Here is a 121896-nt window from a genome sequence, read left to right on the forward strand (position 1 = left end):
TTCCTAGGAGGATTCGTTTTACCGACGTACCATTTTGCAATATGCTCGCCACACTTCTGTATTAGCTACTAAGTGAGTGACTCTTTCTTTGGAGGTTTCATTTTGCTGATGTGCTGGCCTCACTTGTGTATCCTCGGAGGTGGAGCCCTTACCCGACTCCACCTCTCACTTCCAGGCAGGACAGACAGACACACACACTTCCACGCGTAGACGTTTATATATAAGATAGTCTACCTAATCCTTTTTATTTTTTTGAGGCTTAACAATGTTGTAGCTAAATAAACTAATTCAGAAAGCATATTCTTCTCTTGCTCATTTGGATTTACTTTAATCTGACCTGGGGTTTTCACGCTACCCCTCCCAATCATCCTACACAGATTTACTTCAGCACAGCATACCTGTTTCAATGGAACTCACCTGTGCACACATATCTACCATCTCTCACCAAATCTCAGCACTGTTATTAACAGCGTAACTTGTTATAATAGTCGCGTAATCTGGAAAGAATGGAATAAGGGGAAAAAGAGGTGGTATTTGAGAAAGACTTAAAAAAATCTGGAATTCAACCTCCTTTTCCGAGTGTTACAAAGGGAAATGTTCAGTGGATGAACTTCAAGCGTGTGCACGCTTTCAGGCCGATTATAGAGATGTGTGGGTTATGACATTTACAGAAAGCTGCCTAAATGGAAATGATTCAAATGACCACTGAATAATTAATGGATTTGGTGCATCAGTTCGTTTGGATAAAGATTCAGCCATCATCGGTAAGTCTTTATATATGTATATTCACCCAAGAACAGTGGTAAGTGAGGCCATTAACACCATCTCCAGAGTAATACAGAGGTTTGAATCGCTGACTCTCAACTCTCCACCTTTTATTTTGGGAGACTTTAACTGGTGTGCACTGAACAAAACACTTTGTAATTTTTACCAATATGGCACTTGCCCTACTCAACAACCAAGTGCTTGATCAATGCTATGGGAACATCAAGGCACTTATGAATCGAGAGAAAAACTGCCACTGTTCATCAGATCATTACTGAGTCCAGCTTATTCCAATCTTTTTAAGAGAGAAAAGTCAGAAAGGAAACAAATTAAAATCTGATACGAGGACTCTTGAGCGCCTGCATGGCAGTTTTGAGTGCACTGACTGGTCAGAGTTTGGAAAATCCTGACGAAATGACAGATGTGTAACCTGTTATATACAGTTCTGTGAGGATGCCATAATACCTATGAAATCAGCTAAAATATACCCTAACAACAATCCATGGATTATCAGAGATCTAAAAAAACTGATAACCTGAAAAAACGGGGCATTTCAAAATGGAGCATTAACCAAACAGAAGGAAGTGAAACGTGAAATGAAGCCGGCAAAGCTGAAGTGTAAGGACAGGATAGAGAATGAACCGTGGACTGATAATCTGGGCTCTTTATGGAATGGCATGAAGATGATGGCTGGCATTCATACTAAAAGCAATAATCGAACTGAATAATTGAACTGGCAGGGGTCAAAACCGACTTGTCAGTTAACAAACTTGAATGAGTTTTATTCTAGATTTGAAGTACATGATTTTGCTCCAGAAGTAGGTCAGTAAAAGGACAGATTGAGGACAGGAGCCAGCCATTCTTTGACCAGAATGATGTCTGAAAGGTCCTTAAACAAACAAAAATCAAAAAAGCTTAAGTCCTGAAGGAATACGTGGCCATTTGCAGCTCAGAGGAGCGCTCTCCAATACTCCACTCCATATCTGAAATGTCCTTGGATTTACAGCAAGTGCCCAGCCTATGGAAACAGGCAACTGTTACTCCATTGGCAAAAACTGCACACCCCAAAGTATTAATTACCTTTAGAGCAGTGCCGTTAACTTCTCATATCATGAAATCCAATGAGAAGTTAATTAAGAAACAACTACTTAACAAAACTGAAGCTCTTCTGGACCCTCACCAATCTGCATACAGAGCAAAGAGGAGTGTGGAGCATGCTGCAGCAACACTTTTGAATTTATTGTATGAGCACTTGGAGGGATCTAAAAACCACACAAGATTGCTGTTTATAGACAGCCACACATTTTAGTTGAGAAACTGACTGATCAATTCTGTTTGGACCCTAACTTGGTGGGGTGGTGTAGTCAAAGGTTTTAAGTGTGCCACTGTGATATGTAAGGGTTATTCATGCACGTTATTTTATGGTAGTGAAGGTCTGTGATACGGTTTGCATATTTGTAACGGGTAATCTACAAAGGGAGAAAATGAATCACATATCTAAAAATATTTTTTTTTTCCTAAGCATTCAACAACCTACTAGGTGTCATCATCAGAGGAAAAAAATTACACATACAGGAATCAAAGGCAATATATAGCAAATGAAAGGGTGGGGTGCAAGGCGGGGGGGGGTGTTAATTAGGTGGGGTTCAGTGGGTGTTGGTCATAAAGTCTTTTTTGTTATTTAGGTATAAGCCTGGATATGCTGGGTTCGTCTCAATATATCTGTTAATGGCATTTTCATTTGAAAGCCGTGATTGTGGCACTTGTAGTATTAGCCCTGAATTTTACTTGCACCGTGTCCCAGTTAAACGTGTGTCCGGTTGAACTTGCATTGTGTATATCAGAGATCATGGGTCGTTCCTTCTGACAGTGTTGCAATGTTCCTATATACATATCCCACATACAGTATTCTGCTGGGCATGAACTGCATGGCTTACTGTATACAGTGTTCCATGTCTTGGATTCAGATTTCATGTCTTTGGCATTATAAAGACCAGTCCACAGACTTTTTGCAGGTTTATTGGCTATTTTGATGCCTGATTTGGAGAGGATGCACTGTGTACTTTCCATGCAAGAGTGAGAATCAGTGACAGTAACTCTGACAGCCTAAGTACATCACCAAGGTTGCTGTCTATCTCCCTTTTGTTATGTATGTTATATACAAATGACTGCAGGAGTTCACACAAGGATAGACATATCCTGAAATTTGCAGATGACTCTGTCATTGTGATCACTCCAATTTATAACTTAATATTTCTAAGACAAAAGATATGGTGGTATATTTCAGGTGCTTCCCAACATTCACTGTCTCAACTTTAATTAAAGGGGCGACAGTGGAGATGGTAGAGGAATACAAATATCTGGGAACAATCATTGATAACAAACTAAGTTTTGATCTTAACACAGCGCAAATTAATGAAAAGGGGCAGTCAGGACTTTTCTTACTTAGGAAGCTAAATTGTTTTAAAGTGGACAGAACCATAATGGCACTTTTTTATATGTACTTTATTGAATCCATTGTTATGTTTGCTTTTATCTGTTGATTTGGCAACATCAGCATTAAGAATATATATAATCTTAACCACATTATAAAAATTAGCAGTAAAATGATTGGTTCCCAGCAGGCTCTATCACTGAAATGTTTTACAAACAGCCAATTTAATTCCGTCAGACAGTAGCCATCCTCTTTTGTCTGAATTCCAGCTGTTGCCATCAGGCTGCAGATTTAGTTTTCCAAAAGTAAACAGCAACAGATTTAAGAACTCTTTTATTCCTAGAGCTATAAGCATTTTAAGTTCTGTTACTTATACTGAATGTTAAATTCTGCATTATTATTTTGTGTACTATTGAAAGTAATTATTCTTCTTTGTACTTATCTCAAGCATGTTTTTATGCAATAACATTGTTTATCAAATGTTGTGTCTTTGTTTATTTGTTGGATCTCTGTAGTAATGTCTTCTGTTTTTTCTACTTTTGCAAACAAGTTTCCCTCTGGAATAATAAAGTCTGGGTGGCGCGGTGGTGCAGTGGGTAGCGCTGCTGCCTCGCAGTTAGGAGACCCAAGTTCATTTCCTGGGTCCTCCCTGCGTGGAGTTTGCATGTTCTCCCCATGTCTGTGTGGGTTTCCTCTGGGTACTCCAGTTTACTCCCACAGTCGAAAGACATGCAGGTTAGGTGCATTGGTGATCCTAAATTGTCCCTAGTGTGTGCTTGGTGTGTGTGTGTGTGTGTGTGCGCGCCCTGCGGTGGGCTGGCACCATGCCCGAGGTTTGTTTCCTGCCTTGCGCCCTGTTTTGACTGGGATTGGCTCCAGCAGACCCCCGTGACCCCGTTGGATTATGGATGGATGGATAATAAAGTCTACCTAAACCCTAAACCTAACCTTTTCCACTTGACTCCTACAGTATACTCTGTCTCATCCCCATTATTGATACACCTGGTAAGTGGAGAATCATCTGAGAGTATGTGCTAGTGACATGACCTGGTGTTATACTTGTAGTCTGTGGTATACAGAGGGAAGAGAAAAGGAGACAGGAGTATTTGTTGTGATACTCCAGTTGTGCTAACATCCATATCAGTCCTTGGGTGTCAAACTACAGTCTGTCCAACAGATAGTCTGTTATTCAGGGCACCATCCACCTGCATACTGTATCTCTGAGCGTACCCCTTATGGCTGGATGATGGTACAGAAGGCACTGGAGAAATCAAAAGCATAATCCGCACAGTTCTGTCAGCTTTCTCCTGGTGAGAATAAGCCTTTTGGAGCAGATAGATAATTTTATCCCCCACTTTGTCCGATAGGTAAACTGCAGTAGGTCCAAGAGAACTCATATAGTCCAGGGCCGGTTTCTCAAAGGTTTTCATGATGTGAGATGTAAGTGCCAATGATCTGTAGTCATTTGGTGAAGAGGCACCTGCCTTCGTTGGAACAGGAACAATGCAGGATGTTTTCCAGCAGTGGCACTTTCTGAAGCCTTAGGGACAGACTGAACTCAGAGGACACCATGCAGTTGGTCAGCACAGGCCTTTTTCTCATTCAGGAGACCTTTTAGCTCCTTAGTAATCTAGGGCTTGTTATTTGGAAAGCAACACACTGTCTTTGTGGGTACCACTGTGCTGACACAGAAGGAAATATAGTCTTTGATGCAGTGACTCAATACTGTCCCCATGTGACTCACACATCATGTCCCAGTCTATCATTTGGAAGCAGTCTTTCAGAGCGATTTGAGTCTCCAGGCTCCACTTTCTCACTATTCTGATGGTAAAAGGTTGTGGTCTAATAACAGGCTTGTATCTGGGAATAAGATGATTCAGGTTGTGGTCAGATCTGCCCAAAAGAGCCAGTAGATTACACTTAAAGTTATCTTTAATCAGCTGGTCCAGCTTGTTATTTCCTTGAGTGGAACCAGTCACAAACTGATAGATTTTGTCATCATTCCTTCCAGAGTCACCACATGTTATAAAGGCATGGTCGAAGTGAGTCATCATTAAAGTTGTGGACAGAGGAATATAAACATTAATAAAGATGATGTAATTTATCTCCCTGGGCAAAATAACATTGACAAATTCCAACAGCCAGAAGTTCAATGTTTGAAGTACAAACTGTAGTTTTAACTGTAATCTACTCCTTTTTACACCATTCTTCACTCGCGCAGATGACCAATCCCCCTCATGTTTTTTTTCCACACCACACTGCCTGATGAAATCTGTCCAGCATTAGAAAAGTGTCAGGTATATCAGGTTTAACGTAAAGCACAAAATGCCACTCTATGTGTATGCTCCATGACCCGCTATAAGCGCAGACAGTTCATCCATCTTATTTGACAGAAATCGAACATTTCCCATTACAGTAGATGGCAGACCAGTTCTAAAACCTTTTCACTTTGCCTTTTTTATCATGCCAGCATGTCTCCCTGTCCGCCTAAGGACAAACAGCTACGGTAGTAAAGTGTAACTGAGCTACTTATGTGCTTGCGATTGCAGCGCAAGTAGCTGTTTATGGAAAAATTTAATACACTACACTTTAATTTTCTCAGTGTCTCTTACTGTCTCTTGTGCTGCAGACATAAGGCAACCTTTGAGTCCTCTTCACTGTATTATTCCAATAACCAGTCATAATAATTTCTAAGTTATGAATTTATTTCAAACTTATTTGAAACAACAGGTGCTACATAAAAGTTAATCCTGCAACTCCTGAGTTGACTTGACACCCCAGAATTTTCCTGCACCTACTCACCAGGGGCCTCATTCATAACGCTGTGCGTAGAATTCACACTAAAACATGGTGTATGGACAAAAGCGGAAATGTGCCTACACACAAAAAAATCCAGATGCATAACTCTGTGTGAACACTAACTTCCACGTTCTTCCGCTACATAAATCCCGGTCAGCTTGAAAAGTAACGGACGTGCATGCGCGTGCTGTCCCACCCCCAACTCCTCCCAGAATTACGCCTCTTTGAATATGTAGATCAATATAAATAGCCCTTAAGCTCAGCGTTCTGTGAAAAGGCAATGGAAAAAGCACGGGGGAAATAGAAGAATTTCAGCGAATACCAAGTAGAGGCAAAGAAAAACTTACTATTTGTTGGTTTAAACCACAGGTGTTGAACTCCGGTCCTGGAGGGCCGCAGTGGCTGCAGGTTTTCATTCTAACCATCTTCTTCATTAGTGACCAGTTTTTTGCTGCTAATTAACATCTTTTGCCTTAATTTTAATTAACTTGACTCAGGCCCGTTTGTTGTTTCTTTTTCCTTAATTAGCAGCAAAACAATAATGAGACACAAAACGAGCTGCCCACACGACCAGCTATCCACAGTATCTGAAAATAAAGAATGGTGAAGGTATCAGTAAGACTGATCTCTCAGATCACCAAAACATTTTGACTGTGTTCTTAGAAAAAAACAGAAAATCAACAATTTTGGAAATGTCTGCTGTGGCAGAATGAGAGCAGCAACAAGCCATGGAATTAATGAAAGAGTTTAATAAACAGCAAGAATCAGCTTCTCATTAAGAAACTGGTTGGAGTGAAATTGGCTGAAGTTTGAAGCCCCAGTTTAGCTGGTCATCTGTTGGCTCGTTTCACATCTCATTTCTGTTTGGCTGTCGTTTAATGAAGAAAGGAATCAATTCAGAGCACTGAATCCTTAAAAACAGGGCTATTAAAACAAAGAGCAAATTAGTTAATTAGCAGTGAAAACCGGTCACTGATTAGGAAAAGTGTTAGAATGAAAACCTGCAGCCACTGCGGCCCACCAGGCCTGGAGTTCAACACCCCTGGTTTAAACAGTGATATAATCAACAAAAGGAAGTTGATCAAGTGACAGAGTGGTGGAAAAACTCAAAAGTTCAAGTTTAGAAAGTCGCAAATTGGTCAGATATCAAAGTCGCCGTGAAAAGGCGAGTTGTAACCCACCGTCTGAGTGTCATATGGAAGTGTATTAGGGTACAAAGAAAAGAAAAACAAAATAGGGACACAGTTGAAAAAAATGTCCAAATGTCAACTTTAACCTCCAAATTTCCACTTTAATGATGTACTTTATTTTGTCAACGAAGTAGAATGTCATAAACTTCATCTTAAAATCGTTTAGTTTACTAGTTTCTCCGATCCCATCGTAACTAAAGTAGCATGTTAAATGCTTCTTTCTATGTGTTCTTTTATGTGCTCTATGTGTGTGAATTACTACGTGCTTCTTAAACAGACTTTCTCTTCTGCCAACAGGACACAGAATCCATGACATTCGTGATATTACAGCTCTCTGAACAATTTAAATATTAAGATGTATACTTGATATCATTTTCATAATGATAGGAATTAAAGCATCTATTAAACATGGGAACATGGTGGCGCAGTATTAGCAATGAGCTGGCGCCCTGTCTACAGATTGTTCCTGCCTCCTGCAAGATGCTTGCTGCGCCGTGCGTGACCTTTGATGAAATAATTTACTGCAGCAGTACAGTCTCTTTCAAACGTACTAACCTCCTCTTCCTGTCCTTCCTTTTCTTTCTCCAAGTAACCAAACTTATTTGTATAATGTAATAAACATGCTTTACTGCATTTCATCTTAAAAATGATATCAAGAGCTCCAAGAAGATAGCGCTTAGCACTTAGAAGCCAGTCGTCATTATCTATAAATACACGCTTTAGATAGATAGATAGATAGATAGATAGATAGATAGATAGATAGATAGATAGATAGATAGATAGATAGATAGATAGATAGATAGATAGATAGATAGATAGATAGATAGATAGATACTTTATTAATCCCAATGGGAAATCAATTCACTTTATAAAGTGACTCAGGTTGTGCAATATAATAACTGTAGTGCAAGTTTACAGTGAGGCGATTGTACTTATAAGTACAAACAGTTCTACCAGGAACAATTGATGGACTGATTGAGTGTGTTTATAGCACTTGGGATGAAACTGTTTCTGAACTGCAAGGTCCCTATAGGAAAGGCTCTGAAGCGTTTGCCTTATGGGAACAGTTCAATAGACTGCGCGCATGGCTGAGATAGCGTGTGCTAGATGCTGTATACCGATAATCCGATCAGCTGCTGTACAGCTGTGATTCCACACTCAGATACAGTGGGATAATTACTCAGAGGTGCACTGAGAATAACAACACTAAAGCTGTGATGGTATTTAGAATAGTTTGGCCATGCAGTGCACCATTATATGATTACGGGTTGATTAAAATGAGATACCTTAAACTAATAAACAATATGCGGTTAATTTCAGTGCATTTGATAAAGCAGTGTCAGGGATGTGAATCTAAAAACTAAAGGGAAACCACACAGGAACAATAGCACTACTTTGACGCTGGGTGACGCCAGTTTGCAAAACCGAGCAGAGAACTTGTGTACGCAAGGGATTGAGCTAGAGTGAAAATGTGCGTGGCTTGACATTGTGATATGAGCATGGAAACGGCCATACGCAACATTTTTGTGCGTATGCACCGTTTATACATGAGGCCGCAGGTCCCTTGCTGCCTGGTCTGCCTGGCTAACTGCCTGATCAATAATCCAACATTCACGACTCCATCCAAATTCACAGCCCGTTTGTAGTGCAGTCATGACAAAGCCGGCACCTGGGTTTACATGTATTGCAGTTCGTTGGTAAATTTAAAATCCATGTATACAATTTCTAGTGGCTACTATGAGTGACAAACCAAAAGCCAGATCATATCTACTTTTAATCAAGACTAGTAACTAGTAAATAAGTTCAGAGAGGAAAAAAAGAAAAACAGTGAGAAATGCAGAGCTTCTGTAAAAAGGCGTCCATAAGTATTTGTACTCCTCTAAAGTTCAGGTGAACATTGACTATGAAAGGTTTATCAAACTGGAAGGCAGCAAATAGACAAATACCTTGTGTTAGATGCATACTTGTTTTACTCAACAATGCTTAAGGAAGCTTCTCAAGAAAATGTATGCATGGCGTAAAATTCAGGGGCGTTTGAGGGTTTAGTTAACTGATATGAAAGTTGGTGCGTTTTACATTTTTTAGTTACTTAATCAAAGATTCAGTTAACAATTTTTTTTATTACGGTGATAATAAAATATCATTATATGTGTTAGTAGTGTACATTCAAAATATGCTTTTGAACAGTACATTAAAATGTCATTTAGTTAAAAACAGGGCACAGACAGGCCTGTGGAGGCTTTCATACACAGAAGATTCTGTGATAGAAGCCCGGACACAGACAGACACTGAGCCCAAAGCACATACATTTAATTCTCTTTGCCCTCTTACACCATGCAATGCACTTAAACAACCTCACTTTGCTCACAGTCCCTTCTTTTCTCTCTTCTTCTGCCGGCTCTACTCCTCTCCTCGCAAGCTCTGTCCTTTGCCTCCCGACTCCGGCTCCCTGAATGAAGTGAGGTGGCCCCTTTTATGTTGCACCCAGATGTGCTCCAGGTGCGCCCCGATGAACTTCCTGCAGCACTTCCTGGTGTGGCGGAAGTGCTGCATGGGCACCCAGAAGTACTCCAGGTGTATTTGGTTCCTCTTCCGACAGCACTTCCTGGTGTGGCAGAAGTGCTGCCATCCAGGGCTCTGGGATCGTCCAGACGCCCCCTGGCAGTGGCCACGGACCCCAATAGGGTTGACCTTCCAAGCTCCCAATCTGTGGCCATGATGTAGTTCAGGGGGGGCTGCCCTCTTGCACCCCTGGGAAGATATTGCCCCTCTCCTGGTCCTTCCCTTCTCCAGGCGTTCCGGTGGGGCAAGGTCCCCAGTCGTGTGCCACAATTCCAATGTAAGTCATGTTGATTGATGTGTTGTTAATAGTTGTGGTGATAGTCTGTGATTATTTGTAGCTTTTTTGTTTAATAACAAAAGAGATCTCAAAAAGATTAAAACCCCAGTAACCAACTGACAAGTATTCACCACTCAGTTAAATACCAGCTTATACTGTATGAACAATAAAATGAAATTGCCAAAAGAAAAATAACTAGAAAATGGACCATAATAGCATTACAATCAATATTACTCCATGAAAGAAAAGCATGTGAAATCATTTCTCCATCTATGTATTATCATTATTTAGAACACAGTGATTTATTAGCACTATATAATTAACTTGAGACTTGGAGAGGAACTGATTTATTGTATAACAGGGATAGCAAAGGTGACCCCTAATTAGTCACAAAATACACACAAAGAAAAGCGTCTCTGCAGACCAGACCTTAAGCTCTGGAGACCCTCCAGATTGATAGGGAAGTGGGCAGTTCCTTCCAGTGATTGGCAGGTGACCCTGCCTCTTGGAGGACCATCCACAAAAAAAATGGAACATAACACAGGCAACTTGTATGCATAGACAAAAAAAATAAATAAAGATGCATATAAACAACATAAAAAGAATCAAAAATGAATAAAAGAAACATCAAGCATGAATCTGAACCCAAACCAGGGGAGGAATCCTCGCTGAGACATGACAACCTCTTTCTATCTTTATATCACTTGGGGGACCAGCACCTCCATGAGTGATTAGTTAGTTAAGACACCATAACATCTGTCTGTTAGAATACAAACGAGCGGATAATGCAGCCATGAGGTAGTTTACACAGTGACTGACGTAACTGCTGTTAGTTCAGTCTCTGCTTCCTGAACCTGTAATGGTGTATTCTAATTGTTACAATAAGCAATTTAATTCATTTTCTATAATTCCAATTGTTTAAAGAAGAGGTCCTCTTGTACCCACTCAGTTTTCTGGGGTAGGGCATTTGGATTTGGAATTGTAATTGCGCAGCCCATGATGTCACCACAGCATTGATAGACGTAGATGTTCTGCACTTCCCAGTTGTCCAAGGTTGTGGATTTCTAAAATGATTCTTTTATTATTATTATTACCATGCTTATTTTAACTTCACCTGTTTGTTGTCTGGTACAAATCTTGTAATCGATATTTAACCCACTTCCTATTGTCCAAATGACTTGAAATTTTGAACACTTACTCACTTCCGATGACAATACATGAATCAATAACCAGTTTCACTAACTGATCAATTAATCCATGTTAATTAAGAAATGAAATTTTCATATGAAAAATAGTTAAAGATTTCAGCAATAGATGGCGCTAGTAACAGATAGAAATATTAAAGGAAGTGTTAAAATATTGATTACAAAACAAACCCAAGACTAAAAAGTTGAAAATAATATATTTATAAAATTATACTTTTTAAAAACCACACTTATATTAAGTTAAAAAGTGTACTAAAAAGTAAAAAATAAGTCTCTCATACATCACTCGTAAAATAAAAGCGTGGGCGCTTTTCATCAATCAACATTCAAAACATGCTTCTTAAAATCTTTTATTTTACGAGTGATGTATGAGAGACTTATTTTTTACTTTTTAGTACACTTTTTAACTTAATATAAGTGTGGTTTTTAAAAAGTATAATTTTATAAATATATTATTGCTTTGTGTTTTGTTTGGTACTTTTCCTGTGGGGTGACAATAGTTAGCTTTGAGTTCACTGTGAATGCTTTCTTGTGTTTTGGCTTTGGCTCTGTTGGTCTTTTGATCCTTTAGCATTTTGATTTACTGGCTTTTTGACTTTTGGCTTGGTTTATTGTTTTCCAAGTGCTGGTTTTTGAATTGAATTTGTCATTTCTGGATATATTTTTTGAGATTTTTGTTAACTTTTGCATTTGGTTTTTGTTGTTTAATCCCTTGTTCACTTTTGAATTTTGTTGTTTTTCTTTACACGAGGGCTGATTGAAAAGTAATGAGTAATGTCCCTGTTTCTCATTTGTGGAGGTACACGTGGGAATGCTGTGCAAGTGTTTGTGAATGGCATACATTGACATGTGTGAACCTGCAGTTTGGCCGCCATATTCTTCAGCGTTCTGTCACAGTGAGTGGAAGCACCTTGTACTTGTCATGATGGCAGATGATGAACACGTTCCTGTGAGAGTATGGCAGAGGTGTGTGAGTGAATTTTGCATTAAGCTTGAGAAGAGCTGTAATGAAACAGCAACTGAAAAAACTGAAAAAACAACAACATGGAAGGAAGTTCTCCTCAGATGATGAAGTGAAAAAAAACCACCAAGACTGCATCGTTAAAATTGATGTCGTAAAACAGTCCATTACTTGTCTTTGAATCATTTTTGAAATGCTATTTAAAAAATGTTTGAACTTGTGGAGTCACCCAATTCTGAATAAAAAAATCTGTCTCATTACTTTTCAATTAGCCCTCATATTTCTGCCATATTTAGAATTTAAAAATATGTTTAAAAACTTGTTGGTGTTAGTTTTTTGATTCTTTGTACCATTATTCCTTTTTATATTTTTGGGTATTTGTTGGACTGAATTTTCTTATTTTGAATGAATAGAATCTTTTGTTTGGATTAATTGTTGGTAAATACATTAAATGACAATGTCCTCTCCTTTTGCAGTTTGTGCATCAAATTACAGCAGTCAGTTAATCTAACTTAGTTGTAACAAATGCTACTGTGCTGGATAATATGGGGTGTCCCAGTCTCCCAATTTTTGTTCATTAATTTTCCTTTTGTGTGCCTCACCCAATGTCTATAAAATACCGTAAGGTGAGCATGTTTTATGAAAGTGCCTTTAAATATTGCAGCTTTTGAGAATTGTCCTACTTAACTTTGCAAATTAAACACACTGCCATTCCTTTCACCACAGTAAAATGTATTTGCTCTGCCAGTTATATTTAATCTGCTTTTTCTATCCTACTTCATCACCCTGAAATGGTGAAATGTGTCAAGTGAATTGCTTTAAAAGTACTCTAAATACTCAAATATTGACCCCAGGAGCCTTGAAGTGTATTGCAGGTAAAAAGGCTTCTCTTAATGCCATGAATGACATGTACAACACAAAAACAGTTTTAGTTGTTGCCTTGCAGCTCAAAAATATCACAGAAAGGGCCAGTTCTAATTTACAGAACTATGGTTTGGACAGACCAGCCCCAGCTCCAGACCAAAATGTTAAGGACCATCTAAAATACTGAATACTGTTATATAAAGTCTCTAAAAATCTGACAAGGAGTGACAAACTGGGGGGCTCAGCCTGGCTAAATCACTTCCTGGAAACAAACATGCTGTAATCCTGGGCCCAGTGTCCACTCGTGTGGACGAAAAAGGCACACTGGAAAGCAGACAGATAATATTTTCTCAATTCACTTTATTTATTCATTCGGAGTCGCAGTAAGTAGAGATTCAAAAGAGTATAACTTATTGCCGCAAAGCTCAATTGAACCCTGATTAAAAGCCAGGAGGGGTTTTTTATACTTCAGCATCTCATGATTAATAAGACAGAAAGAACATCCTTATCAAAACAGTAAAGTTAAACAATATGTCTGTTGAGCTAAGCATTATCTGTGTTTTGGAAGCTGAGCACAGGAGAGACGCCTTTGCATAAACCACATGTACTTTCTGCAGCCTTGTGACCTTGTCCCTGAAACATTCACTCTGAGAAAGGGAAAAACAAGAAACAGCTTACATTTTATTCATGTGGACACTATTTCTCCTGAAACCTGGAATAACATATTTTTGTTAGTTCATAAGCCAAAGCGTCTCTCACTGGCAAGTTACAAAATAGTTATTATAAATATTCTAATTTACTAAACACACAAAATACATGGTGCTGAGGAGAACATTCTTCTTCTACATTCCCCCCTTTTTGAACCAACAAAAATATGGGTGACATAGGAGTAACAAGGGAGAGAGTAGGAGAAGGGGAAGGAGTGGAAGGAAAGGAGGAAGAAATGGGAAGCATGCATTCTTCGTGTAACATATAAGCCTTGGCCACGGAGGCAGTGAAATACTGGGACACAATATATCTAATTAGGGGGACTATACAGCAGGCCACAAGCAACAGAATGATAAAAGCAACGGCCAGTGAAATAAAAACTGACCTGAGCCATCAGCCCCAGGGGCTAGAAATGCCAGAAGTGGTAGCTAATTTATTTGAAAGAGCAGTTAAACCTGGCAAAGCACGGTGATTGATCCATCGGGAGCCGTATTATTAGGGATGCAAGTGCAGCACGCATCACCAAACATAGTACATACACCCCCCTTTTCAGCAAGGAGCATATCTAATGCTAATCAATTTTGCCAAGTCATAAGAGATGTTCTATCAAGCTGTTCATGTATCCCTTCAACAGCCTCTTTAGTAAAATTCAGGAAACGCTGTTGGTTGTAATATAAGTAATTAATCCAATCTACATTTTTATTTATTGTAACTTGGGGGAAAATAGACTCAAATCCGGCAGCAACTTGATCTCACGCTTTAAATTTTATCAGGGACTCCACAAGGGACACCAATGGAATCAAAGTAAACGCCAGGGCCGTGAAGAGAGAATGTGGAGGGGTCAGCAGAGCGGGGTCGACGACGTCGGCCAGAGCTGGACGACATGGGAGGAGAATTCAAAGGGAGGAGGCGGAAAGGCATATCAAGTTGGGTTAATGCACATGTGCCAGTCCAAACAGGGGGAAGAATATCAAGTAATTTTAATGTACTGCACATCCACCAAATATCAGCACGCGGAGTGGACACCTGTCAACAGGAAAAGTGATAATGTAGAATTAAATGAGGTGGAGTTAACCTGGAAAGTCTGAGAACAGAAGGAAGAAGGGATATGACCAACATTAGTACCTCAGAAGGGGGAACTATAATTACTAGAGAAGCAGGTATAATTGCCTTCATGAGACTGGAACATCGGGGGAGTCATTTGAGGAGTGGGGGGGGAAAGAGGAGAGAAAGTGTAATGCAGTTAGAGTCTTTTGGTGTGGACGGAGAGGTAAAAAGGGCAAGGAGACAAGGAAGACCAACAGGGTAAATATTAGAAAGAGGGAAAGGGACGGTAGCCAAATGTGGCCTGGCCGTAGCACAGGCGTAGCAATCAGATTGATTTACTTGCTTAGCCGAATATAATACCCACTGTAACCAACGATTCTGATCGCCATAGCCAGTTTCAATTGAAAAAGTGGATGAAAGGGTGGAAATATTCATAATCTTAACAGGAGAAAAGTCTGAACCAGAAGTGGGGGAGACGGGTGTGTGTGCAGGAGAATGAGAGGTGTTAGTAACAGGATTGTCAATCTTAATTAGAAATCTCCCTAAAGGGTCTGTTCCAGATACATATGCCCCTAATATATAGGTTCCTGAGTCATGTAAAGAGGAGTTCTTCAAAATGATGATCAAGGGGTTACAATGGTTGTCAACACATTTATGAGAAGCATGTCCTTTTATGATTTTTCAAACCGTATTTTTGGGCCTCAAAAGGTTGAGAACCCCAGTCCTCAGTTCCAGTGTTAGCAAAAACCCATTGCCAGGTGTCGCAGTTACCCCCCTAATAATACTTCGTAACAGTCATACACACGTATTTGTCAGACCAGGTCCACTGGGCTTGTCGACCAGTCCCACAGTTGATAATAGAGCAGAAATCAACCTGCACTGATGTGGTGATTCCTAACAGGAAAGTCAAGGTGACCAGGGCAGTAGACAAGGGAAAAGAAAGCATAGTAGCACAGCAATCAAGGGTGCCATCTCTTGCAATGTGAGGCATGAATCCAGGCGGGCAATCCTTCCATTTTCACTGCATGTGGTGTGGAGAGAAGAACTTGGAATGGTCCTCTCCACCTCGGCTGATGCCAATGTTTCCTCCGAGTGTCATGGACGAGGATCCAAGTGCCTAAGCGAATCGGCGTGTCTTTAGATGGAAGACTAGTCCTCCAGGCCTGGTTAACCTGCTCGTGGACTTCTTTCAGAGAAGCTCGGAGACCTGTAAGACAAGAGAGAAGATCATTGTCCACAGTATGCAGGTTAACATTTCCTATAACCATGCCCACAGGAATGGGTGTCCGGTCAGAATTTCAAACGGCGACAGTCCTAATTGCCGGTGTGTTCTTGCCCTCAATCTCATTAAGGCCAGAGGCAAAGTGTCTGGCCAGGATAAATTTGTCTGCTCACAGATTTTTTTGCTAATTTAGATTTTAGGGTGCCATTATCAATTTGCAATTTCTGTGGTATGCCCCACCTAGGAATAATTTCTTTGATTAAAGCTTTGGCTACAGTTTTAGCATCAGCGTGTTTAGAAGGAAAAAAAAAAAAAATTCTACCCATTGGGAGAACACATCAACAATTACTAGACAATAACGGTAACCTTTAGACGGAGTTAGTTAAATGAAATCCATTTGGAGGTGTTCAAACGGACCCATTGGATTAGGTGTAACGGCGGGACTTACCTGGACTTACCTGGGTGCCCTTTCCTACATTAGACTTTTGACATAATGCACAGCATCTGCAGAACTGCTCTGCATATGTAGAAAAGCCTGCAGCTTCCCAGTGTTTTTCAACATCCTGAATCATGGCGTCCCTTCCAGCATGGTCTAGACCATGAGCGATTTTTGCCATACCTGGGAAAGAAGCCTTTGGGAGGAAAGGTTTGTTAGTTTGCCTATGGGTCCAGACTCCATAAGAGAGGGACCATTCTTTGGACTATTTTCTTTTTTCTCTGTCCGTGGCTGCACTCTGTAAAGAAACAAGTTGATTATCAGGGTCCTGGTTATTTCTCTGTTGGAATAAAGAGATTCGCGTGTTATTATATGCAGCCTGTTTAGCAAAGTGATCAGCTAATTCGTTTCCTTTGCTGACAGGATCTTGTTTTCCTATGTGAGCTTGACATTTAACGATCGCTAACTTTGATGGTTTAGTTATAGCTTCTAAGAGGGATTCAATAAGTTTTTGATGTTGGATCGGTTTGCCAGCGCTGGTCTTAAATCCTCTACTAAAATAGAATGAACGGTGTGAGGTACCTTTACTGTTAGGGGGCTCATGAGCACTTTGATTGTCTGTATGTGGTTGCGTTAAAACTGCATTCATTAATCCCCCTTTTTTCGTCCATGAACACAGTGAATGGACGAGAATATGGTCAGTGAGAGTAATGCATTTTTATTATTATTTATTTATTGATTTATTTATTTTTTTTAATCACATAGAGCCTTGTCAGCCTGCTATACCACTGCATGCAGCCAGATGGCAGTGTTAGCTAGATTTTGTAAAGGCTGTGCTCCTCCTGAAAAACTTACAATCAAACAACTTCTCAGGCCGCAAGCTGGTACTACTTTTAAATAAGGAATTCATCCTACCATGGTGCCATACATGCTAGCCTCCAGATCATGGAAAAGTCTGAGGCGGAACCGGGTCAGCGACAACAAGGAAACACTAATTTCCGTGGCGACCCAAATGCCAACTGTAAACAAAAATAATCCATCTCTGGAAACACACAGCACAACTCCACAACAAGAAAACATTCCCACCAAAAGCTATGCAGCCACAGAGAAATATGCTGACTTAATCTGTTGTTTTGTGACCGGTCTTGGAAGGTTTTGAATGATGGTTAAACGGCCGCTAGAGAGAGCTCTTGTATCGCAAGAAATGTCATGACCTAAATATTTAACGATAGCTTGAAGTAACTGCAGTTTTTTTTTTTTTTTTTCTTCAACACTTTTTTATGGCCATTTTCACCTAAAAAGAATAGCAATTTTCTGAGTATCATGTGCACTTGTTGTTTATTTATTTTTCTTTTCTTTTTTCTTATCTATATACTGTATCAATTTATTATCTTTTTCTGGCCAAAACCATAAACACAAGGGGCTTCAGTATATCCCTGAGGCATGACGGTCCAGGTCCATCGGCGGTTTTGAAAGGTAAAAGCAAACCAGGATTGAGAATCAAGGTGCACGGGAATGGAAAAGAAAGCGTTAGCAAGGTCAATAACAGAGAAGTACCGGTCGGACGGGGGCATCGTGGAAAGAATAGTGGAAGGATTAGGAACAATAGGTGTTCTAGGAAAAAAACCGCAGAGTTAACTTGTCATAGGACCCGTCAGCCTTTTTTTTACAGGAAAAAATGGGGGAGTTGACTGGAAAGTATGTAATTGGAATAATTGCTCCTCGCCTCACGAGATCAGAATGTACGGCGGCGATGCCAGCCTCTGCCTCTGGAGACAGAGGATCCTGGACACGGTACGGGCAGAAGGAAGATTTTGAGAAAATCACCAGTGGCTCAGTGTGCTATCCTTCCATAATCAATTTTTCCCTTGGGACCACAGTGCTAAGGAAACATGGGGAACCGAATCTCCTAAATAGAAAACGCTTTGTGAATATGTGAGGTGCACTGAAGCAACTGCTTTTAGTAGACAACAAAAATACATGGAATGTGCAAAGTTTCAGGGCATGTGCTGGAGGAAAGAAAAGATTCTAACCAAGGTGTGTCCACTTCAGTAGGGAAAATACGGGGCAGTATAAGGCAGGGTGTCCGGGACTTGTAAGTGAGGAAAATAGGCATGAGGGGAAAGAATGAAGGGCTTTCAAGAGGAAGGTGTGCAGGGAGATGTTCAGGGTCCAGGCTGTAAAAGAGGGCTTGGGGTGTGAAGTGTGGCACAGGAGCTTAGGAATGGAGCAGCAAAAATCCTTGTTCAGTTAAAGAAAATTGAGACTGACAATTAAGTCATAAGATCCCATCCCAGCAGTTTCACAGGACACAAATGATTTAACAGAAAGGAACGAGTCAATAATGAAACTGTTAATGCTGAGCTGTAATTGCACAGGAACCTCCTTCAGCGCATGGCTCCTGTGTCCATTTCAAAGGCAGTTTCTTTGCCATTAAAGTCAGTAAAAGATCAGTTTCAGCATGACGAGTAAGCAAAGGAAACTGGAAAAAGTGGCTGGGGTCCCTGATATTTCTTAGGACCAAGGAATGTCATTAGGCTCAGGGAGAGGGGGTGACGGAGGCGCTTGTGTGGGCAGTTGCGTCTGAAATGTCCAAGTTCACCACAGCAGCGGCAGGCATATGACGCTGGCGTCTGCTCCGAAGGGTTAGGCATCTGAGCAAAAGGATTATTAGGGTTTGATAAATGGAACCCGCGTCCTCTTCTGTGCCCTCGCCCTCGACCTCCAAAGAATTTTCCACGTCCTCTCCCCCTAGCCAGGTCAGTTCTTCCAGTATAGTAATTTATTTGTGCAGCCAAAAGTTTGGTCTGTGTCTCTGACTCTTTTAATTTAGTCTGACTGTCAGCATGCTCTGCATGACGCTTGTCTTCCTCGAACGTTGCGGTCTTCCAGCCTTTTTGCAGGACGTGCAGACTTTGCTTTGAATGGCACTTCTCAGGCCCGAGATGAAAGGAGGCACTGCAGCACGAGTTCTATCGTTTGTATTGTCTAGCCCAAAGTGATTAGCCATCAGATCTTGTAATCGGTGAGCCGGCTGAAAGTAGTGACCAGTTTGTGCCCTTTTTTATATTTTTTCTGCCAGGGCTCCTTTCAAAGGCTCTCACTGGGCGAGGAAAGGACCTTCATTCCAACGCCAAGGGACACCGTTATGATCACCGTGATTTACAGTTGTCCATGTGGTGCTCAGCTGTTGACGGAGCACCTGTGTCCACTCTGCAGCATTTGTTTTATACATGTTATCCAGCTGCTGTAACAGCTCCACAAATTGCAGTCCACGGACTGCTCGTGCGCTGGGAGACTCTTTTAATTTCTGCCATTACAATCCAGTAGCACCTTGTGAATGATCTGAATTATCTTCCTCAGGGTCAATATGTGAGGACGGGTCATAATGATATTGTTCATCGTAAAAACCTGCTCCAGACGGTTCGTCTGTTAACAGGGGTGTTGTTGGAGAAGAGGGTGCAGGAGGTGGAAGCGGGGGAGTTTTGGTAAGGAGGGGGTGGACAGATTACGGGGTATAGGGGGTCTTTCTTTTCGGTCTGCTTTCTTTTACTTTCAGGCTTGGGCGCTGTCTCTATCTTCATTTTCTGCAACGCTAGCAATAATTCTTGCTTGTCTTTTTTGTGTTTTGACTTCAGCAGCCAGCAGGTTGTTACGCCTCTGCTTATTCCACTTCTTACATGCCTTTTAAAATCCAACCCAGTCTGCTTCTCTATTAACTGTTTAGGGGACCCGCTTTCAATCCCGACGGTGTACTAGGAGCCTGGTGATTCTCTGAAAATAATCCTTCTAACATTAAGTTTTGAGGACCCTGGGGGACCTGTTTGACTGGCGTGCCATTATAATTTCCCATAGTAAGCGGCAGGCCTTCAACAGAGAGCAACTCAATCCCCGATTATTTCTCGTCCCACTTGTCGTCCCCGGAAATCAACCAGTCGACAAGTGGAAATCAACCTCCCCTCTTCCAAATTTCACACGTACTCTAACTGCCCCTTTCACCCCTATTCCTCTTCATATAGGAACGTGCCACTCGGTCCTTTCTACTCGAATTCTTAAGGGATGACTTACTAGCATTCACACTGTGCCGTCACTCTCTATGAATCCCTAAAACCCTTCTAGGTCGATACGGTATGATTCTCTATTCTTTCAGCATGCTTTTATTTTTTATTCTCTTTTATTATTATTTTCTTTTTTCTTTTCCCCGTATACTTCTATTTCTTCCAGCACACCAGTCAAACCAACGGGAATCCCCCCGAATCTACTCACCACGACTCCTTCTGCCTGCCTGGAAAAATCCCATCCAGTTGCTTTTCGTTTCGGTCAGGAGGAGGTCAGCGACTCCCCACGCAGGAAAACGCCCAGGGTAGGCCAGTCCTAACTTTTACCGGAGCTGGTCCTCGATCCGCGGAAATCGGTCCACTTGGACGAACCCGCCCAGGGAGTCGTCTGCCCGTCTCCTGCCCCACGTTCGGGCGCCAAAAACTGTGGACGAAAAAGGCACACTGGAAAGCAGACAGATAATATTTTCTCAATTCACTTTATTTATTCATTCGGAGTCGCAGTAAGTAGAGATTCAAAAGAGTATAACTTATTGCCGCAAAGCTCAATTGAACCCTGATTAAAAGCCAGGAGGGGTTTTTTATACTTCAGCATCTCATGATTAATAAGACAGAAAGAACATCCTTATCAAAACAGTAAAGTTAAACAATATGTCTGTTGAGCTAAGCATTATCTGTGTTTTGGAAGCTGAGCACAGGAGAGACGCCTTTGCATAAACCACATGTACTTTCTGCAGCCTTGTGACCTTGTCCCTGAAACATTCACTCTGAGAAAGGGAAAAACAAGAAACAGCTTACATTTTATTCATGTGGACACTATTTCTCCTGAAACCTGGAATAACATATTTTTGTTAGTTCATAAGCCAAAGCGTCTCTCACTGGCAAGTTACAAAATAGTTATTATAAATATTCTAATTTACTAAACACACAAAATACATGGTGCTGAGGAGAACATTCTTCTTCTACACTCGCCATTATGCACTGGTCTTTACATACCAGTAGATAAGTGGCACAAAGAACACGCTGCTGCCTCACAGCTGGATTAGAACTTTCAAACAATTTAGATCAGATTCAGTCCAGCAATCCCATCCACCTACATTCTCCTAAATAACATCAAGTCATGGTTCAAAGGTCCCTAAAATCCTCCTCTCTACTACACTGCTCAGTAACACTTTCCATGTGTATGTGTGAAGAAGAATCTTCTTACAGATGCATGAAATTTACCCTTATTGAGTTTCCATCTGTGGCCTTCTTCAGGAATTAATTTTGAAATAACAGCCATGATTAGCTCTACTCATTCCTTTCAGTTAAATTAGCAGTAAAATGATTGGTCTGCTGTGGACATCTGTCACTGAGCTGCATCTCAAACAGGTTAGGAAGAAGAGAAACTCAACTCAGACAGCAGCCGTCCTCTTTTTCCCAAATTTCAGCTTCTACCATCAGGGCTGCGGTTTTTGCTGCATATTCAAGAGTTATTTTATTCCCAGAGCTACAAGCATTTTGAATCCTGATAGTTGTAGGGATACAGCGAAACTCTGCACAATAGAAACTTGACAGACAAGAGGAGACCATTCAGCCCATCAAGCTTGTTTGTTTAGTTAATTGCTAAGCTGGCCCAATAGCTCATCCAGAAACGTCTTAAAGGTTGTCAAGGTTTCTTCTTCAACTCCATGCTTTGGTATTTTATTCCAGATTCCCACAAGTCTTTGAATAAAAAAGTTCTTCCTGGCTTCAGTCCTACATACACTTTCACTTAATTTCCACTGATGTCGTCGAGTAACTGATTCACCATTAAGCTGAAAGAATTCTGCTGGATCTCCGTTATTGTTGCCTTTGAGGATTTTAAGATCTGGATTAGGTCTCCATGCAGTCTCCTCTGCTCGAGACTAAACAGGCTTCATTTTCAGAGTCTGTCACAGTAGGACATGTTCTCAAGTCCTGGGATGCTCTTGGTTGTTCTCCTCTGCACAGCTACAATTGCTGCTATGTCTCTCTTGTGACCAGAACTGCAAACAATACTCCAGATGTGGTCTCACTATTTCACTATTGCATTACATACTGTATGTAGTCTGAGCATAATGTTGCTTGATTTATATTAGACAGTTTTTACAATATAACCCAACATTTTGTGTACCTTTTTTCATAACTCCCACGCATTGCTTACATGATGAAAATTATTTTTAACATAAACCCTTAAATCATTTCCTGGACAGTGTCTTTCCATTTCATATTTATAATTGATGTTCCTTTTGCCCACATGTAGCACCTTGAATTATGATTATTTTTAAAAGTAATTACTGGTAAAAAACATTGTGTGTTTCTACTAATAATACCACTAACTGTAAGATGCTGTGTCTTGACTCATAATGGCTTATTTTTTTCTATTGTCCTGCTGCAAACAAGTTTCCCTTTTTGATAATAAAGTTTATTTAACCTAACGTAAAGTATTGGGAAAAAATAAATTACTCAATAGCTGGTGCAGTGGGATGAAAATGAATTGGGGGTGAATTGGTGAGGTTGCAGCACAACTCTAAGACCCACTAAAGTCAAACAGCTTCTTCTCGAGATCTAAACTGAGTGAAGACAGTCACCGGTGGAGGCGTTTTGTAAATATGTGTAAACCTTTTTGGCCAACACCTCTTACCATATTGCGCTACCTCACAAAGGCCAATGAGATTTAGGAGTGTTGTCCACACGAGTCAATGATGAGGAAAACCCTACTCGGAAATAGCCAATAAGTAGTGGAACATGACCGATAGTGACCAATGAAAATGGGGATCTGGTCGTTTCTAGGGGGACGAGATGCGGCTTGGGATGTTGAGTCCAGGAAGTGGGCGGTGAAAGGTGCTGCTGGAGGAGCCGCACACAATTGCAGATTTGAGATATCGCCTACATTCGTGTGGAAAAGTAAAAGAATGACACGTTCCAGGTGGAAGGTGTAATCATGAGTGCGCAAAGAAAGTATTAAAAGAAGAGAAAAAGTACACCGTGACACGTCAGCGCTGTGCGGACTCGGCTCATGTGAATGACAGCTGGGATAATAAAGAATGCCGAAAACGCGTAGTGTTGAAGACAAAAAGTAAACGGCTGCTGCAACTTTATGTCGATGCATTTTAAATCTCATCTGCATATTTGAATTTTCCTGGAATGCATTTCAGGAGACAAAAGACAAGACGGTGTTAAAATGGTGGCTGATTTTGTGCTCAAATAGTAAATGGGAGTAATGATTTACTCGCCTGCGATGTGGTTTTAATTACGCGACTGTGAGTTGTTGGCCGCCGGCCCCGTACGGCCGCAGTTGGGCGCGCCATTTGGAAAGGCAGCGCTTTACTTTTATTTTCCATTACTGTAAACGTACATTGACGTGAAATGACCGACATGGGGAAATGCAAGCCGTCCAAGCCCACGCCGATTGGGTTCAAAATTGTTCTTTTGCAACAAATCAAGTGAGACGGACAGAAAACGGGAAAGAGAGCTACTGAGAGAGACGGGCCCAGCTAAATGTGCCACTGTCCACTGCTCCTGAGATGTCGCTGGCCAGGATACGCTTTGACCCCAGGCTTCATCGCTGTGCTCGCTGAAAGGTAAGGCGGGCGCGCTCTTAAAGGGTCACCTGTGTTAAGTGGCCGGTTATTAATAATAAAAAAAAGATTAAAGGAATGTACCTGCGTCTGACAGCTCAGCACGTTGAACGCCAAGGACAACTCAGTTTATTGTCCGTCTTCTTGTCAATACAGTAATGAGTTGTGAGTTGCAGGCAATAAGTGGGTAATAAAATGCCGTGTCGTCAAAATGGTTCATCCCCGTTTGTCTCTGCTGTTAACAGATTATCGTGTAAATAATAATATACAGTACACATCAATCTGGTTTGCCTGCTTTTCCCAGTGGGAAAATGAGAACATTACGTACATTAACACGCATGGAAAACCTCTTAAATTTGTCAAGTTTATTTGACTGTTGGCCCAATCTGTCATTCGGTGTGAATAGAACATACATTGGAAATGTGACACACGAGTGGACGCCATTCAGTTGTTAGTGAATCTTGTTTGTATAGCTAATTGCTAAACTGTCCCAATGTCTAATCCTCATACTTAAAAGTTGTCAAGGTTTTGGCTTCAGTTACATGCAGTATCTCAGTACCTTGTTCCAAATTGACATAACTATTTGCGCTTCCTGGATTCAATCCTAAATTCCCTTAACCCTAATTTCCATTGGTGTCTTTGAGTGTGTGATTTACCGTTTGGTTGAAAGAATTCTGCTGGATCTCCATTATCAATGGCTCTACAAATTTTGAAGACCTGGATTAGGTCCCCACACCGTCTCCTTTGTTTGACACTAAATCGGTTTAATTCCCAGAGCCTGTCCGAGTAGGACGCGTCCTTAAATCCTGGGATGCTCTTGGTTGGTGTCTGCACAGCTTCAAGTGCTGCTATGTCTGTTTATTTGGGTAGTGACCAGAAATGCACACCATACTCCAGATGTGGTTTCACTAGTGAATTATATGATTCAAGTACAGCGTCCCTTCACTTGTATTTGTTTTTACGATGTAATCAAATTTTATTTGCATTTTTAACCGCTTCTGCTCATTGCTTAGGTGAAGGAAATGTGTCAACATAAACCCCCAAATCCTTTTCAGAGGTTGCTTTCTCTAGGACAGCGTCTCCCTTCTTTTATTTAATATTGGCATTATATTTTCCCATGTGTCTGTACTTTGTACTTTCCTGCTTTTAAACTGCATTTTCCAAATGTTTCTCCAGTTCCTGATTTTTTTCGGAATTCTTTTTCCTGCTGCCTCCAGTGTCTGACTTTGCTCCAATATTACAGTATGTTATTAGCATTGTTAGTTCATAATCAGTTTGTTCCATATTTCCATACTTTGAAGAATTACTTTCAGGTTTCAGTTTTAATTCACCTTCTCTTAATCTGCTGAAATTTAGCTTTATCAACGCCTTTGAGAATTTTCAGCTTCCTTCACCTGCCAGACTATAACATACCCTTCAGGTATGGGTGGAGTTTAAGGGGTTGCTGTGCCCCCCCAACCAATGGATGAACTATGTCTCTCTATTATATAAAAAAAAAAACTTTGGATGAGATGAGACCTTCTCAGAAAGACACTTTCACTTCCGCGAGACTAGACTTTGTGCCAAGAGATTTAACCACACTCGGGGCTGGAAAAGTGGAACTTTGTAAAGAATTCAAAAACGTTGGCGCAATACACATGCAGAGCAGGTTAGAGATAATGGAAGCAGGAAAATTTGAAAGTCTCAAAAAATGATAGTAAAGATTGCATTAGTGCTAACAAACAGAAAATATTACTTGGTGAAATAACGAAACAGCGAAAAGAAATCGAATAGTGTTTAATGATGTCTGGGGGAGAAGAGAGACAAGGCAGTGAGACCAAAGGACAGTTGCTGTACAGGCTTATAATCATTTGAGGCGCACGCGGCACGAAAGCAGCAGCAGGCCAGCAGTTGATCAAGCAAAGAGGAGGTAAAAATAACTTTGTTTCCCACTGTTTAAGAGGGGGTTTCTGAGGAGCAACTGCATCTCCTTGGGGTGTGTTCAGCCCCCCTCTTCACAACGGCACATGGGACGGGGGGTGTTGGTGAGCACAGGGCAAATCCCCCTAGTTACAAAAATCCCTGCCCTGGATAAGCGGGGTTAATGGATGGATGGAAGGATCAACGAATACTAAAATCCGTCCTGCCCTAAGCACCTCTCACTTGCACAATGCCTATCCTTAAAACAGACAGAGAAATATTCTGTACAATTGTATTTACAGTTTAGTTTACAGTTTCAGATTTTGTTACAAAGGTCACTTCAGGTTGCATATTTTATTGTATATACAATTTTTTTTTCTCTTTTTCATGCATGATAGATACTTCAGTTGGTAAAATAGATCCGCAGTAGTCAGAACACTCAAATTATTGTTAATATGTCTGTCCCCAGCTTTTATGCCTTCCTGTCCAAACAACGACCTGATGGTCTGTGCAAAACTCCATCATGCGTCACGCATGCTACTGTGACAAACAAAAATGTGTTTGATGAAACAAATAAAATAACGGATAATGGTCCAGCTTTCTAATTGGTTAACTAAGCAGCCAAACAATCTCAAATGTTACACTATGCATACATTTTCTAACACTTTAACATAAAAATGTACATATTTTGTCAGAATTACAATACTTAGACAGACAAACTTAAAAAAAAAAAAGAAATGTCTTTCATGTGTATGTTTTCATAATGTTGAAGTTTTAAATGCTTTAATGTGTGACTTTATATTGCAAACAATTCACCATTTTTGACATGGACTGTCATATAAATATGAAGCAGTACAGCAGAGACTCTAAAAACTGAAGTTATCTTTCATGGGTCGTTTAAGGCCCCCATACCTAAATGTCAACCTCCATCCATGCCTTCTATCCAGGTCTGCTGTTGGTTGTTCCATTTAGTGCTCTTTCAAGTGCTGGTGTGTTGTTTTTGATATGGACAAGAACTGCACTGTGTAGTCCAAATGCGATCACTGAATACGACAGAGGACATCACTGAAGGCACAAAAGGAAATGCTCCTGGATCGGCTTGGAAGATCGAGTTGCTGCCCAGGAATTCTTCTAATATGGAATGATGCTTAATTGCAGGGCACTTTCAGATACACAGCCGTAGTAATTTAGAAATACCATTAAATAGTACTACTGTGGTCTGTAATTAAACACCTATAATCACAAGGAAAACAAGTAACATCCATATATATAAAAAATGTCAGCCATGGATTGATCAGTCGTTCATGTGCAGAGTGGCAGCAGAGCTCAGCTTTATATTCCTGCCATTGGATCATTAGAGTGGCTTACACAGAAGATAAACGTCTTTGGAAAATTTAAAATGATTTCAATATAACATTCTGTTTGCATTGTTTGAAGAAATTTTAATAAAATTGTATTATTTGTAAATAAACTTAAAAAATGTAAAAGTAAATTGTTTATGGTTGTTGTTTGTTTTGATTATGGTTACCAATGTATATTACTATTTTAATTTCTTCCACGTTGAAATGCTTGATTAATATATTTTTGTTTTATTATACATTAACCCTGCATTGGTGAATGTATGGTTAATTCTCTGTGTTTTTAAATCTGAAAAAAAATGTTGCCCCTTATGTAATAACTATGCACCTCAATGTAGTTAATGTTTTAAATCCACATCTGTCAGTTTTCATCTGCTGACTTTACTGTTTCATATCCAGTATATTTTGACTTATTATATGAATTTCTAATTTACAGTAAAGCTGAATTTCAGCATTATAGTGTACAGTACCTGTATTCTATCAGTCATAATGCAGAATCTGGTCAGACACATGCTTTTAAGTAATCAAAAAGTTAATCTTTATTTTTATACATTGACAGTAATGGCAGAATAAATGTTTACAGTACAGTGCCAATACAGTAAGACTTTAGATCGACACAAAAAATTACAATACAAGAAAACTTTGAAAGGTGTGTTGGTCCGCACCAGTGCCTCACAGCTCCTACGTCTTCTTTCTTTCTGCATTGAGTTTGTTTGCTGTCTCTGTGTCTCCTTACATTGCCTGTTGAATCCCAAAGACATGGAGATCAGATTGATGGCCCTCTATGAATGATTAGCCTGGGATGGTCTGGTGTCCCATTGAATGTTTTTGTTTGGCCTTGTGCGCAATACTCCCAGCTCTCCTTGACCCTCTATTGCTGGGGTCCGGTCCTGGAGGGCCTCATTGGCTGCAGGTTTTCATTCTAATCATCTTCCCAATTAGTGACCAGTTTTTGCTGCTAATTAACTTCTTTTACCTTAGTTTTAATTAACGTGACTCAGGCCCCTTAGTTGTTTCTTTGTCCTTAATTAGCAGCCAAACAATCATGAGACACAAAACAAGCTGCCACATGACCAGATCACCTCTGCCCATCACACAGTATCTGAAAATGAAGAAAGGTGAAGGTCTCAGTAAGGTTGATCTCTCAGGTCACCAAAACTTTTTGACAATGTTCTTAGTAAAAAGAGAAAATGAACACTTTTGGAAATGTCTGCTTTGGCAGAATGAGAGCAGCAACAAGCTGTGGAATTAAATAACGGGTTTAAGTAACAGCAAGAATTGGCTTCTCATTAAGAAACTGGTTGGAGTGAAATTTGTTGGAGTTTGAAGCCTCAATTTAGCTGGTCATCTGTTGGCTCGTTTCACGTCTCATTTCTGTTTGGCTGTCATTTAATGAAAAATCAATTCAGAGGACTGAATCCTTAAAAACAGGGCTACTAAAATGAAGGGAAAATAAGTTAATTAGCACTGAAAACTGGTCACTGATTAGGAAAAGGGTTAGAATGAAAACCTGTAGCCACTGCGGCCCTCCAGACCCGGAGTTTGACACCTGTGCTCTACTGCAATAAGTAGAGAATGAATGACCTCTACTGTGAACACATGTATTTCAGTAATATAACCAGAAATCCATCCATTCATCTGTAAGATTAAAGCAGTTATGCAGTTCAGGGAGGCTGGCACCTATCCCGGGCATCATGGGCATAAGCCCATCACAGGACACACTCTCTCTTACACACACCCCATCAAATTATAGTCCACAGTCAACCAAATATGCAATATATGACTTGATTCATCCAGTCAAAAATATACTGCATGTGGGTATCTCTTTAATATCTAAAGCATCTGTTTTTTACTACAATGGTTTGCAGTTAAATAGTGGTATTTGAAAAATAATTTTATGTTTTGATTGATTAAAAAATGTATACATGGAAGCCACACAAGTAAGAATTTCGGTGTTCTCTGTACACGTAACCGCAACACAAGCTCTGCTCTGAGCAAGACGTAGTCAAGCGGCATATTAACTGAAGACCATTCAGACTGTAAATATTTTACTTTTTGCATGATGGCGATGACCTTAAGTTAGAAGGAAACGATAACCAGGCAGTTAGTGATTAACTGCTACTTTGCCATTTGGTGCTTTGGGAAACAAAAACATGAACATTTTTAGGAGGCACATATTGTTAAGCATATTAAATTATTGCCAATGAATGACAGATTAAGATGTAGAAAATATTTTTAGAATATTATTTTCTTTATAGTCTATGGGCGTTCTTGTGGACTTTTCATTATATTTTACACCGATTTGGTCAAACTGGGGTATAATACTAATGTTGTACCACAGAAGTGTGTGTGCAGTGTATGCTTGGCTCTTTGCTGTGCTGCTTGCTGAGCAGAGTCATTGTGTCAGCGCCACACTTGCTATCACCATTCGTGTAACAGCTGAGCCTGTGCCGGGTAGTCTGTCCTGAATCCGTCCATGATGGGCACTTTCAGGCGTGGAGTTTACCAGAGTTAGAGCCGTAGAGTGCTGCTTGTCACTTTCAGCTGAGGAATTTTATCAGCATCACAAAGTGTTGTCACAGGGGAGAATAAAAAAACATTTTGTAAAATGAGATAAAGTGACATAAATGTTCTTGTCTATAAGATACCAACATTAAAGTCGAACAGGTGTGGACATTTAAACACAGGGTAATAAAATTCAGAGTAGTGAATTCAGAGTCTAACCAAGAAATAATTTTAAAGCATAAATCAGACACTGTTTAAATGTTTGGTTCTCTCTTGGTTGGCAAAGGTAAAATAAGTTCATGAAAATAGTTATGTGTGCATTTTGCTGAAATGTTGCTAAACCCAACCCAATTATTAACATAAAAGCAATATGTTAATACTCGCAGCTCCAGATTCCTGGCTTCAAATCTCAGCCTGAATGCTACCTCTGTGGAGTAGGAATGTTCTCCTTGTGTCTTTCTAGGTTTTCTCCCCATACTCGTGCTCAGTTTTCCTTGAACATCAAAAAGACATGCGTGTTACGTTTACTTTAACTCTAAAATGGCTGAGCATGAGTTAATGGAGGTGTCCTGTGACAGATTTTTTGTCCCATCCAGGGTTGCTTCTCACGTTATTCTCAATTCCCTCAGGACACACACTCACTTGCCATGACCCAGAGCTGGACAAGTAAGGTCAGGCAAATATGGATGCATTCAAGATGGGTGCTTTGTGAAAAGTGCTGTGTTAAAGAAATGTTAAGTGCTGTGAGTTTGTAAGTCTTAGTCTTATTAAAAGAATGCTCCTCCACAGTTTATAGCATTTTTCAGAAGCTTACATTGTATTAGATAATGACAGAGTCTACCAAGCATCTGTTTTTAGGGGTAGTTGGTATTTGTGGTACAGAGTAGAGAGTTCTGCTCTCAGAAGAGCAGAGGCTTTTATTACCCCAAATGTCTTAATGGGAGTCTATTCCTTTGGTTTATGGAACATACCACTTATTGAGGAGTGTTGTGCTCTTTGTACCTGTGTGTTGTACCTTTGTCTCTATACTGTTCTATTATAATGAGTCACTCAGGTATAAACGCAAAGATAGATTATATTTTATTTGTAAGGGGAAGTGAAATTAAATAAGAGAGATTGTTTGAAAATCCCTGAAAATCATTACAGTGGTCAGCGTCTTTCTGAAGTCCAAAGAGATGGTGAAGTCTCACTAGTACTGAGTTCTTAAATAGCAGCCAAAGAACAAAAGAAAAAACATTTTATTAAACAAGGAATTCAATTAACAGTGACACTGATATTAATCCAATGTCCTCTAAGCGCAGAATCAGGCCCCTGTGCTGTAACTAAGTTAGTCAGCTTGACCTTTCATTGGTCCTCTGCATTTTAGATATCCATGTCTGGCTTGGACTACCATCCATCCATCCATCCATTGTCTCCCGCTTATCCGAGGTCGGGTCGCGGGGGCAGCAGCTTGAGCAGAGATGCCCAGACTTCCCTCTCCCCGGCCACTTCTTCTAGCTCTTCTGGGAGAATCCCAAGGTGTTCCCAGGCCAGTCGAGAGACATAGTCCCTCCAACGTGTCCTGGGTCTTCCCCGGGGCCTCCTCCTGGTTAGACGTGCCCAGAACACCTCACCAGGGAGGCGTCCAGGAGGCATCCTGATGCCCGAGCCACCTCATCTGACTCCTCTCGATGCGTAGGAGCAGCGGCTCTACTCTGAACCCCTCCCGGATGACTGAGCTTCTCACCCTATCTTTAAGGGAAAGCCCAGAAACCCTGCGGAGGAAACTCATTTCAGCCGCTTGTATTCGCGATCTCGTTCTTTCGGTCACTACCCATAGTTCATGACTATAGGTGAGGGTAGGAACATAGATCAACTGGTAAATTGAGAGCTGAGCCTTGCGGCTCAGCTCCTTTTTCACCACGACAGACCGATGCAGAGCCCGCATTACTGCGGATGCCGCACCGATCCGCCTGTCGATCTCACACTCCATTCTTCCCTCACTCGTGAACAAGACCCCGAGATACTTGAACTCCTCCACTTGGGGCAGGATCTCGCTACCAACCCTGAGAGGGCACTCCACCCTTTTCCGGCTGAGGACCATGGTCTCGGATTTGGAGGTGCTGATTCTCATCCCAGCCGCTTCATACTCGGCTGCGAACCGATCCAGAGAGAGCTGAAGATCACGGCCTGATGAAGCAAACAGGACAACATCATCTGCAAAAAGCAGTGACCCAATCCTGAGCCCACCAAACCGGACCCCCTCAATGCCCTGGCTGCGCCTAGAAATTCTGTCCATAAAAGTTATGAACAGAATCGGTAACAAAGGGCAGCCCTGGCGGAGTCCAACTCTCACTGGAAACGGGTTCGACTTACTGCCGGCAATGCGGACCAAGCTCTGGCACCGATCGTACAGGGACCGAACAGCCCTTATCAGGGGGGCCGGTACCCCATACTCTCGGAGTACCCCCCACAGGATTCCCCGAGGGACACGGTCAAATGCCTTTTCCAAGTCCACAAAACACATGTAGACTGGTTGGGCAAACTCCCATGCACCCTCCAGGACCCTGCTAAGGGTATAGAGCTGGTCCACTGTTCCGCGACCAGGACGAAAACCACACTGTTCCTCCTGAATCCGAGGCTCGACTATCCGACGGACCCTCCTCTCCAGGACCCCTGAATAGACTTTTCCAGGGAGGCTGAGGAGTGTGATCCCTCTGTAGTTGGAACACACCCTCCGATCCCCCTTCTTAAAGAGGGGGACTACCACCCCGGTCTGCCAATCCAGAGGCACTGTCCCTGATGTCCATGCGATGTTGCAGAGGCGTGTCAACCAAGACAGTCCTACAACATCCAGAGCCTTGAGGAACTCCGGGCGTATCTCATCCACCCCCAGGGCCCTGCCACCAAGGAGTTTTTTGACCACCTCGGTGACCTCAGTCCCAGAGATGGGGGAGCCCACCTCTGAGTCCCCAGGCTCTGCTTCCTCATTGGAAGGCATGTTAATGGGATTGAGGAGGTCTTCGAAGTACTCACCCCACCGACCCACAACGTCCCGAGTCGAGGTCAGCAGCGCACCATCCCCACCATATACAGTGTTGACACTGCACTGCTTCCCCTTCCTGAGACGCCGGATGGTGGACCAGAATCTCTTTGAAGCCGTCCGAAAGTTGTTCTCCATGGCCTCCCCAAACTCCTCCCACGCCCGAGTTTTTGCCTCAGCAACCACCAAAGCCGCATTTCGCTTGGCCTGCCGGTACCTATCAGCTGCCTCCAGGGTCCCACAGGACAAAAGGGTCCTGTAGGACTCCTTCTTCAGCTTGACGGCATCCTTCACCGCCGGTGTCCACCAACGGGTTCGGGGATTGCCGCCACGACAGGCACCGACCACCTTACGGCCACAGCTCCGGTCAGCTGCCTCAACAATAGAGGCACGGAACATGGCCCATTCGGACTCAATGTACCCCACCTCCCTCGGGATGTCCGGCTTGGACTACATTTCACAAAATGTTTTTATGAATGATAGAGAACTGGAATAAGAAGATTTATGTAGATGACTCTTACACTCAGTGACTTAAAATCACATTGACATATAATAAAGTTGCTGCCATATTTTTTTGTTTGACTTCCTAAGTTTTTTATTAAATAAATAATTAAACCAGATTTAAAACATTATCTTAGTTTCATCAGACTTTTTAGACGGGATGAGTCTGCAGCTTTCAATACGTAAACAGGCTCTTCTAATAGTCCATAAAATCTTCAGAGAACTGAGTGTGATTGGCTATGGGAGGCACATTTTATGTGGTAATTAATTAGTATTTATTTTATGCAGCAGCCATCACTAAACATACCTTCACCGGGCACATTACCAGATGAACAGATATAATAAAAAGGCACAGGATGGAATAAATGAGCTTTCAATATTCAATAAATTAAAAAGCAGAACACTTTGGAGAGAGGCAATAAACTGACCTTCTAATAACCTGACCTTCTAATAAACTAACTTTCTGTTCCAGTAGAATCAGGATTGGAACAGTTGTTGAGAAAGGTCAAATAGAGAATAAAGTGCAGATGAGAATAGGTGAGCCTTTAAGTGCAGATTAAGAGGATACGAGCCACAAGGCCAGAGGAGCATTTGCCAAATGTGGAGCAATGGGTCTTTGGAATAGCGAGAAGGCCTGGCATGTATGTATAGGTTCTCGAGTGTCTGGCAGGTTGCTTGGAGATGAGCAATGATGACAAATGATTTGAATTGTTGGCATTGTAAAGGGGGTAACATTTTGAGGGTGAGACACTTGAATAAAACTGCAAAACAGCTGAGAGACTTGAGGGGCGTCGTGTGCATTACTTTGTGTCTGTCTTAGACCTCTGGAGGAAACATCCATACTTAACACTTGTAATCCATTGACACTTCACACTGATTGGAAATGGCACAGAGTATATCTTTGTCAAAGGAGGAGAGGACAGTTTGGGCTCTAGCAAGTTCTGGAGGAGGAACAATGCTGTCATGAATGCTGCAGAGACGCATTTTCAAGCATCACCCCAAGGCTACCAATAGCAGATGTGGGAAAAGAGCTAAAGAGCCATGTTGCCTTTTCTGGATATTTAGAAAAGAAATCAGTGCACAAAATAAAGATATTAGAGAGCTTGTTTTGTTGGCTAATGAAAAGCTGTGAAATGTCATTCAAACAGTCTAAAAAAAATTAAAGCATGATTTCAAAGTTTAGTAATCAGTCTTTACAAAGTGCCTTACATTGCACTTGCCTAATACATGAGCATATTAAGTCTATTACTGTCCTTGGCTGTTTGTCGATTTATAATCTGGTAGAGTGCTGCAGTTCGTTATTTATTGTAGGGTGTCGTGTGAACTGTTAACACCAGCAACATTTCAGAAGAGGCCTAGTTACTGTAAGCTCTGGGTTGTGATAACTGGTGCACATAGGCCTAGACTTTTTAAAAACCTTCTTCCTCAACATATCTGCTTTTAGTCACCTGCCATTGCATCCTAACATCCAGTGATGGTGTCAAAATGATGATCTTTGCACAATGATCCCAATCAAGTAGACATTTAAACGGATTCTCATCCTTAAAGTATGCAAGTTTTCTAGGAAATTTGTTATATTGTTTCATTTCATGAAAATTTAAAAACGATATTTTAATAGAAATCGTCAAGACCACTTCATCACAGAGGTAATCACACAGCATGATTGGCAACTGCAAATTAGAACTAAGATGGTGTTTGGAGGTTGTGGAAGGACTTTGACAGAGCAAGAATGGGCCACTAGGCATGAGAATCGGACCCAGGACCGTGAATCTGTGAGACAGTAGTGCCAGCCCTGTCAAGTACATTTACGGACTGTTCAGTTTATTATCAGTATATTAACCAACATGACTTTAGATTTATGTTGCTGAAGGGTTAAAAGCTGCTGCATCAGATTTTCACAATTTAGCCACTGCATGATTTGATGCATTATTGGCCAGCTTTTAGTCATACTGACATAAAAAAATACTGTTATAGAAAAAGGATGATTGTAAAGTTTTGGTTTTTGAGTAATCATTTCTTTTAAATTGCTATGGCCACGTTCAAATTATTGTCACTGTGGCGAAAAGAGCGTGCTCATCATTACAGCACCATATATTTAGCAAATTATACATAATTTTTTGTGTTATGTCATTTAGAAAAAATAAATTTAGAAAATGAATACATAATTTCATGTTTAAACTTAAAAACTACAAACCAATTTAAAATGTATTCGTTTTAGAACATTTATTCCACACAAAAAATCTTTCCCGCCCTCTAGTGGCAATTCTTTAGCAGTTTTATGTGAAGCCACAAGAGTTTTAATTTATTTTTAAAACTTCTATGGTTGCTTTCTTCATCACTACTCCCACACACACACTCCCTTAATAGGAGGCCACTTCACCATATTTGTCTTCTAAATTAATCCTGTTCTGTCAAGTCACACAGCGTTATGTAGTACATCTTTTTATGGAATTTGGCACCAATTTATAAGTTAAATTCAGATAAAGTGACTTAATTTGTCAACTTTTTTTATTTAGAAATGTGCATTTATAAGTATCTGTATCCATATGGTATTATTCATTAATTTACATTGTGGCACTTTGGATATTTGATAGACGTAATATAACTGTGGAGTGCCATTTTAATGTGTGTCTATTGCCTTTATCTTTGCCATTGCAATATGTCTGTTGAAGTAGGCCATTTTTTGTTTGATGATGCTGTTGAATTTGCACTTAACCGTTATATGGCCAGTCCTGCTTTGCCTTAGTCTAATGCAGAAGTCAGAGTGTGATGTTGCACAGGCTCCTAAATACTGACCGTGCATTGCTGCTTTACAACCTCATATCCTTGAAAACCTAAAGTTCCAGACAGTGCTTGTTTGCTCTGTACATTTTGTTTTCTACAGTGCACATTATGTTAATAATGCTATGTGAAATAAAGACTAATTGGGTCATTTTATACAATTACAGCAAATATGAGAAAATCCACATAAGTAAATAATTACAGTGCTGTGAAAAACTATTTGCCCCCTTCCTGATTTCTTATTCTTTTGCATGTTTGTCACACAAAATGTTTCTGATCATCAAACACATTTAACCATTAGTCAAATATAACACAAGTAAACACAAAATGCAGTTTGTAAATGGTGGTTTTTATTATTTAGGGAGAAAAAAAAATCCAAACCTACATGGCCCTGTGTGAAAAAGTAATTGCCCCCTGAACCTAATAACTGGTTGGGCCACCCTTAGCAGCAATAACTGCAATCAAGCGTTTGCGATAACTTGCAATGAGTCTTTTACAGCGCTCTGGAGGAATTTTGGCCCACTCATCTTTGCAGAATTGTTGTAATTCAGCTTTATTTGAGGGTTTTCTAGCATGAACCGCCTTTTTAAGGTCATGCCATAGCATCTCAATTGGATTCAGGTCAGGACTTTGACTAGGCCACTCCAAAGTCTTCATTTTGTTTTTCTTCAGCCATTCAGAGGTGGATTTGCTGGTGTGTTTTGGGTCATTGTCCTGTTGCAGCACCCAAGATCGTTTCATCTTGAGTTGACGAACAGATGGCCGGACATTCTCCCTCAGGATTTTTTGGTAGACAGTAGAATTCATGGTTCCATCTATCACAGCAAGCCTTCCAGGTCCTGAAGCAGCAAAACAACCCCAGACCATCACACTACCACCACCATATTTTACTGTTGGTATGATGTTCTTTTTCTGAAATGCTGTGTTCCTTTTACGCCAGATGTAACGGGACATTTGCCTTCCAAAAAGTTCAACTTTTGACTCATCAGTCCACAAGGTATTTTCCCAAAAGTCTTGGCAATCATTGAGATGTTTCTTAGCAAAACTGAGACGAGCCCTAATGTTCTTTTTGCTTAACAGTGGTTTGCGTCTTGGAAATCTGCCATGCAGGCCGTTTTTGCCCAGTCTCTTTCTTATGGTGGAGTCATGAACACTGACCTTAATTGAGGCAAGTGAGGCCTGCAGTTCTTTAGACGTTGTCCTGGGGTCTTTTGTGACCTCTCGGATGAGTCGTCTCTGCGCTCTTGGGGTAATTTTGGTCGGCCGGCCACTCCTGGGAAGGTTCACCACTGTTCCATGTTTTTGCCATTTGTGGATAATGGCTCTCACTGTGGTTCGCTGCACTCCCAAAGCTTTAGAAATGGCTTTATAACCTTTACCAGACTGATAGATCTCAATTACTTCTGTTCTCATTTGTTCCTGAATTTCTTTGGATCTTGGCATGATGTCTAGCTTTTGAGGTGCTTTTGGTCTACTTCTCTGTGTCAGGCAGCTCCTATTTAAGTGATTTCTTGATTGAAACAGGTGTGGCAGTAATCAGGCCTGGGGGTGGCTACAAAAATTGAACTCAGGTGTGATACACCACAGTTAGGTTATTTTTTAACAAGGGGGCAATTACTTTTTCACACAGGGCCATGTAGGTTTGGATTTTTTTTCTCCCTAAATAATAAAAACCATCATTTAAAAACTGCATTTTGTGTTTACTTGTGTTATATTTGACTAATGGTTAAATGTGTTTGATGATCAGAAACATTTTGTGTGACAAACATGCAAAAGAATAAGAAATCAGGAAGGGGGCAAATAGTTTTTCACACCACTGTATGTCCTCTTTAATTTCTTCTATTTTTGCAAATTTTTGGCAGTAAGTGTTTTCAGGTCTTCAACCAAAATGTAACATTAGATAAAGGGCACCTGAGTGATCATGTAACACTGTGGGTGTTTTTTTTTCTTTTTTTGCTTATGTTGTTTATTAAAAGAGCAACATTATCCATCACCAACTGGCACTGTGTGGAAACATACTTGTCCTCTTACACTGTGGTTGCGCCACCTTTAGCTACAATAACTGCAACCAAACACTTCCTATAATTTAATATTCAGGCTTTCACAATGTTATGAAGGAGGTTTAGTGCACATTTCCTTGCAGATCAACATTAATTCAAATATGAACTGCTTGTTTCAGGTCCCACAGAATAACACGTATTGCACTTATTTTCGGCCATTCTGATGTGTTGGTTTTTTTTTTTTTTTTTTTTTGGGATCATTGTCTTGCTGCGTGATAGAACTATGATTCATTTTTCAATTTGCAGACAGATCACTAGATATTCTTTTTTTTTATTTTTTTCAGGTGAATTTGTTCTTCATTTAATTATGGCAGTTCACCGAAATTCTCAAGCTACAGAACATCTCCACAAAATCACATTACCACCAACGTGTTTGATTGTTGGGATGATATGAACTTCTTATATAATACGCTACTGTGCTGTCCATTTGTCTGTCGAGGATTTGAAATCGCGTGTAGCTTGCAAACCGTTTGAACTACTGACCTCAAATTTGGTACACATATACTACATGACATCTACTATCAGCTTTCAGGGTGATGATTGACCTCCAAGGTTATTCCTCTTTTTATTTTCATTTTATTTTATTGTAGGATCAACTCTCAGCAGCGGCCATTTGGCACATGTGTACGGGCGCCGTTCTCATCCCCACCACCTTCGCCATCACTTCCCCTACCTCTTCATATCTTAAATCATTCTTATGTCTTCAATCTGCCTCAAGTGCCAGCTTAAGCGAAAAATTAAGGAAAATGTACTAAGTACTAGATAATTGCAACACAAACACTGACTTAATCAGTTGTAACATGAAAAGATGCCGATGAATGAAGAGTAGAAGCGGTCTGGTAGGGTGGAGGAAAGAAGAACCGCTCTGAAAGCAGCAAGCGTATCAACCTCTGAGCAAATGAATGCTAAACATACAGAGAAAGAGGATGAAAACTAGGAATGCTCTAGTTAAGTGCGCTGTTACTGGTTGTATAATATTTGGTATAATTCATGCCAAACATAATGGAAAACCTTGCCATCCGGAATGTTCCACTTTTATCTCCACTGTCCATGGAACATTCTAAAAAAAAAAAAGGCCAGGGGATCATTCAGATGCTTTCAGCAAACTGAAGACTCATATTTACAGTATGTTCTTCTTCTAGGTTAGTTGAGGATATCACTTTGCTGCTCTGAAAGCATGGCTGTCACTGTGATTCCCTTTTTCCAAACTGATAGATATCAATTGCAGTTTTTCTGATCTGTGCAAGATTTTCCTTTGATTGTGGCATTATTTTCTTGTTGACTTATAGTGCTGGCATCTTGTCTGAATGGTGGGGTTCAAAATAAATGAGGCTTATATTGATATGGGCTGGTGGTAATGAATTATGAGTGTATTTAATAAGATGAGTCTAATTATTAGACCAAGTTTGATGAGAACAGGCCAGGTCTTATTCAGCTAATTTCTCAAAAATGACATTACAGTACTTCTTTAATCAGGTTTATTTAACTAGAGGGCAGTTCCTTTTTCACATGGTTACAGGCATTGTCGAATAGCTATTTAAGTTTGCTAAATTATATAAAAAAGTGTTACTTATTTGCATAATGCCCTTTAATGTTAGTTTACAGTTTAAGATCTAAAAACATTCAGCGTCAAAAATTCATAATAATGGAGCAAATCAGAAAGAGGAAAAGAGCTGCAAACAGGGTAATCATTCAGGCAAATATTCAAAACCTCAGAATATTAACAGTGGTTATTATAGATCAAAAATAGCCAAAGAGAACAAAGAAAGGGAAGATTAACAACTGTAGTAACATTACAGGATGTTTGCTTTTAGTGAATAAGGATGAAAGAGTGTTTGCAGTCACCTACTGAATATCACAGTTTTTTGGCCTGTGAACAGAAACCTGTCCAGAGACATTTGCCACAGGTTCAGTTAGTCCTCAGAAGTGAGAGTGCACTAGACTCTTGATGTTGAGTTGTCTAAGTGGACTTAAGGTTGTGTCAATATACCATAGATCATAAAAGTGTCAGAGAACACAAGTGAGTTACCAAAGAAGTGAAAAGAGCAGTGGCTTGTGTGTTAAAGGACAGTTTTTGTCAGCACTCAGTGGGGTTGTTAACCTTCTTAGCGTTATGATTACTCCCAGAAAAATGAGCTGAAAACTTAGTGACTTCCGCATTTCTCCTGACATTAACATTGACAGTCTCTACGTTGTGAACAATGCATCTTTCTTGTCTTTCCACTTGATCACAATTATTTTAACTTTTTTTCATGCAGCTACTTGCACCATGGTGAGGCTTCATAAGACTAAATTCATCCAGCATATTACAATACAATACAATACAATTTATTTTTTGTATAGCCCAAAATCACACAAGAAGTGCCGCAATGGGCTTTAACAGGCCCTGCCTCTTGACAGCCCCCCAGCCTTGACTCTCTAAGAAGACAAGGAAAAACTCCTAAAAAAAAAAAACCCTTGTAGGGGAAAAAAATGGAATAAACCTTGTGAACGACAGTTAAAAAAGAGACCCCTTTCCAGGTAGGTTGGGCATGCAATGGGTGTCAAAGAGAAGGGGGGGTCAATACAATACAATACACAGAACAAAAGAAATCCACAATTCGTATAAAAATAAAAATTTTACAATTATGGAGCAGAATTTAACAGTAGATGATATCACATAATATGATTTGGATTTGTTTAGAGTCCTGGAGACCTCAGCCATCAAGCTGCTTCCCCCATTTGGCCATTCCACAGCTGAAACAGCGCTGGGCCAGCCAATCTGATGAAAGGACCCCTCTACCCCACGATTCCTGTGATCCTCCATCAGGGATGACTTTACCTTAGGCAGGCAAAACAACTTGGCAGGTGGGCCGTGGCACCAAGTGCCACATTTGAGTACAGAGAAGAGAAACAGAATAGGTGAGGGTTAGTAACAAATTCTAACTATCATCTTACTTATGTTTTAGTGCTAATGACTAACAACAGAGATGCAGTCTGTACAGTTAATCAGCAGCTCTAGTCAAGATATGCTAAACTGAAGTAGTGAGTCTTCAGCCCAACATTTTTAAGATGGAAGAAACATGATTTGGACAACTTTGTAATGTATGTTTTAAATGACATGCTAGAGTCAAAGATAACTCCTAGATTGCGAGCTGATTCAGTAAAATTAATGGTGATTCCAATTGAGTTAAATGATGACAAAATATTGTTGTGATCAGCGTCATTCCCTCCAATAATTAACATCTCTGTTTTATCTGTGTTTAAAGACAAGTAGTTCTCATCCATCCACTCCTTTAATTCACCAACACAACTAATTAAAGACAACATTGGAGAAACTTCATTTGATCTAAAAGTAGGGTATAACTGGGTATCATCTGCATATGAGTGAAAATTAACATTATGTTTCCTAATGATAGATCCCAGTGGAAGCATGTAAAGTGAAAACAATAAAGGTCCCAGTACTGATCCCTGCAGGACACCATATTTCAGTTCTATGTATAATGATGGAGTACGGTCAGCACATTTCTGTACGTATTGGAATCGATTTGATAAATAAGAACTAAACCAGGCAAGCAGAGTGCCTGTAAGCCCAATGTCATTTTCTAGCCTGTGCAGTAAAATAGAATGGTCAATAGTGTCAAATGCTGCGCTTAAGTCTAACAACATAATTACAGTGGAGTTTCTTTTATCAGAGGATATCAAAATGTCGTTTACAACCCGCGTTCGTGCCATTTCTGTACTATGACCAGTGTGGAAACCAGACTGGAATTTCTCAAATAAATTGTAATGCATAAGGTGTAGCTGATTGGTGACTAATTTTGCTAGTATTTTAGAGAGAAAGGGTAAATTTGAAATAGGTCTATAATTATTTAGTATGTGTGGGTCTAGGTCTGACTTTTTAAGTAATGGTTTAATGACTGACACTTTTAGTGCATCAGGTACTGTGCCATGCAATAATGAACTGTTGATAATGTTTAGAATAGGCGCTGCAAGAACATCCATTGCACTTTTTACTAGATTTTTTGGCACTGGATCTAGGGAACAAGACAGTATTACTACAGTTTGGTTGGACAGTGCCAGCTTCACTATCCGTGTCAACTTCTCAGTCATTTCACAGCGTCCTTGCAATCACTTGATTTATTCCAAAACTGGCTTTATAGCTTTTAGCTTACATGGCATTGAGATATTTGGTAGAAAGCTCTAGCCCACTCATGAATTTTGATGAGTTACCGTAGGGTGGCAGAACGCATAGGAATATTCATGATTTATTTGCAGCAAGGTGTTATGTAATTAACTAGATGGCAACTGATCATAACCGTTTTCCCTGACTTATACTCGGGGTTAACCATTTTTATAGTTCCAAAGCCCGAGTAAGCCTCATGGTTAACTTCATGGAGGTTAAGAAAAGAGGACATTTGTTCATCTAAGTAGGATACCTATGCAGTTTTTGTAATCCGGTGGAATGCTGAACCTAAGTGGAAATTCTGCTATCAGATCAGCAAGATGGAAGGAAGAATGTCTACCACAATAATCAAGTTGAGAGCAAGCCAAAAAAATACAACTGTCTGATGGTTTTACCAATAAAATTACTGGCAGAAGTTAAAAAGTAGCCTTATGTTTACTTGTAAATTCCTCTGGTGTCACATTATATATTGGTCAATAATTCTGAATAAAGGTCAAGGTGAATGGAGGGCTGCATCATCAAATTACAGTGAATGATTTGTCACTGGCTCACGGTACACATTTATATGCACCTTTATGTTTACATTGTTAACTTACAGAACCCTGGTAAATGACAAAAATAGACTTTTTGTGTATACACCAGACAGCCAACGAAAGTGAAAGCTTTTGAATGTGTTTGCATCTTTTCCTACATTCTTTAAAAGCAACTATCTGTTGTATGTATATGCAAATACTTAAATATGGACATTCTAGATTCCTTTGCTGTTCAAGTGTCATAATCAGAACACTGGTAAACTTTAATGTCATTAGTTAGTTAATCCCTCAAACAGTGTATAACAAAGCAAAGAAATGCCTTTTTATTTTTTTTAACAAATTTAAATGGTTTGTATATTTCCAGATGAACATCTGTGGTAGGAATCCCAACAGGACAGCTCCCGAAAAGGAAGATGGAACTCCATATCCTACCGATCTCCCACAGTGCTCCAGGACAAATGGATGGAGCTGGCCGCCCCATCCTTTCCAGCTTCTTGCTTGGCTTCTCTATGTCTTCTTTGCCATCCTGGGCTTTGGTGTGTTTGTGCCTCTCTTGCCACGTCATTGGGTACCTGCTGGGTATATTGTATCCTTTTTGTGTATTTTAGATGTCATTATAAGGTGTAGTAGTAGAAACTGAAGTAAGTAAGTATTGGTGATCATGTTTTTCATACCTATTGGGGGCAGCATTGTTCAGTGCCCTTTAGAAAGCAGATTGTGATGCAGTCAAAAAATAGACTGTTGGATGATAAGGCACAATCTTGAACATTCCTGAAGTTGAAGTAAAATATCCAGAGGCCATAGATCTGAAAAAGATGGTTTTATGTAGGAAAGAAAGAGAGAGCATAAGGCAAGGAATGAAAAAGTTCATATCAGGCAGACAAAAACAAAATGTTGGCTTCTTACGTATAACCACCACCAATATCACTCCTCAGCTCTCACCTTCTGAACGTCCACTCAACTCTCCTCTTCAGGTTCACTGGAGTAGTGACCAGATCCCAGATAAGCGCCAGGGATGACTACTGGGTGAATCCCTTATCCTCTTCTGGAGTTGAGGTCGCTTTGGGACCCCTTGAGTTGTCTGCTCTCCTAGTACACTAAGCTGGCCTAGTAATAATGAGCTGAGTGAGGTTGTCCCAGGTTTACTCCTGCCTTAAGGCTGATGTTGCTAGAGCAGGTTTTGGCTTACTGCCACCCTGTGGTGGAAAATGTAGGTGCAGACAACATATTCAGAAGGCTTTTCAATTTATGAGAATACCACTTATTGCCATTGTCACTGCTTACATTTCCTGCTTTGTTTTTAGAATTTCACAGCTGCATCTGATTGTGGTTTACTAATTAAAATAATCTGAAAAAGTAAATAAATCCAGTGGCTTAATCTCAACAGGCTGTTGAATGAACTGAAGGCAAATAATAAATATCCTAACATTAAAGAATTCAATTGCAAACAACTGCACGATTTTTTCCTTTAGATTTACACATAGACAGCTGAAGATTTCCTAAAATTATAATGGTAATCTCTTTTGGAGATGTTTGCTTTGTCAAGTTGCAATGTATTTTCAAGTTTTTGTCATGTTTAATTTCTTTTTTTATTATTAAGGTACAGTAGCATGCAGTTACAGTACATTTTTAAGCAAAGGCAGGTGATGTTAGGAGCTTTGATGTAAAATGTTACAGTAAGATAGTACAATAGCTGATAACATGTATTTTTCCTTTTTTCTTTCCTGTTCAAAGATAAAACCTTAACAATAAAATTTTAGTGCACCGGTGTTATGTTTGTTTGCCACTTGTTTGTCCACCTCTCAGCCGTCACCATTGATCCTGCAGACAGGAATGTCCGAGCAAAGAAATATAAAGGGCCAGTTCCAGTGTTTGACCGCACCAAACATGCACACGTGATTGAAAACTGCCACTGCTACCTTTGCGAAGTAGACGTGTATGTGCAAGTATATATATATTTTTTTTCATATCTGTGTGAACAACTCTTTTTAATTTGGATCAGAGGAGCTATGGTTGTTGAAACCTGATTTACATTTAAAAGGCCATTAAAAGGTTAGCTGCACTACAGAAGAACACTGAGGCCTCATGGGAAGAATTGTAAAATGTCGAATGTTTGAAGAAATTAAATGCATACATTGAAAATGTAGTGAATACATGTAAACTGGTATGCCGAGGGCATTTTGGCTCTTCTAGAAGTACTTTAGCTTCAACATGTAAGCACTTTCTTTATTCCATTTTCTTATTTTCACAAAATTAGAAGTTTGAAAACAATGGGTGACACCATACAGAAGGCAATAATATCAAAATATAAAGACTGCTTGATGTCAGTGATAGGTTCTAGAACTGTATGCCATTAACTGAAAAAATGACAAATCTGATGATCGTTTTATAAATATATTTATTAAAAATTAAAGGAAAGGCTAACAAAAACATATTAGCGAAAGAATGTATACATCATGGAGTAGCTGATGGCTAATTTAGCAAACTGGAGTGTAATAATAAAGAAATTCTGTTTTAGCCATTTTTGTAATAATAACACCTAGTTAATTTCAAGGTGTAGAATTTTTAATTTTATTTGGCATTTTACATTTGTTGACTCACTGCAGCTTACCAGCAGGTCCAGTGACAGCCAACACAAATAAAAAGCAGCAATCAAGTCGAGTGTGTTATATAAAAACAAGCATTTATTAGGTTACTTAGATTGTTTATAGGCCTGTCTAGTTGTAATTTTGTGAAGGAAGGCCCTTTTTAAGTGGGTAGTCTTCTACAAGCAATATCAGACATTAAACTAATGCAGTTAAGGATGCAAATGTGAACAGCACAGTTTTTTTTAATCCATTTGGATTTATGGATTATATTGTACAGATTTTGTTTCACTAATTGTAAGAAGGAATGTTTGTATTTGGTTATGTGTGATCCCCAGGGACACAATGAAATGCTGTGTTGTACACTGAAAGGTCTGCAGGCTGTGAGTCTCTCAGCCCTTCTTTAGATGGGAGAAGATGCTAGGGAAGAATCTGTCAGGTTTTTCTTTCCCTTGACTTTGTAATATGAAATTAACTATAATACACTGTACAAATATGAAATCATGATATCACTAAGTAAAGCCTTACTATGCTTACATGTATCTTGTGTGGCATCTCTCTTTTTTTAAAATGTCAGTCCGCCCTTAGTTGTTATTTATATTTCTCATTTGGTTTTCTTGCAGCATTTTGCACAGGTCCTAAATGCACCATCTATGTAATGCTGGAATTAAATGTGATTTGTGAAAGATTGTAAATCTTATTATTGCTGCCTTTGTGGACAGTGAGGTGTTAGGACTGTTACTAAAAAACATAGCCAGAAGGCAGTTTCAGTGACCGGGTCAAGAAATGAAGATTAAGTTGAATAGGGAGAAACAAGAGTAGTTGAGAAGCAGACTGGGGTCTGTAACAAATAAAACAAAATCCAAAAATTGTTGTCCTTGGTCTGTGTCCTTTCCTTGTCTAAACCAAAGGTGTTTTCACTGTAGTTCGTTTGAAACATTTTTCTTTTAACTTTGGAGTGATTTTTGCATGGAGTCTGGTTTGTTTAGGTAAATGTTAACACGCCAGTCTAGTGCAGACAAACATAACTGGACTGAGACCCTTTAGAAACAGTGGTCATGGTATGGTACCGAGTGATCCTGCAAGGTTTAAATGGGTGGTACTGGGACTGATCAAATTACAGCAAATATTGTACATTATGGGAAACATGTCTTCCAGTGTTTAGGCAATTTCAGTATAATAAGAAATAACATAATAATAAATAAATACATACAAGTTTCTGTGGAACACTTTGCGCAAGTATCATTTAATCTGATCAATCTTGGTAGCTAATTCAGCCCCAGAGCCTCCTTTCTCTCTGTCAATTTGATAGCACTTGAACATGATAAAAAAATAAAAATTAACGTATGCCCTGTGCAACCCCCTCAAATCTGCACTGCAAGAGTGATGCATGCGGGTGGGGTCCTGTCAGTGCAATCACACTTTGGGCATGACAGGACATTGGAGACACATTAGCTTTGATACTATGTAGTAAATGGCAAGTAAACATTCTAAAGTGATCATTATTAACACACATTTACAGGCCTAGAGATATTACACATAGGATTTGAGATAAACTAATTAGAGGTGACGTTTATATAGTAGACTACTGAAAAATAAATACGTAACATCATACAGTTAAATGAAACTCACATGATATGTCTACTGTGCAGTTGAAATTGAAGCACATCACTATTTGCCCGCAGCAGAGCTTGTCATCTTCTGTAGAGTTGCATGGATTAAATGTATCCTTTCTAGCTTAAAAAGTAGAACATCATATGTGGAATTCAACTTTACTTCAAAATAATGGGATGTCAACATGAGCTAAAGCATTCATTTTCTGACCTGCTTTCTGCAGATGGAGGTCATGGGAATTTGAAAGTAACCCTGGCTTTTGTGTGGTGCAAGTCATCCACTAGGACCATTTATGTACACACAGTAATTAGGGCAATGTAGTATTACTGACAGCTGTGTTTGGGACATGGAAGGAAATGGCAGTCCCCACAGGAAACTCGAAGGTATAGAACAAGCTGGACACTTCCCAGGAACACAGTGTGGTAGAACACAGCTGGCTGGGGTGTTGAAAGATCTCCAGTTTTTGGTAAATGAAACTTCAGTCAATGTTAATGTTAGTCCATTTTGAATTTGTCAAGCTTTGGTTTAGAGAATGCCTTTTCATGTGTAGGAGCGAGTGATTTTTCCTATTTAATTATTGACTTTGCTTTAATGAAACTTGTAGTAAGGTTCATAAAAATGTCTGCCTTGTGGACTGAGGTTCCATCACCAAGGCAATAGAATATGGCATTTTATGGACAAACATTGAGATTTTGAGAGGGAGACGTTTACCAAATAATAAATGTTGCAATGTTTTACACATGTTGATATAGCAAACCATGACCCAAATCTTCTGTTGAGCTTTTAATCATTGGCCTTCAAATGCTTCATAAAGACTTTTGGTCACTCAACATCTCCAGAAATAACTCTCCAGGGTTTGGTACACTCTGGTAGGTTGAAGAGAAAGATGGAAGGAAGGTAGCATGAATTATGTTCTGTAATTGTTGAAAACCATGTATGCTAATGAAATCCTAAGCCACAAATGGTATAATGCTTATAACGTCTTGCAAAAGTTATCAAAGACCAGATATACTCACTGTGAAAACTTTTTTTGGTCAGTTTTGTGGTAGGAAATGCATTTAAATGTAAAGAGCCACTTTTTAAAAACCTGCATGTACTGTGGCAGACGGCTGGGGCTCCTGCCCAGCCGGGATGCCTGGAGGATGGAAGGACCGGGAGAGGGACAATACCTCCCCCGGGACACAAGAGTTTGCATCGGGCCCACGGTATTGGAGCTTAGAAGCTAAACCCTGTTGGTGCCATGGACACCTTCAGGGGCACCCGGACATGGACTGCAGCACTTCCACCACACCAGGAAGTGCTGCCTGAACAGGAACTAGATCCAACTGGAGTGCTTCTGGGTACCCATGCAGCACTTCCCCAACACCAGGAAGTGCTGCAGGAAGCTCATCAGGGAGTACCAGGAGCACATCCGTGTGAACTATAAAAGGGTGCCGGAGTTCAGAGGCAGAGGACAGAGCTTGTGGGAGAGGAGTGAAGGCGGCAGAGAAGATTAGAAGAAGAAAAAGGATGGAAATGAAGGATTGTGAGCATTGTTAGGGATTTGTGTGGTGCTGTAAAAAACAAAGAGTCTGTCTGTAGTCGGGCTGATCTACAAAAAACAAAGAGTCTGTCTGTAGTCGGGCTGATCTCCACAGTACTTAGTCAAAGGGCATATATCAAAAATCTTGCTCCAGGTTCTTAAGAAATATTTCCACTATCATTAAATAAAAAATGTATAATACACCACCTTACCACAGTCATGGGACCTTAAAAGTGTGACAACTGATTTAAAGTTCCTTGACGCACCAACCAGCTGCATGATGTGCAAACTGTCCCTGGGCAGTTGTAGAGCGGCTGATTGATAAATCAGGACGTGTTGTTCAGTGGGGGTAAATTCACGTAAACACGGATAAAGTGAGACAGCAGCAGCACTTGATGTCATCTCATTCATTTTAAAAATGAGATACTGGACCTTAGTTTGGAATCAATATCACATTCTAATCATCAGAGGATCTATTTGGGGCCATTGGTACCATTTTTAAGAACATTGCAGGCTTGGAGAATGGTATGGTAAAGTATGTAAAAATCTTCATCTGCAATGGTGAATTAACAAGTTACAGTTCCCATTTGTTTTGGTTTTTTTGTCTAATATTATAAATTCTTATAATATCCTTTTGTGTTTCTAGCTGTGTCAGACAGTGGGTTAAAAATTATTTGAGTTGAGTTTCACTTTTATAGCATTCTTTACAACAGGGAACATAGCAGTTATTGCAATAATGCTCATTAAATAGATGCCAATGTCATTTAAACTGAGTATTACTTCTCATAGCTTGTGTTTAATTGCTGATTTCTTAACAGAAAACTATAGAAATTGATGTAGTAATTATCTCTCCACTAGGGGTCTCTACATGCAAGCTGTTAACACTCAGAAAGTGATGTTTGATTGTCCTGTTCTTAATTGATGGTCTAGCTGGCATTAGTAGAATTTCAACATATGAAAGGAAATCCTAAGAGCTTCTCACAAATGAACTTTGCTTTTAAAAATAAGGTACAAGTCATGTTTCAGATACTCATTTTAACTCGAGACCTTCATCAGGGCTTTCTGCAGTGTTTCCTGCTGTCCAAAGACCTGCAGTTAGGCAGCCCAACAAATTTAAAGCAGTTCTTGTGCGAGTGAGTTTGGCTCCAAGTGTGAGTGTTCCTTACTTTGGATTGACATCTTCTTCCTTACCTCGCACGTGATGCTTCAAGAATAGGCCTCAGCTCCACCACCCTCCTAGTAGTGGGTAACACAGCTCAAAAAGTGTGTTGAAGTATGGATGGATTGTGTGGATTGCTAATCTTAATGGTGTCTGGGAGAAGTCGAGCCAGTAGATTATGAGATATAGAAAAAAAAATTATGATGCATATGACTGTTAATAACAAAACAAAATATATTGATAAGTCCAGAATTTAAATTAAAGACATCTTTTAGTGTGGAAACATTTTTCTTCTTCTTCTTCTTTTGGCTGCTCCCATTAGGGTTTGCCGCAGCGGATCATCTTCCATATCTTTCTGTCCTCTGTATCTTGTTCTGTTACACCCATCACCTGCATATCCTCTCTCACCACATCCATAAACCTTCTCTTAGGCCTTCCTGTTTTTCTCTTGCCTGGCAGCTCTATCCTTGACATCTTTCTCCCAATATACCCAGCATCTCTCTTTTGCACATGTCCAAACCAACGCAATCTCGCCTCTCTGACTTTGTCTCCCAACCGTCCAACCTGAGCTGACCCTCTAATGTACCCATTTCTAATCCTATCCATCCTCGTCACACCCAGTGCAAATCTTAGCATCTTTAACTCTGCCACCTCCAGCTCTGTCTCCTGCTTTCTGGTCAGTGCCACTGTCTCCAACCCATATAACATAGCTGGTCTCACTATCGTCCTGTAGACCTTCCCTTTTACTCTTGCTAATATTCGTCTGTCACAAATCACTCCTGACACTCTTCTCCACCCATTCCACCCAGCCTGCACTCTCTTTTTCACCTCTCTTCCGCAAACCTCATTACTCTGTACTGTTGATCCCAAGTATTTAAACTCATCCACCTTCGCCAACTCTACTCCTTGCATCCTCACCATTCCACTGACCTCCCTCTCATTTACACACGTTTTCCGTCTTGTTCCTACTGACCTTCATTCCTCTCCTCTCTACAGCATATCTCCACCTCTCCAGGGTCTCCTCAAACTGCTCCCTACTATCGCTACAGATCACAATGTCATCAGCAAACATCATAGTCCACGGGGACTCCTCTCTAATCTCGTCTGTCAACCTGTCCATCACCATTGCAAATAAGAAAGGGCTCAGAGCTGATCCCTGATGTAATCCCACCTCCACCTTGAATGCATCTGTCACTCCTACCACAGACCTCACCACTGTCACACTTCCCTCACAGGTGGCGCAGTGGTAGTGCTACTGCTTTGCAGTAAGGAGACTGTGGAAGATTGTGGGTTCACTTCCCGGTTCCTCCCTGTGTGGATAGTGCTTTGAGTACTGAGAAAAGCGCTATATAAATGTAATGAATTATTATTATTATTATTATTCCCGCGTACATATCCTGTACAACTCTAACCTACTTCTCTGCCACTCCCGACTTCCTCATACAATACCACAGCTCCTCTCGAGGCACCCTGTCATATGCTTTCTCCAGGTCCACAAAGACGCAATGCAACTCCTTCTGTCCTTCTCTATACTTCTCCATCAACACCCTCAGAGCAAACATCGCATCTGTGGTGCTCATTCTTGGCATGAAACCATACTCCTGCTCATTAATCATCACCTCACTTCTTAACCTAGCCCATAACTTCATGCTGTGGCTCATCAATTTTATCCCCCAGTAGTTACTGCAGTCCTACACATCCCCCTTATTCTTAAATATCGGCACCAGTACACTTCTTCTCCACTTCACAGGCATCCTCTCACTTTCCAAGATTCCATTAAACAATCTAGTTAAAAACTCCACTGCCATCTCTCCTGAACACCTCCATGCTTCCACAGGTATGTCATCTGGACCTTTTCCATTCTTCATCTTCTTCATAGCTGTCCTTACTTCCTCCCTGCTAATCCATTGCAGTTCCTGATTCACTATCTCCACATCATCCAACCTCTTCTCTTTCTCGTTCTCTTCATTCATAAGCCTCTCAAAGTACTCTTTCCATCTGCTCAACACACTCTCCTTGCTTGTGAGTATGTTTCCATCTTTATCCTTTATCACCCTAACCTGCTGCACATCTTTCCCAGCTCGGTCCCTCTGTCTAGCCAATCAGTACAGATTCTTTTCTCCTCTTAGTGTCCAACCTCTCATACAACTCATCATACACTTTTCCTTTATCCTTCACCACCTCTCTCTTCACCTTGCGCCTTATCTCCTTGTACTCTTGTCTACTTTCTGCATCTCTGACTATCCCACTTCTTCTTTGCCATCCTCTTCCTCTGTATACTCTCCTGTACTTCCCCATTCCACCACCAGGTTTCCTTTTCCTCCTTCCTCTTTGCAGATGTCACGCCAAGCACCCTTCTTGCTGTCACCCTTACTACATCTGCTGCAGTTGCCCAGCTGTCTGGTAACTCTTCACTGCCACCCAGTGCCTGTCTCACCTTCTCCCTAAAGTCAACCTTGCAGTCTTCCTTTTTCAACTTCCACCATTTGATCCTTGACTCTGCCCTCCATTTAGTCTCTTGCACCCACAATATATCAGCCTTCCTTCTCTCCATCATATCTGCTAACTCTCTCCCCTTACCAGTCATACTGCCAACATTCAAAGTTCCTACCCTCAGTTCCACTCTCTTTACTTTCCTCCTCTCCTTCTGCCTCCGAACTTGTCTCCCCCTTCTTCTTCTTCAGCCAACAGGAGCCCAATTTCCACCAGCACCCTGTTGACTAACAGTACTTGTGGCGGCCGTTGTTAACCCGGGGCTCGACCGATCCGCTATGGAAATTTGTATTGTTGTCCGCATATTGATTTGGCAAAATTTTACACAGGATGCCCTTCCTGACGTAACCCTCCCCATTTATCCGGGCTTGGGGCGGACATGAAGAAACTCACAGGTTTGTGCATCCCCTGTGGCTGGGAAACATTTTTGGAATACTAAAATCAGGTATATGAGTATACATTATGCTTTTATTACACTTATTAGTTCTAAGTTCATGAATTTTCCAAAAAAAAAAAAGCAAACCTAATAGAAGAAGTAAAAGAAAAAACAAAAACACAACTGGCCAGGAAAACTACTGATGTTTATTAGGCAGCCTGTTTGGTCTGTTAATTTTGTAACTTGGTTTCAACAATACAGACTTCTGGCAAGGATTGTACTTTGTAGAGTACCTGAATGGAAATGTCTTTTTGCTACAGAATATGGTATGGTACATTACTACTCATCAAAACTGATTGTATTTTTTTTTATTGTAATATAATTTCACTGTTTTTGCTGCTTTGAAATTAAAGGTCTTTACAAACTTCATGTGGAAATGATGTTTGGCTGTTCTAGACAATCATGGTGACACTTAACTGGACAGATAAGGGTACACTTACTGTTAAGAGTGACCTTACTGCAGGTGAGTGGACACTGGCACACCGCTAACTGGTCAAAAACTGAACAGGCGTGTTTACGTGTTCAGGTAGTAACACTGACAGTGGAGGATTGATGTGAATGTCCAGATTGAGATTCATACATCAGACAATCGGAGAAAAATCACTAAAATAATCTAAGATCAAAAATACATTTTTAATTTTTTCTTTCAAAGTGGATGAAATTACACAGTTTCACAAAACATCTTACACATATGTAGATGTATACAAGGTGGCTTTAATTTTCAACTGCCTCTTGATACAATCACAGCTTTAATTTTATGAAAACAGTTCCATTATAGGTGAAGATGCATCCACTCCGGGATGACAAGCTGAGAAAGAAAATAGGAAAGACTTAGTAATGGCAAAAATGATAAAAGTAAAGGCAGATGTAATAAACATATGCTGTTCGAAGATAGTGAGTTTTCAGCTTTGGTTTTAATGCTAACACTGGTGGGGTTTCTCTGATATTGGTAAATTGTGGACATCATACAGCTGAAAGATCTTTCTCCACATAGTTTATATACACTTGGGATTTTAAGCACAGCATACACCCTACAGTATACAGCAGGTACTAATAAGTCCTGCATTTTTGAGTAAGCCATATACATCTTTAAATGCAAGAAGGGGATTTTTAAAATCTGCTCTAAATTTAATTGGAAGGCAGTGAAGTGATTTAAGAGCTAGAGAGGTATGGATGCAGTTTTGATCCTTCCATTTTTAAAATCATCTGTAGAGTATTACATGATCGATTTTAAACAGCCTACCTATATAAAGCCTTACATTAATCACTTCTGCCAGAGACAGAAGAATTGGGTTTCCAAGATCCTTGAGCTTAAGAAAATGCATTAATTGTGCTTTAATTTCTGTGACGGAGAAAGCGGGGTTTGAGAAAGTGCAGAAATGTGACGACTGCCAAAAATAACACCTGTATTTTGGATAGTTTTAGCCAGACTTAAAGTGAATGAGCTATGAAAAATGTTGCTCTTTGCTTATGATATTCTGCTTTGTCCACACCAGCTGAAATTTGTCTCTGTGTGAAGTATGTCAGGACCTTAAATGACCTTATGAGTCTTTTTGAGTTTTATGGCCTCCCTGGATATATAGTCGTCATGGAGGCCACTGCCTATCTGATGATATGGCAAATACCAAGTCATATGCTTCTTGTTTGACAGACTGATGTATTTTAACATTTCTAGCAAGTAAACCGTTTTTGTTTGTTCTTTCTTAATAGGAGCGCCAAATCCAAACACTGCAGCACATGCAACAAATGTGTTGCTAGTTTTGACCACCACTGTAAATGGTTAAACAATTGTGTGGGCAGCAGGAACTACTGGTGAGTTTAACATTCCATCAGTCTGATGTTAGCTGACTAAAAATGTTGCTAATGTTATACATTCTGTACACCTTCAGGCTTTTGCCTGTGATTGCTACTGCTGTCACCGTATCAGTCATGAGATGGTGACAACAAAGTGTTCACCTGTTAGAGAAGTGGGCTATGGCTGATGTCCTGCTCATTGCTTGTTGCTGTCAGCTGCTGTCATCTTTACATTTACTTGTTCTTCTTGCATTGGACTTCTTGGCACACATTAAAAGTTGATGACAAACCCAAACAGTTCTTGCCTGGTTAGGCCTGTTGTTATAAGAGTTAACGATTGTTCAATGGAAAGAAAATAGGAGTGTTTAATTTTTATGATAAATGTATATAAGCAATAGTATTCAAATCAAGTCAAGTTACAATGAACAATATACTTGCATTTTGACAAATATACAATAGAAAAAGTATTTATTTGTACTTATTATATATGCACTGTTTGCTATGTTAAAATATTTATTCTCATAACTGACTGTTCAGCAACCTTGTGGGTAAAAACGCCTTGAATTTTCCTAATTGAGTGTCAGTGGTCCTATATGGAAGAGTTTGCAGGATGGCTAAGGCCTTTAATTACTGTATACTGTTTGCCTTTCTAAGTGTTTCATATTTAATAGACAATTGACAGCTCGACACCAGCCAGTGTTTTGTAGGACGTGATATCAACAGGATGTGATTCTGCCAGTGAGGATGGACTCAACTTTACCCCTGTAGAAATTCGTGAGAACAGATGGAGAAGTGCGTGCTTCTCTCAGATGTCGGAGGAAGTAGTTGTTGGTGAGCCCTCTTAACAAGAGATGAAATGTTTTGTGTCCACTTTATTGCATAAGTGTGGGCCTCCTCCAGAAATTTAAAGCTGCTCACTCATTTAAAAGCATCCACTCCAAAGTAGGTTCCAGTGTAGTCTGCTGTTCTGTTTGGCTGCCATTAAGGGTGAGATTGTTGTGCTGGCACCACTGAGTCAGCAGCTAGACCTGTTGAGACTGGTGTTGGGACACGTTAAGAGAATATTTCAGACAGTCTTGATCACCTCCACTTCACAGAGAACACTGTATACAGCAGCTGCTGTGTTCATATGGACATTGTCCTTTCTGTTTTTATTACCTGATTTTGCTTTGGCCTTTTGTTCCTTTTGTTAGGGCAACAACTTCTCAAAACCTCTATAACCTGTAACTTTGAATTTTATTCTAGTAATTACTTAATTGTGTTCCTTTAATATTACACTTTGGATAACAAATTGTAAAAAGCTAATACTCTTTCCCAGATGTTTGTAATTTGTGGCATTGGCATGCGACATACATTTTGGCCAAGCATAAGGCTCCTTTACTCAAATTTCTACTTGATTTGTGATTGGAAAATTTCCTCTGCAATACAAAAATATTTATTTTGCATCTGCATTGGTCTGTGTTAGTTTTAAAAACAAATGTAGCATTCTAAAACTCACTTGGTCCAATTTAGACCCTTGGCAGTGGCAGTAGTTAAGAATATCCCAGGGTGCAAAGTAGGAAACGGCCCTCGACAGCAGACCAGTCCGTTGCAAGGCCCACTCACACATACACCTTCCCACAGAGGTCAGCATCACCTCCACATCTTTTGTTTTATAAACATTTAACACTCCTCCCTGAGAGATAGAGAATGTGTTACCACAAAGTGTTTATTATCCTCCTCCTTGCATGTTTTCAGCAGTTTGTGATCTCTTTTTTTTTTTTTTGACAGCTTAACACATACTGTAACCTACTGCCATATTTACTTGAAAATAAAAAGGAGTGAGCTAAAATAAAACCACATTTGCAAAATAACAGTTTTTTAATTGTATTTCCAGTGGTGTTAAAAGTAGCTGTGTATTCTGAAGTGCTCAAAAATTATTGCCACCTCGTAAAAATGAACCAAAATAAGCTGTGCTAAATAAACAACACCAATAATGAGCTTATTTTTATACCCCAAAAGGGAAGGCCACATACTTTTATTTTTATTCCCATATGATTATATTAAAACAAATTATCTTTAAATATGTAATACATTTTTTGCCTGAAAACAATTGTTTAAAAATTATTAGATCCCTTGTGTCTGGTACTTGGTGCAACCTTCCTTGGCATGGCTGACAGCACTAAGCCTTTTCCTGTAATGTTTAATAATTTCCTGGCACAGCCATCCAGGTTTTTGTCCAGAATATTTATACACTTAGTCTAGCTTGTGATGTCTTTGATCTTAACTAGGGCCACCGGGCTTGCTGGAGCCAAACAAAAACATGCAAAACAAAACACACTGGTCAGTAAATGGCCATATGTGAAGGACAGCGTACAGCTCTTGTCCTTGTGTGCATCCATCTTCTGTCTGCAAATGTACGGATGGTGTTACATCCCGAAGAGGGTGGTTTTTTACCGCAGCACCAGGCTCCTGTAAAGTTCTAATGGTGACTGGCAAACCCCAGCCATGTTATTCAGTGTTTTTTTTTTTGTTACTCCCTGGCATGTAGATGTCAATAGTCATTGTTACAAGGACCTCTAAGAAGCTCTTTTGGTGACACCCTGATGTGTCACCACTTACATGTATGAGTAAACCTGAAGTAATTAAACCCTTCATTCTACTGTATGGCCATTTGCATGTGTTTTGCTGCCACTGGTTTAGTTTCTTGCTCTGTTGCTTACATGTCCTCTTCTGGTTGAAGAGCAGTTTTTTTTTAAAAAAAAAGCAAGAGCTAGATTTCATTAAATAGTTCATGGTTAAAAAATTAAACATTTCACCGGTTGTGTTAAAAGATGGATTGATTGTTAATCCGAAGTGTTTATAGCAGTATGCCATCATGTGATAAAGTAAGTGCCCCCCATGAAATGTTTGTTTCTTTTTTTAACACCTGTCAAGATTGGATCTCAATTTAAACAGTATCTTTAGATAAAGGGAAAAAACATCATGCCATGTTTTGTTTGAAATTGTTCAGATGCTTCATTATATTTTGAAAAGTTTCATATGTCAGTACACTAAGAAAATAAAATAGTGTATGTGTTTTTCCTTTTTTGTTATTATTCAAGAGAAAAAAACAACCCTGCAAGTCTTGAAAAAGTTTACTAAGTTAAATATAAACAATTTAAAATTATTGAAATTTTTGATTAGAAAAATTAATAAAGAACTGTTGTATATTAATGCATACTGTATGTCAAGTTTAGATTTGTTTTTCCCCTGGGATGTCATATATAAATGGTGCGCACACACACAAATGTAGCATATTTCCATTTCCATGCTCACTTCAAGATGTATAAAAACTAACCTTGGTGTAAAGCTACACACATTTTCATGACTTTTCTGCTCGGTTTTGTGAACAGGCAACACCCAGCATCAAAGCAGTGCTACTGTTTCTATGTTGTTTGCCTTTCTTTTTTAGATTCACATCCGTGATGCAGGTTTTATAAAATACACTGAAATTAATTGCATATTGTTTACAAATTTAAGGCACTTGATTGTAATCATTCTGTAACAATGTAATGGTTCTGTACATGGAATGACCAAACTATTCCAAATACTATAGCTACTTTAGCATTGTTACGTTCAGTGCACCACTCAGAGTATTTTAACCCACTGTATCTGAGTGTGGAAAGCTCTTTAGCAGGTTGTGTTGAGCGCGCAGAGGATTGTCAGGGTGCAGCTTCCAGCCCTGGAGGACATTTATAGCACATGCTGCTTCAGGAAAGCCACCAGCATCTGCATTGATTTCTCTCACCCATGCTAGAGTCTACTTGAACTTTTCCCATCCGGCAAATGCTTCAGAGCTTTTCCTGCATGGACCTCGAGGATCAGAAACAGCTTCAGTCCAAGAGTTAGAAATGCATTCAATCAGTCCATCAAGTGCTCCCAATAGAACTGTTTGTACTTATAATTACAATTACCTCACTGTAAACTTGCATTTCAACTGTAATATTGCACAACTTGGGCCACTTTATGAACCATTTGCACTATAGGTACATGTATATTGTACTTATGCTTTCATATTGCATATTTTTCTTTTTTTAATATTATTATTATTATTATTTTTCATCATTTTATAGGAAAATAAGTTTTGAATCTCACTTTACCATACATTGACAATAAAGGAATTCAGTTGAATAGAAGAGAGCGCATTTGCAGATGATAATTACTGGCTTCTGAATCAATTTAGATTTCCAAGAGCTATCCTCTTGGCGCTGTGTGCTGTTAGAATACTAGGATGTATACTTGATATCATTTTTATGATGAAATGCATTGAAGAGAAATGTACATTTAACAGAGACAGTACTGCTAAAATAAGGAATAAAGAAAGCTCACCCAGAAGAACATCCATTAAATTCCCAGGACACCTTGCCACAATATGTCTAAAAAGTGATTCTGTAGTACTAGGGTGTTGTACCGTGTTAGCCATTATGAATGTAGTGAGAAGTCAAGCAAAATGACACCATTTATTGGCTAAATAGAAAGATTGCAATATGCAAGTTTTCAAGGCAACTCAGGCCCCTTCTTCAGGGAAGATGTAATCAAGATTACACCTCTAGCCTGAAGAAGGGACCTGAGTTGCCTTGAAACCTTGAATATTATAATCTTTTTAGTTAGCCAATAAAAGGTGTTGTTTTGCTTGACTTCTCACTAAAAAGTGATTGTAAGAGTAGCTGTATGTTCAATACAGAGAACATTTATGGCAGTTGTGACGAGGCTCCAAGAAGATAAATATATGAATGAGTATCCCATTAGTTTAATTAAAATAATGTGTAAATGTTGGGTTCGTGAGCTGGAGGTCAGGGACAGAAGCACAGAATTCAATGGATGTTGTTCTGAGTGATGAATGTAATGTATTCTGTGAGGCAGTCACTGCCTGTGTGCTCAATTTCTTTAAGAGAAAGCACATTTAAGAAGCACATAGTGATTAACGACTGCATCAGGGAACACTTAGAATACGAAGCATTTAAAATGCTACTTTAGTTATGATGGGGTTTGAGAAACTAGTAAATTATGTGAATTTCCCCTTGGGGATTAATAAAGTATCTATCTATCTATCTATCTATCTATCTATCTATCTATCTATCTATCTATCTATCTATCTATCTATCTATCTATCTATCTATCTATCTATCTATTAAACATTCATTGTTAGATGAAGTTTATGACGTTCTACTTTAATGTCGAAATAAACTACGAGGTTAAAGCCACCAAACAGTATGTTTTTCCTTGCCTATACTTTGAGCAGGACCTAAATTTCACATTCAGTTAAATTCTTCTTTTCTCCACATGCTTTTGCCATTATCTTTTAACAAAACATTGAATGAATGTGGCTATTTATATTGATTTGCATATTCAAATATGTGAAGTTCTGGGAGAAGTCAGGATGGGTTGTACGCACGTGCATATGCATTAAAAATCATATTCATTGGGATTTATAAAGTGGAATTCCATTTAACTTTGCTTATGCACAGTTCTGTGCATCTGAATATTTTTGTGCACACATTTCGGTTTTTGTCCTATGCCATGTTTTTGTTTAAATTCTATGCACTGCGTTATACATGAGGCCCACCCCAGTAATAATTAATAATAATAATTCATTACATTTATATAGCGCTTTTCTCAGTACTCAAAGCGCTATCCACACAGGGAGGAACCGGGAAGTGAACCCACAATCTTCCACAGTCTCCTTACTGCAAAGCAGCAGCACTACCACTGCGCCACCTGTTAGTAGATAGACAGGCTTGCTTTGAGATGCATGCAGCTAAGACAAGCATTTCAAATACATGCTAAGCACACCCACACACACAACAGGCAAAAAGTTAGCAAACTGCAGCACAGCGGAACACGTTGCTGCCCCGAGCACACAAAGGAAAGCCGATATTGATATGGGGTAGATGGGGAATAAAGTTATCACACCAGTGTCACTGTCATGCGCGTGTCTTACAAGTTGCTATGCATATACACAGTTGTGTCTTCAGTGTTTCATTGGAAACCTCATTTAAAAAAAAAGAAGAAGATGCACATCACTACCGTATCACATATAAACATTATCTTTTTTCTTTTCTGACTGTATATTCTAATAGTAAAAAATATCCAAGGGGGAACCGGGAAACCTGTATTGACACATATGAATGTTAATGGCACATCTGCTCAACAATAATAAAAAAAAAAATGGCCTTTTGCATCTTTTACAATACTAGGGGGCTCTGCCCCCTGCTCGCTTCGCTCACCCATCCCTGGGTTTGGTTAACCGGATATACAATTTAAAGAGATTGTTATTTTCATTTCATTCATTTTTTTATTTCTTGTTATTTGCCAGTAATAAAGCTGTAGTGCCGGGGCGCGCTACACAGCAGCCACTTCGCGTCTCTGCCGCTCGCGTTGTGAAGATGGGGGCTGAACGCACCCCAAGGAGACGCGGTCGCTCCTCCCAAACCCCCTCTTAAACGGTGATACAATGGGAAACAAATACATTTTTTTTACCTCCTCTTTCCTCAGCTGCCAGCTTGCTGCTGCTGCCGTGCTGCGTGATCTGCATGTCGTACAGTGCTTTGAACATTTAAAAGCCTGTACAGCAGCTGCCCTTTTGTCTCACTGCCTTGTCTTGAAGGACGTTAAAGTGTCTCTGAGAAAATCACGTCTTGTCTCCTTCCAAGCCTTCCAAGATTTTTTTTATAATAGAGAGATATTTAGTTTAAAGTTTCAATGATTTCATTCACCACTGGTGAACAAAGTAGAAGTGATCATCTCCAAAGCCTATTTTTAGTTGCATTTGTGACCATTTTAGTCACAGTCTGAAGTCCTGAGATGGCTTTTGGGTATTGTGCCTCATAATCTAAGAACCCCAGAATTGTATGATGGGACCTACAGGTAGCTCATACCACTGTTAATGGCAAAGAATATGAGTCTACCATTAAATTGAGGTTGCACGATTTATATCTACATGAGAGGTGTCCTGGAAGAAAACCTTTACTGTCCAGAGAGAACAAAGGTTTGCCAATGAACACCTATGCAAACATCTGGACTTCTGGAGCAAAGTGCTCTGGAGATAAAAGGTGAAGATAGGTGTTATTTCGCCACCCTACTAGAAGACGTGTTTGGTGAAAGCCAATGACAGCATTTTGCATGAAGAGAGTGATATCTACTGTAAAGCACAGTGGTGGACATGTTATGGTTTGGGAGTGTCGTGCTGCATCATGGCTTTGAAAGGATTTAAAATGGGCTGTGCAAGCAAGACATCCTCAAACATTGCATTCCTGAAAGAATTCTGATTGGAAGAATGGGAAAAAAATCTTTCTCACAATCAGTAAATGAATTTACATTCACACACACGCACGCACACACACACACACACACACACACAACTGAGATAAGGTGAGTTAACGCAGTTAAGGCAGAAACTTGGTTTCTTTAAAAAACACACGAGCTGTATATACCCGGCGTTGCCCGGGGCAGAAGTAACCTAATCGGTCAAACACTTACATATATACCAAAGTAAACCTAATCGGTTAAACAGCTTCATATATACAGAAGCGAACCTAATTGGTCAAACAGTTATGAATGTGCAGAATGATTTTACAAACATTATGCGTGTTAACAATCATTAAAAAGAAAAGATTGAGGAACTGTTCTTCTATATGTGATGAAGCCACTAATAAGACAGATTTTTTTCAGGACCCAGGTGTTTCATAACCAAACTACTCACACCCCAAAGTAATGCCTAATAGTGGTTTTTGGGGTAGCTGTGGAATAAAAAGGGTGTTTTTTAGTCAGTAAGAATCTGACAGTACCCTTCAGTACGGGCTGAAGGGTGCCTATGTAAGGTTTTACATCCTTCCCGTATGGAAAAAAAAACATACTAAACTTTTTTTTCATCATTACAGATAATCTCAGTCAAATCGAAGTACGCATTCTCAATTTATTTTTATCTAATTTTTACTTTTTCACAAAGCCATCCCATGCCAATTTGTATGAATAAACTTTTGCTAGAGAGTTACCAAAAGTTTATTCATGCACATATTTTAATACGGATAATCTATCTCTAATCAAGGTTCTCATTTTCATTCTAATTTAAAATAATAATAGATACTCATTTTTTTCTTCTGTTTTAGAAAAACCAATCTATGCCACCTACGTCTTCGTCAAGTCAGCTTCATCCAGCTTCATCACATATAGAAGAAGAGTTCCTCAATCTTTTCTTTTTAATGATTGTTAACACGCATAATCTTTGTAAAATTATTCTGCACATGCATAACTGTTTGACCAATTAGGTTCGCTTCTGTATATATGAAGCTGTTTCATCGATTAGGTTTGCTTTTGTATTTATGTAACTGTTTGACCAATTAGGTTTGCTTATGTATATAGATTAGCTGTTTGTCCGATTAGGTTCGCTTCTGTATATATGAAGCTGTTTAACCGATTAGGTTTACTTTGGTATATATGTAAGTGTTTGACCGATTAGGTTACTTCTGCCCCGGGCAACGCCGGGTATATACAGCTCGTATATATATATATATACATATACACACATACATGCAGTTTTAATAACACAGAAATCAATATAAACATTAACATCATTATCATATGAGAATATGAAGTAATATATAAGAAGCACATTTCATATAAATATAAATTATTAAACAGTAAAATCTTCTTCTGTAATTTGCTACCGTGGCAATTTGTGTGTCTGTCCAGGATTTTAAATGACCTGTAGCTCGCAAACCGTTGCACCTATACACTTGAAATGTGGTACACATATAGTACGTCACGTCTACTATCCGCTTTATGGGTGATGATTGTTTTAGTCTTTTTATCTTTATTTTATTTTATTGTACAATCAAGTCCTATCTGCGCACAGCAGGGCAGCCGTGGGCGGATGCGTATGGTGTATTCACTCGATGTTATCGTGCATTGCGCTGTCAGTGGTATTTTGATAAAAGAATTTGAACAACATATAAGAAGCGTATAAATTATTAAACAGTAAAACATTAACATTTAAGAAGTAAAGTTACATTAAGTACTACTGCTGTGCCTTCGGGTATACCTCATTTTTTGTTTGCCCATTACATGCTTAAATGTATACATTTTTTGGTGCACCTACCCGAGAACACGTGACATATAACCGAGCGTGGGAGAAGCATGGATTTTAAACACGCGTTGAGTTGATGTGCTGGTCTCCCTCGTGAAATAACTGGTAATGTTTGACTAAAATCTACAGCGAGTAAAACAACATTAGCTCCTATTTTTTTTTTACGATCTCTGAGATGTTGCTTTTTTCGGTTCAAGGCTTCATAAGCTCTTTTATGTTGTATGGTGTACTTATCCCAAACCATCATCTTTGAATGTTGCAAGACTTTCGCCTTGTATGTAGATCGGGGTAATTACATTCATTGCATTCCTAGTCTGAATCACAATGTGATTGTATGGGTGGTTACCTGGCACTGTAGGGTTGCCACCCGTCCTTTAAAATACGGAATCGTGCCGCGTTTGAGAATGAAATTGCGCGTCCCGTTTTGAATCAATACTGGACGGGATTTATCCCGTATTTTTTTTATCATTTTTTTTTTAAAGCAGCGTCTCATGCAAATCATCCCACACGCATTTTATGAAGATGCCTCCTTTCCTACTTTTGATTGGGTAATACTTGATGTCATCGTTAGTTTGATTGGTGTTTTTAACTGTCCAGTGAGTAGGGCGTGTCTTTCAACCGTAAGCAGATTTTTTGCAGTGGTATCACTGACCTCGACGACGGCGACGTTATACGTCAAAAATAAATTACGATAAATGACGATTTTAGCGATACTTTATTACGACGGCGGCTACATAGACATGATCAAATAAAAACAAAAAAATCAAATAATCATTCTACATTTTCAAAACGTCGAAAAAACGACGGAATGAAAAAAAGGCCCACCCGACGACCCACCCATTCCATTTTTATATATATAGATTTACATGGTTGAATCCATTTACAGAGTTCTGCTTTGGCAAAACCTTCCAATATCATAAAAATGTGCTAAAAAATATTAAACATCATCAACAGATGCTATAAGTCCATAAACAAGCATAGAGCATTTGTCTCCTGAGATTGTGCTGCTGAGCTTAGCACTGTACATTCAGTTCATCAACATAACTTCAGCAATTTCTGAAATATTAAGACAGATTATTTCAACCAAGAGAAAGAATAATGTCATCATCCGTGTATTTGCCTCGGGAAATTCATCTTTGTAGACGCTTCCACTGTTTTTGTACATGTGGCAAGCTGGATATGTGTGCGAAGCAGACATGTGTAGGCTAACAGAGTACAGTGGACGTGTACAGACTTCGAAGTCTTTAACTGCAGCTGAGCTAAGGGTTTACGCGTCCACATAACCAGGTCACTCGCAGAGAAATCTTTTTCTAACTGGAATAAGGGTATACATGGCATTTGTGAAAGCGGGTTTCTGTGTGTAAGCACACTCAGTGTCAGAGACGGGTAGACAGTTAGAGGAAACAACTACAAACCATTAGCGTCAAGAATGGACTTGGATGCTTCCATAGACAGATATGTGATATGTGTTCATTATTTGTTGAATAAATTATTGCAAACTCAAATTTTCATTTGTTTTAATTATACTATCTCTATAAATAACTGTTTAAATGAAGATCTTGATATGTCCACAAATTTTAAAAATGGAAAAAAAACATGACTATAATTAATATTATAATTTGAGATTACACCCTAGCAGTCAAAGTAATAGCAGACAGACCAAAAATATTGAAAAGTCTGTTCTTTTTCACATTTGAGTTCCTAATAAAAATAGCTAGACTATAAATTGCAAATCAAATTGAAGTAAAGCAACATCCAGCTACCACTTTGGGCACACCTGTATGAGCGTTAAGCCAGATGGAGTGGCATGTCCATATTGGTCTCCTGAACCTCATTTCTCTCCTCTGCATTATATGGCCATAGCCTGTCACCCTGTTCCAATGCACATCCTGATTCTAAACTTGGTGAACATTCTGCCCTGAGATGGCCGTAAGCCCTTTAGTGGATGTCACTTCCAGGCACTTCTGGAGTAAGGAACAGCCAGAATAGAATCATATAAAACTCCCCGTGGTGGTCTGTGATATCATCACACAACTGAGCTTTCAGTAGCACATAAATGGCTGCATTTCCAGGGCTGCCTGTCAGCTGCTCATTCCAATAAAATGACAGCCATTTGATACCTCAATTAGATGAGTGTTTGGTTGCTGTTACAGTCACCTTTGAACAGGCAGTTTGGTCATGGTGTCCCTAGCTAGTGGCCTTGTGTTTACACCTTTTGGCTAAGGCATCTTGCAGCCTACGCCTTGCATCAATTCAATTTTCTGCCACTAAAGTCCTTGGGGAGTGTTACATGTTTCCACCCAGAGTGCACCTGTCTTCTGCTGTGGTCCCCCTACTGCCCTTCTGGAGCACGAAACCTTCCAGAATGTACGGTTCCCTAGGAGCTTGTGTCTTCCCACACTCAGCATTTCTCTTCTTACTGGTACTCTCTTTTTTCTCTATCAGAGAACCACCATACTGTATATGCAACATTTTTTTTTACTCCTGATGTTACACAGTTTAAATCATTCAGAAAATTATTCGCTTTATAACCCACGTCCTTTCTTTTGTCATTTACTTTAAAATAGCCTGTCTTGAGACAACTCTTCTTTTTCGATTCCCAGGTGAGACTTAGATCTTAGAACTTTGTCTTCTGCTCTGTTTTATTTACTACATTATTTTTAGGGAAGTTATTGAGAATGTAGAGAGAAAATAAAACTGTAGTCTAAATGATACAGTGTATTGCTTTAAAGTAAAAAAAAAAAAAAGTAAAAATATTATAGCAAAAAATATAGTGTTACTGTATATGCAAAAATTACATTTTGCATTTGTATAATGCGGTGTCAACACTCAGCATTTTCCAGTCCATCCATCTTCAATGCTCACTTATCCAGATATCCCAGCCAGCACCGGGCACAAGACAGGAACAGTCCCTGGACGCACACACACACAAACACACACACACAGGCCAGTTTAGCACTGCCAGTCCGACTAACCTGCATGTCTGTGAAAGAAACCCCCCATGCAAAAGATCTCAAGTCCTCAAACACAATCTAATATTAGGTAATGGGCACCAGAGGGAGCAAATAACACATTTTACCTTCATTTAATTTATCAGTTGAACATTTAACTAGTTTTAGCTAATTCTTATTGAAGTGTAGAATTAAACACATTTGTTTATTAATACAGTTTTTATTCACTTTAGATAAAAGGTATTCCAAAAAAGATACTGTCAATTTTTATTTTAAAATGCACGTCTCTGACTACAACTTGTGTTTTTTCAGTTGCCTTTTCACTGTTCCTTTGTGCCCTCCTTATTGTTAGTTTAAAATTCCTGATTTTTTTACTTTTATCCCATGAATTTCACTTTGGCTTATGTCCTGATGGCTTCTCCCATCTTGCTCTTAAAGCTACTGGTTGAGATTGCAGGCAGTCAATTGCAAAATGGTCATAATTTATTAAATTGTACTGTGTACATGAGTATGATAGTGTGCTTATTTATTTATTTATGGTACTTCTGCATATACATCTAAACTATTCTACTTTATATTTGTGTCTCTGTATTTATGACACTTGGGTTTCTTGTTTATTCAGTTTTGTACAGTGTCCTTAGCTACCTTGAAAGGCACTTTTAAGTAAAATCCATCCATCCATTTTCCAACCCGCTGAATCCGAACACAGGGTCACGGGGGTCTGCTGGAGCCAATCCCAGCCAACACAGGGCACAAGGCAGGAAACAATCCTGGGCAGGGTGCCAACCCACCGCAGACTTTTAAGTAAAATGTATTTTTAAAATAAAGTGTAGTTCTTTGTGTAAAGTATATATTAAACACTTCACCCTTCACTGTAATACTTTACAAAAACAACACAGAAATATTTCCACCCTTAAGCTGGTTTTCAGTAACTAGTGGCATGGTGGCACAGTGATTAGAGCTTCTGTCTCATAACTGCATAGTCCAGAATTCAAACCTTAGCCCGAGGCCTGTCTGCCTGCTTGTGTGGACCTTTGACATTCTCCCCACATAGGTTTCCACTCATGTCCCACGGTAGATTAATTGACAACATCTGATGACCCGTTAGAGTTGAGCGTTGGGGGTTAGGTGGGTTTGTGTGAGTGTGTCTTGTGGTGACCAGGCTCACCCATGATTCACTTGCCCACAATTCTACAGGATAGTCAGTGGTTCTCGTCTAAACATTAACTTAAACAAGCAGTTAAAAGATGCATGAACATCCTCAGGTCTGGGCTAATCAGGGTCAGACAGACTGAAAGCAGAGAACATCAGCTCCTTGTTTATTGTCTGGCAAAAATGAAAATCCGCACAGTATCCATTAATGACATCAGACAAGCAGTCTGAAATTATAAACCTTTGCCAATAATACTCTTAGCAAGACATCACTGAGTGTTGTCTAAAATAAACATTTAAAATGAAGCTCTACTAACTGGTATAAAGGGCATATGGGCAATCAGACATTTTTTTTATATAGCTCTATAACAGCAGGCTCCATCATAAAGCATTTGAAATGTATTGGTAATCCGATATTCGTAGAAAGTGGACAAATGTGTTAAGGGTAAAAAATCAATAATGAGGAACTGTGAAGTATTGTGCTTATGCCGAAGATTGTGTAACACGCCTACCTGAGCCATGTCGACCTGCTGCTCTTCAAGTCGTCCACATTAGGGATGTGGAATAAAAGCATTACTGCTAGTTATTTTCCAGTAAATATTATGAGGTATATCGTAATTGAAAGTGCAATGCTAACAGAATACAATGGGTTATGTCATGTGTTATTTTTAACTGTACTGAAGGGTTTTCTATAGTGGTTGTTCTGTTTTTCCCAGAAAAAAAGTGTTGTTTTGGAAACACAGTTGTTTCTAAGTTCACTGCACTGAAACAAAACAAAACACCACAGTGGCCGGCCAGCTGTCTTGAAGGAACTAACAGATGATCAGCCCTCTGATGTGTGCCAAGAGACTGGCTACAAACAACGGCTCTCATGTTGGCCATTCCTGATTTTATTTATCTTGGATGCTCTCCATGGCTGAAGCATAAATGAAAAATGAAAAAAAAAGCATTAATTCTAAAATGACAGTGATGTCAGGGCTTCAGAAATAAACATTCAGAGTTTTAATTAGGTGCAGCAATGCACCATAATGGCCCAGAAACTTCATAATCTCATAAATGAGGTTAAAAGCTCTTTTCTTTGTAGATTTTCTGTATATTATATAGTTCAACATCTGATCAGTTATTATTTGCAGTAAACCTTTTATTTGTATAGCAGATACAATTTCATAATTAATAACATACACAAGAAGGGCTGTGCAACATACACTTTAAATGCAGAATTATTCTAAATTACTGAATCAGTTTGCTGAGATTACATTACCCATAAAGTGATTAGCTATCCATTTATGAACATTTGTACATTTAATAAATTGAACAAATAATTGTAACACGCAGTTAAGACAAAAACTTCTTTAAAAAATTCAAAGTTCTTTTCCCCAAAGAAACAAGTGGATGATGAGTTTACTGTACTACTGCTACTGAGGGCCCCGGGAGGGAGACTGTGCTTCAGTCCACATGAGCACCACTTTGTTGCAAAGGTCTGGAGAGTGGTGTGCTGTTAGATTGGACCCAGAAGACACGGGAGCAATCAAACAATTCAATCTGTCAGCCTCTTAGAGAGACCACAATATTTACTTTAAAAATTCAAATGATCATATAATCTTGTATTTATGTGTTATTATTTATAGTTTTGCATTACTTTTTAATAGAAATATTAAGCTATTAAGTGCATGGCCAGATGCCAGTAAAACAACTTTTTGGTAAATAAAAGAAGTTTTCGTGTAATTTTTTTCTTGCAACAGGCAACACAGCAAAGATGCGCTAGTTTTAAAACAAGACAATTTATTCTAGTTCTCTGTCATTGTGAATTTCTTTGTGATATAAATATTTGTTATTGCTCTTGAATTGAAAGAATAATATTGTGAATTTATTGTCTATAATTCCATTCCAAAAATGACACAGAGATGAGCCGGATAGATAAATCAATGTAAATGTGACTTTAGGTTCAGTAGTATGACCAGTAACTTGTATTTGGAAAATCAGCATCAGGGTCTGATATTTAACGTCCTAGTTTGTTTTTTTTTTTTTTTTTAGTGAACCTTCCTAATCTAACTGGTGCTAGCCCATCAGCACTGGGTGCAAGGCAAGAGACTAACTGTGAAGAGAGCCCTCGTTCATCACATGGCTCACTGTCTCATGCCGAGTCTCTAGTCAGCCTGACACGCTCGTGTTGGGTGTAGGAGGAAATGAAGCGCTAACACAGGGAGAATGTGCAAACTCTTGATGCTTGTAAGTGGGCCAGGAGGTGTAAGGCAGCCAGGCTAACTGCAGAGTCACTGTACTCCATATATGCAACACTTCATCAAGGTGCCAAGTTCTACTCTCCCTCTTATGTACACAATATTGCATGTCTATACTTGCCCTTTATCTATATAAAAATATGCTCTAGTCCCGTGTGTACTCCAACAGCCCAGATATTAAATCTAGCAACCTTTGAATCATATCTGATATTTAATTACAACTATATAGTGTGGTTGTGTTTTCAGAATTTTACACATTATGTAAGGAAGTAGCTACCTTAATTTAGGAACTTTGGTTCACTGTGATCATATTTTGAGGTGAGCCAAGATTCATATAGGATTGGATTAGACTAGCATTTGATTCATCAATATATAAATGTAATACTAATTAACCCTTACAGTGTCTTTGGGTCAAATCTGACCTGTTTTTTGTGTTTGAAGCCGGTAAATTTACCCTAAATAATAATATGTTCAAGATGAAACTTTGTGAGTTTTCCAACTTTTCCCAAAAATAATTAACATTAAAAAAAAAAAAGGTTTAACATCCCATAAGGATGACAGCACCTAAAGACACTGTAAGAGTTAATTCACTTTGTAACTGATATATTAATGTAGCAAAGGTATGGAATAAACCATGCATAAACTAGAGTTTTAAAAATAGCCAAACGTATTTTTGATGGCAGTTCAACAGACTGTGCAGTTATGACAGATATGGCAAACATGTTAGGTTTGAGACTGTTAGCTCTAAAATTTAGACACTCTCTCCATTACATTATATCTTGCCTGAAGAAGGAACCTGAGTTGCCTCAAAAGCTTGCATTGTAATCTTTTTAGTTAGCCAATAAAAGGTGTCATTTTGCTTGACTTCTTATGACTTTCTCTCCATAAAGACTAATTCTTTTTTAACCTAAGGATTTCACTATTTAATGTGATGAGGATAGGCTTGCTATGTATAAACCCGATAAGCTCATTGAATTTCTAACTTCCAGCTCTCCCACAGACTAGTGACAGTATTGCAATATCAACAGCAAACAATGAGTAGTATTGGCATGTCAATATCAGATGTCCTGGTTTTGTAATTCTTTTATAGCTTGCTAAGATTTCAAGTGGAATTGTATTTTATAAGATGGTAATTCATTACCTTTTCATCAAAATCTGTATCAGATTTCTGGAGTATTATTACATCATTGTAATCCATTCCTCCCTTTGTATTTTTTCAGGTTCTTCCTGAACAGTGTGATTTCAGCTCTGCTGGGAATTCTTGTGGTCGTCATCATCTCTTTTTATGTGTTTATACAGTTTTTTATAGATCCTGCCATACTCCGTTCTGATAAGCACTTTCAAGGTATGACACACAGATTTACGATCATTGTGCGATAATCATATTGGCACAGTTCTCACATTGCTAAGTGGACAGCTTGAAATTTTGTACAATATTATACTAAATGTCTTGAATGAAAGGAACGCAGATGGATGTAAGTAACAAAAGCACATTGTTCCACATCAGCTGCATTTATTGTCTCTATATTTAGAAAGATAAGCCATTTCCTAATTAGCAACTATTTGTGATACAGAGCCAAGTTTCTTTTGGTCTTTCAAGGCCCGGATGCTGATGTCTTTTGATCCATTGATCACTTTGGGGACTTCCTTCTTTCACCAAAGTCAGGTCTAAGCATCGCTGCTGTTTATTTTCTTCAACTGAAACAAATTGATGATCTGCACCAAAATACAACTGTCACCTTCTTGTACTCACCTTTCCTGCCCCGTTCTTCTCTACCACCAGACCATTATGAAAAACAATATATCTGGACATTTAAACATGTTTTTGAGTTCTTGCATAAACTGGATTTATTTAAAAAATCTTTCTTTTTGTAAAGGCTTTATTTTTTCCGTCCAATGAGAGAAACTGAGGGTATAAAGCTAGCCCTCCATTAACTGTGAAGTGCTTTTTTGTTGTATACATGAGCGTCTTTTCTGGAAAAAAAGTGAAATCTGTATTTTGAGGTCAGTCTGACACACATTTTATAAAAGATGAGTACAAGGTTTTGTGTTTAGCTGCACTTCTGATGAAAGGGCTTAATGAAAAAGAAATCTGTGTTATCCTTAGATAGTGCTACAATAAAAGGAAGCATTACTGACCAAGGGCCGTCGCCAACAAATTAGTAGATGTGAGAAAACAAATATAAGTAAATCCACACAAAACATAGACTTGTTTAAAAAAATATTTAAAATAATACATTGGCTTTTTATTTATATTTCCCCATATTAGCAACAAGTGTTTCTTGTTTCTACAGTTTACTTTGGCACAGCAGATTTTAGTTCATTTAGAGTCTTGGCTTAATGTTTCATTAAACTAGTCACAGTAAATTGAACAAAAATATACAGTGCTGATTTTTATTTCAGCACCTTGCTTGAAAAGACCCTCTAATGTGAGCTAATTCTAGGGAATCAGAGGGAGAAACTAGAATAAAATCATGCTTACACTGCCATTCTCCTTGATTAATTCCTTTGTGCATTACCATATGCTGCTATCTTCTTGATGACTTCCACATTCATTGCAAAATTTCTCTGGTTTTGTGCCTTTTTGACTCATTTATTTTTTTTGAGCTTTTATGGAATAAATGTAGAAATATTGTTTGCACACAGGTGATGAAAATATAATAGAAAAAAGAAAGGAAAAGATTACCAGATTGGTGGCCTGTGCTTTAGTAGCTCTGCTTACTTTTACATTTTTTGTTCCTAACATATCTGCAATATAATATAGCAGATGCAATATGCACAGTGCAACTATTGTGCTAATGCAATTAAAAAGATATTGCATGCTGATTATTCATTTTTTATTCCCAAATACAATCATTTATTCTCGCAGAGAGGGCAGACTGCCCTGTGGCCCTGGTTGAGCTTTGAATGTTCAGTTACCCTGTAGGACTATCATAGCATTTAAGTACTTGACAGAAATAATAAGTCAGCTATCTTATTAGTACTGTATGCTGTTCAGTTTAAATCTGAAGCTTTGTGCCCTTTTTTTTTTTTTTATTAATGGACAATTTCAGCAGGTCAGAATGATCTTTTAGCAGTGTCTGTAATGTGTTGTTTGGCTAATTATTTCTCTTTCTGTCAGTCCATTTTTTGGATGCAGATATTCAGTTCAGTGTCCACATGTACACTCATCACATGTCAGTCAGTCAGTCAGTCATTGTCCAACCCGCTATCTATCCTAACACAGGGTCACAGGGGTCTGGCTGGAGCCAATCCCAGCCCAGGGCGCAAGGCAGGACCAAACCCACTGCAGCTCATCACTTGTTATTGGTCATTTACATTTTGGCCCATGTGCAGTGAGCAGCTAGTTATGGGAGACCACTATGACTTGGGGATTCAGGGCACAGTCTGTAGGTGGCTTTGAAGTTGGCGCGAACGCAGAAAGCAAAAGGTTATGGTGAGGGAAACTTTTTCAGAGTTAGGTTAAGTTAAACGTGGTGTCCCTCAGGGATCAGTGCTGGGGCTGCCACTTGTTTTAATTTATGGAAACAATCTGGACAAGAATATAACCAATAATCTAGTTACATTGGCCCATGATACCAAACTATGTGGAAGGGCAGAGGACTTGTATTGTTCAGAGCCATGATGTGAGATGTAAGTGCCACAAGTTTGCAGTCATTCGGTGAAGAGGTGCTGGCCTTCTTTGGAACAGGAACAATGCAGGATGTTTTCCACAGCCATGGCACTAAATGCAGCCTTAGGGACACACTGAGCAGGTGACAACGGACACCACGAAGTTGGTCAGCACAGGGGCTGCTTATGACTTGCTGATTTTTGAAAGCAGAAAGCTTCTGTGTTCCTTTAAATGTGAGCCAGTTTCTGCTTTACACAGAATTGTTCAACCTGTTTTTGTTGTTCCTTGCACTTTTCTCAAGGGTCACAACAAACCACCACTTTACTGTGCAGTTAACATGATTGCCAAAAAGAAGTGATGTTAACAGAGTAGATGAAACTGGGACCATTCAACTGGAAGAAGGAAGTCCATGAGGTCTGCAACAGGAAGAGAAAAGGAATATTATTAACCATCTGTCTATTATCAGTTGTTTTTTCCATGTTATTTTTATTCAATCTTCATTCTGAAAACTTCCCCTGACTGTGATATATATTTTTAAATCAGGAAACAGCAATGAAACAGATATCTGGTATGTTTTCCTGCCGATTTCTCCTGTGTTGACAACAGCGCCGGCCATTTTGTCTCTGGCTGGCATCACTACGTTCCTAGGGCTTCTCTCCATCTTCCTCCTGGCACACCTGCTCTGCTTTCACATCTATCTCAGTAAGTATGTTGTCCTTTTGCCCTATAGAAGTGCACTGTGTTTTAACCAGATTCTACATTATTTATTTAGGATGGAACAGATACTTTGTGTGGATTCACATGTAATCGGTTAAGAGAAGCATTGCATTGTTTCAAGAACAGTTCTGAAATAATTGCTAAATAACATTAATTTGTGGTTTTGATTACCGTGATCTTACTCTGTATAAATAGGAGAATTTCCAGTAGCTTGCTAAATAAAATTCATGAAAATGGAGAAAAAGTGAGGCATTTTAAAGTTATTATTTTTAGTGTGGCCTTATTATCTAATTTTTGTTTCTATTACTAAATCACTTTACATACTTGTGGTCTGTCTTTTGGACTCTACACGATTAAAATTAATTGAAACCAGTACTTTTATCATTTCAGTTTATTTTTATACAAATTTACAAGATTTACCATCCTGTAATTTGTTAAGTTAATAAAAAAATAGACAGCAGACTGCAATAATTGGTTACATTACATTTAAATATGATCCAAAGATGAATGGTTGTTAACATTTTATTGCATTTTTTATTGAATAGTATCTTGTAATAAGAAAGTGAAGAAGAAATACATCACTCATTTATTCTTTCTAGAATATGAAGAAGGCGCATATTACATTATTAGTTCCTGGGACATGTTGGAGGAAAAGCCAAACCTCCTGTTCTACCTGCCTGAATCTGAATGCAGTCCTTTCTATTGGTTCAGATTGATACTTCTTATTTACTGAAATCTGTGTTAACCGTAATAACACGTTCCTCCTCCAGTAATAATAAACCTGTCTTTTTGTAGTGTGGAATAGACTAAGCACATATGAGTATATTATGAGGCAGAGACATCGCCAGGAGGGGAAAACCACCGAAAATGACTATGAAGGCAATGATTCTGTACCTTCAAAACTCAAGCCAATGAAGGTAAATTCATCAAAATATAATGTTCTAAGACCTGAACACATTTTATCTGTGTACTGAAATAAACAAAGTATTCTAATCACTGTTTTCCATCCATCGAACCAGTTATTCCAGTTCAGGGTTATGAGGGTCTGGAGCCTTTCAGGGAAGGTTAAGGCACACAGCCGTAGCTGACTCTGAGTGGGGCTCCAGTTTATCACGGGGCATAATATTTTTTATTATCATTTTACTTTCCTCAAAACAATCCAATAATTGATGTCCATGTGTACCCAATGTACCCTACTGCAGTCTGACTTAACAGCATGATTATGAAAGCTTTTTGAATGCCCAAGAACTCCTTGTTTTCTGTTGTTGTATTTGATGGTATTTCTAATGCCACATCATAATTTGAAGATAAACATCCGACTTCATTTCTGCATTTTACTGTTTTAGACGGCTGTAGACCAGAGGTGCTGGTGGAGCAAACTGGAGCTTTCAAAACTCATTTGAAGTTGTACATTTGATCCTTAAGCACACTGAAGTGTAGACTTCCCTTTCCATCTGCTCCCTTTAGGCCTTTCTGCTTTACATAAACATGGATGGATGAGACTTAGTTGCCTGAGTACATGTCTGAACTGACATGAAATGGTAGATAATAATAGAGATTAGAATTTTGTAGTGCAGCAAAGTTTGGCAAGCACATTAGTGGTTAAGTGTCTAGACCGGGTATTTTAAACCTGATATTTAAACTGACTTTATTTTTGTTAGCAACACTAATATATTCTAATTAATATAACTTTTATGTTGTCCTATAAACACTGAATCTTGTAAAGGTTATATTTCTAACCATCCTGGCTCTGTAACTCTGGCTGACTGCTGCTCACTCGGGTTCTGTAATTTTTTTTTTTTTTTTGCTTCTAAAACATTTTGTTGAATTTATTAAAAGTAAATAACATTCCATTCATCCATCCATCCATCCATTTTCCAACCCGCTGAATCTGAACACAGGGTCACGGGGGTCTGCTGGAGCCAATCCCAGCCAACACAGGGCGCAAGGCAGGGAACCAATCCCGGGCAGGGCGCCAACCCACCACAGGACACACACAAACACACCCACACACCAAGCACACACTAGGGCCAATTTATAATCGCCAATCGGCCTAACCTGCATGTCTTTGGACTGTGGGAGGAAACCCACGCAGACATGGGGAGAACATGCAAACTCCACACAGGGAGGACCCGGGAAGCGAACCCAGGTCTCCTTATTGCGAGGCAACAGCGCTACCACTGCGCCACCGTGCCGCCACATTCCATTCAAGCAAGTCAAATTTTACAAAACTAAGTTAAAATCAAATTAACCCCCATCCATGAAACAGACAGCTGGCCAACAGAATAAAACTTTAATAGTACGAAAAAATAAGTAAATAAATACATTAATAAATAATTAAAAATAATTAAAGAAAGAGAATCCACTTCCTCAATTTAAATGTATATTCTAAAATATTATTGATGAGATCCTGCCAGGTTTTTAAAAAGTTTTGAACAGATCCTCTAAGTGAGAATTTGATTTTTTCCAATTTTAAATAGTATAAGTCATCAGTTACCCACTGACTTAAAAGAGGTGGGCTTCCAGTTGAGCAAGATAAGTCTACATGCCAACATTGTAGTAAAGGCAATCACAGTTTGTTTGTCCTTCTCCACTTTATGCCCATCTGTGAGTACACCAAACACCGCTGTTAATGGGTTAGGAGGGATTGGGACACCAAGGCTGTCTGAAAGACATTTAAAGATTTTGGTCCAAAATGATGTTAATATGCTGCATGCCCAAAACATTTGACTCAGTGAGGCTGAAACTCAATTGCAATGTTCGCAGGTTGGATCTTGCCCTGGAAACAGTTTGGACAATTTTAAATGAGACAGATGTGCTCAATAAAAGAATTTAAGTTGAATAATTGTACGCTTTGCACATATGGAGCTTGAGTGAATTCTGTGTATGGCTGCCTTCCACTCCTTTTCTGAAATGTTGAGTGAGAGATCCTTTTCCCACCGTACTCTGGGATCTCTGAATGGGAGGGAAATGTTTTTATATATTACAGAAATGCTGTCTGAGTGCTTAAGACTGATCAATATTTTTTCCAGAATAGATGTAGGTGGGAAGTGAGGAAAATTGGGCAGGCTTTGTTTAGCAAAGTTTTTAATTTGAAGATAGTCAAAGAAATGTGTTGCTGGAAAGTTAAATTTGGATTGTAATTGTTCGTTGGTTCTGTAATTTTTAAAGTTGAGTCAACTGACTCAGACGGTGCAGGAGTGAGGCTGCATTCAAATCCCAGCTTAGTTCATTCTACAAGTATTTTCTGTGTAGACTTTCCACAGGGTACTTCAGGTGTGCTCCTTGTGAAGGTAGATGTGAGTGTGCCCTACAGTGACCTTTTGACCCAGTGTTGAGATATTCACACCTCTCTGCACCTTCAAAGCTGCAGGACCAGGCTCAAGACACAGATGCGTACGTAAATGAAAATCCTGGCACTTCTTGGCAGTTTATTATCATCTACATCCATCCATTATCCAACCCGCTCTATCCTAACTACAGGGTCACGGGAGTCTGCTGGAGCCAATCCCAGCCAACACAGGGCGCAAGGCAGTAAACAAAGCCCGGGCAGGGTGCCAGCCCATCGCAGGGCACACCCACACACCAAGCACACACTAGGGACAATTTAGGATTGCCAATCCACCTAACCTGCATGTCTTTGGATTGTGGGAGGAAACCGGAATACCCGGAGGAAACCCACACAGACACAGGGAGAACATGCAAACTCCATGCAGAGAGGACCCGGAAAGCGAACCCAGGTCCCCTAACTCCAAGGCAGCAGCGATACCACTGCCCCATCATCTATATACAATACTTTAAAATGTCTACAGATTCACATAGGTTAGGGTTCTCAGCAGGTATTTCTGATACTTATCAGTGTTCTTTAAATTGTGCGGTACAGGCCTGCCGTCAGCTTAATTATTTATGGTGTTTTGTGTAATTTTAGTGCAGGGGGCAGGACTAGGCAATAAAGAAATAACAATGGGAAACTGAAATAGTCTGAGTTTTTAAAACTGAAATCTAAACTGAAATTTATAAATAAAAATTATCAAATAAATAGCCAGAAATGAGAATATTCAACCACAAAACATTGTGTCATGGTAAATAATATATTCACCACTCTTTGAGCCAAACCCCTCAAGTCTGGGGACAACTTCCAACCTTTAATGTCTAGAATTGGTGCTCTGCCCTTGTGCACCAAAATAAATTTCCCTGTTTTACCATACAGCATATGTAGCCACTACCTTATGAGGAGTTTATAATATTTATCTTTGGTGCTGCCATATTAAATGTGATTCTTTCAAATGCCTTCTGTTCAAGCAGTAATGACAAAGCAGCAAAGATTATTGATGAGAATGAAGAAATGAGTCAGTCAGAAGAACACCCTGAAAAAAATCCTTAAGCAGTCTAATGAAACTTTCATGCTGAGTGTTGCCACATTTATCAACCAGAAGTGAATGGGGTGCTTCTAGTGTGCAGTGGGACACGGCGTCTTGTGTTGGTTGGTACTGTGTGAGAGCAGAATGGACGGTAGTGGGTTGCACAGGTTTCTAATATGTATTAAAGTTATGAGATATGAGTTACATTGCAGCTTATGGACATGTATGCCAGCTCCAGTCGGATATTGTTCATTTGTTATTAGCACGGTACATATCATTATTTTTCATTATATTATTCTTAAACAGAATTTAATGAGTTAAAATGCATTTTATTTTAAGCAAATATGTAAAGAAATTGATTGCCTCCAATTCTTCTTAAGATTATAAATATTTAAGGGGAATACATTGTAATTTAAGAAGCATATTCTAACTTAGATGGCATTTGGATACATTGCAATGTCCAAACAAAAATGAAAACAATGGAAACACGATAAATCAAAACCACTAAAGCAGTTCGGCATCCAGTCTAGAGCTGGCCAGGTAATATGCACAGCGTTTCATGAAGTTGATGAGAAGTTTCAAAAGACCCACATAACCAGTCACAATCACATTGATTTGAACTGGTATTTGTGGCAGTCAGTGAAGGAGAAGTAGAAACAAAACGTTGAACATGGCCTCGCTAACTCTCCTTGGGCTGTGTAGGCTGTCTTTTAAATCTGTGCCCACCCTGTTCCTCCAGATCAAAGCCTTACTTCTGCCTGTTCCCCAATCTGAGGGGCTAACTCCGTGGAAAGTACTTTGCCAGTTCTGAAGTTGTCGGAACAGCTTCAGAAGAAAAGCAAGACAAAACATACAGGGTTCATTCACATTTATTTTAACTGCTTTACACCTTTTTGGATGTCAATAGAGGAAAGTAAGGTTTGAAAATGCAAAACTGGCAGTACAAGGAGTGCAGGATTGTCATGCCTTGCTCTGCAACATAATTATTTTTAGGAAGGTACTAAGTGAAAGGTTGGGGTGTGATGGGATGGGTGCTATCTAACATTTCTTTCCTGACAGGATGACTTTATAATCCTGTGTCTAGTTTCATTTAGATGAATGAGAGCAGCAAATGTTTTAATGCTTGTATGCTTCACCTACAGTGCAAGTGCTAAGGGGGATAAAACTGTTTCAGCTGTTGTTTACAGTTGTGCTGTACATCACTGACTTTACAACACTGTTACCCTAGTATTTATGTATACAATGTGTAGTCACAAACACAATTACCTTTGAGATTACCTCTGATCATATAAAACACGTGCAGGACTGACCCTGTGCACTTAATTTATCTTGAGTTCAGAAAGTCCTCTTTTTTATTAAACTGCATGAAATTAAGCACTGAGAAATGTCTTTTAAGTCAGGAATAAGTATGAAGTAAAAGAAAAAGCATACTTTTGAGTCTGCATTATGTAATTGTGGGTAACGTAGCAGAAGACAGTGTGGCATTTTTACCTGACATTACGTGAGTCCAAGTGTGATCCTTCAGAATGCAGGTTTAAAGGGCTGCAGGTGTGTTGATTCATTAGTAGCCACAGACTGTCTTGGTGCCTGCTGTCCAGGAGTGGATGGCTACTTCTGCAAACTTGTTGAGAACTGGATGCTCAGCACACATGACACTGCTACTCTGCATGGTTCAACAACACATAGCTGCACTGAAGTGGAGACAGGAAACGGTTCATTTATCTCTTCTACTTTAAGGTTAGACTTCAGCCTAAACAAAACGGAAACATTTAGCAATGAATATAAAAAAATGTAATAAATATAAATTGTAAAATATCAAATACATCATTTACTCCCAACTTACAAGTTTTGGAATAGCTATTAAATACTTACTTCTTGCCTTGCCTTAATTCTTAATATGTGCCTTAAAATATGATCTCAGCAGTAACATGGGACTACTTATTAAGCCATTTTATTTACATGTTTACATGTTGCTGTAGTATTGTAGTAACAGGCTCCCTGCCATCCTTTATTGGACTGAGTGGGTTAAGAAAATGGATGGATGACTGTGGTGTTTTTAAAAGGAAAAATTCAGTTTAAAGAAATAATGCAAGAAATACCTTAACTTATATTTGAGGCTGTGAAATGTTTATAAAGTTCTGCTACATGCAAAGAGTGTCATATTGAGAAATAATGATTTCAGTAAAATGTAGTTTGTTTACTTAGTTCTGTTACTAGCTGTACTGTATGCTGTGTGTGTGTCATGGCCAAAACTATCAGCACCCCTACGCCTCTTTCAGAAAATGCACCACTTCTCTCAGGAAATTTTTGCAATTAGAAATTCTTTGGTATTCATATAATGAGAAGTCAAGCAAAATGACACCTTTTATTGGCTAACTAAAAAGATTACAATATGCAAGCTTTCAAGGCAACTCAGGCCCCTTCTTCAGGCAAGATTACCTGTCACCCATTGAAAACATTTTGTGCATTATGAAAAATATGACAAAGGAGACCTCGAACTGTTGAGCAGCTGAAGTCATATTTCAGGCAAGAATAGGACAACATTTCACTTGTAAACTACAGCGATTGTTCTCCACAGTTCCCAAATGTTTACAGAGTGTTGGTAAACATGTCCCCTCTCGACATTTTTTGGGAACAGGATTGTGTGTGTGTGTGTGTATATGTATATGTATGTATATAGGGCGGCACGGTGGCGCAGTGGGTAGCGCTGCTGCCTCGCAGTTAGGAGACTCGGGTTCGCTTTCCAGGTCCTCTCTGTGTGGAGTTTGCATGTTCTCCCTGTGTCTATGTGGGTTTCCTCCGGGTACTCCGGTTTCCTCCCACAGTCCAAAGACATGCAGGTTTGGTGCATTGGCGATTCTAAATTGTCCCTAGTGCGTGCTTGGTGTGTGGGTGTGGGTGTGTGTGTGTGCGCGCCCTGCATTGGACCCGTGACCCTGTAGTTAGGATATAGCGGGTTGGATAATGGGATGGATGGATATATATATATATATATATATATATATTGTGACAGATAAGGGCGCGCTCGCTCCCTTGGACCCTCAGATCACATGCCAGACACCAGGTAAAAGTCCAAAGATGAGTATTTATTATAATAATAAAGTGCACAAAGCACCACCACTCCACTATACTCAATAATAATCAATAATCAATCCTCCAGTCTCCCAGACACGTTGCCACCCTTCCACCCAGCTCAGCTCAACGTGTGGGATTTCCCACAGTCCTTTTATAGTCCTTGACCCGGAAGTGCTTCTGAACCCTCCGTCCATGTGACTTCCCAGCACCTCCGGGTCAGATCAAAAACTCTTCTTTTTCATCCCGGAAGCACGTCGTTTCTTCTGCCCATGTGACTGGGACATACTTCCGGGGTGTAGGGAAAATAGTCCTTACTCCTCCCTGCAGCGTCCTCTGGCGGCCCCCATGGTATCCAGCAGGGCTGTGAATTAAAAGTCCACTGTCCATAATTCCCTGCTGGCATTCGGGGCACTTCCACACTACAGGGAGGGCTCCACCTAGCAGCCTGGGGGTATTGGCCGGGATGAATGGCCGGCCATATCCCACAATATATATATATATATATATATATATGCAGCTGGAGCTCCACAAAGGGAGAAGATGAATCACGTATCATAAAGTAGCTTTCAGCCCCTGCCATGAGCTGTCATCAGAGGGTAATGCTTAGACATACAAAAAGCAAAGGCAATATATAGCAAAATTAAATGGTGGGGGGGGTGGTCTTAGGTCAGTGTGTGCGTGGGGGGGCGTAATGAGGTGGGGGTCGGGAAGAGTATTGGTCATAAATTTTATTTATTATGAACATGTTCTTCTTAAGTTTGTATATGCTGGTTTATGTCCAAATGTCTGTTAATGGCGTTATCAAAGGTATTTTTGATATATATACATACTTATATATAAGACAAATCGGGATCACACAGAAGATCAAGTAATATTAAATTTAACTTGCCATAAGGTTATTTGAGGTTGTTGGCATTATGGTGTTTCACAAATTGATAACAAGAAGTTTTCAGTTTGATTGTGTCCTTTTAATTTTGAGCTTTTTACAGTTAAACTGGAATAGATCTTTGAAGCACATTTTCCCAAAGTCGGAATTTATTATTACAAAACATGTTGTTGTTGTTGTTATTATACATGTTTAAGATGGCCTCATTCATGTTGCCTTGCAAGTTCAGAATATATTACAGTTTTAAGAAGTGACGGGTCAAAGTAAAATGTAACAAAAGGTAAATTTTTTTTAAAATTTAAATTGAATTGCCTGTCTCTCAAGAGTGCCGCCTTTTCCGAGTGTCTATTTGTGCCAGTGTTGCAGCAACTTCTTCAGGAGTCTGACTGGTCTAACATAACTCAAAAGCAGCCACATTCTTTAAACATTTTGAAAACAATATGTCTTTTCCTTTTCTACCGTTTCATTCATTTGTCTTATTTGGAGGACTCTTTATCTGAGCTTTTGATGTCGGAGGTGATGTGCCAGTATGTCTGTCTACACTCAAATTGATTGCCAGTAAACCTCAGGCACATTAAGGCGTTCTATGATGTCGGTATAACAGCTTTGAAGCTTTTCTGTTATCTTTATGAAAGTCTTTCATTTTCACCCTTCAGCAACGCGTTCTGCCTGAGATAAGAAATAAAAGTTATGCATAGACATATATTATGACGAATTATGTATGTAGATAACAAATGGCAGCACTATGGTTCATGGGTATTATCAGTAAAGAAAGCTGTATTTAAAATGACGAAAATAGCATTTTGGTTATAGGCATAAAAACAAAACTAATAGCTGAGTGGAAAATGAAAAGTATATTGAAATTAAAATCACACACTCGAAAACTAAAATAAAACTATACTATAATAAAAATGGATGGAAACAAAAATGAATTGTTTATATTTTTTTAAATAAAGCAAATTCTGGTCAGCAGCTATAGATCAGTGTGTACATACAGTACAGTATGTGGTGGAAATTACATTTTCCACTGGCACATAAAGAAGCAAGTCAGGGAATCCTTCCCCCCCATCCCACCTTGTCAGATATTTGTAAAGGAGTGAGAGAATAACAGCCATCCTCCCTGTTACAACTTGGCGTGGAAATTATAGGCAAATCTTTTGAAAATGATCTTATGTGCACCCATCCTAAACCATTATTCATGCACAGTTCGGTGGTTACTCATTTTGAAGTAACTTTGGATTGTGAAACGTAGTGAACAAAACAATAATAATAATAATACATTTTATTTATATGGTGTCTACACCACATACATTAACAAATAACCCTGAATTGAATAGAGGATCTGAGCTTAAGCCTCTGAATAAGACATAGGCTCCAGATACAGCATTTTAGAATGAGTTAGAGCTACTGTTAAGCAAAAAAGACAAAATTAGTAACAATTTGAATATTCTGAAAAATCACACTCTTTATTTGCAAAGTACATGAAGTATAGCTGGTCTGAAGACTCCATATTTTGAAATGCTTGTTCCTTAATGTGAGCTGCTGGACTCACTGGATTATTATATGGAGATCAACTAAGTCTTTACTTGTAATTTACTTGTAATTTTATGGTAAGCCCAAATATTGTCTTGTCTTTGCTCTCTGTAGCTAGCTTTTTTGAAGGCTGATAAATGCTTTTGATTAGTGGACAGTATTTTCCCTTTTCAATTTATTTTGTTATTTTTGTCATTTTTGAGTACTACATTTTTGTGTCTGGGTTGTTTTGCGCCTGATGCTGTTGGCAGGGCTGTAATTTCAGTTTGGGATTGCAGGTATCACACCTATTATCTAAAAGTCCTGCTTATTAAAGCAAGTAAACATACTACTCTTCTAAAGCCAGATAAGTGACTTTTGTTAATTCCACTTCTATCTAATTATGGAATCAGTACAGAAGTAAAAATGCATGATTCATGTTTGCTTTAAAAGCATGCTGCTGTGTGGAATAAACTGTATACTGAATGAGGAAGTTAAAAATGTTAGCTACATGAATTATTTTTTTATTCAGTGCCATACATAGCTCCTTTTGCATTCATTCTCTGTTGGTTGTCTGTCTACCCATCCAAGCATTTTCTAACTGATTTATCTGTACCTATGAATAACCTATAAAGATGATGAAATAGACTGTTCTATATGTTTATTCCAAAATAAAATGTGTTTAGTGTTTCAAAATACGCACATTTGATGGACACATGGCTTGGCTCAAAATGATGTGACAGAGACGGCACAACTCTAATAAGAAGAGCTGTGCTGTGTGAACAGAAATGTCTAATCGCAGAGATGAGCAGTTCTTCAGTTTTCCAACAACATGCCAGATTTCTTGTGTGTGGCTTTTTAGAGACATAAAAACACTCGCCACCTATTATGTATTTTATTAAAGCAGCAACAACTGTTTAAAAACAACAATACAGATTTTTGTTTTGGATATATTTTAAACAATTATGTAATAATATCCTTGCAGTTACTAATGGCAATTCATTAGGGAAGTCTGTTAGGCAATCAGCAGCATGCTGCTCTCTGTGAATCACCATGAATGTACTGTAAGTACAATTCAAAGTCTCCGCTCGATATGGAATTGAAGTTTATGAAGCTTTGAGAAGACACATGTGCAATAGAACAAGGTGTTTAAAAGAAACAGTGGTTGGAAGAAAAGGGACAATGAAGAACAACACCTTGGCATTTTGTGTCGTAAGTTAATTGAACCCAGTGTTTGTTTCAATGCTGTGTTTTCTAATAAGCCATATTGCAGCACAATATGGCATGACATGACTTAAATGGGGCGGCACGGTGGCGCAGTGGTAGCGCTGCTGCCTCGCAGTAAGGAGACCCGGGTTCGGATTCAGCGGGTTGGAAAATGGGTGGATGACTCAAATGCACAGGGCAGCTCTTCATACTCTTTAATTTATGTCACCATTGCCAGGAGTGTCCACCACCACAACTACTGCTGTATGCATGCCAGGGTGTGCATGAAACCAAAAAATGCTTGCAGCTTTTTCAGATATACGTCCTACAGGTGGTGGCCAGTTTCATTAGATTAAGGTAGTATGAGCCATTTAACAGCAAATAAACGACAAATATAGGAAATACACAAGATCAAAAGAAGAAAAGTTTGATGATAAATATTCCATCCATCCATCCATTTTCCAACCCGCTGAATCCGAACACAGGGTCACGGGGGTCTGCCGGAGCCAATCCCAGCCAACACAGGGCACAAGGCAGGAACCAATCCTGGGCAGGGTGCCAACCCACCGCAGGACACACACAAACACACCAAGCACACACTAGGGCCAATTTAGAATCGCCAATCCACCTAACCTGCATGTCTTTGGACTGTGGGAGGAAACCGGAGCGCCCGGAGGAAACCCACGCAGACAGGGGGAGAACATGCAAACTACACGCAGGGAGGGCCTGGGAAGCGAACCCGGGTCCCCAGGTCTCCCAACTGCGAGGCAGCAGCGCTACCCACTGCGCCACCGTGCCGCCCATGATAAATATTAAGTGATAATAATTAAAAGAAGACAATAAAAATAAGATAGTAAAAAGAAGAATTTAATAATAGTGAATCAACAACTGAGGAGGAAATATGAATATGAGAGCACCCAAGGGATATGAGAGCAAATATGAACTGCAGATTCATGCTCCTGTAAGTTAAGTATTTATTGCAGAGTGAAAAACAATCAAATACCAGGGGAATAAAATGCACTTTGAAGATTAACTGTTTCAAACACACAAACCAGCTGTTTAAATGTAATTATACATGACATTGCACCACAGTTTGGGCATTGATTAGCATATAAGCTTTATTTATGTTGTCACACTTTTATTTATTTTCATAGATGTGAAGAAAAGGAAACATTTTAAAGTTTTTTGTTATTTACATATTCATGTGAAATGAAGGTTTTCTTTTTAGTTACTTGCAGTAATAGAATATTCATTTGTCATTGCAAAACGAAACACTTGAAATATGCTCACTGGATGTGTATGGCACTTGAACCATTCATTGTTTGCACTATTTATATATTATACAGTTTCCCTTGATCCAAACTTTCAGGTTCAGGAGGTTTTCTAATCCCTGAGCAGGGCTGCTAAAACAGTATACTTCATTATTGAACACAAATCAGCAAATACTAAATTTGTGTTGTTTGTTGAGCTTTTAAAGTCAAGTGATGTTCTTAAGTGTAACAACTAGAAAGTGAAGAGTGTAGTGAAAGCAGAAGTGAATGGCATGCAGTTTCCAGTTACTGTGGCTATGGTCAGGTCAGTAGGTAATTGTGAATTTGTATACAGTCTAGGCAATAATGAAATATTATCACCTGTGTGAGGCACTTTAAACCAAGAACACAAATGCTACTTTAAAAGAAATTTTAAAACAGAATTTAATTTTTAATCTTCAATTGGCATGTTTAATTCCACAAAGGTAACTTTACAGTTGAGACAGAAAAGAAGGAGAGAATTTGAAAACTTAAAGCATAAGGAAATGATGACATTTGAAAGTTGAATTAATATCACTTCTACATTAAATATTACTCTTCATAATTATTGTTAACCAACTGTTTCCTCCATATATTGATGCAAACATAAATATTCCAACAGCAAATGCCACAACACTGACAACATGAGTTGTATGGATTTTAATTTTTTTATTATTGATTTTAAGCAGTACTTATTTTTTGGCTACTGAACATAAACTGCATATTGTAAGATAAATAAGGTGGCCCATGATGATCATATCACTCTTCATAAAACCCTGTGCTGGGCCAGCCATCATTTTGTTATCACCTGCTCTTCCACAAATGAAATTCAGGCCCTGCAGTGGGTTTATATGTACGGGGCAAAGATGCAGAATTACAGTTAGGTCCATAAATATTTGGACAAAGACAACTTTTTTCTAATTTTGGTTCTGTACATTACTACAATGAATTTTAAATGAAACAACTCAGATGCAGTTGAAGTGCAGACTTTCAGCTTTAATTCAATGGGTTGAACAAAACGATTGCATAAAAATGTGAGGCAACTAAAACATTTTTTAACACAATCCCTTCATTTCAGGGGCTCAAAAGTAATTGGACAATTGACTCAAAGGCTATTTCATGGGCAGGTGTGGTCAAGTCCGTCGTTATGTCATTATCAATTAAGCAGATAAAAGGCCTGGAGTTGATTTGAGGTGTGGTGTTTGCATGTGGAAGATTTTGCTGTGAACAAACAACATGCGGTCAAAGGAGCTCTCCATGCAGGTGAAAGAAGCCATCCTTAAGCTACGAAAACAGAAAAAACCCATCCAAGAAATTGCTACAATATTATGAGTGGCAAAATCTACAGTTTGGTACATCCTGAGAAAGAAAGCAAGCACTGGTGAACTCAGCAACGCAAAAAGACCTGGACGTCCACGGAAGACAACAGTGGTGGATGATCGCAGAATCATTTCCATGGTGAAAAGAAACCTCTTCACAACAGCCAACCAAGTGAACAACACTCTCCAGGAGGTAGGCGTATCGATATTCAAGTCTACCATAAAGAGAAGACTGCATGAAAGTAAATACAGAGGGTGCACTGCAAGGTGCAAGCCACTCATAAGCCTCAAGAATAGAAAGGCTAGATTGGACTTTGCTAAAGAACATCTAAAAAAGCCAGCACAGTTCTGGAAAAACATTCTTTGGACAGATGAAACCAAGATCAACCTCTACCAGAATGATGGCAAGAAAAAAGTATGGAGAAGGTGTGGAACAGCTCATTATCCAAAGCATACCACATCATCTGTAAAACACGGTGGAGGCAGTGTGATGGCTTGGGCGTGCATGGCTGCCAGTGGCACTGGGACACTTGTGTTTATTGATGATGTGACACAGGACAGAAGCAGCCGAATGAATTCTGAGGTGTTCAGAGACATATTGTCTGCTCAAATCCAGCTAAATGCAGTCAAATTGATTGGGCGGCAACTGAAAGCTGCTGCAGTAAAGGCCTGGCAGAGCATTAAAAAGGAGGAAAACCAGTATCTGGTGATGTCCATGAGTTGAAGACTTCAGGCTGTCATTGCCAGCAAAGGGTTTTCAACCAAGTATTAGAAATGAACATTTTATTTCCAGTTATTTAATTTGTCCAATTACTTTTGAGCCCCTGAAATGAAGGGATTGTGTTAAAAAAAAATGCTTTAGTTGCCTCACATTTTTATTCAATCGTTTTGTTCACCCCACCGAATTAAAGCTGAAAGTCTGCACTTCAACTGCATCTGAGTTGTTTCATTTAAAATTCATTGTAGTAATGTACAGAACCAAAATTAGAAAAAAGTTGTCTTTGTCCAAATATTTATGGACCTAACTGTATATGCTGGTGCAAATATAAAGTTGTGATTAGTAGCAATTCTAAAACAACTATAATTTCTAATAGTCTAGTAAACCTAATGTTATAAAAGGTTATGAGATTAAGTTGCACACACAATATATATTCTTGTTCAGCACATACAGTACACTATAATTGTTCAGCCTCATAAATGAATACTTGAATTGTGCATGAGTAGCTTAAATAAACATCCCTCATTAAACAACTTCTAGTCTGTTCTGTAAAGCGTAAAAGTTTCAGATTATTAGATATGAATAGATAAATTATATTGCATTGTAGGAAGTATTGCTCATTAATTATACTACTTACTGCTCATGAGGTAATATAACTGAAAAGTTGTGTTCAGAAGGAATATATTTTTCTCACGCCCACCTGATCCTTAGAGGTAACATTACCGCTGACTGCCCCCTCTTTGTCTCTAAATGGCGTAGCAGCCTAATGAGCACTGCATGTGTCGACTGTGTTGACACAACATGTTGTTCAACATGTACACACAACAAAGAATTAGTATGCTCCTGTCTAAAAATACTTTTTGAGTGTGACACTTTAGAATAACAAGAGCAAGTATGTAACTGATAACATGGTAGTCGGGTTTGTGGAAGTCAACTGAGGGAGAGAACCCGATAAATTAAAAAAAACACTTAAACCGCTTTCATAAAGATGTCAATAATGAACTTGAGAAAGCTAAAATGACAGGCCGAGTTTGTTAACAAAGTTAAACTGTGACCCTGCAGAAAACTTTCAAACACAAAAAAGAAAGTGAGCCAGTCCAGCTGTTTATGAAATCATTAATGTCCTGCAGGTTGTGCAAGTTCCCAGCCTTCGTGAGGCACAGTGATGTACGTCATCTGACGTTTACAGATAGACACTGATACAGTTTTTACAGAATGTTTTCAAAGTACTCTCGACAAAAGTCCTTTATGGACATACCTGTACTTTTCTACAAACCCTATGCTATTTAAGCAATATAATTTTTACTCTTCATCGAAAATAATTTCTGAGTTAAAATTAAAACTAAAGTGAAATGATTCCCTCAACGTAAAAACTGACTGAAATTAGTTACCAATAATAAAACTGAAAATAGAAATGGTGAAATGTTAATAAAACTTAAGTCAAATTAAATATTAAATGAAATGACAGCTGATAAAGTAGAGGAAAAAAAACTAACTAAAAACAATTTAGAAAATGAATGCATGGCCGTAACATCCAGGCGCATGTGGGGACTTAGTTAATTGGTTTGAAAGTTGGGGAATTTTATATTTTTTAGTTATTTCATTGAAGAGTTAGTTTTGTACATTAAATGTTTTTTGTAGAAATAAGTAATATTGATATAATATATGCAATTACATAAGTGAATAGAATACATTAAACATATGCTTTTTAATAGCACTTTACAATATCCTGCAGTTTAAAATATAGCCAACATACTCTTGTGGTGGTTCAATTGCTACCATGGGGAGCAGAGTCCAACCCAAGTGATGCACAAGTAGCACGATTTGATGAGGTATTGTTAGTTGTGGAGGGTCTGTCACAATCTTATTGAAATGTATTAAACATAACATTTTTAAAAGAAGTACACAATAAAGAGTTAAACTCTCAAGGTAACATTGTGGACTGCTTCAGACCAATGTGAAGAGCAGGGCTGGAGTTTTGCTTATGGTTGTAGTGTCAGAGAAATATTAAATTATTATGTAATGTGAGTTTCTTTTATTTAAGAATATGAAAGTTTTTTTGTTTTTTTTGTTTGTGTAATGAATGCATTCCCATTTTTCAACGATAGTATCAATGCCCCACCACTCAGTTAGAAATGGCTAAGCTAACACATCCAGCTTTAAATCAACAAGGCTACCATCAGCAAGCATTAACACGTCAAAGTAGGCTTTCAAGGTGTGGTGTTTTAGTAATCACAAAAACATTTGAATTCACTGGGCAAGCTGAACATAGAATATGTAATGGAAGACCCAAAGAGATGGCTGTCTGCTTCTGAGCAACAATTGTTCAAGGTCACTTCCTTAAGGGATAGAATTTCAGTGCAGTGATTGATCGATGTCAGACAGTGTCGGCTTCCACCCAAATGCATGCTTCAACTTTGTGAAACTTTTAATGAAATTGTCTTGTATGTTGTGTTACCGTTCTTGTGGGAAGGCAATAAGCAGAACAGATTGCTGGAAGTGAACGACATTAAAGTATGGTGTGACTGCCTGTGGCAGAAAGTCAACTTCAGCAGTCAAATTTTAAATTTTGAATCACAAACACCAATATGTCAAAGAAAGAGTTAGCGAAAGGTACATTGATGCCTGTCTGCAATCTTCTGCTCTGTCGTGGTGTGGGGGTGCGTTTCATCTAATAGTACAGGGCACAGTTTCTAAACCACTAGGTTGGGTCGCAGGCTGCTGCTGGTGGGGCCTGAGATGCTTTTATTTATCATAGTAGTGGGTTGCAGTAGGTCACTGCTCTGACAATCGTGCTTGACTGCTCTCTGATGGTTGCGTTTGATTCACTAAGGAGGACAATTGATGTTTGTGCTCAATTCATCAAGGTAGAAGATACTTACATGGGAAAAAGTGAGTTGCGACACCAGAAAAGTTGAGAAACACTGGTGTAGGGGAACTAGTCAAAACTGATAGAATCACGACCGTTGACAAACTTAAAAAGAACTTCGCAAAAACATTATTCAACACAACAACAACCCCCAAACACACTGCAAGCACTAATGGAGCAGAAAAACTGTATTAAATGGGCCCCCACTGAGCTTTGACGTGAACAGAACTGAAGCTGTGTGGGATGACTGAACAGGAAAAAAAGAGCAAAAATCGGACAAAATCAAAGGAAAAGTTATGGCAAATCCTGTAAGACGCTTTTAAGAATTTTCCACAAGACTATGGAAAAATTCTGTAGCAGTGTACTAAAATCTGTTGCTTCAGATTTGTATTCTATGGGAGATTATAGAAACACAGGACATTCTTTTTAGTTTTTATTGTATGCGTATTTATTTGTGTTCAAGTATTTTTAATGTGTTTTTGTGAGCAAATATGGACTTATTTCCTATTTCCCACACAGCTAGCTTTAAAATTAATTTCTGAGTGGCCTAAGCTTACTCTTTCACTGAACTTTATCTGTTACAGCCACATGAAAAACAGTAGCGCGAGCCATGCTTCTTCAGACTGCTATGGTGCACCATGGGATTCCTTTGTGTTCCTAACATGAACCATTTCAAGATTGGCTCTGTGTACTGTGAATGTTTTGGAATTTCTTTCCTGTTGAATCACTTGCTGCCTTTTGTGTTTGATCTGGCAAGCCTGTATCTTGATGTGTCAGTCCTTGCCACATGAAACTCTTGCTCATCGCTCTGGGCAGTGTTAGTGCACACATTGTGTTAATTTACTTTTCACTACTATCTTTGCTGTGCCGTCCTCAGTGTTGTTTACATATCTGTTTGAATAACAGTTGCTATTGGTTACGCATTGTTAGTTTTTGTGATAAAGCATTCACTCTTACAAGAATCAATGGGCCTTATGGGTAAACTTAATGTGTTTGCCAGTTTGAATGGAAAGATGAATTTGTTGAACTTGATAGCAGGGAGTTGTCTTATGTTGGACTAAGATCTGTCAATAACATTTAATTAATCTTAAGCAATTTTGGATGAATCTGTTTTTCATCATTTGTCCACTGATGCATACTTTGCTGTTTAATTTCCTGTGAACTGCAATAGTAATGACATTCGTTTCGAGAAGATGAATGCACATTATAAAAACAGACATTATGTCAGTAGTGCTGTTTTCTTGTCATTTTCTTCTTCAGCCACTCATAACTGAGTGGTACGAAGTTCTTTTCTTGATCTGCAGTCAGTTATTCTTCTGTGTTCTGTACATTTGCCAGATTGGTTGAGGAGAAGATGATGGAGAACGACACAGAGTGAACTACGTTCACAAACCACATAATATCAATGCCATAGAATTCTAAAGGTACTTTCAGTGCCAGACTTAAGACTTCATGTGGAGTCAAAGCAAGATCCTACAGACTCCACTTGACATATCAATGGAGCTAATGAATGAAATGAATTGCAGTTTGAGTATTTCTAAATTGATAAAGTAGCATGTTGGGCCTGGCCAAGGACGCTTCATGGCTTTTCAAAGGTGTATATTATATTAACTGGACTGGTATAGTTAGTTTCAAAAAACATTTTTGCTGTTTTTTATGTGTACTTTACATAAAAGTAGAGTCTAAAGCAGAAACATTTCAAGGGGTTCACTTTTACAAATTCATGTGATGGTTGCAAAGGCACCAGCATCTTTTTTCACCAAGCATAACAATATGCAGTTATTGCCCGTGTGTTTTCTGCAATGAGAGAGACTGATGACAACTTTGTTTACAAATAATAAAGCATTTGGTGAGTAGAAGTATAAGTTAATTCCTTATTTTAAGCACATAAACAAGTACTTTAAAAATGTACACTACTTTTACCCCATTTACTTTGCTGGTTGTTGCTGCTCTTTTAAATGCTTGTGCTTTCTCTCTGTGACTACCAGGATGTTGGCTACTCAGGGACATTAGGATATACCATTCCTGAAATATTGGTGGAAGATCCAGCTGCCATGATAACATCTGGAAAACAGTATGTAACATTTTGTATGTTTTTGTCTGTTGTGCCTGCTATGAAATTGAGACATTTAAAAAAAAATCTTCCATTGAGTGAATTTCATCTTCCCTTGTTATAAAGGTATTCACTGTCGGCTTCATAATTAAATATATGAATGAAAGCAATAAAATGTAATAGAATGATCTGAATATTTGAATGAATGCAATACAATTTTAATATAATAAATTAAATATATGAATGAACACTATAAAAGTATTAGAATAGCTGTTAAGTGCAGCATTTGTATGTTTTGTTTTTTTTATTATAGAGTCTGGTAAAAGTTTTCTAGTTTTTTGGCAAACTAGGCATGTCTGGTTTTTTCACTGGGAACTGCCTTGCTACATAATGCATTGCTACATATGTGTATGTATTTATAAAAGCGTTGGCATTGGCAGTCAGGCTTCTGTTTTCTGTTATCAGTAGTCCAGAGTCGGTTTCCCATAGGCCAGTTTGCACATGTTTAATAATGCATTGTGAACAATGGCATAGTTAGCGTCTGCAGTAATTATGTCATCGTGATTAAGGATTGACAGACATTTTGTTGCCTGGGCAACTGTTTGTTCTTATAAACAGTTTTTTTTTTCTACAATGAATAGTTTTTCCATGAGCCAACTGTACTTAAGAAAAAACAACATCAAAGTCGCAGAGTTGGCAGCAATGTGAAAAAGTGCAAAATTTTAGTTTTTAGCATTATACTTCAGCATTTAAGCTTGAAATAGCTCATCAGAAGTTTATAAAATAGAGTTAACAGCATGAACAAAGCATAGTTGTCTCTTAGATTATATATCACATGAGTCATCCACTTCTCATATGTATAAAATAGAACAAAAAAAACTTGCTTTGTGTCTAAAAACAAATAACTAGGATTGTGATTACTGTCATGTGAAAAAGTAAGTACGCCCATGAATTTTTTTTTTTCTTTTTAACACATGGACGGATCAAGAATTGATCTTCATTTGAATAGTATCTATAGATAAAGGTGATATAATATAAAATTGTATTGCATAGTCCATTGTATAATTTAAATAAAAATAAATGCACATTTTGCATATGGACAAAGAATGTATGCCCCCTACATTTATCACTGCCTCAATTAAAAGAGCTTCTTGTGGCCTTCAGAAAGAAGTCTATAGATGACTACATGTCTGAGAATTGATTTAAAATGGTCTATGAATCTGGGAAGGGGGTTAGCGAGTTCACTAAACAATTGGAAATCAGCCATTCCACTGTGCAGAAGATCAGTTACAAGATATCAAATAACTGCCAACCTCTCCTGGCCATGCCACCCCAGCATGTTTAGCTTGAGAACTTGTAAGATGCTGAAAGAAGTCTCTAAGAACCCCAGAATTTTATCACTGGACCTCCAGGTCCACTGTTGATGTAAATGAGCATGAGCCTACCATTACAAGAAGCTGCACAAACATGGGAGGTATGCCAGGAGGAAATTGTTGCTGTCCATAAATAACATCAGGGTTAGAGCAAAGTTTGGAAATGAGCACTTGGGCAAATACCAGGACTGTTGGAACAAAGTGCTCTGGACAGACAAGGTAAAAGTAGAGTTAATTGACCGCAGTCCTAGAAGATATGTTTGATGAAAACTAAAGATAGCATTTTAAATGAAGAACCTGATACCAAATGAAGAGCATGGGGGTATTAATGTTATGAATTTGGCCTGCTTTGCTATATCAGGGTCTTGGCAGCTGACCTTCATAGAATCCACTATGAATTTTCCATTATACCAGTGGGTGCTTAAGGATAATGTGAGACCAAACCTTGCTACATGACAGTGACCTTAAATAGACAGTAAATCAGCCAAAGAAAGGCTGAAAAGAAAGAAATGGAGGGTTCTGGCAGGACCAAGTCAAAGTCTTTGAGATGCTGTGGGAGGATTTAAAATGGGCTATGCATGCATATTAATCATTTATCCTGTGACACCTCAATATGTTTTTAATTTTGTCTTAATATTCAAATTGGTTTAATTTTCATGTCTTCTGGTTATTGTTAAGTTGTAGCTGTACAGCCAGGTAGTTGTGAGACAAATCTTGACTATGGTGGGAAAAGAATTTGCTTAATTTCTTATTATTAGCTTGTGCATTTTGCATGAAATACCTTAATGATTAATGACATTGCATAGAAATAGCACACTCCCTTTTGCAGTTTTGGGACAATTTTTTGAATTTATAATCAGTTTTCAGATTTCATGAGAACACTTACGACCGCTGTTTGGTAATAACAAGCCTAGAAATCTCAAACTGCATTTCATAAATGACCTGCAATTAGTGAATTTATAGCCAGATTTTGGAGAGAAAACAGAAGATTGTCAGTTCCTTTTAGTTGCCAGAGAGTAAGAGGTTATGGGAGAAAGAGACTTTTGCCAGGAAAAATAATATTTCATTGATTTGTAAAAATAATAATTGGACAAACTTACCTACAGGTACTTCTGCATGACGCACATCTTCATATCCTCATAAGATGAACCCATAACAAACCAAAAATAACTTCTGTTAGTCAAGTCTTTGGAGGGTTTGGGGTTTGGGGGAAGGCTCTTCCACAAGTGCTTAAAATGTTACACCAAAGTTGACTAAAGTATGGTTGCCTTCTTTAAAAGGTCACACCACTGCAGTCCATAGGTGCTGCTCACACTGTTGCCGAAACGATTGTTTATGTTACGACATGCTGTAAAAGTACACTGTGAAAAGCTCTTCATGGCTGATAGATGTCACTGTGCACTGTTCATCCAAATAATGAAATTTGATTTGGGGTCAAAGAGTGGGCCTTCACAAAGTGGGAAGGTTCTTCCATCAAACTGCTGCATGAATTGAACAGGAGGTACCCACAGCAGGAGACGTAGTCCTGTACAGTTGAGACGTACAGCTGCACATCCAGACCAGAGCATTGTACTACATATGACATGACACGGACTATCGTCTCAGCAATGAAAAGTCACGGTATATAATTCCGCAATAATGGAACTGTTGTTTAAAAGGGTCAGACTGTAAGAATTCTGGCTACTTTATAAATATCTCTTTCATTGATAAATTCCAACATTTTGTTAGATGGCTAATCACAGCTGTAAAAGACAGAAAGCTCAAAATATGTTCCCTTCTCCTCAGAAAAGGTTGCCTCGCTAGAAATAAAATTAATTCATCTTATTTATAAACCATCCAACAGTTATGTCAGTGCTTTGTGCCTCATGTATGAACACTGACATTAATGAATCTATTGTCTGGGCCAAAACAATAAGTATGTAGTCGGGTTATTTTCATTGACACAATTTTGCACTATAAAGAATATCAGAGGTATAGCTGTTACTTGTGGATGTACTATCAGTTACGCTTTTTCTATTTATGTAAATAAAAAAAGGTTGTTTTTTTCTATTCTTGCCCACAGAAAAAAAAGTAGGCAGGGTATCGCATTACTGTCCACTGTAATAACCCTCAATTACCTCATAGAACAAAACAGCTTAAGCTTGAACTGGAATAAAATAAAAAGACTGGCAAGTGTACCTGGAAGACTCTTTCCTCAGTGTGTTCTGCTGCCAAAAATGTCCTCCTGTCACCACCAGATTGCAGCTGACACTTTCAACCTTGTGTGCATAAAGTTATATGACATCCTCTTTTAAAGTAATGGGAGAAGAAAGTCGACAGTCGTTTGAAAAGATCAGAGGTATGCAAACACTAATCTCAATCACTTCAAAACACTTACGATAGAGTCAGCTGGGGATATGTCATGTCAATAAGTACAACACTTGCCAAATTAGATGGCAATATAATGAAACACCATCCAGAAAAAAAACCAAAATCAAACCATCAAACCATCAAATGCCAGTGCTTCAGGAAAGTGTGACCGTGCTCAGGGACAGCCAGCGGAAAGGCAATTTAGATATCTGGGCCTATCACAGACATCTGTCTGTAGCAAAATTGGGTTTGTTTGTATTTTCATGAAATTCTAAAAAAAAAAATGTTTGAGGGTTTTTTTTAATATTTTTTTCCGTTTTTCTTTTGTTGTGTCTATTCTTACCATTACCTTTTATTTTCTTGCAAAGTTTAATGAAGAAAAACAGCTTTGTTGGTGAATACTGTTTATTTAAATTGGGAATCATGTCTCTTAGATTACCATGACCATTTTGCATCTGCTTGGATTATACATTGAGATTTTAACAAAATCTGATTCTAAACAGTCAGAAAGTGATTTTATTTAAAATAATGTTAGGGATCTGCGTCAGCAATCAGAATCTCATAAATGCCAGAAGTGCCTCTACTCCGTTGGGCCATTGAGCGAGGCTCTTAACCTGCAATTGAGACATTAATCTGCCTCCAGCCCTGCAGGTCCTCCAGTTTATAGGGAAACTTGGGGGTCGGTAGCAGGATTGGCACTCCAGCCACCGTAAAAATAAGACAACCTCACGGTGCTCCAGTGTGGTGCTGAGGTGTCACCCGCTGCACTCGAGTCCCAGTGCAGGTGGTTTGTCATGTGGTAGTATCAGCGCCTGTTCCTAACCTTATTAATCCTAATTACATAATCCTTATCCAGATTAGATTTAAAATGCAACATTCCAGTCCTTGATTTATTTAAATGGTAAAAACTCTAAGGTGTGAACCTCCTCCACATCACCTTAAATATTTTTTTTTATCGTAATCTACCAACTTTTCTTACGTGCATACTGATTTTTATGACAAAGCGAAATGAATAATTTCTCATCTATCTTGTTATTTCTACGGTTTTTAGTGTTTTTGCCACCTTCTTAATCTGATAAAAATAATTCTTTTGGAGTATAATGTATATAGTGTAATGTTTATTATCTTAGATTTTTTTCTATGGGATGTGTGTTTTATTAATGAAGTAAATTCAATCATTTTTAAAGGCTGTTATCCAACAGATGTCTAAATAAAGTACATTTTGTTCATACCATCAAAATGTAAAAATTTGAAATGGCTTTTGTGTTGTTTACTTCCTTCATGCTGGCAGATCTCAGTGAGGATGCTTGCCACTTGTGTGTTTTTAATTTTTGTTGCTATTCCCTTATCTCAGGGTCAAGAATTTCCACAAAAATGGAGCCCTGGGGAACTCCACCAGCAGTAAGTCTGACACAGATCCTGTTCCAGCCATTCCTGATGAATACCAGCATTCCAGCAAACTGAGGAAATCAAGCAGTGAGGTGAGCTAAGAAGATGGCAGTGACCGAGACACCAAGAATTTGTTTAGGAAAGGCATATATACTGTGTAGTTGAGCATTAAAATACATATGCATCACGCTTGAGCAATAAATGCATTGTAGGAGCGTATCAGTCACTGCAATTTGTGTTCTAGTATTTCTCTACCCTTTAAAGGGATTAGGACCAGACCAGGGCCTTTTATGGGCACAATAGTAGAACGAACCGCAGAAAAATGTCCTATTTACAGAATAACAGTGTTTCAAAAGTTACCATTTCATCTGACCGAGGAAACTTTTTGAAATGGAGAATGACAATATTGATATTGAATGATAACATTTGCAGGCCGTATGCATTCATCACTATAAAAACTTTACCTGATGGCTTTTTTTAAATAGAATTTAAAGAAAAAAAGGTGGAGAAAATGTTGTATGTTACAATACATTTTTGTTTTCACCTTGTGCTGAACCTTGAAATCCTTAAGACAAGAGTCAGGAACAGAGGCAGGCAATTCAGTTGTTGTTCTGATCGTTGAGATTGACAGCAAACATAGAAAAAGCCAAAAGGTGCCTTCTAATAGTCGCAGTTTTACAATGTCTGGAATGTGATTATAAAACACAAAATGCCTGTGCGTGAAATATCTGCTGAACAGATGATTAAAATAATATGCTTAGGTTTTACAGCATAAGTAATTTGACATATTTAACACTTTTGTTTTCAGTAATATCTTGGGCCCCTGCCAACCATCCAAAATGTCTTCTGTTATTTTGACTTCATTTCATAAAAGTGTTTTTTTTTTTTTATCTGTGTAGTAAATTAAAACCTCCACCTACAACATCACTGTGACCTCCTTAGGCAGCACTGCACTCCATGTCAATGACTCAGCTTTCTCTTTTCCTTTTTTGTTTAATAATTTTACCTGAATACTCTGACGCAGGGCCATATTCTTAATTTGTTATGTAACTGCTGCCTTTTTTTTTTTTTTCAAGAATTCACAACTCAACTACTTTTTTTTTTATTTGAATTTGTGATCCTCATCACCAAAATGTAATTAAGAAGTGTTCACTGCAGGGATTGAATGATTTGTGCAGTCAATTCTGACAGCCTTTGACAGGTCAGCTGTCTCGAGGAATTTAAACACGCGGCCAAGATTATATGGTGTGGTGCAACTTTGAAATTGCAGAAAGATCTTGGGTGTCCTGCATGTTTTTATGAGGCAGTATGTGATAATAGGTATTCTGAGGTTTGGATATTTACATCTGTGTAAGTTAGAAGCAGAATTCTGAAGTTTTGTTGTTAGACAAGAAATGTCTCCCTTCATCTTTCTCAAATGAAGATTCAAGTGGCAGGATTTTAACTCGTTATAATCAATCAAGTCAGTTATTTTGGAAGATCCCTGTGTAACGGCCGACTCACTCTCCCAAACTGGCAGCTACACCACCAAGACCTGTGGCCTGGCAAGATGAGGACGTTAGACCCGACAAGCCATACTTAATAATAATAATAATAATAATTCATTACATTGATATAGTGCTTTTCTCAGTACTCAAAGCGCTATCCACACAGGGAGGAACTGGGAAGCGAACCCACAATCTTCCACAGTCTCCTTACTGCAAAGCAGCAGCACTACCACTGCGCCGCCTTCTTCCAAATAAACTTCCCCCACTCGACGATCAAAAATAAGTCAACAAACAAAAAGTATGTAAAATAATAAATTGAGTATATATTGATAAAGAAAGAAATGAAGAAACTCCAAGCAATATATATCATACCCCAAGCAACCCTGACATAACATACAACCCCAAAAGTGTCCAGCAGAAAGTAATAATAAAAAGAAAAAGTGCAGCACAAAGTTAATATACTGTATAATACAAATCCTCCCTTGATCCACACTGAACACAAACTCAGTAAGACACACAGTAAGTGCGAAACGCACATAAAAGTCCAGAAGATTTAACAGAAAATGGATAATGTTTGTGAATCTGGTTCAGCTGGAAAAATAGTCCTACAGAAAGTACACCGATGAAAATGATGACTTGCTCCTCTCCCCAAACAACAAGAAACAGTCTCACTGTGTTTATCCTCGGTACGTGGCATGATCCAGAACCCCGGGGTTTTGCGGTGCAAAGCTGTTGTTGTCGGGTGTTGAAAGTGGCAGGTAGACAAAGGTGTGAATGATCTGAAGCGGTCTTTCCTGTCTCTGTAGCGGAATGGCGGTCTAGTAGAACGAGATGTGTTTTTGTTTTCTTTCTGTCCTTCCATTTAAATAATGACTGATCGGATGCAGGTGATGGAATTGACAGGACCAATTATCGAGAGGGGCCACAGTTCCACAGTGTTATCCTCCCCCCCCCATTGTTTCCAGGGGAGCACCTTTACATACACACAGATCATGTAAACAGGACAGCGCTACAAAAGACAGGACTCAGCACAAAATACATTTGCGATGACATTAATAGTGTAGCACTGCTACACCTGAAAAGAGAATCTCTGTAATCAATATTAGAAATTATAAACTTGTTATGTAATATTTTCTTTCAAAGTTGGAATTAGTTGGATTTACACGTGGGCAGTGTTTCATAGAAGACGGAATGAAGCGTTTACTGCAGCTCAGATGCAGCCTGTAGAGTTTATGGTGGTGTTGAAAGTGACACCATTAATAACTGATATCTGAGAATAGAAAGAGGGAGATGAGGAGTAAAACTGAAAGTAATTGTTTGCTGCTGGCTACTGCTACCCAATATTAGGGTGGCAGATATAAAAAATAAATAAAAGATACTGGGTGATCTGACGTTGATCCTTTTTCTGGATTCTAAAGGTTCCTCTCCTCAGCTTGCATCATCCTGTCCCTGAGTGTCCTCAGACTGAGGAATGTGTTGCAGGCCTTGAGAGAGATGGAGACATTCATCTGCATTTGATTTTTGAAGGTCATGTCACATTGCTTTTTAGTAAGTTTGGTTGACTAGTTAAGGTTCCTGAAAGTTATATACATATTAGAATTGAAATAGTCATAAAGATTTCCAGAAACTCATACTTACGACATCAGTGCCATATTGAGGAGGTAAAGGGACAGCTTCAAACTGAACTAATGGCTGGCAATGGAGTTTAATTAGTAATTTGTCTCTGTCTTGGTTTAGAGCAGGGGTAGGCAACGTCGGTCCTGGAGTGCCACAGTATGTGCAGGTTTTTGTTCCAACCCAGTTCCTTAACGAGAACTCAATTATTGCTGATGAAACACATATTGCTTAAGTGACATTTTAATGCTTCATTTTAGTGGTCTCGCTTGTTAAGGTTCTCCAACCTTAATTGCTTATTTCAATCTTAAACTGCTGCATTCAGTGTTTTAATTGCTCCTTATTAGCAATAAGATGTAAAACGGGTAGGCAATGTCGGTCCTGGTGAGCCGCAGTGGCTACAGGTTTTCATTCCAACCCAATTGCTTAATTAGAAACCAATCATTGCCAATCTCAGACCTTATTTAATTTTATGGCTTGTTAGTCTGTGCAATGTAAGGCTTTTATATCGTAGATTTTTTTCCTTTCCAAGGATATCATCCAAATGATTTGAAGCCTAAAACAGATCATTTTCAGTCTGTCACATTTTTCTATTAAGTGTTTTATTAAATCAAACCGTGCATGATGAACACACACAGATGTAATTGGAAAAAAGCTAGCTGGAGAACTGCTGGCTGCTTTGTCTTTTACATCTTATTGCTAATAAGGAGCAATTAAAACACTGAATGCAGCAGTTTAAGATTGAAATAAGCAATTAAGGTTGGAGAACCTTAACAAGCGAGAGCACTAAAATGAAGCATTAAAATGTCACTTAAGCAATATGTGCTTCATCAGCAATAATTGAGTTCTCGTTAAGGAACTGGGTTGGAACAAAAACCTGCACATACTGTGGCACTCCAGGACCGACGTTGCCTACCCCTGGTTTAGAGGGTCACTCACAGAATCAGCTGGAAACAATTCTGCGTGTATGAGTTGAGTGTCCTGTTGTGTCTGGAAAGGGGAAAAGTGCGTCTGCGACAGAAAATGAATTTGTCACATTCATTAATTAACTCATTGCTCTTAAAATAGCTATTAAATATACAGTCTGTGAATTGTTTATTCATTGCTACGTATCTACTCTGAAACTCTAAAAATCAAGATTTTGACTTTTAGTATATTAATTGAAAAATAAAGATATACAGTCTTATTGTTGTAAAATATCAGAAACACTGAGACTGACAATTTCTTTTTTGTTGACTTGATTTGATAACTAATTTTAGTATCCCAATTAACTACATAATATTAACAAATGTTAAAGATAATAAACAGAAAACTGTTTTTTATACCATAAATTAATACAATCTAATATGTTACTTTCAAAAGGGGAATTTAGGATGCATCAACTGGGGTTCCCACAGGAAAAAGTTTAGACAAGGTGGCACGCTGTGCTGTGACAGAAAGCAGAGCACACTCATATCCATCCTTACTCATACTGGACAACGTCACTGGTAATCACACTGGAGCGAAACTGACGTACCTGGAGAAAAAATGTGGGAGAACAAGCTGATTCGACACCGACGGTGGCCTGGCAGGGTCTTAAACCCCAGTCTGCTGGAGCTGTAAAGTGGCATCAGAAACTGTTTTCCATCCTGCTGCTCACTTAGCCAAAAGTGAAATACTGTAGATAACAGCAAATACAAATTGCAGTTTTCCCCTAAGTCAGTATACTTAACACATAGTTAATAATTTATGCAAATTGGCAAAGCCCCACTAAAGAGCTCAGGATCGCTTGTTGTTTTTGCCTGTCCTTTCAGCTCTCAGCACAATAAAGGAAGAATTTAAAAAACAAAAACTTTAGGTAGCTGTTAGTAGATCACATAGATCTTCAAACGTCATGCAAGTCTAGTTTAGGTATCACTGAAAATTGATAAATCAAGTGTACTTTTGCATAAAGTGTATGTATAACTCCTCAGAGCTTTCCCCCTGTCCCCCATTGACATGTTGCATTGTAAAAAGCCAAGAAAGCCCACTGCCAGCACTTTGCAGCATAAACTACAGCTTGGTGATGAGCAAAAAGCCATTACTGTATGTTTCAGAGGATGCCATGTTTGTTTTTCATTACAATATTTTTATCAATAATGTAACCCTTATATACAGTATATGATTTTTATTATATAGATTAAAATACTTTAGTTTGTTGGCTAGCCAGTATCTGCAGATGGCACAGAACACTTGTTATGTTCATAGTTGTCGTCTTTGAATACACTCATAAAGCTTTAACGTGCGTTTTATTTGTAGTTGCTGATCACCGATGATCTCCTGCTGTATGTTGTAGACCACTTAATATGGTTGATGTAAATGCATCATTTCCTTCTGGCTTTTTCTCCAGCATCAAAAGATACAATGGAAGATGTTGAAATGTTGGTAATAGCACAAGATAACATCACCAGACCGCTTTTTGTAACCCCTTTGTAGTTTTTTTTTTGGATGATAACAGATGAAAGTTGAGGTACATTGGTAGGTTGCTTTTGACATCATTTCTAATTTGTGGTTTGAGTGTGGTTGGGTATGTTGGGCAGGCCTTACACTGGACAATAAGGGATTCTGTTACAGGAGCAGAAGCTGATCAGGACAACTGAATGACTCTTGCAAGCATATCTCACTCTCCTCACTGACCACTGCTGCCGTAATGTCTCAGATATGCTTTCAGTTGTCCTTGAAACTGCCTTTTCAGATGAGGCCTTTCGGTCACCACGTCCTGCATAGAGCCCACTTTTTTGCCAGCAAACTCACCCTTTAAGCTTACTAAGGAATTTCACTTTTTTATTGTTATATAGATCAGTGTTTCCCAAACTCGATCCTGGGGACCCCCTGTAGCTGCAGGTTTTTGTTTCAACCAACTTGCGTTTTTCTTTGGACTCTTAGCCTAGTTAAGTGAGTCATTAGTTCCCAGTTTCTGTGTTTTGGACTCAATGTAAAAATTACAAACTTAAGTCTGGTAGATTTTTATTAAAATGTAACAAGCAGTTATACGGGGAATATGTAGATTTGTTTAAGTCGTTAACAGTATTTTCAACCTAACTTCCCATCTGCTTTTGCAGGTGTTCTGGTTATTTAATTGATTATTCACTAATTAGCGGGTCTGACACTGAAGTTGTTGCTGCTTTCATCCCCCTGGGTGTCTGCTGTGCTGGTTGTTAATTCTCACTGTTAGGGTATAATGAAGGGAGCAAACTACACAGGAAAAGGGGAAAATAACAGGAAAACAACAAAAGAGAGTTACGCATTTACAGCTTTAGAGAAAAACAGAAATATTTCTAATGTCTTATAAATGTAAAGACCATACTGGTGTGTTATTCTGAATGCAGAACAAGAGAAGAGTAAAAAAGAGCAGCTAATTAAATGAGCTCAGTTGTTATCGACTATTATCACCGACTGTGAATTGGTTGGAACGAAAACCTACAGCCACAGTGGCTCCCCAGGATCGAGTTTGGGAACCACTGGCATAGATGAATTGTTACCATGTAAATTACTTGCATACGTAACAGTTGTCTAGTAGAGATAAGTTCATTATATTTAATCAAACTGCACAGTCCCAGATCAACATGCTTGTGGTCGTCCATTTGCGGTTGTGTTGGGGTCAATCATTCTGCAGTACATATGAGTGGACTTTGCTGTCACGAGTTTGGCAATTGGGGCCATGTCTTGGGTGCGGGTTGAATTCTGTTTTGCTAAGTTTGACTTGATTATATGGAATATTTTTTCTTCCAGTAAAATTAAATGAAAAAATAATAATAAAAACAATTGAGGCCTTGTTCATTTTATCACTTGTTTGCTTATTTAATCTTATTACTCTTTTACAGAAAAAAAGAAAGAAAAAAGTCCATAAGCAGCCATCAGAAGTTATCAATGATAGATTACTGGAGAATAGTTTAAACACCTTACCAACAGCCTGTCCTTCTGATTCAGGTAAGAACTGAACTGAAACAGGAGTAGCAGCAGCAGCCATTACTGCAGGGTCTGGTAGTGTCTTAGAAAGACACGACTTACTGCTTTACATCTTTGATTTCATTTACTTTGTAAATTTAGGACAATTAGTTCTCCTTTAGATCTGGATGTGAACGCAAAATCTTGCCTTACTCTTTATGTATGTGAACAGATGCAAGATCATTGGCCACTTGCAAAATCTAAATATATACAGTATATAAAATGGACATACACATAAACAAGTGATCAACTTTGTGAAGTGAGGCAGTTCCATGATTATGTATACTGTAAAAATATATATAGAACACATAATATTAAATACTCAGCAAAACTCACACATTTAGAAATTTTTAAAATTTCCTCTCATGCCTTCGCAGGACTCTAATGTTTAGTTATCACATGTAGGTTAGTAAGTACTGTAGTGCCATTGCCAGACAGATTATTGCTGGTGTTTTTTAAGGAATTGTGCGCGTCGATTGTGGTGGCGTTTGCACGTGAGCTCACCCTTGTCTGAGAGCTCAACACTTTTAGCTTTGTAACATGCCTGCCAGTGTGCAACTAATAACACTTACTACCAAATAACGTGGCACTTCCTTTATTCATTATATTCTTGTACATTTTAATCTACTGTTTCAAATCAAATCTTGGAATTTATTGATATTAAGCCTTCAAGTGTCAAGCATCAAGCATCCTCTTTGATGACCAGTTATTTAAATTGAATCTGCTCCTGTCTAGAGTCACACACTGTCTGTATTACAGCAGATCAGTCCTTGTGAAGATTTATTATATTTATTATATTACAGGGCAAGTCCCAAGACTAGCATTACAAGTGGTGTGTAGCACATCATGTTCTATGTGGTTTCTTTCTGTTCGTTTTCTGAGTATTGTCCTGTGCCAGCAGTCTTGTTTTTGATTTAGACTCAGCTGCAAAGCCTTACACCAAATTTCCAGTTTAGGCAATTCTACCAGTTAAAGCTTGATGTGTCATAGCCTCTCCTAATATATTTAAGTTGCATGGCATAATGTTGCACATGAATAAAAACACTTTTTATTAGCTGTTGGAGGATAGTATTGATTCCTTATTGCCTTAAAGAAAGAACCCTGCTGCTCTCACGTATGTTAGTGTTTGCGTAGTGCGTGTTCAGCCCCTCCGCCGAGCAGACTAAGACTGGCAGTGCCCTGCTTTGAGGTGCTGAGTATCTCTTTGTCACTAGCATTTATGGAGAGAGCTGGATGCTTTTAGGCTCATATGATGGCGTATATTTTTTGGCAGACTCTGGCCTCCATCATTCACATCTTTCTGTCCAATTTCTGTTGACCTGCGCACTCTTTTCTTTTTAGTACAGTTTCCATGCTTGACAGTGTTTTTGTGTTGTTTCATCCCTGACTCTTCCCTACCCTTCTCTGTTGCTTTTTAGATTCTCCCAATGGTGCTGTTACCACTGCTGCCTCTCAGAGCCTGATGCTCCCAATCCCAGCCTTTCCACAAAGAGAAATACTACCTCCCATGATGCCTGACAACATAAACGCAGTTCAGCCGGCTGGGCCACCTGCTGAATATAATTCTGATTCTGCAGAATCAATGGACGAGATCCCTGTGGCACAGACCCGCTCGGGCAGCACAGCACTCAGTGGCACCAGCAGCAATGGAAGTCATCGACAAAGTATACAGAGCTGCCTGGGGAGCGCACGGCCAAACCTTCACCCTAAGCCTCACCACCAAGTGGATGTCCGGGATTCTCGGCCACAGCCTCCTTTACCTTTGTCTCAGCTCAAGGCCAAACGGAAAATCTCTAAGAGCACATTGACGCCGGAAGATAAATTTGAGCTGATAAATCAAACTCCCACAGTATACCTGACTAAGAGTAGTGGGGAATTCACGGTAAGTGCCACCAACGTCAAAGCCTCTTCAGGGCGTAGCAGCCGAAAAAGGAATGGCAAGCGAATGCAGGAGGGCACGAACAATATGGACATGAATTTGGGGGATCCAGGTGTCTTATCCTAAAAACAATAAAAGCATTTTGGAGAATCAGCCTAGAGTAGCACTGTGCTTGTCATCGCTCACAATAAACACTGAGTAGGTTATATTCAGTTTTTCTTTACTCTTTCAAAAAGGTATCTGCAGGCAACTTTTTGTCCCCACTCTGTAAATTGGTAAATATTTCTTAAATACTGAATATTTTTGAATGTCTGGGTTGAGTTCACGAAGGTTTTTGAAGCGCAGATGGCTAAAACTTATTGGGAAACACTAACTGTTTTCTTGAGGCTGTGTGAAGGCTTGGTGAAAGCTAACAGCTACCTGCTTGAGGTCTGCTGCAGTTCAAATGTACTTCACGGCATTAAGACGATGTAACAGTACAGTTGACAGCTGCTGGCGCACACATTGAGCTGGAGGAAAACCCTGCATATGTTGGAAGTGGTTTGATGGTGTCGAGTGGGTAATGAGAGCATATTGATAAGTTGGGATTTGTTTGTTCAGAGATGGCATTCTGAGATTTTGTGGCACACTGGAGCTGAGAGGGTGTTTGACCCGCACTCGCATCTAGAAGTCTGCATGCTCGGCAGGCTGAGGCACTTTGGACCCAGAAGAACATACCGAGCGGCAGCATCAGGCACAAATACCCTGACCTTTCTTTCAGTGCCCCGCTTTGTGGTACATTTAAAACTTTTATTCTAATGACTGCCTGCTCCATATTCTTGATTTTTAAGCGGCAACTGCCAGACGTCTTTTGAGGCAGCCTTGCAAAGCAACGCAGTCCCAGTGTTCTTAAATGTACTAATGTCGTGTCAGGTTGTTTGGTGGTCTCCTATTGACAGATCTCAGTATGGCCTAGGTCAGAACCATTGAAAACTTGCCCTTTTTATTCATGAGTCACACCAGCGGAGCTGTGACCTTATGCATTGAATCATCGTCCTAATTACAGATTAATAATTAAAATAAACATGTGGCCACTTTTAAAGTGCTGATAGAGTTTTTGATCTAGCATTTCCATTTTCCTCTGATCATAGCATGCCATCCAGTTGTCATTAAGGACAATCATTGCCATGTCCTGACACTTTACACTTTGACCAGAAAGCTTTGCTTTTGTCACATTCCATTATAAATGTTATCCTCAGATTTGCAGTATTGTTTACTGTAGAGAGTTTGATGCGAACGTAATGCCTGCTTTGGTCAACGTTGCAACATTTTTACTTCCCACTAATGTCAGCAGCTCTTTCACTGCTGTGGCAGTCCTTACCATGGTTTCTTTTATTTTTCCTCCTTGTCCAACAGTAGGGTGTGTAGGGATGTTGTGATGTTGGCGGTTTACGTGTTAGAAGGCCGCTTTTGGCTTGTTCTGATTGAGAAGACGGTGCTCATGGGAACATTCAAAGAACATGATGACTGTTTGCCATGCTCCATTAACAGTGCTTTGTGTAGATGTTTTATTATTATTAATCATGACAGCTGCTGTTACTACACTTACAGGAGTCACTGAACTAATTAATAGTGTTATGCAGCTCCGCATTCGTTTAGGTTTCATTTGAATGCTTATGCAATCATGATATTTACATTTTTTTTTTTTTTACCTGGTAAAGATGAAGTTTGGTTTGTCGGTGAGCCTGCATTGTGTAGACTGCCGCCAAAACATCCTGGTTTAAAGGACCTTCTCTGGAGTCCTGTGACCTTATGATGGATAAGCGACTTTAGAGGACAGGGTTAGGGTTAGGGTTAGGGTTGCCTTTGCTTGCTTCCTTAAACGTTTTTGCTTTGTGTATTTTGGAACTTTAAAGCATCAGAATGTGAGAGCTGTGCTTGAGTCTCGATCTCCAGGCATACAGAGCCCAAGGAGAGGAAACAGCTGAACCTTTATCTGACATCATGAGTGCTGTCCCCGGGTGCTTTACGTGTACGGCTCCACAGTTGTTTACATTTTTGGATTTATTGCAGCGTAGGCAGGTTAGGTGACACGCTCAGGGTCAGACAGTGAGGCGGAGACGGGCAGTGAAATAAGCAGCCTTATGGCTTACAGTCCAGTGCCTTAATCATAAGGCCACTCAGCCTGGCTAAGAGGGGAGCAAAGCTACAATTAAGTGAAACCTAAATCTAGCGACTGTCGTGTGCCTGACAGAGACTCGCCCTGCGGTGTGTCTTGTGAAAGAGGTGAAACGCACTCGGATTACTTCTGGGAACTGAAGTGTGTCATGGTACCGAAATACTCTGCCTCTTTCAGGTTGTCCATGTTGCTGCTGCCTCTTTTGATTGGCTAGCTGATGTCCTAACTCCTTAAACGTGGTGGTGGTCTCCCAGTTTGGATTCTCTTTCCTTTTGGCAGGGTTTACTTTCTGATGTGAATCTTTCCACGTCCTTTGTCAGTGTAGCGGTGAGGGTGAGTGTGCAGGACGACTCGGCGCCCTGAACTAGAAGCCATGGGGTGGATTACCAACTGACCACCAGAGCAGTAATAAAGCCCACTCTCTCTTCACATTCATACTTGGGTTTGCATTTTCTGTTTTATTTATTTATTTTTTTGTCGATTTCCACCTTAGCACTGTGAACCCATTCTGCAAAAGCAGTGTGTTGTTGTTTTTATTGCTCGTTTTATTGTGTAAAGGCATTTTATATGTTTTTTTTTTTTTAAATAAGCACACTTTATAAAAGTTTTCACTATGAGATTATAGATAACAAATATTTCTTTTTAATATTTTACTGGAGGAACTGAACTACATTATGGCCTGTCTGATTTTGTGTGTGATGTTTTAATATAAATGAAAATATATATATATACAAAACTTTTTGTATACATTCACATTTAAATATAAATATTCAGAAGTAATACAGTAAACAATCTTATATTTTGTACAAAACTATGAAATGCAATATTGCTTTGAACCTTGTGCGTATTTATTTTATATCTGTCCATGAACCTTCTACGCATACCTCTGTTCATCACGAGTCACTTCTGTGCTGCGCTAAGTATAGAAGATAAAGTGTTTCAATTAAAGTTTCCAGCATTGTCCACAAATCCACCTTCTAAATACCTGTCCATTACTCTCCCAAATGTTTCAGAAGGATCTTTGTGTAAAATGAAGCATTGTAGGTCAGCTCTGCACGTCTGTGTTCAGCACAGGGAGCAGAAATGGTTTGACGCGTTGTTCTCATTATTGATGATAAACACACACTTTTGTTTTACTGAATATGGTTATCAAGTTTTTTAGCAACAGACTTGTCTGATTTAGACGTTAATTCCTGCTGTAATGTTTACGTGCAGAGAGGAAAGAGAAAGAGGATGCTGCTTTTGAAAAGGAGAAACTTGAAACTTTACAAGTCAGTTAGTTCCTCGTCAAGTAAAGCAGCATCCTCTTAACATTAACGCCATCCACGGCCTTCTCGTAGTCCTTCGTTCATCTGCGACTCTGGACATTTTATCACTGTATGTTAATGAATTCTTCTCACGTTCAAAGTTTCATTGCCAGCGAGTTAGTGAACTGAACTGACATTGTGCCGTTCACATTACCGCACTTTGTAAGCCACAGTTCTGTTATCACGTCAAACTTGTGTTGTATTTTTATGTTGAAATCGACATCTGCCCTTTTCGCATACGTTTGTGCTTAGCATGTTTTGCTTGTAGTGTCTTTAGTATAATTTAGATGTACCGATTGGGCGCAGCATACTTGGGTGGTGTGTGTGTGACGGTGTGTGTACAACACAAACTGGCTTTTATTGTAATCTTTTGGGAGGTTTAATTGTCCCCAGTGGTCTCCCGTTATCTGCCACGTGGACCACCAAAGAAATCCGTGTTTTTTATCAGCAGCATGGCTTTCTCTCATACACACATCACTGGAAAAGACATTTTATTAAATCGGGCAACTTCTGTTCTTAGCTGTTGGTTCATAAATCTTCAAAGGATCCATCTTTATAAAATGAAAGCACCGAGAAGTGATGTTTAGGACAATAAAGGGTTGTAACGAGATCAAGTAGCCTCGATATACTGCAGGTGGATTGGGAGCGGAGAGGACATTGTGAAGGAGACTCAAAACTGGTGCATCCCGCTGCCTGTGGCCTCGTGTAATGAAGTAGTAAGTCTGTTTTTTTAGTTCACATTTTATGAAGTGGTTTAGACAATAAACACTATTTGCACTATAAATTTATACTGTAAATATTTTGTATTTTCACCTATCACATGTCTTTTTTGCTCCCTCTCCTTCAGATAAGTTGCTATTCTTTTTTTGACTTTATTTTGCATTTAAAATATTAGCTGTCATCTGTTTTCTTCTTTTTTCAAATAAAATATTTTGCATCAATATGGGAAGACCGTCTGTTAGTTTTTAGCTGTGCACGGGGGTGTCGTGTGTGTTAAATGTGGGCTGTCATGCACACAACACGTTAAATATTTTGCAGATGAAGCCTTACTGCAGATCCAGTGATGTTTGTGTTGTTGAATGATGAGAGCCCCCTAGAATATGGCATTAAACACGGGAGGAGAACCTCTGAGCCTGAATGTTGATCCATTTTCAAAGCAGAGGAGGCTCCTCCAAAAGGACGCACAGTGGATTCTAAAGTGTCCTCTCCAGGTCTCCCCTCAGATGTTCTGTGGGGCTCAAGCCTGGGCTTTGGGTGGGCCACTCAAGGACACTCTTCCTAGACATCCTGGATATTCCACATAATATTTAAATATTCAGTAAGGACACATACGGTTGTATTTATATTATAGTCGATGTTTAGTGAGACTCTCATTAAGACACACATTTTAAGATCCATTTCTGCAGGAATCTGCACGATTGTCTCCAGATTGTCCGAGATGTTGACGTTACTCTCAGATATCTAACCCCCTTAATGGCCTTTACCTCTCTTGTCGATATGAAGTCACTTTAACATCCTGGCATTGGCACTCATCAGGCTTTGGTGTGGCATGGCTCTGCTTCGGCTCAGGGTGATGGCAAAGAGCCCCTCCAGGTGTATACCCATATTCTGCTGTCCTGCGTTCTCCTGTGACAAATTAAACTTTACGCTGATGTGTGTCTAACTCAGGTCGCTGTAGCTGGCAGGACCTCATGTTGTGTTCTATCTAAACCTCCTAAAACATCATCCACCAGCAGGGTCCGTACACGGGCTTCACCGTGAACACTTGGCATTCAAAAATAACCAGACAGCTTACATGTTTTAAAGTTTAAAGAATTTTTTAATTTCTGCTTTTATCCTTTCAGTTTCTAAACCAGCGTATTGTAGTGCAGAGTTATGGGGGCGCTGGAGCATCAGGGAGATGGCAACAGACTGACATGGGCCACACAACACCACGGGTGCAATTCACCAGGCAATCTTAACTACTTCCTGTGTTGGGCTGTGGAATCAACCAGAGCACCCAGGGAACATCAAGGTGGACACTGGAAGTAGGTGTCCGCTCCTCATTCAATGACTGGGCTGAACTCTGGAGCCACAAAGCACTGCTGCTTAGGCCTTGGGCCTTCCATTTAAATTTTAATTTATTGGCCCAGACATGGCTTGTTAGATTTAGCGTGTTCCCACCCTGACTGGGTTTTTATGTTAGTTAGACATAAATCCCTTCTCAAACCTGCTTGATCCACTTCAGGGTCACGTTGGGACAGAGCAGATGGGGTCACAGCCACACATACACAACAATGACACTTCGTTTAGAGTCACCAATGCAACGACCACATTTTGGAGGAAAACCCAGCAAACACGTAAGAAAAGCGTGACCCTGTTCCTTTTAAGAGCCGTTATTACGAAGACCATATCTGAACCTCCCAAATCCCAAACTCTTCCCACATTGTCAGGGGTGACTACTACTGGAGTTCAGCACTTCCTCTTTTCTTTTAGATCTGGAACCCCAGGCACTGAGATAAAGTAAAGTACCAGAGCCGGTGTAGAAATGAACTGGAGGTCTCTAATCACATGAAAAGAAGCGCAATAACGTGAGTGAGACAAAAACAGCATTACAACCTAAGCAGCAGTTCATCTTGTGTCCATCTGCTTACTAGTAGGTGGCTCTCTGTCTTAGTATGTTGGTTGGTCTCCGGTCTAGCTTGGACTTTGCTACCGCAGGGCCTCCTCCATGGATGGAACAGTGCAGACACCTCTCCTCATGGCAGAGAAACAGTAGGCCTCTGTATCAGCCTTCATTAAAGGAATCCTGTGGCTTCTTGATGGCGGAGGGGTGTAATTCCCAATGAAACATCTCGGGCACATCCCAGCCCCCTTTCCTGTCCATGTCCCTTCCCCACCAAAATGAGACATCTTCCATTTCAAAGGGTGCACAAATGTAGTTTCAGACAAAGAAGACAGAAAGGATGTCCTACAGGTGAAGAAGTCGTCAAACACACTGACCCACCCTGCCCGTCACAGATGGTGGTCTTCGTATGACTGAAACTCGGGCAGGAGGAAATTCTAATGGCTTACTTTCAGAAGTCTGCTTCTTTTTTTAACTCACTGATTAAATTCCTCAAATGACATTCAATTATGCAATTCTCATAATGCAAGATCACAACAGCAAAGGAACGTCAACAAAGCAATGCCTCAGAAAACAAGTGCAGTTGCGCAGTCGGCTCATCTGCTGTCGGCATCTTTTCACTTCTAATCACATTTCATTCACCATCACATTGTGCAAACCCAGGACAGACACCCATCAAGTATGGGGTTTGAACGTTGGACGCCGAGACGACCATATTACAGGTTTAGAGGGCCATCATTATTGTGTGGACTTGAGTGAGAACCTTACTTGGCGTGCTAACCAATATGCAACACGTCTCCAACTTCATGATTGGTGAGTGTAACTGCCTTACCTCGACACTTCTGTGCTTCAGATATAAACAAGTATGGCTTGAAAAACATCAGCTTTGCTTCTGTGTAACTGCATATCTAAAATAAGCCCCTCTAATGGACACCCCTAAAATGGCGTAATGTAGGTGTGTGAATGTGTCCTGTGATGGACTGGTATCTCCTCTGTGGTTACTTCCAGTGTTACGACTGGGCAGAAGAACTAGAAGTTAATGGAAGATTTCGATCACTGAATACCATCCATTATCAAACACACATCTGTCTAACTTCCAGACCCATTTATGCCATCACTGGGCCGAAGGGACCAACAGGGCATAACATGAAGCCGTTCTCGATCCTCTGCTGTAGTGTGTGCCCACTGGTGACTGTGGGTGGCAGCCGGGTGACCAGACCCACGCTGCTGTCCTGCTCTGCACTGCCAGATGACTCCCCTGTCACGTCCATGTCCTGAACCAACCAAATTTCTCAAGGCATCCGATTGTTTCAACTCGTTCCATTCTCGGGTTTGGTACACTGTGGACAGATGGACAGAAAGAGTCCACACACGACGGACATTCCGTATCTAAAAGGGTGTTTCACCCAATGTTCAGTGCTTCATTACGATGGTGAAACAACTTCAAACCAAGTACAACTGAAGTCCAGGACAGTGACCTCCATAATGTTTGGGACAAAGGCACATCTTGTTGATTTGCCCCTCTGCTCTGCAGTTTAAAATTACAAATCAAACAATTCAGACATCGTTATTAAAGTGCACATTGCAGACATTCTGGTCACACCGTGTAGAAATGACAACACTTCTTCTACATGGTCCCCCCATTTCAGGGCACCATATGATTGGTGTCACAGGTGTTTGTGAATCCTCACGTGGGTTTCATCGCTTCATCATAAGATACCTCAGCCTGCTTCTACCTACAGACTACCTTTGGAGTCTCTAGTTGCCATTGTTTAACATGAGGATAAGAGCTGTGCCAATGAAAGTCAAAGAAGCCATTATGGGGATGGAAAATAAGAGTAAAACCATTTGAGACAGCAGTAAAAACTTAACTAAATCAACTGCTTGGATTATCATTAAGAAGAAAGAGTGCACTGGTGAGCTCAGTAATCACTGGGACTTGTAGGCCATGGAAGACCTGCACTGCTGATGATGGAAGAATCCTCACTATGGTAAAAAAAGCCCCAAATGCCAGTCTGACAGATCAAAAACAGTCGACAGGAGGCAGATGTGAATGTGTCAGAGACAACTATCTACAGAAGACTTCATAAAAAATACAGAGGCCACACTACAAGATGGAAAGCACTAGTTAGCCACAAAAACAGGATGGCCAGATTACAATTTGCACAAAAGGACTTAAAAGAGCCTGCAAAATTCTGAAAAAGGTCTTGTAGGCAGATGAGACAAATAACCTGACCAGAGTGATGGGAAGAGGGAACTGTGGAGACAAAAAGGAACTGCCCAAGATCCAAAGCAGACCACCTCATCTATTAAACATGGTGCTGGGGGTGTTATGGCTGCCACAGATACCAGCGCACTGGTGACGTGACTGCTGACGACAGTGAGGGGTATAGAAACATCTCATCTGCTTGAGTTCCAGCAAATGCCTCCAAACCCAACAAGATATGACCCCAGACATACTACTGAGGCAGCACAGGAGATTTTTAAAGCTAAAAAAGAGAAAATTCTTGTATGGCCAAGCCAGTCACCCGACTTCAACCCAACCGAGCAGGCCTTCCATATGCTGAAGAGAAAACGTAAGGAGATAAGCCCAGAAACAAGCAGGAGGTGAAGATGGCTGCATCAGTGGCTTGGCAGAACATCACCTAAGCAGATCCTCAGCCCCTGGTGATGGCCAAGAATCGCAGACTTGAAGCAGTCATTGCACGCTAGGGATATGCAACAGAGTACTAAATATGACCGCCTTAACGGACCTGACACTGCTCTGAGATTGGGGAGCGGCCATGGAGAAAAGTGTTGTCATTTCTACATGTGTGACCAAAATGTCTGCAAATCCCCTTAAGTGAAAGTCTGCCATGTGCACTTTAATCAGGGTTGAATTGTTTGATTTGTAATTTTAAAACGTGAAGTGGAGGAGTAAATCAAGGAAAAACATTCTGGAGGGTACTGCGTGTGGAGCTGGAAGCTCTGCTTTGGTGTGGATGTTTTGCAGTTTTTATTTGTTAAAATGCATGTGATAGACAAGAAGCCTAGTAGCACCCCCACGACTGCTCTAGACTGGGGGTCTCCAGTTCGTGACGGCCGCACTTTGGCTTTTCAAGTGAGGGTTGACGTTGAGCTGCCAGCGCTGTGCCGCCTGCTATTGTTTTGCTGCTGTGCTCTTCCTCCAGCAGCCCAGCAAACATCTCGTACTCCACACCTACACTTCGACAGGTGCCCCCCGACCCAAAAGTACAGAAGCCATGAACCATGTGAAGTGGAGCCACAGCCAAGAATGCCGACATCAAATCTGCAAATCTCATCTGCTGTCAGCTACAAAATGTTTGCTAATTCTTCATGGTAGAAACCCGCGCCAAAGCAGGGAGGCTAAAAACCCGAAGAATGCTTAATGTTTTTGCTAGTTGTGAAAGCAAACGCTGTCACCAAGGAAGTAGCGAGACAATATCTCGATTTACCAGCTCTTAAATGTAACAGAGCTGCCACTGTTTGCTCTCACAAGTTAAATGTGGCCAAATGAGGAATTCACTCAACAAAAGCAGAAATTCGTTAACCCTTTGAGTGCTGCTCCAGACCACGGGCCTCACACCACTGAGCTTGACGGGTCACCCCCCGGGGCTTCTGGGATTCCTTTCCCCTCAGAGTTTTCAGATGTGGAGCAGTGGGACTGGTGGGGTGGTGTGTGCTGTGCAAGGCTAAAGTGAGGTGGTGAGACTGGCACAATGGAGAAGAGCAAAGTCACCCAAACAGTGGCCTGAGGCCGACGCGGCACACCTTGGGATCACTTACAGTGTGCGCTTTTGATGGGCAGCCGTGTCGCCTCTGAGTAATGAAATAACACCCAGAAATACGACCCTTGAGGGTAAATCAGGAGTGCAGCTGGACAAGACGGTTTTATAAGCTGATTTAGGGAGGGTCCGCATTGCCCTAAATGGCAGGGTGGAGTGACACACACCAGAAATGAGATATTTATAAATGGGAGCAGGAAAGCCTCTCACAGATCCAGCGTCCATACGACGTTCCCCGTGTCCGTGTGAGTCTACCTCTGAATATTTTAGTCCTCTGGTCGGTTAGCTGCCGCTTCTCAGATTGGCCCCATGTGATTGTGCGATTGGTTGGGTGGGCTCTGCGATGGACTGATGTGTTGTTTCCTGCCTTAAATAATAATAATAATACATTTTATTTATATAGCGCCTTTCCCATGCTCAAGGCACTTCACAGAGTTTAAGAAAGAACGGCAGGGTATACAGTATATAGCATTGTACAAACCAGATAAATACATAAAGAAGATTAAGACAGTAAATTCAGAGAAAAATCCTAACAGACAACATAATTGATGGTCTAGCACACACATACAGGTTACATGAGCATCTTGACAGAGATGTAAAGTGAGAGAAAGGTAATAAAGTCAAGTAGAGCTAAAAGCCTTCCTGAACAGATGAGTTTTGAGTTGTTTTTTAAAAGAATTCATGGAGTCAGCTGATCTAATTAATTTTGGTAGGTCATTCCAGAGTCTGGGCGCTATACAGCTGAAGGCCCTGTCACCCATGGAGTGTAGATTAGTGAGGGGCACAACAAGATGGCCAGAATCAGAGGACCTTAATGGGCGGACAGGCACATAGTGATGGAGAAGGTCACTGATGTAGTTTGGTGCGAGGTTATTTAAGGCTTTGGAGGTTATTAGTAGGATTTTATATTCGATTCTGTAAGACACAGGGAGCCAGTGGAGACGGAGCAGGATGGGTGTGATGTGCTCGCTGCTGCTCGTTCGTGTAAGGACTCGAGTTTTGAATAAGCTGGAGCTGTGATATAAGATTAGAAGGGGCACCTGCCAGTAGGGAATTACAATCAATGCAGGATGTGATAAAAGCATGGACAAGTTTTTCAGTGTTAGAAAAGGAGAGGAAGGAGTGAACACGGGATATGTTACAGAGGTGAAAGTAGGAAAGTTTCTTAATGTGATTTATGTGGGCGGAATAAGAAAGGGAGAAATCAAAAATGACACCAAGATTCTTTGCAGGTCTGATGAGATCACCGCCAAGATGGTCTGGGAAGGAGCTCATTTTATTCAGTTGCACTTTAGTCCCAATTTTCAGGAGGTCAGTTTTGTTGCCATTTAATTTTAAAGAGTTCTGCTCCATCCAGGTATTAATTTCACTGAGGCAGGTTGTGAGCTGAGAGATCTCTGATGAAGTTCCACTTTTAACATTGAAATAAAGTTGAGTGTCATCTGCATAAAAATGATAACCCAGTCCAAAACTACAAATAATATGGAAGCATATAAATACAGAAGAGAAGATGGCCGAGGACAGAACCCTGAGGAACTCCTTGTGTGACTGGCGCTGAGCTGGATCTGCTGTTTCCAAGACTAACAAATGCTTGCCTATCAGTCAGATAGGACTTGAACCACTGCCAGGGTGGGTCTGTGCCCACCACCCCTGTGATCCAGTGTTGGTCTACGCAGGTTTGAGAATGAATGAGTTTACTGTGTGTTAACATGAAAGGCTGGTGGGCTTTGTGGGCCAGAGTCCTGAGGTCTACAGTAGTCACTGTGACCCTCGAAAACGCCAACTGGCCAGCTGTGCTGGTGGAGGACTTGAGTAAGACCACTCCAAAACTTGTAAGGACTGGCCTGGGGTCTTGGAAGGCACTTTAGATTTTCAGGGCTTGAAATTCGCCAATGCGTGTGTGGTATTGTAACTTTACTTGCATTGTATTTTTATTATATTTAATCATTTGAAGTTTTAAAGAATGTCACTCAACTGCATACTTTTGTGTGACTTTTGCAATTGGGGTCTTCATAGTCTTTTCATTAGGGCGATTTTGACAAGAAAAGGCTAACAAATTTGCCAAAATAAGATCGGGTCCGGTTTCGAAGGTCCCTAAACTGCACAATGTCACAGGCTGCCATCAGAGGCCGACGTCCTGCTAGTAGTCGGGCTGACTGGGACCAAATGAAGGTCATTTTAAAAAGGCACACAGCTCATGATGGAAACCTGATTTAAAGGAAAAATAGATTAAAAAACACAAGTGGGACATACTGTACAAGGCTATGAAAATCCCCCCACTGTGGTGTACACTAAAACAAAGCAAACGGCTCCTACCTTAAGAAACGAGTGAAAGACCTCCCTCAAAAATCTATGAAAAGGACCACCAACAGCAAAAGATAAAGCTCCTCTGAGAAGAGCGAACATTCATGAGCCCCTCGGACCTCCTGGGGTCTCGACATCCCCTGAACTCCTGCCAACTGCTGAGTCCCCCAGCCTTACCCTGCCCTGGTGCTCTGCCATCAAATCGACCAACTGGCTGTGCCAGCCTCACTGATTGTGCCCCCATTCACCATTGGGGGGTGTACCCTCACTACAAAACCCCCCACAGCACTGTGACACATAATCAAAATAAATTAAGGTGAAACAGCCACCTTACTGAATACGTTAAGACAAAGCAAACACAGAAACCTGCAATAAAACGACTCCGCCACATCCCAGCGAGGGCGGCCCATTCAGTACCACATCTGGAGATGGCGCAGGACGGGTACTCCAGATGACGGCCCACCTTAAGCCGCAAGTTCCTTCATTGGCTGTAAGTTGAACTTGTGTGTTCTGACGCTACGTGGGGGTCTTCATGCTGGAGCACACAACGCTATACGCTCCCTCCCAGTGTGGTGCCCCATGCAATGGCATCACTGCACAGCTTCAGACTCCGGGCACCCGGACCACCAGGGGACTGGAGAACTGAGACTCAGACAGTGATGGCTGCTCAGAAAACAAAATTCTGGCTTCTTCCAGAGTGGCCGTTAGCGATTTACAGTACAGCCTTGCAAACATTCAAAACTCAATGCAAGAAATTTCACAAAAGCCAGAAAAAGAAGTGCAGCTGCCGTAAGCGAGGATCACAGGGACTGGAAAGCCAAAAGTGAGGAAGAGAAAATCCAACAAAAAGCCTTTTCTTCCTCCTCCTTTTTTCACAGACAGTTCACGACGGCCGGACAGAAAAAGAAAAGCAAAAAGTGAAAAGTTACGCACAAAAAGAGTAATAAAAACAAATGGGCGCCCACACCCACAGAATTGAACCGTCCTCACTAATACCTACAAACTGACACCGGAGGACAGCACTGCACCTGAAGTGAACCTCCGAAAAATGCACCTTCATAGCACTGACGTCTTCTCAGTTTGAATATTTGAATTGTCCTTCCTGACTGCTCTTGTCCTCGTTGGGCCTTCTCGCCCTTCGTCTGCCTGACTGCCTTTTCGCTCTGCTGATGTCCTCTTCACCCTTCGCTCTCATAAGTCCTGCCGTTAGACTTGTTGTGATGCGCTTTGTTTTTTCCCCTTCTTTTGTTTATTTATCCACTGCAGAATTCTCTTTAATTTCTCATTGTACGTACATTTCTTTGGCCTGCATTGTGTGCTTTTCAAACCTTCTCTACACCTCAGCGTTATTCCCAGTTTCTCTTTTTATACATTTTGCTATAATTGGCTGAAAATGTTGCCCTACTAAAGTTAAACTTAACAGTTTTAATTTTTGAATATGCTCTATTATTATTATATAAAATCTATTAAATTACAATCTCCAGATCCTAATGGCTCTGTCACTTTTATATTATTACTAGGGATGCACCGATACCGAAACGGGTATCTGGTATCGGCCTCGATACCACATTTTCTAAAGTACTCGTACTCGTTAAAAGTCCCCCGATACCGGGGACCGATACCACGGTCTGAGAAATGTCTATGTTTGAGTGGCGTGTAAGGGGTTAATCACAGGCGCCGAGTGCCCGCCCCCAGGCCCCGGCTGCAGCTCAGAGTGGGGAGAAGGCGAGGCGAGACATGTCAGCCGTGTGGAACTATTTCAAAGTGAATGAAGACGACAAAACAAAGGCGGACTGCAAATTGTGCTCAGCGAAATTGTCCAGAGGAGGCTCAAAAGGTAGCGCATTTAACACAAGTAATTTAATCAAGCACCTAAAATCCCAACACGATAACGAGTACAAAGAGTTTACCCACGCTTCTAAACCAACACAACCCACGCTGCAGCAAACTCTTGCAAGACGAGAGAAAATGTCCAGAGACAATCCACGTGCTGTGAAAATAACACAGGCAATTATCGAGTACATTGCATTGAGTGACCAGCCACTCTCGGAGGTAGAAAATGTGGGATTCCTGCGTC

The 121896-nt window shown here is 39.6% G+C and overlaps 1 protein-coding gene across 2 annotated transcripts; it reads left to right on the forward strand.

Moving 5' to 3' along the window:
• The first annotated feature begins 23334 nt into the window (after positions 1-23334).
• Positions 23335-112074, forward strand: zdhhc1 (zinc finger DHHC-type containing 1). Of its 2 annotated transcripts, XM_028809344.2 has the most exons (11): positions 23336-24112; positions 43298-43519; positions 44694-44869; positions 54453-54554; positions 71206-71330; positions 74142-74300; positions 75111-75232; positions 93539-93624; positions 98680-98806; positions 105658-105763; positions 107200-112074. In XM_028809344.2, exons 2-11 carry the CDS (start codon positions 43298-43300, stop codon positions 107784-107786), a joined length of 1812 nt encoding a protein of 603 aa, XP_028665177.1. In that variant the 5' UTR covers positions 23336-24112; the 3' UTR covers positions 107787-112074. The 2 variants fall into 2 exon arrangements, with proteins under 2 accessions (XP_051787647.1, XP_028665177.1); XM_051931687.1 differs by lacking the exon at positions 54453-54554 and having other exon boundaries at positions 23335-24112.
• Positions 112075-121896: the final 9822 nt, after the last annotated feature.

Source organism: Erpetoichthys calabaricus, chromosome 9, assembly GCF_900747795.2.
Source record: "Erpetoichthys calabaricus chromosome 9, fErpCal1.3, whole genome shotgun sequence".
Taxonomy (NCBI): domain Eukaryota; kingdom Metazoa; phylum Chordata; class Cladistia; order Polypteriformes; family Polypteridae; genus Erpetoichthys; species Erpetoichthys calabaricus.

Coding starts and splice junctions, on each gene's coding strand:
- zdhhc1 (XM_028809344.2), top strand. CDS start 43,298: ATGAACATCTGTGGTAGGAATCCCAACAGGACAGCTCCCGAAAAGGAA. Junction 74,301..75,110: donor CTGCTTTCACATCTATCTCA/GTAAGTATGTTG, acceptor GTCTTTTTGTAG/TGTGGAATAGACTAAGCACA. Junction 75,233..93,538: donor CAAAACTCAAGCCAATGAAG/GTAAATTCATCA, acceptor TGTGACTACCAG/GATGTTGGCTACTCAGGGAC.